Consider the following 141,846-nt stretch of genomic DNA (forward strand, 5'->3'; position numbering starts at 1 on the left):
GGAACTGAGGTTGCATTCAGAATTAAGACTGCTAATCAGCTGACCTGAGGATACAGGATACTGGATTAGCCAAGGTGAATAGGCCAATGTAATCATGAGGATTCTTAAAAGTGGAGGGGGTGACAGAAGAGGGGGGCAGGGTGTGTAAGGTGGGGACTCCACCTGCCATTGCTGGCTTTGGAGACAGGAGAAGGAGCCACAAGCCAAGAGCTTGGGCAGGTCTCTAGAAACCACAAAAGGGAAAGAACAGATTTTCCCCTAGAGTTTCCAGAAGGAACACAGCCCTGATGTCACCGTGTTTGAGCCCAACGAGAGCCATTTTGAACCTCTGACCTCCAGAAATAGAAAATAATAATTTGTATTGTTTCAAGCCACTAAACATGTGGTCATCTTGTGACAGCGGCAACAGGAAATCAATCCGGTGACCTCTGAGGCCACTGGTGGCACATGTACACTCGCTCTCACCTACCATTCCTTACACTCTCACACATCCTCACATACTCCTGTGGTCATGCTCCCACACATATCCCCACTCGGCCACACTCTCACACACACACAGGTACACTCTCACACTCACATACACTGACACACTCTTTCACACATCCATACTCTCACACATGTACACTCACTCCCCGAATGCACCCCCTCACATACACATACACTCACTCCCCAAACACACCCTCATACACATACATATACTCCTCCCAAACACACATTCATGTAGACTCTCACACACAATCACATACACTGACACACATTCTCTCACACGTTCACATACTCACACACATGCCCACTCACTCCCCAAATGCACACACACTCACTCAGACCTATGCACATTCTCACTTGCCTTTAACCCATTCAACTGTCCTGGGTTGTATGGAATCACATCTATGGACTTTTCAATGTTCCCAAGAGAAAGCCCGAACTCTCTTCTAACCATATCAAGAAGCAATTTGCAATGAAACATGCTATGAAATGTGAGGGGGGCTCCTGGCAACCCTGACACCAGCGAGGCTCACCCGCCACCTCCCCAGATACACTGGAGACGCTCTTCCGGATACCAAGATCTGATTTTGTTTTCTTGGCTTAAAACTCCTTGAGGCAGTCAGTGCACAATTCTGTACTGCAGTTGGTGAGACTCATTGGGGTCAGCGGCAGCTGAACTGATGGGAAAAATACTGAGCAGGGAGTCAAGAGGCTTATGGACAAGTCCCGGCTTATCCTGTTATTTTGTGGTCACTTAATTACAAATATGTCACTCTCCACAAAGTAAGTTAGGCTGCCGGCCTCTGAACCCCACATGAAATGCTTCTTCATTATTAGTGTGTTTATTAGTGTGTTTTCATTCACAGGGAATGTTCTATGTACTCCAGAAATTAGAAGTTCCTTCAATGCATGAGGTGAGCCTCTATTTATTTTTAATTCACCCCCATACCTAGTAAAATGTGCCATACCCTGTGAGCATCCAGTAAATGTGGATTAGCTGATGGCTGGCCTCAAATGAACAAAGCCTGATTCGGTTCAAACCCTGCAGGTCGTGAACTCTGGCACAAATGTAGGCGTGTCTTTGGGTCTCCTTCCTAGCACCAGTGACATAGCAGGAATCTATCAAAATTTATAAAATAAATTTTGGCACGCTATAAAATAATTATTAGCATCATCTTACCTTCATGCTACAAATATGTTTTTAAGGCAGAAGTTGCTTCGTGTGGAAATGACTTAGAAACATCCTTATTCTATTGAGACTTGGATAGTCTTATGGACTAAAGTGTGCTCCCATCCCCCACAACTCTTCCCCCACCCTGCAAAATTCGTATGTTGAACTCCTAACCCTCAGTTAGTGAGGAGTCAGTATCTCGGAATGTCCCTGTACTTTTGAGACAAGGTCTTCATAGGGGTGATTAAGTTAAAAGGAGGTCATTAGGGTTGGCCTAATCCAATCTGACTGGTGTCTTTGTAGAAAGAGGAGATTAGGACACACACACACACACACACACACACACACACAGACATACAAGGAAAACCATTTGAGGACACAGGGAAAAGATCCTCATCTACAAGCCAAGGAAAAAAGACTCAGAAGAAACCAATCTTGCTGATGCCTTGGCCTTGACCTTCTAGTCTAGATCTGGGACTGTGAGAAAATAAATGTCTATGACTCAAGCTGCCTGGTCTGTGGTACATTTTTATGGCAGCTCTAGCAAACTCATACAGCAAGTGTATAGACTAGTTTTGTTTATTTTAGATGTTTGCGGAAAGCAAATTTTTTTTAAGATTTTATGTATTTATTCATGAGAGAGAGAGAGAGAGAGGCAGAGACACAGGCAGAGGGAGAAGCAGGCTCCATGCAGGGAGCCCGATGTGGGATTCAATCCTGGAACTCCAGGATCATGCCCTGGGCCAAAGGCAGGCGCCAAACTGCTGAGCCACCCAGGGATCCCCCGGAAAGCAAATTTAATTTGAAATTACATACTTAATTGTTGCGAAAAATTTTTTTAAGATTTTATTATTTTGAGAGAGAGAGAGTGCAAGCATGTGAGTGCAAGCAGGGGGAGGGGCAGAGGGAGAGGGAGAGGGAGGAGAGGGAGAGGGAGAGAGAATCTCATGTGTGCTCCACACTTAGTACAGAGCCCAGCTCAGATCTCCATCTCATGACCCTGAGATCACAACCTGAGCTGAAACCAAGAGTCAGACACTTAAGCAACGGAGCCACCCAGGCATCCCCCAAAATTTCTGAAACAGAAAATAGAAACTTGATGAAATTTAAATTGTCCCTTCCCTCATTGCTGATGCATATCTTTTCCAAAACTTTTTCCAAACAAAAATATATGCACGTAAATAGATTATTTTTTTAATTTATTTATTTAAAAGAGAGAGAGAGAGGGCAGCCCGGGTGTCTCAGTGGTTAAGCACCGTCTTCAGCCCAGGGCCTAATCCTGGAGACCTGGGATCGAGTCCCACATCGGGCTCCCTGCGTGGAGCCTGCTTCTCCCTCTGCTGTGTCTCTGTCTCTCTCGCTCGCGCTCTGTCTCTCATGAATGAATAAATAAAATTTAAAAAAATAAAAAAATAAAAGAGAGAGAGAGAGTACAAGTGTGGTGGGGAAGGGTAGAGGGAGAAAGAGAGAGAGAGAGAGGATCCTCAAGCAGACTCTGTGCTGAGTCAGAGCCCCACATGGGGCTCAATCTCACAACCCAGAGATCACCACCTCAGCTGAAACCAAGAGTCAGATGTTTAACCAACTGTGCCACCCAGGTGCCTCTGTATATAAATAGATTAAAGTTTTAAATGAATAATACACAGTCTATAATCAGCTTTTTTACTAAATATATATGTCAGTTTTATTCCCCCATTTTAATAAATACAAGTTTAATTTTAAATGGTTGTCTAGTTCTCCATTATGTAAATGTATAAAATTCACTGAATCAGTCCTCTATTGTTTAACAGCTAGATATTTTTTTTCTGGTTTTTACTCTTATCTGATAAAAAATGCACCCTTGTTTATCCGTCTTTGCCTTTTTATCCTGTGTTTTCCTTAGGGTAAGTACCTAGGAGATTGCTGTATCAAAAAGGAATGCAATTTAAATACCTCAAAAAAATTTTTTCCAGGACTCCTGGGTGGCTCAGCGGTTGAGCATCTGCCTTCGGCTCAGGGCATGATCCTGGGATCCGGGACTGAGTCCCACATTGGGCTCCCTGCGGGAAGCCTACTTCTCCCTGTACTTATGTCTCTGCCTCTCTTTCTCTCTCTCTCTCTCTCTCTCTCTGTGTGTGTGTCTCTCATGAATAAGTAAATAAATCTTTAAAAAAAAAATTTCCTTTTCTAAATTTCATTTATTTTTTTTAAGATTTTATTCATTTATTCATAAGAGACACAGAGAGAGAGAGAGAGAAAGAGAGGCAGAGACACAGGCAGAGGGAGAAGCAGGCTCCATGCAGGGAGCCTGATGTCGGACTCAATCCCGGGTCTTCATGATCATGCCCTGGGCCCAAGGCAGTGCTAAATCACTGAGCCACCTGGGCTGCCCTAACTTTTATTTTTTTAAAAACTTTGTTTATTGGAGAGAGAGAGAGGGTGCGTGTGTGAACAGGGTGAGGGGCAGAGGAAGAAGCAGATTCCCTGCTGAGCAAGGAGCCTGATTCAGGGCTCTATCTTGGGAATCCAGGATCATGATCTGAGCTGAAGAAAGATGCTTAACCAATTGAGCACCCAAGCACCTCTTTTTTTCTTTTAGAGAGAGATAGAGCACCTGTGCACACTTGCAAGTGGTTAGAGGAGGGACAGAGGGAGAGACAGTCTCTAGCAGGCTCCACATTGAGCACAGAACCGGACGCAGGGCCCCTCTCATGACCCGGAGACCACGACCCAAACCAAAACCAAGAGTTGGACACCAACAAATAGAGCCACTCAGAGTCCCCTAAATACCTTTAAAGGGACTCATTAGTTTTCCACCACATTCCTCCTCCCTCAAACAAGGCCTGACACAAAATAGAGGCCAACCAATATTTGCTGAATTAATCAGTATTGCCAAATGAAATAGATGTATTCGTGACATGTTATTTCTAAATCTATCTGTAAAAAAAAAATAAAAATAAAAAAAAATAAATCTATCTGTAGATGCCATAAAATTAAAAGTGAATTGAAGACCTATTATTCTTGGTTAGCCAGCTAATGGTAAAAATGAGGCCTTCAACCACATATGCATCAGTGACTCCTACCCAGTACCTGAACCAGAGCGATGCCTCTCCCAAGTAACATTGTTCTCAAAAATCTGTGCTTTTAGCAATGTTTGAACTTAAAAAGAGTGGAAGTGGGTTAGACTAAATCAGTTGCCACAATCAGAAAAAATATTAAACACTAAACACACACACTTACACCTACACACCCCACCCCAGCTCAACTTTTTACATCAAGATGCCAGAGTATGCCTCCGTCTCAGCCCATTCAGGCTGCTATAACAAAATACCATAAACTAGGTGGCTTATAAACAACAGAAAATTATTTTCCACAGTTCTGGAGGCTGGAAGTCTGAGATAAAAGTGCCAGCCAAGTCAGTGTTTGCTCCCTAGACAGCTGTCTTTATGTTATTACTTCATATGGCTGAAAGAGGGACAGAGCTTTCTGTTGTCTCTTTCATAAGGGCACTAATCCCACTCATGAGAGCTTCACCCTTGTGACCTAATCACCTAATCCCGAAGGCCCAAATCCTAATGTTATTACACTAGGGTCAGGTTTCAGCATATGAATTTTGGAAGGATACAAACAGGGGCACCTGGGTGACTCAGTGGTTGAGCATCTGCCTTTGGCTCAGGTCAAGATCTGTGGTCCTGGAATTGATCCCCTCTGCCTGTGTCTCTGCCTCTCTCTCTGTGTCTCTCATGAATAAATAAATAAAATCTTAAAAAAAAAAGAAAGAAAGAAAGAAAGAAAGAAAGAAAGAAAGAAAGAAGAAAGAAAGAAAGAAAGAAAGAAAGAAAGAAAGAAAGAAAGAAAGAAAAGAAAGAAAGATTCAAACATTCAGTCCACTGCAGCCTCCAACTTCCTCTTCAACAGAGACAAGAAAAACAACCCTTTGTCTATAGCAGTGGACCATCTTTACACCAAATATTTGAATCATCTACTTTACTATTCTGACATGAAATCCATACATAGCATGGCCAACCCAAGAGAAGACATCGGTAGGAATTCAGGTACTTATCTTCCATGTAAAACTCCGATAACAGGACAATTACAACCGCAGACTAAAATGGGTGCGTTGCATTGGCACCTCAAGTCCCATGAGCAATGTTGCCATTAGCAACGTTTCCCACAAAACAGAATACAATGTTGTTTCAATTTGCATGGTTGTTCCCCCAACTGGGTTCATTACATATTAAATGTATATAAAAATAATAAAATAAAGAGTGGAGTTCAGATCTAGGAATAGATCACCCTCAACAAATTTTTCACTTACATAAATGACCAGTAATGCAGGCTGGGGGACACTTCCTCATTGTGAGAGAGAACTTCACACACTGTGGGATGACTAGCAATCCAGGCTCCCACCTGAAATTATTGTAACTGCAAAAACTGTCCCACAAAGATTTGGAGCAATTAGAACCCTTGTGTTTTGCTGGTGGGAATGTAGAATGGCATAGCTGCTATGGAAACAGTAGGGTGGTTCCTTAAAAAGCTAAACATAGTGGGGCACCTGGGTAGCTCCCTCAGTTAAGCATCCAACTCTTAATTTTGGCTCAGGTCATGATCTCTGGGTCATGAGATTGAGCCCTGTGTTAGGCTCCGTGCTGAACATAGAACCTGCTTAAGATTCTCCCTCTCTCTCCCTCTGCCCCTGCCCCCTACCACCTTGCACCTGCGGATGCACACACACGCATCCTCTCTCTAAAAAAATTTTTTTGAATATTGAACATAGAATTACCGTATGTCTAGCAATTCTACTTCTGAGTAAATCCAAAAGAAGTGAAACTAGAGTCAGATGCTTATACAGCCATGTTTATTAGCAGCCTCATTAATGATAACCAGAAAGAGACACTTGGGTGGCTCAGTGGTTGAGCATCTGCCTTTGGCTCAGGGCATGATCCCGGGGTCCTGGGATGGAGTCCCGCATCGGGCTCCCCAAAGGGAGCCTGCTTCTCCCTCTGCCTATGTCTCTGCTTCTCCCTGTGTGTCTCTCAAGAATAAGTAAGTAAAATCTTAAAAAATAATAATAACCATAAAGTGGAAACAACCCATGTGTCCACCAACAGATGAATGGATAAATAGAATATGGTACATACATATACATACCATGGAATATTATCCAGGCTTAAAAAGGAAGGAAATTCTCACACGTACTACAACATGGGTAAGCCTTAAAGAGATTAAACTAAGGAAAATAAGCCATTCATGAAATGGCAAATACAGTATGATTCCACTCATGTGAGCTATCTAAAGTAGTCAGATTCATAGAAATGTAAAGTAGCGTGGTGATTACCAAAGGCTGCGGAAGTAGAACAGGGAGTTAATGTTTAATGGATATAGAGCTTCAGTTTGAGATGATGAAAAGATTTGGGAAAAGCTCAACAGTGTGAATGCCACTGAACTGTCACTTAAAAATGGTGAAAAAGTAAATTGCATGTTGCATATGTTTTATCACACACACATACACACAAAAATAAAACTGGAGGAGCTGATAACAGAAAAAAATAAAATAACACCAAAAAACATACCTCATGGATTTCTAAAACACTCCAGTGGAACCACCCGACTAAGCATCACTGAATAAATATGTTCCTTAAAATAGGAAGTGCCAACCCTGTACTTGGAATGGGGAGTGATGGGAGAAGTGTGAAGTAGAACATCTCAGGGATGCCAGATTGGTTTTATCTCAAGTGCCATTGGCTGCTGGAAGGTGGCTGAAAGGCTGTATTGAGAAAACACCTAATAATGCCTTTGAACTCAGCAAGGAAGAACAATACAATCCATTAGCAGAGTCTTCCATGGGCAAGAGAAAGAGGGAAGGATGGCCCATGTGCCACATGTATGCAGGCCTTGAAACGTAAACCTCTTATTCCAAACATCTTTTGCCTATGACTGGAGCCTAAAATCAAAATAGCCTTCTAGCAGTGTAAAAAAAAAAAAAAATGCAATGGACACACCAAACTCTGTTTTCCCACATTTCACAAAACGTTTCAGAGTTTAGAGCAAAGAGGAAAACATTGGGTTCAAATTTTCAAAGCCATCTGTACTTCACTGAACGAGAAAAACTTTGCTGTGACGAAAAAAGAGGGGAAAAAAAAGGACTGCTTAGGAGATACATAGAGCATGGTCTAAGGAGCAGTCTGGAGGAATTTACACACAGGCAGCTCCCAAATTCAAGAATTGAATAAAATTCTTATATTTTTTTAACTTTGAGCACATTTTCCTTCTAGGCATAGTCTGCCCTCTGGTGACATTAGCAAGCAGCAAACTCATGTGAAATTGAAATTACTGAGGAAAAGGAGCAAAGAGATTACTGCCCTGAGATCTTCTGATAATGGAGGAAAAACAACAATGCTGTGGCTGCTACTGCTGATGACAGTTATGACAGTGGTAGTGGGGGCAGTGATGGTAGAGGTGATGGCAGTGGCAATGGTGGTAGTGGTGCTAGTGATGATGATGATGATGGTGATGGAGGTGGTGGTGGTGGTGGTAATAGAGATGATGATGGTGGCTGTGCTGATGGTGATGGAGGTGGTGGTGGTGTTGGGGGCAGTCATACCTAATACATATGTAGCATTTCTCTATGCCAGGCTTTAGTACAAATGCTTTACATGCATTCATTAATTTAATCCTCATAATAACTTGGGGGGTGGGTGCTTTTATGATCCCCATTTAAATGCAAGGAAACTGAAATAGAGAGAGGTTATGTCACTTGCCCAAAGTAACACAGCCAAGAAAGAAACAGAGAGGTCACTGACACCCTGCTCTAAAGTACTGATTAAACAAATTTTCCTAAATAGGAACAAGAGTTCTATTTAGAGTTTCATTAAGATATTCTTTCAAGGGAAAGTACAACATGGTAAGTGAAGGCTATCTGTCATTCACACATGTGAATCAAACATTACTTCAAATACCTGGGAGCTTTCACTGAAGGTGAGAACAGAGGGGAGCCATGGGAGAAGACGTTTGGGGGTTTGGGGAGGAGGGAGTCGCTGTAGTTGGGAAGGCTTCTCTCTAGCAGCCAGAAGGCAGACACATTTGAGTCAGGAATAGGATGTCCGAGGGTGCGAGGGTTGCAGGCATGAGGCCTGCCTCATGAATTTCCAAGAGACTGCCAGTGGCATGTATGGCCTTGGTTAATTGTTCTCCACCTTGGATTCCCTCCTTAAATGGCTGGTTATAGCACTTCCTAAAGACCTTGTATTGGTTCAATTGGAGATCATGACCATGATCATTTCACCTTCCTAGTATTCGCAGCAGCCTCTCCAAAAGCCAAAACATGCCTTTAGGAATAGGCTTATAGGAGTTTTCACATCCTGAGTCTTAACAAAAGGAAGAGGGGGCAGGGTTGGGAGAAGGGAGAAGCCAATGCAGGGAGGCTGGCCCTAATATTACTTATTATGACTTCCCCAGCATTTGGCACAGCATAGATGCTCAGTAAATGTTTGCTGATAAATAACTAAAGGGATGAATACATGAACGATGCAAGGGATTTTGTTGTTCAACATTTATGACATCGCTGTTATGGTATCCCTGAATTTCCCTGAGTAACTCATTTGTAGCCATATTTTGCACGGATTTTTCCCCAGACTTTGAAGTCATTGCGCCTCTAAGTGGAGTGACAAGGCTAAGGGGTTGTGGATGACATCTCTGTTACAAAACAGCATATGCTTTTGCCTTGATATGATTAATAGAATTACATCAGTAGTTGCGATTTGAATATACGTGTTTTATTAAGGACGTGCTATGCTTTGTAGATGATCATTTCACTGAGCTGAAGTGGGGTGGGTGAAAAAGAGTGATTGGCTCACTATTTTAGATTGGGGAATCAGGGATGGCTTCCTGGAGGAGATGGCATTTGAGCTGAGAATCAGATGCATGGAAGGAGTCAGCCACGAGAAGAAGGAGAGCTCCTGTGTGCAGTGTCTACAACATGGAAAGAAGGTGAAGGTATGGAGTATAGGAAGGAGTATGGTGAAAGATGAGTCTGCAGATGCAAGAAGGGCATGATCAGGTGGGTCTCACAAAGCCAGGGAAGGGTCTTCGTGGCTTTTAAGTGCAGTGAAGGGGGATCCCTGGGTGGCTCGAGTCCCGCATTAGGCCCCCTGCATGGAGCCTGCTTCTCCCTCTGCCTGTGTCTCTCTCTGTCTCTCTGTCTTTCTCTCTGAGTGTGTGTGTCTCTCATGAATAAATAAATAAAATCTTAAAAAAAAAAAGTGCAGTGAAGAAGCCTGTAGGGGATTAAGCAAGGGAGTGGCACGATGTGCTTTATTTTAAAAGAACACTGGCTATTTTGAGGAATGGGCTGAAAAGGCCGAGACAGGGGGTGGGGAGACCATGAAGGAGGCTCCTGGCACAGGTCCAGGCCAGCAATCATGGTGACTCCTGGTAGACTGGAAGCAGAGAGGGCAGGGAGAGAAGGGCAGAGTCTGGAAAGGAGAGTAAGCAGAACCTTCTTTGGATTAAAGGAATAGGAAAAAGCCGAATCAAGGATTTGATTTTTGGCCTGAGCATCTGGGTGAATATGGGTGCCCCTCAGGGAGATGAGGAAGACCAGGGCTGGAGTGAGAGGGTTTGTTTCTTTTAATTTTGTTGGAAATGGGATATGGAGCAGATCAAGCACTCTGTTTCAGTTTTGTTACTTATAAAACGTCTATTCCACAGTGGGGAGGAATTCCAAGCAGAAGATTAGGGATGCAGACGTGCTGAAATTCTGTAAAGGGGCCAGGCCTGGAGAAAGGGCCTCGCACCCCATGCAAGAGGGCAATAACACGCATGCATGCAAGCATCTTATGGCTTACAGCGCACCTGCTGTGTGCCGGAACTCATCAAGCTCATAGCAATCTCATGAGGTCGTTATTACTTATAGTTTGACCGATTAATAACCATATTTTGTAAAGATTTTGTTTATTTTATTCATTTATTCATGAAAGATACACACACAGAGAGGCAGAGACATAGGCAGAGAGAAGCAGGCTCCTAATGCGGGACTCGATCCCAAGACTGTGGGATCATGACCTGAGCTGAAAGCAGATGCTCAACCACTGAGCTACCCAGGTGTCCCATACCCACATTTTCATGTGTATCTCACCTTAGAGTTGCTAGAACACTTCCTCACAGGCTGTCTCTGTCCCCTTCTGCTCCTTTCAATGACACTAGGGAACAGAGAGGCATGGGTGATGGTGGTCACGAGCACAGGAATTATACCTGTTGCCACATATACCAGCAGAGACACACAGATGAGGACATACGGTTTGTGCACCTGTGCTTATTATGCTTTTCAAAAGCAGTTCAAATTTTTGTTACGTACATGAGAGCCCTCTGCTGTTCAGACTGAGTTTATCCATCAACCGAGATTTTTCAGCAGAGCAGAATAAAAGTATTCAGAGTTCTCTAATTTTTTGTGAAATGCTCTTGGGATAGAAATCCCACATGCTGACCATCGACACTTTTTAGAATGGCTTAATTTATCATAACTGATAATAGCTCCATATTAGAGAACTCAATCTTTTCTTGTTCGAGAAAGCAACGGTGAATGAGAAAAAAGGCACTTTTATGTCTGAGACCCACCTTCAGTGACTGGATATTTCAAAAAATTGTTGCGAAGTCTTGGCATATTCACCATTATGCCACAGCCATTCGTGCAGAGAATAGCATCTGAACGGATCCCAAAAGGCTGTAGAGGTGTAAAAGGGAAGGGAATGAATTGGTCTAGTCCTTGATGATGTGGAGGTGGCAAAAACAAGGTGAGGAGTATTCCAGACAGCAAGAATTCCCCAAAACCAAGAGAACCCTAGACTCGAGCTGGGATGTAAAGCTAGAGGAATATTCCAGTAGGGCTGGAGGTGGGTCTTCAGCACCCACTGTGTTTGGCCTTTGGTGAGGACCCCAGAAGGCTCATTAACTGGCCAGTGACCTACATCCTAGCAGGTCTAAGCTTTATTTTTTAATTAATTAATTTACTCATGAGAGACACAGAGAGAGAGAGAGAGAGGCAGAGACACAGGCAGAGGGATAAGCAGGCTCCATGCAGGGAGCCTGACGTGTGACTCGATCCCGGGTCTCCAGGATCATGCCCTGGGCTGAAGGCAGCGCTAAACTGCTGAGCCACCCGGGCTGCCTAAGGTCTAAGCTTTAAAGGAAGCTTTGGAAGGTGGGTGTAGGGTGGTCAGAGTAGGGAAGGGAGGACAACAAATGGCCATCTAGGCGGCTCTAAAAGCTTCGTGAAGGAAAATCACCAGGTCCTCAGCTAGTGTGGTGAGAGAAAGAAGAGAGAAAACAGAACAGAATTGAGAGGAAGGAATGAAAAAAGACGTCTAGGAAAACAGAGGAATGGCTATATAAACTATTATAGAAGTTCCATTGTTGGGATCCCTGGGTGGTGCAGTGGTTTGGCGCCTGCCTTTGGCTCAGGGCATGATCCTGGAGACCCGGGATCGAATCCCACACCGGGCTCCCGGTGCATGGAGCCTGCTTCTCCCTCTGCCTGTGTCTCTGCCCCTCTCTGTCTCTCTCTGTGACTATCATAAATAAATTTTAAAAATTAAAAAAAAAGAAGTTCCATTGCTATTGATAGCAAAACAAAAACAAATATCTTGTACTCCTTAGGCCTACCTGTATACACCCCATCTCCTTCTTCCTAATGCCGCCTGGCTTAGTGACCTGGGCTCATAGCTGCCCCTCAGCCTAGAACCCATGCTAACCTTAAACAGGTGATCCCTGAGTAGTAATTGAGAGCATTACCACCCCACACAGGGATATTTGAAAATGCATGAGAGCATTTTCAATGGGTACAATGACTGAGGCAGGGTACTGACATTTAGGGGCGGGAACCAGGAAGGCTAAGCATCCTGCAATATCCAAGAAAGTCCCACACGATGCAGAATCAAACCACCCATAATCCGGTAGACCCGTCACTGAGGAACATGGATGCCATCTGTCCCCGGGTCCCAGTCTGATAATTGGGCATCTGCTGTGTTCTCTATACTATACCCAACAAGACTGGATATAACAAGACCCCCTGAACACAAGTCTCCCAACTCCCAATTCCTGCAGTGAAGCCTGTGGTATTCTCAAGATACTCGGGATCACGGCCTCCTGTCTCCGTGTTTTGAGAATTTATCAAGTGCCCAGCACCGTAGTCACAGCTAGTAGCCAAGAGAGGCAGAGAAAGAGCCCAAGATTTTATCCCTCCCCACAAAGGATTTAGCACTCCACTGAGGAATAAAAGGCTAGCCCATGAGAGAAATCCTTAAACCAGACTGGATGTACACATATCAGCATATAACTCAGAGCTAAATTGTTCCATACAAACTGGAAGGACTTTGGAGTTTCAGAAAAGGGAATGAATGAAGACAGGAAAAGAGGAAAAAAGAGAAGATAAATGCTCTTCAGTATTTCCCAAAGTGGGTTCCTTGGAGCACTGGTTCAGTGAAGTAGCAAATACTGTGACTGGTGAGGGGGAAAGGTTCTGTGGTCAAATAAGCTTGAGAATTGCTGGTTTGAACAAAATTAATCAGCTTTCTTTATTCCAGGACATCTTAGATGGTCCAATAGCTGAGAACCATCACAATTCTCTGAGAGTGGATTTTACTCTTCAAAATTCACTTGGTTTATTTGACCATAGCTTGCTCTCTCTCTCTCTCTCTCTCTTTTTAACAGATTTCATGGTCCTGAGGTTGTATAGCATATACCTGGGAAAGACCGTTGTAATCAGAGTACCAGGCATAGGAAGGCAAGTGCAGGAAAGTCGGGAATGTGCATGAGATAGTGAGATGAACGGCACAGCCAGAGGAGAGGGGAAAGCTAGGCGAGAAATGAGTATATAGGTTCAAGTACTACCTCGGCCATCTACTAACCACATGAACTTGAGCAGGGCCTATTTGCTCACACATAATACACAGACAAGCTGTTGTTAGGATCAGATATAGTAATATAATGTAAAGCACTTAGGGCAGTTCTTGGCACAAAGTGACGTTATTGTCTCAGAATATTACAGACCTGGAGGCCAGACAGTGAAGGGTCTTTAAATTGGACAGAGCAATGTAAGTGCTATGGGCAAGACAGAGTCCCATAGAAGCTTTTTTTTTAAAGATTTTTTTTATATATTTATTCAGAAAGAGAGAGAGAGAGACAGAGGCAGAGACACAGGCAGAGGAAGAAGCAGGCTCCATGCAGGAAGCCTGACGTGGGACTCGATCTGGGTCTCCAGGATCACACCCCGGGGCTGCAGGCGGCGCTAAACTGCTGCGCCACTGGGGCGGCCCTAGAAGTTTTTTTATTTGTTCAGCTAACCAACCCTTGAACAGCACAAGATTGAATTGCATGGGTCCACTCATACAGATTTTTTTAATATAAATACAAAATAGTACCATAAATGTGTTTTCTCTTCCTTAGGATTTTCTTTTTTTTTTATGTTTTTTTTTTTTAATTTTTGTTTATTTATGATAGAGAGAGAGAGAGGCAGAGACACAGGCAGAGGGAGAAGCAGGCTCCATGCACCGGGATCCCGACGTGGGATTCGATCCCGGGTCTCCAGGATCGCGCCCTGGGCCAAAGGCAGGCGCCAAACCGCTGCGCCACCCAGGGATCCCCCCTTAGGATTTTCTTAATGACATTTTCTTTCCTCTAGCTTACTTTATTGGAGGAAAACAGTATATAATACATAAGATACACACAATATGCATTAATCAACAGTTTATGTTATGACTAATCTTTTGGTCAACAGTAGGCTATGAGTTGTTACATCTGGGGGAGTCCAAAGTTATACTGGATTAGAGCGCCTGGGTGGTCTCACTTGGTTGGACATTCTGACTCTTAGTTTTGGCTCAGGTCATGATCTCAGGGTTGGGAAATCCAGCCCCATGTCAAGCCCTGCTTCAGGCTCTGTGCTCAGCAGGAAGTTTGCTTGAGATCCTCTCCCTCTGCCCCTCCCCCCACACTTGCTCACTCTCTCTAATAAATAAATAAATCTTTACCAAAAAAAAAAAAAAAAAAAACTATGCTGGATTTTTGATTGTGCAGGGTTGGTGTCCCTAACCCCAGCCTTGTAGCCTTGTTCAAAGGTTGATTATAGGGGCCCCTGGTGGCTCAGTTGATTAAGCAACTGACTCTTGATTTCAGCTCAGGCCCTGATCTCAGGGTCATGAGATTGAACACTGCATGGGGCCCTCCTTCTGTGCCTCCTGTTCATGCTCTCTCTCTCTCTCTCAGATAAATAAATAAATCTTTAAAAAAAAAAAACCCACAAAAAAAAAAAAAAAACCCACAAAGGTAGACTGTATATTTTTCTATTACTAAATGTTTCATACAAAATGAAGGATATATGTATACATGTGGGTATGTGTATATATGTGCACCTTATGGACCCATTACCCAGCTAAGAAAATGACCATCACCAATGCCTTCTAATCCCCTCCTCTGTCTCCGTCCTTCCCCATCAGAGGGAACTACCAGTCTGATTTGGGTACTTGTGTTTCCCACATTCACCTTTATAGTTCAACTACATTCGTATGTTCCTCTACATATACAACTTAGTTTTCTGTTTTCTGAACATTGTCTAGATGCAATCATATAGTGCTTATTTTTATGTGACTTTCTTTTCTTGTTCAATTTCATATTCCAGAGACTTACCCATGATGATGCATCGACTCTAGTTCATTAGTCTTCAGTGATCTTTAGTGAAGTATTCCCTTGAACACATTCCATACTTTTCTATCCCTTCTCTGGTTAGTGGACATTTGGAGTGATTCCCATTTTTTGCTCTAACAAAAATGCTGGCAAGGGCATGTCTCCTGTTGTACCCGTGCAAGAGATTCTAGATGTCAGTATACCTCCAGCTTTTCTAGGACCTCCCAAATTGTTTTCTGAAATGATCGATCTCACTGGCCCCCTTATTACATATTCCTTTCTTCACATCAGTTACCCTAGAAACTTCTAAGTGAAAAGGACTGACCAGGCAAAGGCTACGTTAAGGAAGATCTGTTTGCCAATGACAGAGGAAACCCCTGGCCAGCTAAGATGGATAAGAGAGCAGATGATATTGGGGTGCCTGGGTGTCTTGGTTGCATCTAACTTTTGATCTCAGCTCAGGTCTTGATCTCAGAGTCATGAATTCAAGCCCCACGTTGGATGCTACACTGGGCATGGAGCCTACTTAACAAACAAACAAACAAACAAACAAACCAGAGGACATCAACAGGCACATCTCTACAAAGACCCATGGACCCAGCAAGGAACAGGCTTCTTTGGGGGCAGAACCCCTATTGTCTCTCCTTTGTGTATGAGTTGGTATCCACCAATAAGTTCATGACCCTTAGAATGGACCTAGAAGTCTATATGACTTAAAGGAAGTCAAATACATAGCTGAAAACTGGGAATTCTAACATATGTTCCTGGCTCTCCTATAAGAATCTGGCCCCAGGCAAGGTACTTTGCATCTTCAAACCTCATCCTTGTCAAGTATAAATCAGGCATCATTACATGCACAATAGAATTATTATGTGGCATAATTAATTGATGGCAAAGGGTCCTTGGCACCTATAAAACCAGATGTAAATATGTAGTAGTGCTCTTAAGTAAGAACAGGTAATGCACACATTAGGATGGAAGTAGGTTTGACACAATTGGCTCATATGGTGCTTCCCAGTTACACCTTGAATCTCAACTAAATATTAAACTGCTTGGTTTTGTATCAGTAGGACTTTTCCCAAACCATTGGTTTCCTTTGTCTCCTGCATAACTATACAGCACAGCGCTGGAGAGGGAAGCAGGTTTCCTGAGAGGTCCCATGTCTCCATTCAAGCCTGCCCAGCTCCCCCCGACCAACCCTCTACTCCTGTACAAAGGCCTTGGCCTCATCATCATCACTGGGAGTCCAAATAGATGGCTGATGCAAGTAGGTGTTCTCATGCAGCCTAATTGGGATGCTGTTGGAGCAGCAGTGAGCCTCTAATTTGTGAACAACCACAGAGCAAAAATGAATGCCAAGAGATGTGATTGCAGGACCCTCTCACCCACAAGCATAAGGATGGCTGGACCAAGAGGTTCGCTGCAGCAGTGTTTGTCCATCCAAAAACCTCCAGGCCCAATCTAAACACCAAAACTTCAGTAGAGGAATAGATAAATAAAATGTGATACAGTCGTCAGATAGAATTCCCTACAGCAATGGAAAGACGTTATTAATTAGACCGGGGAGGGAGTAGTGATTAGTTCTCAGAAATATAGTGTAGAATGAAAAAAAATTAACTTTCTAAATGAATATTTAGTAGAGCATGATCTCTTTTATAAACACATAAACTAATGTTCTATTTTGTTCATAGAAAATATATTTAAAGGCAGAAACACTTAAAGTTGTGTAATACAGATTTGTTATGGGCCAGAGCATATTCATCAAATTTATAGCAGAGATCATCTTTGAAGGAGAGATGCGGGGACTGGGGTAGGACCAACGGGACTTCCTTTCTATCTGCAATGTTTTACTTCTTATGTCAAAAAAGAGGGATGGGAAAGCAAATATGGATGGTTAGCCAGTGTCCATCCTGGTGGTGAGAGAAAAAGGCAGAAGAAGGAGAGTAAAGATCAAGAGCCAACTGCCTTAATTTGGTCAACAGGGCTCTGGACCAATCTGAGAGAAGCCCTTCTCCCCTGCCTATGAGGGCAGATGAACCTGTTCCCTCATCTGGGCCCAGGTGGAATGCGTCATGTAGCCTCCGCCCCATTTCTGCAGAGGCTCACAAGGATTCCCCCATCAGGCTGAAGGCCTGGCTGCTCCCACCTCCCTCCTCAAGGCCACACATGGCAACTTTGAATCAAGAACACCTATGATGTCAGCCCGGGGGTGACGTCTCAGGAAAGTCACAGAAGCGTCTTGTGGGCCCATGCATGCCCCTTCATGCATGTTTTCAATGATAAAGCTGAAGTCTGCCAACAGAAAAGAAAAATAACAAGCTCTGATCCTCAGGCCAAGAGTAGATCACAGCCCTTGCATCATGCATGAGGGTCACTGTGACCATGTCTAGTTACCCCAGCTCAGAGATCAGTCCCCCAGTTCGGCCTGACCTTGCTCAAGGGCAAGGTTTTCTTTCTGCCCCACCCACCTCTTCACACACAAGGAGCATACATGGTTGTCTGCCATTGTTTGACTTTGGGTTGATCCCAGCATGTCCCCTCTGCCCTCTCTGCTCCCTCCGCACCTGCCCCTTGCATCCCATATGTTCTCTGCTGCCGCCGCCTCCTGCTCCCTGCTCCTTCCCAGCCCTCAGCTGTCTTCCTCAGTGGAGAGTTAGCTTCCAGATCTTTTTTCATTGAGGTTAGTGGTAACCACGCATCTGTTTGTGCTCCTGGGTGGCCTGGGGACAACCGCAGCAGAGAGGAAGGAAAGTGCACAGAAAACCAACTGTTCTTCTGCTCTGATAGAAAACCCCCTTCCCTTGTCCATTAACTCGGTTGGACCTTCTACACTTTGGGAGGTGGATTTTGCCATTACTCCTACTTGGCAGGTGAAGGAACCAAGGCTTTGACTCTACCCCATGCCTGTAATCACTAAGGAAAATTTCCATCTCTTTCCTTCTTCCTCCCTGCAAGGAGAATCTGCTGGGATGGAGACTTGGGAGGATATTGAGAGAGGAGAAGATAAATGAGAGGTGTGCAGGGGACGGGGCAGGGATGGGGCAAGTCTTTTGGGTGAGGTCTTTTGAGAACAGCTCCTGTGGTGTACCTTTTCAGTGAATGGGAGACAGAAAAGCAGGATTTCAGAAGCTCCTGGTGGGTGATTATGGCAGGTTTCCAGGTGTTCAAGAAATAGATAGAAACAAATCTGAGTCATTTTGAATTTATTTTGGGGTATTTAGACTGTCTTGTCTGAAGGGAACAGCTGAGCCATGAGGGTCCCACCTTTACAAGCTTTGTCGTATGAGGTGAGGGCCAGGAGCCAGCCTGAGGCCTCTCAGCTCTGGTACTGTATCCTTTCAGTGGTCCTAGGTGCCTGTTCACCATGTGCGAGGCCTCAATCCAGTCCCAGGGCAGTTGGCTTGCTAAAGAGTCCAATAGCTAATGTTCTGCCTCGGATGTGCAGAACCAGCCAGCAAGGCCCCCGCAGCATCTGCTGGTGACTGGGTGCTCCTGCAGGGTGGGGCTGGCCTTTAGCTATAGCATCTTCTCCTCTGGAAGAAATTCCACTCCTGGGTCCTGAGCCTCTTGTCTCCTCTGGTTCAGCTCTACGTCCCCTTTAAGGTCCTTCCTAACCAGCCAGAGGCCAGGGAACCAGGACAGGGCAGGGACATTCCTCACTGAGACTGTGTATAAGCAAAAAACAAAACAAAACAAAAACAAAACACCAGAAAAGAGTAGAACTTAGAACTTAGAAATGTGTGGAAATAGGAAGCCAAGGACCAAGATGCAGAAAGGGAATCTGAAGAGCCAGAAGCAGGTCCCAGAGCTTACAATTCCAATAAGCCTTCATCCATCCGTCTTCTCCATTCATTCACTCATTCTTTCATGCACTCACTCCTTCTACAAATATGTCAGGCCCTGAACTATGTGCTGGGGACACTATAGAGAACTTCATGATGCCCCCAGTCCTTGAAGTGCTCATATGCCAGTGGAGGGGACTGACGTCACACAGCCCCTTTTGTGAAATAAGGTCAAGCAATGGTAAAGGCTACAGAGAAAAATACATCTGAACAAGAGGATGAAGAAAGCCTGGAGGGAGACTGGGTCCTTCAGGTTGGGTGATCAGAGAGGGCCTCTGAGAAGGTGACATGGCTGCTTGGATAAAGGTAGAGGATGTTCCAGGCAGAGGGAACAACAGCAAGTGCAAAGGCCCTGAGGCAGTACCCGGCTAAGGGATGCCAAGAAACTAGTGGTGTGGTTCACAGGGAGCAAGGAAAAGAGTGGTGGAAGATGAGAAGAAGAAACAGTAAAGTTTAGGCCATGGAGCCCTTGTCAGCCAAAGGAAGGACTTCTCAGATTTTTTTGTTTTTAAGTGAGATGGGAACCCATTGAACAGTTTTTTTTTTTTAAGATTTTATTTATTTATTCATGAAAGACAGAGAGAGGGAGAGAGAGAGAGGCAGAGACACAGGCAGAGGGAGAAGCAGGCTCCATGCAGGGAGCCTGACATGGGACTCGATCCTGGGACTCCAGGATCACGCCCTGCCATTGAACAGTTTTAAGCAGTGTAATAACACAATCTGATTTTTTTTTTAATGTACCGTGAGCCCAGCCATACTCAGGTCAGCTCTCCTCACTCTGGAGTCCCAGAGCCAGAGGTCTCTGAGAGTAACCCACTTCACAGCCCTGCTAGATTCAAATTTTCTAACCCTGCTTTCCAGCTGTTTGCCCTGGTCTTCTTGTGTGTTGACTCACACTTCCTGCCCCTAAGCCCTGCCAGCTCCAGCTTTGGCAACTGTTCTGTCTCCTTTCTGTCAATCTGGGGCCCAGGAAACACAGCAAAGTCACAAAAGGCACATTTGCATCTCACCCGCATGAGTAGTGCAAAAAGGGGGGGTTAGCTCTAATAAACAAATATTTGGAGTAGGAAGCTCTCAAGCAAAAAGAGAAGGGAAAAATGATCCAAATACAATGAAATAAAGATTCCCCTGCTGGCCACGTTGCTGAGGTGCTGACATGGATAGCAGGTGTTCACTTCTGTTTAAGACTCTTTGTGATCATTCTGAAGCCATACAGCAAATGGGCCCTTCAGGAAAAAAGCCCTGCCCATAGCTTTGTATATGGGAGCTTGAGAAGCAGGGAGGTGAAAAACTCACCCACAGTTACATGGTTGCATGCCAACTGTCAGGGCTCAGCTCCATCCTAGGCTCCGGACAACCAACTATGGCTTCTTTCAGCAACCCCATGTTGTCTCTCGGCAAAGATTTATGAAAAGCTGGACAGTAATAAAATTATCTTATGCCACACTTCCCCCTAATGCAAATGAAGAAACTGATTTGAGGAACAGAAACTCGGTTACGATTTGCCCACCAACAAACAATGTTGAGGAGAAAGTTGAATGCCTAAAATAGAAGGACATACAAGAAGAAAATAGCCTCTCATGTGACGGAGAGCATTATTTCTACTCTGAATAATGGAAATGCTGCCTGTGAGAAGTCGTACCCTCAAACAGAGAAAGTTCAAGGTCTGATGCAAGCCTCTTCGATTTACCATAAAATCACTGCTATTTGTAGAGTGTATTTTGCAAAACATGAGCATCACACTCATCCTCTCATTTGCTCTTTGCAATAACCCTGAGAGGAGCTGAAAGTCAGTATCATCATATCCCCATCCTAAAAATGAGGGGACTGAGGCTCAGCAAAATAAAATGACTTCCCAAAAGAGCCTTGAACCTGGGGCACTGGGGTGGCTCAGTGGTTGAGCATCTACCTTCAGCTCAGGTCATGATCCTGGGGTCCTAGGATCCCCCGCAGGGAGCCTGCTTCTCCCTCTACCTATGTCTCTAACTCTCTCTGTGTCTCTCATGAATAAGCAAATAACCTTCAACTCAGGTCATGATCCTGGGGTCCTAGGATCGGTCTGCATCAGGCCCCCCAGAGGGAGCCTGCTTCTCCCTCTGCCTATGTCTCTGACTCTCTCTGTGTGTCTCTCATGAATAGGTAAATAAACAATCTTTTTTTTTTTTATGATAGTCACAGAGAGAGAGAGAGAGAGAGAGGCAGAGACACAGGCGGAGGGAGAAGCAGGCTCCATGCACCGGGAGCCTGATGTGGGATTCGATCCCGGGTCTCCAGGATCGCGCCCTGGGCCAAAGGCAGGCGCCAAACCGCTGCGCCACCCAGGGATCCCGTAAATAAACAATCTAAACAAAAAGATCCTTGAAACTTAGGCTGCTGAATTCTTTCAATGAGGTATAGTAGAAGGAAGGAAGCATAGAAATAAGGAAGTTAGGAAGTCATGGGTTGGAATTCCGACTTCGCTACATACTTACCATACCAAGCCTCAGTTGGCTCATCTGTAAAATAGGGAGAATAAATAACACCTACCTGGCAGCCATTGTGAGGATCAAATGGGGAGATATGTGAGAAGCACTCAGCTCAGTGCCTGACACAATGCAGGTCCTCATGGTTATTAACATATACAACGTCTTCTTTTTCTTCTTCTTTTTATTAATTTCATTTTAAACACATGACTGGCAGACACAGAGGGGAAGCTCTTTTCCTACCTATGAAGTCACTCCTGCACTGATTGGCCTGGTTTCTTATTGAGAAAGATGTTGGCTTAGTTTAAGCAGAGATTCATTTAACAAAAGAATCCATTGAGGGGGGTCACCAGAAAGGAAATGTACAGGAGAAGATGGCCAGAACTTCATTAAGCACATATTAATGAAGCATTTACCCAAGTTGAGCTTTATGGAGACCACGTAGACAAGGTGGGGATAACCCTGAGCCTCAGGGAACATCAGTTATTACTCAAGTCACATATGACAAATTTAAGTTATATATGATAAACATCAAGCAGGTCATTTGCATCACCAAGATGGCTGTCTTAGTCTGTTTAAGTTGCTATAACAAAATACAATATACTGAGTGTCTCATAAACAATGGAAATTTATTTCCTATACTTGTCAAGGCTGGGAGTCTCAGTGTCTGGCGAGAACCCCCTTCCTGATTCATAGACAGCCATCTTCTTGCTATATCCTCACATGGCAGAAGGGACTAGGCAGTCCTCTGGGGCCTCTTTTATAAGGGCAATAATTCCTAATCACCTCCCCAAGCCCCATCTCCTAAGACCACCACCTTGAGGATTAGACTCCAATATATGAATTTTAGGGGACACAATCATTCAGACTAGAGCAATGACTTAGATACATCTGGTCAACCCTGGCTCTCTGAGAGCTCAGAATTAATAAACAAACAGAAGCACTTTCTTCCCCTCTGTTTCCTCCACTTATCTATAAAATCCACTCCCGTTAAGTGAGCATCCGATCAAGGCAGAGAAAGTAATAGTCCTTGATGATTCCCATCACTGCTGCTCATGTTCCATTACTGAGAACTAGTCACATGACTATACCTGGATGTAGTCCTTGACGGGGCAGTCACTTTCCACGCCAGGCAGTGGGGAGCAGGAAGCTTTGGTGGTCGATTGGCCACCTCTGCTGCAGCCAGAAAGGAGGCTGACCATACCAGTAATCATAACACCTAATGAAAATAACACAGGAAAGTCGAATAGAAAGATATGGAAAGAGATAGAAAAAAGTATGCCAGATTCATACTAACACTATTCATTTCACACAAAGTGAAATTCAAAATGAAAAGCACTAAAAGGAGTATCTCATAATTACAAAAGTACAACCTACTTAATATGTCACAAACCTTTTTGTACCTAAAATCTTAGCCTCAAAATGTATAAAGCAAGCCCTGATAGAAATGCAAGTAGATGCTAATGAGTTCTCATAATGGTGACTATTTTTTAATTAAGTTTTTATTTTAATTCCAGTATAGTTAACATACAGTGTTATATTTGTTTCAGGTTTATATAACATAGTGACTCAATAATTTCATACATCACCTAGTGCTCATCATGACAAGTGCACTCCTTAATTCTCATCACCTATTTCACCCATTCCCCACCCACCTCCCCTCTGGTGACCATCAGTTTGTTCTCTAGAGTTAAGAGTCTGTTTCTTGGTTTGTGTCTCTCATTTTTCTTTTTTCCTTTGCTGATTTGTTTTCTTTTTTTTTTTTTCATTTGTTTTGTTTCTTAAATTCCACATATGAGTGAAATCATGTGGTATTTGTCTTTCTCTTACTGACTTATTTTGTAGCCACTATGGAAAACAGTATGGAGAGAAACCAGTATTACACTATACTTCGACTTACCTGGAATTTAAATAAAAACTTGAAACTATGAAAAAAATTAAAAATAAATAAAATTTTTAAAATAAAAAAAAACAATATGGAGATACCTCAAAAAGTTAAAAATAGGGATGCCTAGGTGGCTCAGCAGTTGAGCCTCTGCCTTTGGCTCAGGGCGTGATCCTGGGGTCTGGGATTGAGTCCCATGTCGGGCTTCCTGCATGGAGCCTGCTTCTCCCTCTGCCTATGTCTCTGCCTCTCTCTTTGTCTCTCATGAATAAATAAATTAAAAATCTTTAAAAAACTTGTTAAAAATAGAACTATCCTGTGATCCAGTAATCACACTACTGGGTATTTACCAAAGAATATAAAAACACTAATTCAAAAGAATACACGCACCCCTATGTTTACAGGAATATTATTTACAATAGCCAAACTATGGAAGCAGCCCAAGTGTTCATCCATAGATGAATGGATAAAGAGGTTTTATATATATATATATATATATATATATATATATATATATAAAATGTTGAGATATATATATATATATAAAATGTTGAGATATATATAAAATGTTGAGATATATATATATATATAAAATGTTGATATATATAAATGTTGATTATATAAGAGATGATATATACATATAGGTAAAACGGAATATTATTCAGCCATAAAAAGAATGAAATCCTGCCATTTGCAACAACAGGGATGGAGCTAAAGAGTATAATGCTAAGTGAAATAAATCATGATAAGTGGTGACTTTAAGCAAAGTCAGAAATTAGCTGATCAACTATTACAGGAAGGAATAAGGCTCAAGAAGTCCGGGCTAATAAAATGAACAATTATGACATAATAGATACATGGAGAGAAATAACTCTATATCCAACAGAGATACCTTCTTTTCAAACTCTCACCAGACATTCTGGTGTATTAGGTCACAAAAGCACTCACAACAAATCACCAGAAGGAAAACTCTGGTAGTATAAATTCATGAACTATAATGGAACATTAGAAAATAATAGCAAAAGGGTAACTAACAAAAATCTATTGTCTTGTGTATTTTACATGACTCATGAGTCATAGGCTTGAAAGAAAGTAAAGCCAGAAATGACAAGCTATTTAGAATCACATTAAGAACAGTGTATATGGGGGATCCCTGGGTGGCGCAGCGGTTTGGCGCCTGCCTTTGGCCTAGGGCGCGATCCTGGAGACCCGGGATCGAATCCCACATCGGGCTCCCGGTGCATGGAGCCTGCTTCTCCCTCTGCCTGTGTCTCTGCCTCTCTCTCTCTGTGACTATCATAAATAAATAAAAATTTAAAAAAAATTAAAAAAAAATATTTAAGAACAGTGTATATGTATAAAAACCCATGGGCTATGCTGAGGCAGCATTCAGAAGAAAAATAGATAGCCTTAAATGCTTAGGGTGGAAAACCAGAAGGGTTAAAAATAAATAAATCAACCAAACTTTCAACTCAAAAAGCTGAGGGCAGAGATGAAAAAGGGAGAGAGAAAATAAATATAGAGAAATTTGAAGGGGGAGGGGGAAATCAAGGAGGATAAAGGTAGAAATTAAAAACAGAACATAAAGACTCCTAACTCTGGGAAATGAACTAGGGGTGGTGGAAGGGGAGGAGGGCGGGTGTTGGAGGGGAATGGGTGACGGGCACTGAGACGGACACTTGACGGGATGAGCACTGGGTGTTTTTCTGTATGTTGGTAAATTGAACACCAATAAAATTTAATTAAAAAAATAAAAAATAAAAACAGAACAGAAAAAGGAAATAGAATTGATGAGTTAAACTGGTTATTTGAAAGAACTGATAGAAAGACAAATCTTTGCCATACCTGTCAAAAGAAAGAAACAGGACAAAATCATAAGTCAAAAATTATAAGAACGTAAATTACAAAGTTAAAAAATTGTAAGAACCTTTATGGCAAGCACTTTGAAAATCACTAGTTGAAGTGACTAATTTCCTAGGAAAATATTTATAATAAAGATTCATTCAGGGAAAAGTAGGAAACTTGACTAGCTGCTTAACCATAGAGGGGTGCCTGGGTGGCTCAGTTTTTTAAGTGTCCAACTCTTGATTTCAGGGTTGTGAATTCAAGCCCTACGTTGGGCTCCAGGCTGGGATTGGAGACTACTTAATACAAAAAAAAAAAAAAAAACAAAAAAAAAAACAAAAAAAAAACTTAACCATAAGAGAAATTGAACAGATACTCAGAGATCTACCTCTGAAACAGGCATCAAACCTAGAGGGCTTTTCAGAAGGTAGATTTTACTAAACCTTTAACAAAGAGCTCATTCTATTTGAACTATCTCAAGAACCTAGGAAAAAACAGGAATCTCATCTAAGTCACTTTACAGTTTCAATACAGTATAGATCCCTGATATATATCTTTATTTTTATCTCTCTATCCAAACACATATATATACATATCACTTTAAAAACAAAGATGCAAAATTCCATATCCAGCAGTGTATTAAAGGGATAACACAAAATGGTCATTCTAGGAATGTAAAGATGTTTAAATATTAACTATCTATTAAAGAGGGGCACCTGGGTGGCTCAGTTGGTTAAGCATCTGCCTTCAGCTCAGGTCATGATCCCAGGGTCCTGGGATTGAGCCCCACGTCAGGCTCCCTGCTCAGTGGGGAGCCTGCTTCTCCCTCTTCCTCTGCCACTTGGCCTGCTCATCTTTCTCTCTCTCTCTCTCATGCTCTCTCACTCTCAAATAAGTATTTTTAATTTTTTAAAAAGATTTTATTTATTTATTTGAGAGAGAGAGCAAGCACAAGTGGGGGGGCAGAGGGAGAGGGAGAAGGAGAGGGAGAAGCAGACCCCCCTGATCAGGGAGCAGGACACAGGGTTCAATCCCAGGACCCTGAGATCACACCTGAGCTCAAGGGAGACACTTAAACGACTGAGCCACCCAGGCACCCCTCTCTCAAATAATAAATAAAATCTTTTAAAAAAAGAATCTATTAAAGAGATGAAAGTAGAAAAACAGTATGATCGTATTAACAGATGTTTTAAGAGCACTTGCTGAAATTTAACACCTAGTCATGATAGCAACCCAGGAAAAGAAAGGCCTTAAACCTGAAAAAGTGTGTTAGTAACCTAAATAAGAACCATTTTAATGTGTCAAATATCATAAATCCCTCCCATAAAAGTCAGAGATAAGATGGGATTCCTATTCAACATTCTACTGCAGTTATGAGATATTACATTAAGAGGAGGAATAGCTCACACTATTCATCTTTTTTCTTCTCTTTGGATTAATGGAAACAATCCTGTTTGCACTTTACAATTTACAAAAGACTTCCATAAGCCTTATCTCCTGTGACATCCACCCCTCATAACCAAATGAGATCAGGTCCAAGTATTGTCATCCCAACTTTGGAATGAGAAATCCAAGGATCATAGAATTTTTATATTTCCCTAAAGACACATAGCTAGTAAGCAGTGTTGGGGAATAGACCCCAGGTTTTCTTATTCTTAATCACATTCAATTAGGGATAAGAAACCAGGGATGCCTGGGTGGCTCAGTGGTTGAGCATCTGCCTTCTGCTCAGGTCATGGACCTGGAGTCCTAGGTCGAGTCCTTCATTGGATTCCCCAGGGAGCCTGCTTCTCCCTCTGCCTATGTCTCTGCCTTTCTCTCTGTGTCTCTCTTGAATAAATGAATAAAATCTTTAAAAAAAAAGTAATAAGAAATCAGACTTTAAAAACAATACAGTTAACCTTTGAACAACATGGGTTCAAACAGCACAGGTCCACTTATTTTTTTTTTAATCTTTTTTTTAAATTTTTATTTATTTATGATAGTGACAGAGAGAGAAAGAGAGAGAGGCAGAGACATAGGCAGAGGGAGAAGCAGGCTCCATGCACCGGGATCCCGACGTGGGATTGGATCCCCGGTCTTGAGGATCGCGCCCTGGGCCAAAGGCAGGCGCCAAACCGCTGCGCCACCCAGGGATCCCCACAGGTCCACTTATATGCAGTTTTTTTTTTTCAATAAATGCAGTGCAGTACTTTATTTCTTTAAAGATTTTATTCACTTATTTGAGAGAGACAGAGCATGAGCAAGGGGGGGAGGAGTTTGGGAAGGGAGGATGGAGAAGGGCAAGGGAGGGGCGCTGGAGGGGAAGGAAAGGGGGAAGGGGGAGCGGTAGAAGCAGACTCCCCACTGAGCACGAGCCCAACATGGGGCTCGATCCTGGGACTCCAGGATCATGACCTGAGCTGAAGGCAGACAGGCGCTTAACTGACTGAGCCACCCAGGCACCCCAAGAGTACAGTAGTTTAGATGCATTTTCTCTTTCTTAGGATTTTTGCCAGCCTACTTTACTGTAGGGATGCAGTATATAATACGTATAACTACAAACTATGTGTTACTCCACTGTTTATGTTATCAGTAAGGCTTCTGGTCAACAGTAGGCTATTAGTTGTTAACTTTGTGGGGAGTCAAAGTTATACATGGATTTTCGATTGTGTGGGGCTCAGTACCCCTAACTCGAGTGTTGTTCAAGGGTCAACTGTATATCTAGTTACTACCGGTGATCGACCCTGACCAGGTCACTGTGCCTCTGAGCAAGCTACATCAGTACCCCAGGAGCTGACTGGGGTGAGGATAGAGGGACACTGCACAGTGAATAAGACAGAACGAAGAGAGGGGGAGCACTAAAGACAAACTTCTTGGTACCAGGGCATATGTGCCTGTATGCCATTTGATGGGGCTGGCCAACACTCATGTTTGTGCCAATGATGCTACTACCAATGATGATACTCTTCTGAGTACCCATCTATGTCAGCTCATAGACCCTCACAAAAACTCTCATGAGGTCAGCCCTATTACCATTTACCCTCATTTTACAGATGAAAAAAGTGAGTAATATATCCCAACTTACAGATTTAATAAGTGATAGTGCCAGGCAGCCTGGCCCCAGAGTCTTCGCTTATAATCACTACATTACAATGTCTTTAAGCCAGTACCCTGGTTCTAGGAGTGAGAGTAGAAACCAACCTTTCACAGGCATGTTATAGATATAAAAACATTTCTAAAAGAAAAAAGCCTTAATTTGCTCACTAAGTTTTTTTTGATATTGAATGAAACCAGAGGGGGGAAAAACGGTTCTAACACACACACACACACACACACACACACACACAATCTGCTTAGAAACATCCGTTTTTATTAAGTATCTGGTTTGCTGCTTCCTAAAATTAGACTTAACTCAAAAAAGAAAGGAAGAAATGTTCTCCTTGGCTCATTTCCTTCAGTCTGTAGACCTGTACGCTAAGAGTCTTATTCAACAGAACTGTAAAAGAAAATCAGAAAAAAAAATATGATTGCCCAATTAAGAATCTAGAGAGAGGGATCCCTGAGTGGCTCAGCGGTTTGGTGCCTGCCTTTGGTTCGGGGCGTGATCCTGGAGACCCAGGATCGAATCCCACGCCGGGCTCCTGGTGCATGGAGCCTGCTTCTCCCTCTGCCTGTGTCTCTGCCTCTTTCTCTCTCTGTCTCTCATGAATAAATAAATTAAATATTTAAAAAAAAAGAATCTAGATAGGGACCAGAAAGAAGTGTTATTCTAAAGAATTACTTACATAATTATAATTCATTGCTCTAAATTTCTTTTATCGACTGCTACCCTTTTTTTTTTTTTTTTAATGTCAGAGGTCCTTGGTCTCTTTTTTGGCCCTGCAAACTGTTCTAGACCTTGCTTCATCTCCCAGAGGAAGCATATTAACACTTGCTTTTCCCAAAGCACATATATTTATGACTGCGGAGTTAGCTGGTCTGTGTTCATGTGGACCTGCTGGAGATTACCCAAACAGAACTACTTTACTTGACACAACCCGTTCTTGAAACCTATCCCAACCTAGCAACAGCCTGCTTCCTTTAGGACCTATTTCACCTCTTCTAGGACGCCCTCCCTGATGATGCCATTGAATGCACTCCAGTAAAACCTATAGAACTCACTCAGAAGAGTGGTTTCTTTAGCACTTCCCATTTTGCTTTTTCTTTTTTCTTTTTTTTTCTTTTTTGTTTTTAATGAACTCCATGAGGGTAGGGACTCTGCTCTATTTAGATCTGGGTCTCTACTGACTTTGGATTAAGAAATAAATTAGTATTTCAAGCCTAACAATTTTGTTGTGAAAATTGAAGATCAGTGCTTTCAAGATATGAAAAATACATTATAGTTTTTTTTTTTACAAATGGGCCTTAAAGTTTTAAATTTCCATAAATATTAAATGTTAGTAAGAGGCATCTTGGAAACAATTTATAATGCTTCTAATAGTGACATTATAAATAATGTTTATAAGGAAAAAATAAAACAATGGCCCTTCATCATTAGCAATATATTTGGACGCTTCCTTAAAAGTTTGGTATAAAAGTCCATGAACTATCTCAATAAATCAGCATGCAGACAGGGATTGAGACAGCTACTGTCTTGTAGGTAATAATATTTCATTACCAAAATCGTGATTAGAGAAAAATATCCTTCAAGGAAATAGGTTAAAAAGAAAAACCTTTGAATTTATACTTTGCACAGGGGGAGAGGGAGAAAGAGGGAGTTATGAATGATTCTGATAGATGGATGGAGGGAAGATCAGGTATTAAATCTTACCCAGGCTGGGATGGCAATAATGTCACTTTGCAAAAGAAGTCAATGAAAATGTCACAGATAATAAGTACAAAATCTGTCAATCTGAATAGTAACATACATTAAAGATTTACGAAGCGATGTCATTGCATTATAGAATGATAGGAATTATGTCTAGGGGAGAAAGATTCTCAGAATGGCAGGTACTGCAGAAACCAAGATAATTTTAAGAAGCTTTAAAGACAAATTGCTGAAAATGATCTGTGAAAGGCAATTCGACTAAAAGAACTAGTGTGGGACGATTTGACCGCAGCCACTACCTAATAGATCATTTTAAATCATGAAACATCAGAACGTTAAAAATACACAATGTTACAGCCACATGCCAGGCACTTATAGTGGGTCTGTTTATGCAGGAGACACGTGTCATGTGCCCCAAACTATTTTCCCAGGGGAAAAATCAGAAGGGATTTGACATGATCCATCCCAATTCTTCTCAAATCTCTTATAAGCACAGATTTAGAAGACCAATACCCAAGATGAAGGGGGTGGCTGCAATCATGAGAGAGTAGAAAGCTGAGTGGTATAACCCAGGATCAAACTTGAGAGCTGCTCTGCTGCAGGAAGTATCAGCGAAGTGAGGGGTGGGGAGGGCACGAGACCTAGGCCCCCAACTCTGGCTTTGATCTGATCTCAGGGGAAGATGAATCACTCCTTTGATCTCAAGGGAGAGCTTCTGATCATAAGACATGATTAAGAAGAGAAATGAGCCTCCTCACATACAGAAGAGCTGAATCCACAAGCTTCTTGGCAAGCATGAGCAAGGCAATGACAATCTGTACTTGACATAATAATAATAGATTGATGATAACAATAATAATAATTGCCCCTTATCTTTGATATAGGAAAGGTGGGTGAAGTTTTGTGGGAATCATTTATAATTGTGACATAATAGGAACAAAACATTTACTTTTTTTGAATTTAAAATGTGTGAGATTTCCTCTCTTGAAGGCTTTAACACTGTAAATGTGTCCCTAAAAAATATGTATCTAAAACAGGAGTCAGCAAATGTTTTATGTAAAGGGTCAGATAATAAATATTTTAGGCTTTCTGAGCCATACTGTCTCTACTGGAACTATGTTTGAAAGCTGCAATATGCAAAGGAATTGCCCTGGTTGTGTTCTAATAAAACTTTATTTATAAAAACCTGTAGTGGGTCTGTTCCAGATAAGGAAACTAAGGCATGAAGAGGCTAAGTCCTTTGCCCAAGGTCACAAAGCTAATCACCATAGAAATATTATCAGAAAACAGGATTAAAATTCTCCTTTCACCAATAACTGGCCAAACTGGTCTGCACACTTCTCCAAGTACCAGTTTTATCCTCAGAAAGTTTTGATCATAACGCAGCCCTCCCTCCTGACTGCACAGAGTTCCTGCACCTCTCAAACATGATTATGCATTTGAAGGTGCTTTATTCCTTCCTTCTGACCCTCACAAAATGTTAGTTATTATCAGTCTTCAGTTATCTAACAAAAATATTGAGAGAATATCAATAATAATGCACTGAGAATATAAAGTCACGCACCAACAGATTTGCTAGCTTTTTCAAATATAGAAGCCAGCAACCAAAATAGGAAATGAAGTATATATACTAGAACTAATATTCATGGATTGGTGTGACCCATCAGTCCCTGCAGGATCCATACAACCATAAAACGTGTCTTTTCACTGCCCTGAGCTCTAGAACAATTTTTCACCTATATAAATTAATTTGATACTAACAATTGCTCTGCAGACTACAAATCTAAAATTCAAAGAACCAAATTTACATGCCTCAAGTCATATTAGAAACCAGTTCCCCGGACTCTTTCCAAGACTCATAATAATAAAGTAGTTCAGTGAGAGAGAGGAGGGGTGTGAGGTAAGGCATCCCCGGTTTCTTATTTTATTTTCATAAGCGTTTTCTAAATGCTTAAGAGTGCCTCATTTATTTTATTACTTGGAACTGAATTGTCAATACGCTTCAAATTTTTGGTAACTAAATTGTATCTCTTTCATTATAAAAACTACACAACTCAATCTTCAATCAATATTTACTTCCTTTCATATCAATTTCACATTTGTTTCATTGCCTGCTTAGTCTGGGTTTCAGCCACTCCCATCTTACAAGACAGTAGTGATTATTATAAAAGAACACCAATTCTGGAGCATGCCATTAGGACTTAGAAGATTCTATATTGAAACAATTTGGATATGTTCAATCATCAAGAACAGAAAACCCAACTCAATCAAACTAGCTTTAAAAATAAGGAAATGGATTGGATTTCATAACAAGATCAGGAGTAGTACGGGCTGGTTTCTTTTTTTTTTTTTTTAATTTTTTTTTTTTAATTTTATTTATTTATGATAGGCACACAGTGAGAGAGAGAGAAGCAGAGACATAGGCAGAGGGAGAAGCAGGCTCCATGCACCGGGAGCCCGACGTGGGATTCGATCCCAGGTCTCCAGGATCGCGCCCCGGGCCAAAGGCAGGCGCCAAACCGCTGCGCCACCCAGGGATCCCTGGTTTCTTTTATTTATTTATTTTTATTATTTTTTTGTCATTTGTCACTTCCCTTTTTTTAATTTAAATCCAATTTTATAAATAAATAAATAAATAAATAAATATCCAATTAACATATAGTATATTATTGGTATAGGCGACTGATTCTTCAATCTTATATAATACCCAGTGCTCATCACATCATGTGCCCTCCGTAATGCCCATGACCCAGTTACCCCATTCCCCCCACCCCACCGCCTCCAGCAACCATCAGTTTGTTTCCTATGACTAAGAGTCTCTTATGGTTTGTCTCCCTCTCTGATTTCATCTTGTTTTATTTTTCCCTCTCTTCCCCTATGATCTTGTTTTGTTTCTTAAATTCCACATATGAGTGAAATCATAGGATAATTGTCTTTCTCTGACTGACTTATTTCCCGTAGCCTAATACCCTCCAGTTCCATCTATGTCGTTGCAAATGGCAAGGTTTTTTTTTTCTTTTTAATTCAGGGTTGGTTTAATTCAGCAGATCCAGTTCAATTTCTCTTGGACAATCTTGGTTCTGCTTACTTCCCTATGGTAGCTTCATACTCAAGCAGGTATCAAGATGGTTGTAGGCATCCTATAAAGAAGATACTACTATCTTTTCTAGTTCTCTGGAACACAAGAAACTTTTCCCTCAGAATCCCCCAGAACACATCATTTTGCATCTAATTAGAACAAAATGTGTCAGATGCCTATACATAAACCAACTTTTGAGGTCAGAGGAATGCCCTGTGCTATTTGGCTTAGGTCTGAGTTTCTGAACAAATCACTAGCAAGGAAGATTACATTATTAAACTTGGCTTGGATAAAGCATGGGCTACATTTGGAGCTGGGATTAATCTTCTAAACCACATTGTTGTTAAAAGAGGGGTGAAATAGATTAGGGAAAGCATGTGTCATTGTTTTTGGCTGAGCAAGTTCTGAACCTCTGTCTTATGTTTGGGATAAAAATCTGGATTTATTTCCCCAGATTATAAATCCTGGTGGAAAGCAGACTCTACTTCCCACAACTAAAACTGAAAAACAGATCTGCGACTCCACAATTGCTTTTGCAGCTGGGATGTGAGCAAGTGACCCAGGCTTGACCAACGTAATAACTCTCTTCACCCAAAGCCACCCTTAGCGAATAGGAGCAAGTGACCCAAAGAAGCAGGGCCAAAATAGAATCATAATGGTCTGCCTTGCAGGGATCTTTCACCATGGCTAATTGACCATAGAATCTCTAGGACCAAAATCATGAGGAGCTCACTCAGGTCTGATAAAGAGAGGCATAATCTATGCACTGCAGTAGATTCTCCTACTTGGCTCGAATGAGTTCACAGACGCAGAACCTCTTGGATGAAGTAAAGACCAGAAACTCTTGCTGAAAAATACTACAATAAGATCGCAAAGATATATTGTAAATCTTCATCCTGACCTTCCTCCAAAACAGATACCATCATTTCAGGACAAATGTGTGCTATGGAAAAGGAAATACCTAGATATTTGGAGGATTAATGGAAACTGGGTTTATGGCTAATGCTAATTCCCAAGGGCCCGGAATGCCACCGTTGTCCACCAGTCGGTAGAGCAATTCTGTAGGGAATAAGGCAGTAAACTGAATTTTGACTTAAGTTTGTCTTCAATAGGATTAAGGAGCCCCCAAATCTGTGTTTATGTCCTCAGTTCATGAAAGTGTAAGTAGAAGAGATACACAGAACAAACAGCAAAACCCCACATTGGCTGTCTACTGGGTGGTGGAAGGCCTATTATGATAGGAATGGCCGCATGTAAACTCATGGAGCTCTCCTTATATTAAACAGTACATCACAATTGATACCACATCCCTCGTAGAATTTCAAACATTAAAAGACCTGAAAGATCCAGAGGTGATGACTGCTATCATATTCCCATTTGACTCTCTAGTTTGGCCAGTGAAGAAAACCAGATGGATCTTGGAAAATGACAATGGATTATCATAAACTTAATCAGTTACATCTGCTGTTCCAGCTGGCTTCAGTTGATAAACACAAACGTACAAAGAACCTGGCACATGGTATGCATCTATGGATTTGCCGAAGGCATGTTTGCTTTCTCTGTCCCATCACAAAGAACACCAAAAGCAAGTTTTTGTTTATTTGTTTGTTTCACCCAGCAAAGACAACAGTGTACCTTTATTGTCTTACCTGAGTACTGATACCTCTCTGGTGCGGTGCCATGGTTTGGTCTGTGGGCACTCGGCCATTTCATAGGACGTCAAGCTGATGGAATCCAAGGAGCTGAAGTAGCAGAAACACATGATGCCTGGGGAAGATAATTCACATCAAAGAGTGGAAAATAAGTCTTACAAAGCAACAGTAGGTTGGAGGCAGTAGATTTAGGGCAGAAATGGGGGAAGGTTTCCAATAACCCAGGGCATGTGGGGCTCTCTGTCTCCAAATAAATGGTAAGATGACATGCCTTGCATGTCCTATCACCAGGAATCAGGTCCAATGTGTGTGGGTTTATACAGGATTTTAGACCTGCACGAACCATTTGGGTGCACCATCTGATCCCATGAGGAACTCAACTGACTCTCGGCTTTCAGAACAAGAAGGTCCAGAGCTGGTCCAGGCTGCAGTGCAAGAAACTCTGCTGCTTAACACCTGTCATTCAGCTGATCAAATAAGTCTGAGTGTCGGGGCAGCCGGGGTGGCTCAGCGGTTTAGCGCCACCTTAGGCCCAGGGCCTGATCCTGGAGACCCGGGATCGAGTCCCACGTCAGGCTCCCTGCATGGATCCTGCTTCTCCCTTCTGCCTGTGTCTCTGTCTCTGTCTCTGTCTGTGTCTCTCGCTTTCTGTGTGTCTCTCATGAATAAATAAATAAATAATCTTTATATAAAAAAAAAAGTCCTGAGCGTCTCTGCTCCACTGGGATGCAGCAGAGCCTGCAGCAGATTCTGCTGATAGAAGAACCCAAAGAGAAGACCCTGTGGTTCCAGGGAAAGTCAAGACCCCTCAGCAAATAACAAACCTCTAGAGAACCAGCTGGGCAACCTGACATAGTCTGGGAGCTTGACTGACTCTAAGTTGCCCGAGTTTGAGTCTCTTCTCTGCTACTCACTAGCTCTGAGGCTGTGGACCACAGCTTATCTTTCCTGTATTTCAACTCCCCATCTGTAAAACTGGCTTAATACTAGAGATTTGATGGGAGGATTAAACATGGTAACACATGAAAAGTGCTTGGCATGATGCCTGACATATATGAGTGCTCAATAAATATTAGTTATTGTACCCAGTATGTTGAACAAGCATGAATCATGCCACCGACAAAACCTTAGTTCTGTGTTTTTCCCCTCACTCTTCAAGCCTTCTTCAGCAGAGGTAGTCTTTTCATGAGCCTGGATGAAACTCTAGCAGGTCCCATAGCTTATCTACTCATTTCTGGGCAATAAATGAGCCACACCAAGTAATAAACAATTTTAATTTAGTCATTAGAATTTCAGAACACTGAACTTGACAGTGTTAAAAGTTCCTTCCCTGACTTTTTGGCTGGGAGCTTGCAGTGGGGAAGAGTGGGTGGCCCTCCGCCCCATCTCACCCCCTGCTCACGTTCTCTTCAAACAGGGTGAAACATGCATGGAGAAGAGGGAGAGAGAAGGGTCTAGACCAGCTCTACCTTGGCTGGTGGCTTCTTGCTGAGTCTGTCGACTGGCAAAATGGTTAGTACTGGCATTTTCTCAAGGATGCTTTGGTGGGCTCTTCAGAGGTTCTTTTCTGGATCCTTTTCTCCCCCAGTTCTTTTGGCCAAAAAGACAAACCAATTGTGTATAGTCTCTTGCAATTCTTTTCTTCAATCCCTATACACTCAATCCCTGGTCAATGCAGGCTCTTCCTATGCAGGTCTCCAGGTGGACTATCCAATGAAACCCAAAGGGAACCATATCACTGCTCTCTGTCTCCCACTCAATTCTGAATGGACTTCAGGAAACAGTCACTCCCCCTACTTATCCTAAATCCCAATGTCCCAGTACCTGCCACCAAAGTAGCTATTCAGCCCATTGCTCACCCTCTGGATCTCCTAGGAGTCAGACCCCAGTCCACAGACTGCCTTAGCTGGCTCAGATATGGTTTAGGCACCGTCCTCAATCTCTCACCACAGTGAACACATTTCAAAACCCTCCTAATGTAAATAAATAAAAATTAAAAAAAAATAAAACAAGAACACCAATTTAAAAAAAAAAAAAAAAAGGGATCCCTGGGTGGCACAGCGGTTTAGCGCCTGCCTTTGGCCCAGGGCGCGATCCTGGAGACCCAGGATCAAATCCCACGTCGGGCTCCTGGTGCGTGGAGCCTGCTTCTCCCTCTGCCTGTGTCTCTGCCTCTCTCTCTCACTGTGTGACTATCATAAATAAATAAAAATTAAAAATAAAACAAGAACACCAATTTAAAAAAAAAAAAAAAACCCTCCTAATGACACCTGAAGTCTTCCTCATGAGTCCTGAGGTCAGAATAGAGGTCAGAAAACTTCTTTCTCAAGATAGCCAGAGTACATACTTCAGGCTTTATGGACTATCTTTCTTTGTCATAACTACTTGGCTTTGCTTTGCAGCTTAAAGCAGCCATAGATGACACACAAACTAATGAGCATGGTTGTGTCTCAATAAAACTTTATTTATGAAAACAGGCAGTGACCAAATTTGGCCTGTAGGCCGAACGTTGGCTGACCCCTGGATTAGAGGTAGCATTCTGCTACCCCTTCATTTCACTTCCCAGAGAGGGGAGGGATGGGAGCCTGAGACAGGCAACCACTTTCTCATGACCAGTCTCCTTGCACCAATTTCTCTCTCTCTCTCTCTCTCTCTCTCTCTGTTCCAGCCAATTTATTTTCCAAAAATGGGGGAGGGTATTTTAAGAGTTGTGAAATACTTCCTCAAAACTTTCCCTTGAAAATCTTCATAGATGGATTTTACTCACATTTTTGTAACTGATAACAAATTGGCACCTGAATTGAAAAATGAGATGAGAAGAGTTTCAAATGTGTTGAACCTGAGGTAGCCATGGACCTGCACTGGGGCATCCAGTAGAGAGCTGGAATCTACGCCTGCAAAGTTACAAGAATGACCTGAGCATAGTTCCTTTCTGGAAAAAGGCATAGCCATCCTCCTCCATTTCTATCATATGCTGCCATGCTCTCTTAAACAGAGAATGCAGTGCATACCCTCAATTTCTTTGTTAACCAGGATCTAACATTACAGCAGCCTTGCTGCGACTTGCTGTAAAACACGTGCCACCAAGGATTATGGAGGTTCCAAGAACTAGTTTCCTTTAAACTCAATGGCCCCGGCAGCTGTGCCTTTGTACATTCTCGTGGCTGCTGTCTACAGATTTTTCTGTCTCCTCTGTCACTGTCAGCCTGTCAGCAGCCACTTCTTGTTGCTGCCAGTCTGCCTATCTCCAGCAGGCTCTTTCCCTATTCTGCTACTTTTAATGTACTTATACTTAAAAATCAAAGACTCAAGGGGTTAGAATTGTTAGATAATTATTCTAGGAGTGAGTGCTGAGTGTCCAGTGGGTGGCATGTGTGATCTTAATTTATGGACAATGAGATATCTATTTTTGCTGTTTACATATTTGTTTTCATGTATTTGTTTAGATGGAACACATGTTATGGCTGCTTACAAAATTGTTGGTTTATTCATTCTCTCATCATTCATTTATTTATTTTTTGCTTTAATTCAGTTACTCAGCCATGTTGCTGATATGTTGCCCCAAAAAGGACCTTTGTTTTGGAGGGGGCTAGGATCCCTTTTTTAATCTTCTAATTGGTATATGTATTCATATATGTATAGAATTTTATATAAATGCATACATGTGATCTATTTTTAAAGCACTTTTTCCCCCCAGTTTTGCTGTTTTCACCTGCATTAAAACATCTTTTCCCCATTTTGATGTATTATTTGCCAACAACTGGGTATCTATCCTTTCATATTTTCTGCATGCTTATACAATCATAAACACACCCTAACACACATAGGATGTCTTTGTTTGTATGGCAGTCAATCTTGCCCACTCAACAGCCAAACTTCTGCTCCCTTCCTCCCCCTCTGTCCTTGCTAACAGAATTTTTTTGTTCACATGTAGACAAATATCTCTTGGTCTAAAGGAAAAGCACCCATATTTTAGCTGACAAATCCTGGTCTGGTTTTAAATAGACAAGTCCATCCTTCTTTTCATTTGTTTAGGGATGAGCATGTGGCTCAGTTCTGGTCAGTAAGAAGTAAGGAGAACTCTGGAATAGCTTCCTTTCTTTACATAATGAAGTGTAGTGTGATTGCTGGATTTCACAAGGGGCCCACTTGAGATTCATGGTCATGAATATTAATTGAGAACCAAATATCTCAGGATCCCTGGGTGGCTCAGTGGTTGAGCGTCTGCCTTCAGCTCAGGGCATGATCCTGGAGTCCTAGGATCAAGTCTCACATTGGGCTCCCTGCATAGAGCCTGCTTCTCCCTCTGCCTGTGTCTCTGCTTCTCTCTCTCTCTCTCTCTCTCTCTCTCTATCTCTCTCTATCTCTCTCTATCATGAATAAATAAATAAAATCTTTAAAAAAAAAGAGAGAGAGAGAACCAGATATCTTCATTAAAATATCAATAGAGGGATCCCTGGGTGGCGCAGCGGTTTGGCGCCTGCCTTTGGCCCAGGGCGCGATCCTGGAGAGCCGGGATCGAATCCCACGTCAGGCTCCTGGTGCATGGAGCCTGCTTCTCCCTCTGCCTGTGTCTCTGCCTCTCTCTCACTGTGTTCCTATCATAAATAAATAAAAAAAATAAAAAATAAATAAATAAAATAAAATATCAATAGATTGTTCTGTCTCCCTTCCTGATATTTCCCACACATTTCTTTTCCCTTCCTTTATATTCCCTTTTACTATTATTTATATTCCCCAAATGAATGAGAACATACACTGTTTGTCCTTCTCCGATTGACTTACTTCACTCAGCATAATACCCTCCAGTTCCATCCACATTGAAGCAAATGGTGGGTATTTGTCGTTTCTAATGGCTGAGGCTGATGAGCACTGGGTGTTTTTCTGTATGTTGGTAAATTGAACACCAATAAAAATTAATTTATAAATAAAAAAAATCAATAGATTTTGTTTTTTCTCCAAAATTGACAATTGTAAGCTATAAAGTATATAGGGAAAGGCAAAGGAACTAGAACAGCCAACGTAATCTTAAACAACAAAATTGGAGGACCTAAACTTAGGGATTTCAAAACTTTAACTATAAAGTACTAGGAATCAAATAATCAAGTGTGGTATTAGTGATCAAAGGAACAGAATAATGATTTCAGAAATACAATCCTACATATGCAGCCATTTAATTTTGACAAAGGTGCCAATGCAACCCAATGGGGGAAAGAAAGCTTTACGGTATACTGGAACAGAACTTCTTTTAAAAAATGAAACTTGAACTCTATCTCATATATATACAAAAATTAATTTAAAAGGGACCATAGGAAAAAAAATGGACCATAGACCCAATATGAGCACTAAAACTCCCAATAGAGCTTCCAAAAGAAACAATAAACAAATAAATAAATAAATAATTAAAATATAAAAATAAAAATAAAAACAAAGTTTCCAAAAGGAAACATGAAGAATATCTTCATTATTCCAAGGCAGGCAAATATTTCTTAGACAGAATACAAAGAACTATAAAAGAAAAAATTAACAAATTTTACTCCATAATAATTAAAAACTTATGAAAACTTCTAATCATGAGGTAGTAACAAGATCCAGAATTGCCCTTCCACCATAAAACAAACAACCAAAAAAAACCAGAAAACTGGAAAATATGCAAGAAACTAAACAACACTAATACTAATGTATTGTGGGTTTATAAAACATGCATAGAAGTAAAACAACAATAAGCACAGGATTGGAGAAGACACAGACAGGTTAAAAGTAAAGGAATGGAAAACATATGTCATGCAAATACAAATCATAAGACCAGAGTGGTTATATCAATATCAGATGAAACAGATTTCAAGGTAAGAACTATTACCAGACAGAAAAGGAAATCTTCTTAATAAAAACAAGGTCAATTCATCAAGGAAAAATAATAATCCTAAATTTGTACACACCTAATAACAAAGATCCATCATACATAAAGCACGTACTGACAGAATTAGAAAGAGAAATACAAGGGGCACCTGGGTGACTCAACTGGTTGAACGACCAACTCTTGATTTTGGCTCAGGTCATGATCTCAGGGTTGTGAGATCAAGCTCTATGTCCGGCTCTGCCCTGGGAATGGTGCCTGTTTAAGATTCTCTCTTTAAAAAAAAAAAAAAAAAAAAAAGATTCTCTCTTTTACTCTACCCTTTCCCCTAACCCACTCACTCATGCATGCACCTGCTCTCTCTCACTCTCTGTCTCTCAAAAATAAATAAATAAATAAACAAACAAACAAATAAATAAAATACATTTTAAAAAGAGAAATAGACAAATCCATAATTACAGCAAAAGAGATCAAATTTCATCTCTAGGTAACTGAAAATGAGTAGACAGAAAATGAAGAGATAAATACTTAAACAATACTATCAACCATGCTGACCTAACTGACATTAATAGAACATTCTCTCCAACAATGGCAGAATAAACATTAATTTCAAGTGCATGTGGAACAATCATCCACATAGATGATAGGCTGAGGCATAAAACAAGTCTCAACAAAGTCAAAAGGACTGAAATCATACAAAGTCTGATCTCTGACCACAATGGAATTAAATTATAAATCAATAACAGAAAGGTATTTCTTAAATTCCCAAATATTTGCAATTTAAGCAATACATTTCTGAATAAATGTGGGATAAAAGAAGAAATCATAAGGAAAGTTACAAGATATCTTGAAGTAAATGGAAATGAAAGTACAACATATCAAAATTTTGAGAGGGAAATTTAAAGTTTTAAATGCTTATATTACAAAAGAAAAAAAATGCCTCAAATCAATGATCCAGGCCTCCACTTTAAGAATCTAGAAAAGGAAGAGCAAATTAAATACAAAACAAGAGAAGGAAGAAAATAATAAAGATAATAGTGAAAATTAATAAACCAGAAAGCACATAAATAATGGGATTAGTCAATAAAATCAAAAGCTGCTTCTTTGAAAAGATCAACAAAATAAACAAACTTCCAACTACACTGAATTAGAAAATTTTAAAAAGAACATACAAGGGGATCCCTGGGTGGCGCAGCGGTTTGGCGCCTGCCTTTGGCCCAGGGCACGATCCTGGAGACCCGGGATCGAATCCCACATCAGGCTCCTGGTGCATGGAGCCTGCTTCTCCCTCCGCCTGTGTCTCTGCCTCTCTCTCTCTCTCTCTCTGTGACTATCATAAATAAATAAAAAATTAAAAAAAAAAAAAAAAAAGAACATACAAATTACCAACATCAGGAACGAAATAGGAGACATCACTACAGACATTAAAAGGGCAATAAGAGACTATTATAAAATACAGTATGGCAGTAAGTTGTCAAACTTTTTTTTTTTTTTTAAATTTATTTATGATAGTCACACAGAGAGAGAGAGGCAGAGACACAGGCGGAGGGAGAAGCAGGCTCCATGCACCGGGAGCCTGATGTGGGATTCGATCCCGGGTCTCCAGGATCGCGCCCTGGGCCAAAGGCAGGCGCCAAACCGCTGCGCCACCCAGGGATCCCAAACTTTATTTTTTTTTATTTTCTTTTAGTTGTCAAACTTTAAATAGACAAATTTCTCAAGATACCATTGTCAAAATTGACCCAAGAAATAGAACATCTAAAGAGCCTTGTATCAGTGTTAAAAGTTGAAATATGAATATGAAGCCTTCTCATAAAGAAAGCATTAGACCCAGGTGGCTTCTCAATTCTAACAAAATCTTAATGAAAAAATAATACCAATTCAACACAAATTGTTTCAGAAAATAGAGAAGGAAGGAAACTGCTCTCAACTCACTTGGTGAAGACAGGCTGCTCAGACACCAGAACCAGTACAAGATAGGAAACTACAGTCCAATATCACTCATCAACAGAGAAGGAAATATTCTTGACAGAATCTCTACAAATTGAATTCAGCAAAACAGGGCAACCCTCGTGGCTCAGTGGTTTAGCACTGCCTTCAGCCCAGGGTGTGATCCTGGGGACCCAAGATTGAGTCCCACGTCGGGCTCCCTGCATGCAGCCTGCTTCTCCCTCTGCCTGCTCTCTGCCTCTCTCTCTGTGTGTCTCTCATGAATAAATACATAAAATCTTAAAAAAAAAAAAAAGAATTCAGCAAAACATATAAAGGGTAATACTCCACATCAGTGGGGTTTATTCAAGGAAATATTTAGGAAAAAATAAATAAACTGTCTATATTTTCACAAGACATGATCATGAATAAATGAGCAATATGCATATGAAAAAAATGCTTAATGTCAGGGCCAGGTGTCAGACTCTGGGGAGTAGTTCTAGGAGAAAAGAACTTCTGTTTTTGTTTCCTATAGTATCTAAACACCTAGCACAAGTGCCCATCCTTGGAAGTTGTCATATTTATTTTGTGAATGAATGAATGATTGAATGAATGGGCAAATATTAGATTGAGGTGATTCAGTCCTGGAAGGTGACATTTCACTTCAGCCGAGACTTGATTTTAATAACTTTCAATTTTGGAAAAAGTATATTAGATCCCAATCTTAAGTCAAAAAGGAAATTGCCAAAAGAAACTGTCTTCCTTTATCACTTACTTGTGATGGTTAATTTTATGCGTCAACTTGACTGGGCCATAGAATGCCCATGTTAACTGTGACTTCTGGGTGTGCCTGTGAAGGTGTTTCTTGATGAGGTTAGCATTTGAATTGATGGAATCAGTAAAGTAGAGCGCCCTCTCCAGTACTGGTAGGCATCAGGTGATCTGTTGATGGTCTGAATAGAAGAGAAGGTGCAAGAAGGAGGAATTCACTCCTTTTTTTTTTTTCCTCCCTTAGTGCTGGAGCTGGGACATCTCATCTCATTTTCTCCTACCCTTGGACTAGAATTACACCACTGGCTTCCCTGGTTTTCAGGCCTTTGGTCTGGGGCTGACTGTTTGCTTTCTTGATTCTCCAGCTAGCAGATGGCAGATTCTATATACACATGCACACACGTTATGGGTATATATATATATATATATATATATAGAGAGAGAGAGAGAGAGAGAGAGAGAGAAGAGAGAAAATATATATTAGAATATGAGAATTATGTTATAAATTATATAATTACACAATTATATGCAATATATATTATTATAGCTGTATGTTATTAAATGTTATATATTATATTTAACCTTTAAAAATTATATTAAGATATATTAGAATGTATTTATATTCTGTATGTGTGTGTGTTTAGTCCAACATTTCTTTTTCTCTGGAGAACCCTAAGACATTACTCATGCACTCCTATGCTTACTATCATAGCCGAGATCTTCAATCTAAAACATTCTAGGTTAGCTGCACACTTATCTGTATTTCCTTTTTTAAGGAGCTTACTCCTTCTGATAACAAAAGTAATACATGCTTTCTGCAGGGAGTCTAAAAAATGCTGAAGAATTAAGAAGGAAAGGAAAATTCCCTAAAATACCATTGTCCCAACCACCACTGAGTTCTTCCTCCTTCCGCTTCCTGTTTTCCTCACAATGTTCCACTAATTTGGCACCAACAGTCTACAAGGCATGGAGATAGAGGTTGACATAAAGAGGAATCAGGTGGGTACCCTGGGGACACAGGGGGACAACCATGTGGAATTTTACAGTGAGCAGTTGGAAACGCAGTCGTAAACCAGGAGAGAGCTCCAGTTACTATGTGGGGGGTAAGAGGGATCGCATAGGTGTCAGGTGAAATCTCAGGAAGGGGAGGAGGCTAGGCAGAGGAGACAAGCAGACCAAGGAGAAAGAAGAGTCTCTTCCAAGATAATTAGTTTATACTTGTTCCAGAAAGTGTATGCAATAAAGCATTAGAGAGAACTTGATTTCTCTTGGATTCTTATCTGTTAAGTGTTTTCCTGGGCTCTTTAGAAGTGAGATGCTTTCTGTAGTCTCTACAGCTGTGGACTGTAGCCAGCATTCCTTTCAACAGAACAAGTTGACATGTGAAGGACATAGAATTAACCAGAAGATTACTTCCTGAATGTCATCTTTTCTTTCCTCTGAATATTGATTTCACCTACTCTTTAAAAACACAAGTAAGGGGATCCCTGGGTGGCGCAGCGGTTTGGTGCCTGCCTTTGGCCCAGGGCGCGATCCTGGAGACCCGGGATCGAATCCCACGTCGGGCTCCTGGTGCATGGAGCCTGCTTCTCCCTCTGCCTGTGTCTCTGCCTCTCTCTCTCTCTCTCTCTGTGACTATCATAAAAAAAAAAAAAAAAAAAAAAAACCACAAGTAAGTTTGGAAAGGCTTTTCAGAACTATTTTCACACCCACATTAAGAACACATGAATCTGGGCAGCCCCGGTGGTGCAGCGGTTTAGCACTGCCTGCAGCCCAGGGTGTGATCCTGGAGACCCGGGATCGAGTCCCGCATCAGGCTCCTTGAATGGAGCCTGCTTCTCCCTCTGCCTGTGTCTCTACCTCTCTCTCTGTGTGTTTCTCGTGAATAAATAAATAAATTAATTTAAAAAAAAAAAGAACACATGAATCTGCTTAAATCTGTGTTCGCTGAGAGAAGGCAAGTTTGCAAGTAGATAAAATGTCTTGCTGAGTTTTATCAGTTGCATGTATTTATCATCCTCTGGCCATCTTCTTAATAGGCTGCATCCCTACTGCTTCAAGGTCTGCTCACAAAGGACAGCCCTCCTGAGTTTTTGTCATTTGCCAAAAACTTCCTCTTGGAAGATCTGACTTGTCTGCCTGGACAGATAAAGACCGAAGTCTAGCCATAGCTGTATGAATGGCTGCTGCATGTCCCCAAGCAGACAGAGGAGCTGCCATCTTCCCAACAAAAAAAAGTGGGAGAATACCACCAAGGCACCCATGATCTAGCTGATAACACATGTTCCCCAAACAACGTGTTTAAAAGACTTCCCGAACTTGAGCGACATCAAAACCCAACAACCCATCTAGAAAAACTTCCCAGGGACGCCTGGGTGGCTCAGTAGTTGAGCATCTGCTTTTGGCTTAGGACGTGATCCCGGGTGCTGGGATCGAGTCCCGCATCAAACTCTCCACAGGGAGCCTGCTTCTCCCTCTGCCTATATCTCTGCTTCTCTCTATGTTTCTCATGAATAAATAAATAAAATCTTAAAGAAAAAAAATAGAAAAGAACTTCCTAAATCTAAATTATCCACCTTGAACACAAGAATCATAGAAGCCAAATCTTCTTCCTTATGCATTCCAATCTCAGTAGGACAATACATAGAAAACGTTCTCCTTCAGGCCCTCAATCCAAAACCATTATAGGCCCCAATCACCACCATGCATTGGATCCCAAAACAACACACTTAAAATGGTGCCTCTCTTTCTCACGGCCACAGCTCAAGATTTCAGCCTTTGATAGCCAAATCTACTTCATTGACAAGACCAAAAAAAAGACTGCTAGCATGATTTGGGGGAAAGGGATCCCTTTAGGCTTTGTGGGTCCATTTTTTAAGTTCTGCCACTGTTCCCAGAAAGAGGAAGAGGCAGAGTGGGGGGTGCATAGCATGTCCAAGTAATGCAGATTTTTTCCCCCCCAGATAACCACAAAGCAAGGTAAAAAGTGCTATCGCCAGGTCATGGAAGCATATGGAGGGAACAGTTGAGCCCGGCTGGGAGGAGTGGGAAAGCTTTTCAGTGCAGTGCCTGGTATACAGTAAGTGCTCAATAGCAGATTAATGGTTGAAAGGAGGTGATGTCTGAACATCACCTGGGTGCTCAGTGGGCCTGCATATGTGCAGGAACAAGGAGGGATTTTACATGACAGCAAAGGCCAAGCTGTTGACACAGAGGTGTCCAGAGAATGACAACACGTGGTTGTACCCTGGCAGTAGGCTAGAAATATGGTGTGGGGACCTTGGATCTATTAAGCACATCATTTGCAACGTGTGACAACTCTTATGGAAGCAACATGTGACAACTCTTCCATAAGAGTGACAACTCTTATGGAAGCAAAATGGGTTTTAAAAAATGGTAATAGGAGGGATCCCTGGGTGGCGCAGCGGTTTGGTGCCTGCCTTTAGCCCAGGGCGCGATCCTGGAGACCTGGGATCGAATCCCACATCGGGCTCCCGGTGCATGGAGCCTGCTTCTCCTTCTGCCTGTGTCTCTGCCTCTCTCTCTCTGTGACTATCATAAATAAATAAATTTAAGTAAATTAAAAATATTTTTAAAAAATGGTAATAGGAGCTGAACTGAGAGATTAAAAAAAAAAAGACAGTAATATGAAGTAGATGATGGGTGGGCCTGAAACGAATATTTGGGATCTATTTTGCTACTGTAGCAAATAATCAAGAATATGTGTCTCTCACCTTAAAAGACACAGGCATACCCTCCCTTCTTCCTGTCAATTTCTCTTGGTGTCCTCACCACCTGCCTTCACAGCCAAGTGTCCGTGAACTATATCTCCTGCTGCCTTCCTCTCTTGGGTGCACATCAGTTTGGCTTCTGTCCTCCCCCCATTCCTGCCAAGGTTCCCTGTGGGATCCTAGATGCTAACGGGTACTCTCCAGTCCGTATCTTGCTGCTTTCTGCCTTCAGTGCCAGACAGGTCTCCTGGACTCTCTCAGCCTCTTCTTCCACCTTCTTACCTTCTCCACACCCATGCTCCCTGCCTGCTTTCCCTACTTCCGCTCCTCCCACACTAGCTGTGCATTAATGACTCCCAGGTCTCTACTTCCTCTCAGCCAGCTCTCCTGGCTGCACAGGTGTTTACCCAACTGCCTCCTAGACGTCTTCACTTATTTGCCCCAGGGGCACCTCCAACTCCACAGGCCCCAGAAGGAAATCATCTGGCTCTGGGCGTGTTAGTTAACGGAACTGGGCTACACTTCCTCAACTATAAAACGGGGCATCCCTGATAGCCACCTCATACAGAAGCCTATTCCGGAGATTAAATGAAACAACACAGAATTGTATATTGCACAGACTCTGGCACACGATAAAAGGTCTACAAGTGTTTACCATTATTCTCTCTCCATCTCATCCCTTCCTCCCCATAGAGTCCCAAATTGACTTACGAATCCAGCACCCACAACTCTCATCAAACCAGAACCTTGAGCGTTCTCTTTGACACCTCAACCCCACCCTACCCCAAGGTGTTCATTCCACTTCTTGAACATTGACCTTGTCTTTCCTTCTCCACTTCATTGCCTCAAATTCACAGCATCCCCTGGGGCTTAGAGCCATTTTTCTCCCAGCCCTCTCTATTGCTGCTCTACACCTTTGTTTTGAAAGAGCACATTGCAGGACACCACCCTCCTCTTAAAACCCTTCAAAGCTCCCCACCGCCTCAGGGACAAAATCCAAACTCCTTGGAAGGGCACAGAGGCTCTTCGGGACCGGGGCTGAGTCACTTCCTCTCAGTTGACCCCACTCCCTAAGCTCCAGCTGGTCCTCCTCGAGGGAAGGAGATGCCAAACTACTCATCAGGCTCTGCCAGCCTAACGGTGTCTCCTCCAGCCGCTGCTGCTTCTTCCAGATGTAGCTTGAGTGCCACGTCTCCTGAGAAGCCTTTTGGACTTCCAGTCGGATGATTATCCTTCTTCTTCGTCCCCTTGGGTCTCTGCCCTAACTGACCATGCTTTAGTTCCTAACTGCTCATTTGTCTGTCCTCCCCGCTAAACTGAGTTGTCTGCTGCCAGAAACATTGCCCTTCATTTCCGCATCCCCAGAACCCAGCACAGCGCCCAGCAGCCAGTTGGTAGTCGAGGTAAGTGAATCAGGGCAAAAGTGTCTCCACCAAAAAGGGAAAGTTTGTTTGGGGAAATCCACTCCTTTCCGCGGCACAAGGCGGCACGGTGGAGGGGGGGGGGTTCCTGCGGGCCTGCGTGGGTATCCACTGCCTGCACGTCGTTTCGGTGCCTCACTCTCGCACAGAGCAGACACAGGCTGCACGGGCGGAGAGGCTGCGCGCACAGACACAGGGCTGCACAGGCGGTGAGGCTGCGCCCACAGAGCAGACACAGGGCTGCACGGGCGCTGAGGCTGCACGCACAGACACAGGGCTGCACAGGCGGTGAGGCTGCACGCACAGACACAGGGCTGCACAGGCGGTGAGGCTGCGCACACAGAGCAGACACAGGGCTGCACAGGCGGTGAGGCTGCACGCACAGACACAGGGCTGCACGGGCGGTGAGGCTGCACACACAGAGCAGGCACAGGGCTGCACAGGCGGTGAGGCTGCACGCACAGACACAGGGCTGCACGGGCGCTGAGGCTGCACGCACAGAGCAGACACAGGGCTGCACAGGCGGAGAGGCTGCGCGCACAGAGCAGACACAGGGCTGCGTGGGCAGTGAGGCTGCACACACAGACACAGGGCTGCACGGGCGGTGAGGCTGCACGCACAGAGCAGACACAGGGCTGCACAGGCGGTGAGGCTGCACGCACAGACACAGGGCTGCACGGGCAGTGAGGCTGCACACACAGACACAGGGCTGCAAGGGCGGTGACGCTGCACGCACAGAGCAGACACAGGGCTGCACGGGCGGTGAGGCTGCACGCACAGAGCAGACACAGGGCTGCACAGGCGGTGAGGCTGCACACACAGACACAGGGCTGCACGGGCAGTGAGGCTGCACACACAGACACAGGGCTGCACGGGCGGTGAGGCTGCACGCACAGAGCAGACACAGGGCTGCACAGGCGGTGAAGCTGCACACACAGACACAGGGCTGCACGGGCGGTGAAGCTGCACACACAGACACAGGGCTGCACAGGCGGTGAGGCTGCACACACAGACACAGGGCTGCACGGCGGTGAGGCTGCACGCACAGAGCAGACACAGGGCTGCACAGGCGGAGAGGCTGTGCGCACAGAGCAGACACAGGGCTGCACGGGTAGTGAGGCTGCACACACAGACACAGGGCTGCATGGGCGGTGAGGCTGCACACACAGGCACAGGGATGCACCGGCGGTGAGGCTGCGCGCACAGAGCAGGCACAGGGCTGCACGGGCGGTGAGGCTGCACACACAGACACAGGGCTGCAGGGGCAGTGAGGCTGCACACACAGGCACAGGGCTGCATGGGCGGTGAGGCTGCACACACAGGCACAGGGCTGCACGGGCGGAGAGGCTGCACACACAGACACAGGGCTGCACGGGTGGTGAGGCTGCACACACAGAGTAGGCACAGGGCTGCACAGGCGGTGAGGCTGCACGCAGACACAGGGCTGCACAGGCGGTGAGGCTGCACGCACAGAGCACACACAGGGCTGCAGGGGCGGTGAGGCTGCACACACAGAGCAGGCACAGGGCTGCACAGGCGGTGAGGCTGCACACACAGACACAGGGCTGCACGGGCAGTGAGGCTGCCGCACAGAGCAGGCACAGGGCTGCACAGGCGGAGAGGCTGCACACACAGACACAGGGCTGCACAGGCGGTGAGGCTGCACACACAGACACAGGGCTGCACGGGCGGTGAGGCTGCACACACAGAGCAGGCACAGGGCTGCACAGGCGGTGAGGCTGCACACACAGACACAGGGCTGCACGGGCGGTGAGGCTGCGCACACAGAGCAGACACAGGGCTGCACAGGCGGTGAGGCTGCACGCACAGACACAGGGCTGCACAGGCGGTGAGGCTGCACGCACAGAGCAGACACAGGGCTGCACGGGCGGTGAGGCTGCCGCACACAGAGCAGACACAGGGCTGCACAGGCGGTGAGGCTGCACGCACAGACACAGGGCTGCACAGGCGGTGAGGCTGCACGCACAGAGCAGACACAGGGCTGCACGGGCGGTGAGGCTGCACACACAGAGCAGACACAGGGCTGCACAGGCGGTGAGGCTGCACGCACAGACACAGGGCTGCACAGGCGGTGAGGCTGCACGCACAGACACAGGGCTGCACGGGCGGAGGCTGCACGCACAGAGCAGACACAGGGCTGCACAGGCGGTGAGGCTGCACACACAGACACAGGGCTGCACGGGCGGTGAGGCTGCACACACAGACACAGGGCTGCACGGGCGGTGAGGCTGCGCGCACAGAGCAGACACAGGGCTGCACGGGCGGAGGCTGCACGCTCAGCGGGCTGAGGTTAAGTCCTGCGCCCTTTGTTCCCGACAGCGGAGAGCCAGCGGGTCCGTGCCCGCACGCCAGCCGCGGCCGGGGTGCACGGCCTGCTCGGGCAGAAATGGCTCGAAAGCGCACCGGGGAACGCCGCGTCGGGCAGCGGCGCGGGTGTGCGCGGGCCCTCTCCGTGCCCGCCTCCCGACTCCGGGGTCCCGCGCTCTCCGGCGCCCTCGGCGGGGCCCAGCCTCCGCGCCAGGCGACCTCCCGGGGCCTCGGCCGCCGCCGCCGCGGCCGCCGCCGGCGGGAAAGCGCCCAGCGTCCCGGCGTCACGCGCCAGCAGCCGGGCGCGCGTTGCGCGGGGCGGGGGGCGGGGCTGGGGGCGGGGCCAGCGCGCCCGGGGCGGGGCGGGGCGGGGCGGGAGCCGGGCACAGGAAGCGCTGGGAGGCCCGAGCCGTCCCAGGGTGCCCCGCGCGGCGTGGACTCGGGCCGCTGCCGCCATCCCGCTGGCGAGAGGGAGAGAGAGAGAGGCCCGCCCGCTCGCTCGCCGGTCGGGCCAGTGTGGGCCAGTGCGTGAGGGCGCGGGGGGCCGTGTCAGCGAGACGCAGAGCGCAGCCGCCACCGCCGAACGGACATGTTGGAGCCCAGCGCCGCCGCCGCCGCCTCCTTTTCCTCATCCTCCGAACGGGACTGAGAGGGGGCCCGCCACCCTCCGCCTCGGCCGCCCGCCCCGCCGCCTCGGCCGCAGCCGCTTCCTGCCCGGCCTCTGGCTCCGCCGCTCGCCGCCTCCCCCCCGCCCCTCAGGCCCGGCCGGCTCCCCGGCCCCGCTCCGCCGCGGCGCGAGGTCTATGTGACCGGCGGGCCCGGAGCAGCCGCCGCCGCAGCGCGAACATGGACGCCGTCAACGCCTTCAACCAGGAGGTGAGGAGTGCTCGGGGCCGGGGCCGCGGGGCCGCCGGGTCTCCCGTGTCTCCCGCCGCCGGAGGTTTAAAGCTTCGGGCGGGGTGGGGACGCTTCCTGCCCGGGGTTCCGGGGCGGCGGGGCCTGCGCGGAGCGGCCTGCGGTCGGGGAGAGGTCGCGGCGGCCCCGGGCGCCGACCCCGCACCCCTCCCCCATCGCCCACCCCCGGGCGGCGACCTCGGGCTGCCCCCGTCGCCCCCTTCCGGCCTCCCCCGGCCTCCCCCGGCCCGCGCCGCCGCGGGCGCCTCTAACTTCGCCCTCTCTTCAAGGTCCGGGCGCTCTCGCCGGCCGCCCCCCCGGCCCCGCTACTGGCTCCGCGGTGCCGGGAGCCCGCGAGGGGCTAAGAAAGAAGCGCGGGCGGGCGTGTGGGGTTGGTTGGGGGCGGGGGGAGCGGGAGCATCTGCCGGTCGCCGGGCTGGCGGAGCGGCGGCCTGGGCTCTCCTGTTGCTCAGGCCGCGGCGCGGCGGCGGCTGGACTCTGATCCCGGGCCCCCGGGGCCAGCTTGGAGAGAGGGTGTCCGTCCCCCGGCTCGCGACACTCACACGCACGCTCGGGGAACGGGGTTCCCAGGTGAAGACGGGGTGGCCCCTGACGGTTCCCAGCCGGCGAACACGGCCCTCCTAATGGGCTCCGCGGCCCCAACGTGACACCTAAAAAGTTGAATGGGAGAGGAGTGCTTGCTCCGCCTCAGTCCGGCGGAAAGCCGGCTTCGGCCTCCGGTCCCCGGCCCCCCCCCTCCCGCCCCATCCTCGCGCTCCTCCCGCGGTAGTTAATCCGCGGCTCCCTTCTAGGGGGAAACATTTACATGTGAAAACCTCCCCAAACCGGGAACAAAGCTGCCTGCCGCCTTAGAGCTCGATAGTTTTATCTCCAAAGTCATTCCAGGTGCTGGGTTTGGGGCGTAGAGTCCACACATTCTCTCCCGTCAGAATTTATTTGGGGGGGGTGGGGTGGGAGAGGGGGGGGACTTGACCATTGATTTTAAAATACAGTTACGGGATGGAAACTGTCGGCGTGTGTTGGGTTGGATTAGCTCACTTCGCCAAACACTCCAGATAAACCCAGCATTGAAAAAAGTCAGATGTATGTAGTGCTGTAGCTCCAGAGAGGTCTTGATAGGGCGTTAACAACTTGCTGCGTCTCACCCTAAGATTTTGTGATTTTACTCGTGGCAGAATTAAGGTGCGGTAACTTTTCTTTTAGATCTGCAGTGCCGAAATAATAGGGGACCCTCCAGTAACACTGCAGTTAGGACCTTTTATTGCCTTGCAGAGTATTCTGGAAATAAGTTGTCTTCAACCGTTGGGTACATAAAATGTCTTAAACGCAGTAGAAACGGGTGTTGGGACAGTGTGATGGTTTTCAAGATAACGAAATATTTCCTGATATTTGCTTGATGGCTAGGGAATTTGTGATAATGCGCCCAAGGTAGGTTTGGAAGCTGGCTTGGTGTCCTGAAGGCAAAATTCACTGGAATGTTGACTCCATGAGGGCAGGGAGTTTCTGTTCTTTGCTCCTCCCCTCACCGTAGGAGGCAAGTAACTTGTTGAATGCATGAGAATTTTACAAATGGTACAACAGTTTTTTAAAGATTATGAGTACATTTCTTTCTCGAGGTAAAACATTATTGACTTTTTTAATGTCAACTCTTAATGCACAAAGAGCGGGAATTTCTAGAGTATTCTTAAGATCCGAAGTATTTAATTCTGAGTTAAGCATTGTGGAAGTTGACATTAAACAAAATACGTTCTGGAAAACTGATCAGTAGTTTTTACTTTGGAAAACCAAAATAAGGTATGATATTGACTTCTCAAAAAAGGGAAATGGTATTTTAACCTTTTTAAAATACACAAAGTGAGAATTTTCATGTCATTGTTCACCTTTCTGCTCAAATACTTTTTATTTTCATTTCCAGTCTTACTTTATGAACTACAAATTACATTATGTTAGGTGTGTTGCCAGTTTTGACTTTCTTCTGAAAAAACTTTCTTCCAGAGAAACTAGCCTAACTTTAAAACTCACCTTGTACTGTTTGATTTGTAGTGCTTCTCTGTTACTTCTCATTCGTGAAATGTTATTGGTTAGTTCCCTGTAACCTCAAATCTCCAAAATCTTACCTTAATTTTACAAACTTTTGAGCGCGTGCTCAATTAGAGAGCTGTTCTGGTACTACTAAGGGTCTCTGTCTCCTAGGAGCCTGATCTAATAGAGGACACAGGAGTTAGGCAGATAACTCTAACGTGTGGTAGAACAGCCTCCTTTGGGGCTCTTAAAAAGTACTGTGGGATGGCTATGGGGGTTCAGTGAAGACTTGGGGAAGATAAAGTGGAGTCAGTTTTAGGATGTAGAAGGTGTAAAAAGTAGAGATTGAAGGGTAGTAGTGCTGAAGAATGAACAGTAGTTTGATTCCAAACGCTACTGGTTAAGTAATTGGGGGGCATGACAAGCTTCATGTCTGTCTAATGTGTTTAAATTTTTAGGTTCTGGATAAACTGAAGATTTTAAGTAGTAGGGTGATAATCACAAAAATTGCTTGATTTGTATATATTGTAGAAAGCAGAGATTTGAGGAAGATTGGCATTTTGAGGACTGAGGTAGAATTAAGTAAAATCTGAACCTGGCATGCGTATAAGTGGCAGGGAGAGGAGGAGAAGCATATGGGCCAGAGGAATCCATGGACTTTGCCATCTGATAGGCTTCTAAGCACCTTTTGCCCCACTGGGTGCTTGGAAAGCGGTGATGCTATTAACACAAGTCAAGCAGTCATCAAAAGCGTATTTAGTGGAAGGGGGAAAATGTTTGGTTTTTGAACAGGTTGAGTTTGAGACTGAGTGGAAAAGTCGTGTACATTTTTGGCAAGCAGTTGGGCATGTAGGACTCAAACTTGGAAGCAACCAGGAAATAGAGGGAGACATCTGGAAGTCACTCCCAGATGTGCCCTGGAGAAAATTCAGAGGGGGTGAGAAAAGGAATTAATATTTTTAATAAGCATCTATGGCATATCCGGCATTTTATAAATATGTACCTAATATTCCTACAGCCTTCCACAGACGTCCATTTATAGACGAGGAAACTGATTTTCAGAGCAGTTAAATAATAATTGGCCCAGGGGCATGCTATTAGCTAATGGTGGAGTTGGGATTTGAATGCACATCTCCCCATCTTAATTGCTGCCTAAAGATAATATTTTATGTAATACCATGTGAGTGGTTACAGGTTAAGACTTAAGAAAAAAGCTGCTACCAATAAAAATTAATTTAAAAAAAAAAAGAAAAAAGAAAAAAGCTGCTAAAATTTGAGAGTAATGGCATCCGAAGTTTAAGGTTGGAAGATGATGAGGGAGATGAGGAAATAAAGGTCACAGATGTAGTCTTTTGTAGAAGTTTGGTTTTAAGGGATTTAAGGACAAAGTCGCTTCAAGAATGAAGGGAAAGAACAGCAGTTACCAGGGTAGTAGACACTGGTGGTAGGCTATTTGTATATTTACATAGGATGTATATGGTCTTAGCCTTAATAAGTGATATTGAAGCCTGGTCTCCCATGGGAGTAGAAGTTTGAGCACGTTGTGAGAGGGGAAGTATAGAGAAGCACAGTTTAAAGTAATGAGAGGGCATGCTTAGAATAAAATTGTGGATAAAAGGAAGGGTACAGATCAGCACAGGTAAAAGAGGTCAGTATCTGATGAAGGAAGATAAAAGAATGAAGTTAGAGATACTCATTAAACAGGGGGCTTTTTTGGTGAAATACTTTAAGTGTTGTAAAAAGAGTGGGAAAAAATGATCATTTATAGCCAATATTTGCTTTACACTGCGTTTATGTACTCCTTAATGTGAAGAGTTTGGTATTTTGTAAGTTTGTTGAAAGAATGCAAGTTATAGATTGGATTTTTTTAAAATCCATATATTGCATTTTTAGCTTTTAACCAATCTTCTCTAATCTCAAAAGAACGTATCTCCCCACACTGTTTTGGGAAGGGGCAGCATCTATGAGTTTTTAAGACTTTTAATTAGGGGCACCTGGGTGGCCCAGTCAGTTAAGCATCAGACTCATGGTTTTGGCTCAGGGTCCTGAGGTCCCAGCTTCACCTTGGGCTCCAGAGTTCAGCATCAGGTCTGCTTGAGACTCTCCCTTACCCTCTGCCCCTCCCCTCACTCACGCAGTCCACACGTGCTCTCTCTCTTTCCCTCTCTAAGATAAAATATTTTTTTAAAGAAGACTTTTAAAGTATGAATACTCTAAATATGAATTTATGTTGGTACACTTATCCACTTGGGATAAGTGTTGAACCAACTTATCTTGAACCAACTCTTACCGTGAAGAAAGAGTTGAGTTCCACATCTCAGTGGGGAACCTACCACCCCTTTCTTTTCCCACCGGAAATTTTTGTGTATGGACTATTGTATGTTTCACCTATTGATTGCTAGGTATGATTATCGTCCAGAATTTAAATCATATGATGAAGATGCTTTGTTAAATTTTTTTTTTTCCTTAACCTGCTAATGTTAGTCTTTAGTTGTTTTTGATCATTCTCTTCTTGGAGAGGTCTATATAAAGCAGTGGACAGAGTTGACACAAAATTTTTACTGTGTGGAAGAGATGTAGAGGCCCAGGGCAACAGTTGAGGCAAAATTGGAGGTTTTCCTTGCCTCATTTGACCATATTATGCTGTTACCACAGGAGTTTTAGATATTAAAAAGTTACCACGTTATTCCTCTGTTCTTTCTGGACTCTCAGAAAATTGCTTATCTCCAGCAACAGTAGAGGTCTGGTTTTGTGGTGAATGTAATAACGCTGGCTCTTCAGAGCTTTCTGTTGCAGCATTTATCACTGATGTTCTTGTTGAAAATATCCTCTTCTCTAGAAGTATAGCATTTCACTTAGTATTTTGGTTCAGAAAAAATTACATGGACACATGATAAGGAACTGATTCAGAGAAAAATTGGAATAATGGAAAAGTTGGCTTATAAATCTTGTGAGAGGGGCAGCCCTGGTGGCGCAGCGGTTTAGTGCCGCCTGCAGCCTGGGGTGTGATCCTGGAGACTCGATTGAGTCCCACATCGGGCTTCCTGCATGGAGCCTGCTTCTCCCTCTGCCTGTGTCTCTGCCTCTCTCTCTCTCTCTCTGAATGAATAAATAAAGAAATCTTTAAAAAAATAAAAATAAAAATAAAATAAATCTTGTGAGACAGAATTCAGGACATAAAACTACTTGGCAGAAAGTTGACAAAATGGTAGTTGGTGTTGGGGCAGGGTATTTTTTGCCAGATACAAATTACAGGTTCTCTGCCTTGGAACCCAAGTGAATATAATACACTTCAGCATTCCAAGTAACTTCTTTTTTTTTTTTTTTCCAAGTAACTTCTGTAGATATATGCACACATTGAAATCTTGTTTTGAATATATTTTGGTAACATGGTAGGAAAAAAGTTGTTACATAAATGATGAACCTTTAGTATTATTCATAACATTTGTTGAGATAATATGCCAGATCCTTTTTTTTTTTTTTTAAGTATGCTTCAGAGCAACAGCATACATCTTTAATTATGAGCTAAAAACAAGCTACACTATGTTATCAGGTATACAGAATAAGTAATTTACCTATTTTGGTAACATTGGTTAATATTCTGTTCCTATGGAACAGGAAAAAGTAGAATTTGGTGGTAGTTTTGCTTGCTTTAGAACTAGGCCTTTAGGGCAGCCCAGGTGGTTCAGTGGTTTGGCGCTGCCATCGGTGCAGGGCGTGATCCTGGAGACCGGGGATTGAGTCCCACGTCGGGCTCCCTGCATGGAGCCTGCTTTTCCCTCTGCCTGTGTCTCTGCTTCTCTCTCTCTCTCTCTCTCTCTGTGTGTGTCTCTCATGAATAAATAAAGTATTTAAAAAAAAAAAAAAAAAAAAAGAACTAGGTTTTTAAAAGATTTGTTGAGGGGATCCCTGGGTGGGTCAGTAGTTTAGTGCCTGCCATTGGCCCAGGACGTGATCCTGGAGACCCGGGATCGAGTCCCGCATCAGGCTCCCTGCATGGAGCCTGCTTCTTGCTCTGCCTGTGTCTCTGTCTCCCTCTCTCTCTCTGTCTCATAAATAATCTTTAAAAAAATAAAAAATAAAAAAAATAAAAGATTTGTTGAAAGCTTAGACTTGAAGAGACCTATGTACATTTCTGTGTTAATATTACATGTGATTATCACAATTTTTAAATTTTTTGAACTATTAATATTTCACAAACAGTATTATAATTTATTATACCCTGATCACCTTCATCCTGGTAAATATTTGCATGGTTTATTGATGGCATTTTTTTTAAAGATTTTATTTGTTTATGAGAGACACAGAGAGAGGTGCAGAGACATAGGGAAAACAGGCTCCCTGGAGGGAGCCCGATATGAGACTCAATCCTAGGACCTTAGGATCATGCCCCGAGTTGAAGGTAGACACTCAGTCAAGGTAGACACTCAGCCACCGGGTCTATTGATTACGTTTCATTGGTTTACATCTAGAGCTCCTTACTGGTACTTGTGAAGGCATAGATAAATACAGAAGCTTTGATATTCCAATGAAGCACATTGTATTGATTAGTAGCGAATTCTGCAGGAAATCCAATGTAACTCTGGAGTGAAGTTAAGAACTAGAAGCTAAGATTTTGATGGATTCATAGGGTGTTGGGGGTGGGGGAGATAGCAGGGCTCAATTAAAAGTAGAGGGCCATCCAAGTTCCTCTGAAAGTTATCATTTGTGTTTGGATAATTGGTGATTTTGGTATAAATCCATGTGGGTCAGTAATCCTAGTTGGAAGAGACTATAGAGCAGTGGCATACCTTGCATATTTGACATCCAGAGCACAATTTTTCTTTTTCTTTTTAATACATCCCTCTTCTACAATAAAATTAATTCCAGAAACAATCATAAGATTGGCCATGAAAGAAACTTGAACTTTATGCTATTTGCAAATACATATTACAGTGGGAAAAAAAGGAGTTAATATTTTTAATTGCATTAATATTTTTAATTGCATTCATACTTTTTTGGGGGAAAAGCAAGAAAACTTATCTACATACTGCTGTCATAATGACTTACTATGATATCCTAGTTTCTTTTTAAACCTTACTTTCTATGTATTTGTCAGTGACTGTCAAGATGATCTTTACATATTTGTGTTTAGTAGACAGTTATAGCCCAGTTGATCAATCTTCACCTATAATTGATTAAAGAACACTTTTTATTAGTTTTAATTGTGAAAAGTTGTACATAAAGCAAAAGACCTATACTAATTAGGGAATCTTAAATATAAGTTACCTTTGGTTAGAAATTTAGGAAAAAACCACTTCACAAAAATTCTAGAAATCTAGAATGTCTTTTTTTCAGTTTTATTGTAGCAACTTTCAAATGTCTCCTCAGTCAAAAAAATTCACTGAAAATTTTCCACCAAAAAATTAAAAACAGATTTCTATTAGTTAAATATTCTTTACATGTAAATGGCCACTTATATTTTGTTGAGTGGTAATGGCATTCTTCATGATTTTTGTTTATGGTTCTTCAGGCTCTGTGTTCAACTATACCTTAGTTCAAGGTTGATTCTGGCTGTTTGTTATTATTGATAGCAGAAAAAAAGATTTCAGAAAGAGGAGTTGCACTCAAGTATCATATTCTGAATGTACCGTTTAAACGCGCACACACACACGGGAACTATAGGATTGGAGAAACAAACTGAGCCTGGGTGCAGACTATACTAAATCTCTTTGTAGTGACTCTCCAAATGAATAGGTACGGCGAAATCTGTGTGTTTTAGTCACTGCCCGCATCAATGGAGGATTTCCTAATGAATTTCCCCTTCAAATAGTTTAGTAAAGGATATGTAGTAAAAATGTACAGATTTGATGCTTATATATTGTTAAAACTTAACAGTAACCACAGCAATAGATTAAACACTTAAGCATCTGGGATCCCTGGGTGGCGCAGCGGTTTGGCGTCTGCCTTTGGCCCGGGGCGCGATCCTGGAGACCTGGGATCGAATCCCACATCGGGCTCCCGGTGCATGGAGCCTGCTTCTCCCTCTGCCTGTGTCTCTGCCTCTCTCTCTCTCTCTCTATGTGACTATTATAAATAAATAAAAATAAATAAATAAATTTAAAAAAAAAATAAAAACTTAAGCATCTTAGTCAACAACCTGTTTTAGGGGAAGGAATATTTTATACCTCATATTACTTAGAATTGGCAGTGCTTAGTGATGATAAAATGATTTCAGTCAGTTTTATTATTTTATTTAGAGTCTTTAGAGACAGGTCACCCACTGATTGCCTGACCTGTATTGGCTTCTCCCGTTGTCCCACTGTCCGTACCCTGTTAACTTAGAGAGCAATAGTTGGCCAACTCTATAGTCTGTAAATCTTTCTCTGGCATTTTTAATGTCTTTATGCATTTTATCATGAGTATTCCACTTTTTTCCTTCCTTTTGACTTTGTCAGAGCTGAGTTTTAGCTGAAGTAGAATTATACCCTGCTGAAAGGAAGCCTATAATATGGAAATTTACTGTAATATGCCTTTTAAGCCTTTAGGAAACAATATTCTTTAGACTTTAATGGCCAAATATCACCCTGTTCACCTTAATTAAGAGATGCTGAGTGAGAAGTCACTTTGGAAAGGACAGCCAAGTTTGGGGTTCATTGGAGATATGTTCAAATCTTTATAAAGGCTCTAATTATTGTTTAATGCCAAAAATAGGCAAATCCATAGAGACATGGATTATTGGTTGGTGGCGGGGAGGAATGGGTATGGAATTTTTTGGAGGGGATCAAAGTATTCTAAAACAAAATAGTGCTGATGGCTGCTCAACTCTGAATATAGTAAAAAAGAAAAAAAAACCCCACTGAATTGTATACTTTAAGGGGGTCATATGGTATATAAATTATATCTCAAACTTGTTTTAAAAAATAGGAAAACATTCATTTTTAGCACACCATTTTCATTGTTTTGTTGTTTGGTCTGATTTTCTTTCCACTGAAAACAGTATGTGGTAGCGACCAAGAGGTTCTGTAAATTTTTGTTGATACTGAATCCTAAATTTGTTTTATAGGGTATCTTTAGTTTTTACATACTATTTTAAGAAGTAATCCAATGGGGCCCGTCCAGGAGAACGACAGGAAAAGTATCCAGGAAAAGTATCGGGCATTTGCTCATTAACTACCAGATGGCAGCTAATGGGCTAAGAGTTTTATATAGGTGTGCCTTTGTACTCTTTCAATTTTAAAGGTAAGGAAACCTAAGAGATGGTGTGAATTAACCAAGGTCACACTGTGTAAAAAAGTCAGTTCTGAGATTTGACTGAGTACTCTAAGTACCCATCTGAGCCCAATCCATAACCCCATATGGTTGTGCTGAAGTTTTTTGAGCAGATCTTTGTCTACTGGAGTGTTTATGAGGGGAGAGGGCTCACTGACAACTTTCGTACATCTGAAGCATGGCAGCAAGTGCACTATAATGCATACTTTTGGAAGGATTTGTAGAAGTTTAAGAATAATGAAGCTTGGTAAATTTTTAAGTCATGCATATATGATCCATGTTTAAAACTTAAAGGCATTTGTATTTCTTTTACTGATTTATATTCAGAACTAAAATCTTAAATTGAGAATTTTATTTATTTTTTAAAAGATTTTGTTTGTTTATTCATGAGAGGCAGAGAGAGGCAGAGACATAGAGGAAGAAGCAGGCTCCTCGAAGAGAGCCTGATGTAGGACTCAACCCCAGGACTCTGGGACTACCCCCTGAGCCGAAGGCAGACACTCAGCTGCTGAGCCACCCAGATGTCTCAAACTGAGGATTTTATAAATGCTAACATTTTCAGTTTTGTCCCATGCTTGTGCGTAAATCCATTCATAAGAACTTTGTGGAAATAACTGGTTATAAATGAAATACATGAGGTATGGGATAATTTTTATTTTTTCTTCTAATCAAATGATTCCATATCCAAGAACTAATTTTATTTCTTCTATTAAAGTCTAGGAGGAGGGATCCCTGGGTGGCTCAGCGGTTGAGCACCTGCCTTTGGCCCAGGGCATGATTCTGGAGTCCCAGGATCAAGTCCCACATCGGGCTCCCTGCATGGAGCCTGCTTCTCCCTCTGCCCGCGCCCCCCTCTGTCTTTCATGAATAAATAAATAAAATCTTAAAAAAATAAAATAAAAATAAAGTCTAGGAGGAAATACCTAATTCACAAAAATTTTTTTTTAAGATTTATTTATTTTAGAGAGAGAGAGTGAGCTAGCGAGAAAGCAGAGGGAGAGGGAGGAGCAGATTCCCCACTAAGCAGGGAGCTGGATGGACGCTGGATGCTGGACGCAGGGCTTGTAGGGCTTGATCCCAGAACCCTGGGATCATGACCAGAGTTGAAGACTGACATTTAACCGACTGACCCACCCAGGTGCCCCTCACAATAATGTTCTGTAGCCAATTTTGGGGGGACACAAAGTTCACTAATGAAGCACAGTAGAAGTAATTTTGCAATTTGGCATCTGTACTAGTAGAGCAGTGGCATGGATAAAATATTTGCCATTTCTTAAAGTCACCTTCTGGCCTATTTCTTGATCAAGTGAAAAGAAAGAAGTGGAGGATTGATTGCAGTTCAGTGAACCAAAATGCAGGTTAGAAATAGAAAAATGACCTGTTGTCCGAAGGTGGAACTGAATAGGTTAAAAGCTCTGCTAAAGAGAGGCAGCCTTGGTTTTAAAGTGAAAAGTTTGAGTGAGGGGCACCTGGTTGGCTGGGTCATTAGAGTATGGGACTTTCCTCTCCATCTTGGGGTTGCGAGTTTGAGTCCTACGTTGGGTGTAGAGATTACTTCAAAAGATTTTTTTGAGTTAAGGGTAGACCCTTGGAAATTGTAGGAGAGTTAGTCTTAAATGAGTAATAAATTAAGGACATACTTGATAGAGTAAGTTGTCAGAAATTAACTGCTTAGAAAATTAGTTATGCCAGCAGCAAATGGTAACAAGTGGGGCTTGGTGATAGAATTAAAAAGTGGGGAATAATGCAGATGACATTTAAACTATTCTTTGCCATATTCTCTTTCCCCTTTTTAAAGATTTATTTATTTATTTTAGAGCTTGCAAGCTCTGGCAGAAAAGGCAAAAGGAGAGAGAAACAATATCTCAGGTGGACTCACCGTTGAGCACAGAGCAGACTCCGGGCTTTATCTCAAGACTCTGAGATCATGACCTGAGCTGAAACCAAAAGTTGGGTGCTCAACCAACTGTGCCACCCAGGCACCCCTGCTGTATTCTGTTTTCTTTTTTTTTTTTTAATTTTTTTTATTTATTTATGATAGTCACAGAGAGAGGCAGAGTCACAGGCAGAGGGAGAAGCAGGCTCCATGCACCGGGAGCCCGACGTGGGATTCGATCCCGGGTCTCCAGGATCGCGCCCTGGGCCAAAGGCAGGCACCAAACCGCTGCGCCACCCAGGGATCCCTGTATTCTGTTTTCTTAATGCACATAGAAATATAAATAGTTAACTCAAAAGTAGTTTTATGTTGAATATTAAATATTTTTATTTGTATTTATAGATGTGTATTTTGTAAAACATTACTCCAAATTCTGGAACTAGGAGAAAAGTTGGAGAGTTTGTAGGAAGATACAGAAGGTAAAGCAATGTAGGAAAAGCTTGAATTTTTTTTTTTAAATTTTTGAACTTGAGAATATTCTGTGCAGCTGCGTGGCTTGTAAAAATATCTGGTTAGAGTTCTTTAGAAATCTGAAAAGTGAATTTTGTGGAGAAATAAATGGAACTATTTTCTAGTGTTTAAGTCAAATGAAAAGACTGCTCAGTAGGAGCAGGGAGACAATGGTTTCTTTTTCCTGACTCTTTGTTTTAAAAAGCCTTATAAATTTGCTTCATCTTAGGAGTATTTCATATTAATACCAGACTGTCTTGTTTCTGTACCTTCCTCTAAGCAAGTTGGAAATTGGTTAAACATTTGGGTTTCAAAAGACTTTTGACTCTATGGAAAGTAAATAGAATTTGCTTGGCAGTAAAGTATGTCAGTATTAAAGGGGTACTTTTTTCCAACGCGCGGGGTCAGCAAAACACAAAGACAGTGATTTCTCAAATTTGGGTTTTATATCCACAAGAGCACCAGTTACTGCAAAGTTTAAAGGGGCAAAATTTTAAGTCTATTTTTTAAAAATTGTTTTAATAATTTTGAAAAACTTGCTAAAGATTTACAAGCCATTGGGACACCTGGATGGCTCAGAGGTTGATCGTCTGCTTTCAGCTCAGGGCGTGATCCTGGAGTCCCAGGATCAAGTCCCACATCATGTTCCCTCTGCCTGTCTCTGTGTACGTTTCATGAATAAATAAAATCTTTAAAAAAAAAATTATAAGCCATTGACTTGAAAATAACTGAACTGCAAAGACAAGGTTTAATCTGTGAATAAGCTGTATCTGATAATGGTGGTTTTATATGTTTATTATATTTATATTTATAATCAAAAGTTGAGAAACGGATTTTAGTCTCAGACACAAAATATTTCTTTTTTAAAATCAATGGATTTTAATATTTTTCCTTGTGAAATTAATGCAAGTTATGTAAATTTAAATTAGGAAATAAAAGAAAATACCATCCCATTGAATACCATTAATGTTTTAGAGTGTTTTAGTCTTTTTCTCCTTCCACTTGTGCTTGGAAATTTTTATATGATTCCCAGATCTTTTTAATAACAAATTATTTTCTAATTTTTAAATGGTCATCATGGAAGATTTGAGGACCTGATTATTGTTTAAGATAAACTTCTAGACGTGGAATTGTTGGCTTAAAAGATATGGTTGTTACTGTTACATAGCTTTATTTTTTTTTTTTTTTTAAGATTTTATTTATTTATTCCTGAGAGACACACAGAGAGAGAAAGAGGCAGAGACACAGGCAGAGGGAGAAGCAGGCTCCATGGAGGGAGCCCGATGTGGGATTGGATCCCAGATTTCCAGGATCAGGCCCTGGGCAGAAGGCTGTGCTAAACCACTGAGCCTCCAGGGCTGCCCTGTTACATAGCTTTAAATTTTTTTTCTGAAACTAAAACTCCCCAATTAGGTCTCATCTGTAGAGGACCCTCTTTGCTTGATGTTAATCTACATTTATGCCAGTTAGACAATTGAAGAATTGTATCTTACTGTTTGTACTTCATTGATTTTTGGAAAGGTTGAACTTTTTTTCCTGTGTTTATTAATTGGCTATTGGGGTTTCCTTTGTTAATTGAACTACCTCTTTATTATTTTTAGTTTCACCATCTCTTACTGTTCGTACATGTTTTACTTTCAGGTAAAACAGCATAGGTGGTAGAATGGCATTGTGCATGTGATTGGTTTGCAGCTCTCTTTACCTCTCAACCTATCTCCTATCATGTTGAATTGCTCAGAACTAAGAAAGTATTGGTTTAGGGACACCTGGGTGGCTCAGCGGTTGAGCATCTGCCACTCAGGACATGATCCTGAGTAAATGTATTGGTTTGAACAAACCTTTGATAAAATGTACTTTAAGGCATAAAGTACAATGCCATATAAAAGGAGCTATTAGTTATCCCTTTCCTAATTGTTGTGTTAGTATTTTATAAAGCTGTCTTTAGGCTGTAATTAGACAAAGCATCTTTAGAGAGAAAATGATTTTAAAAAGTTTTTTTTCCTAATTGTTTCCCTTTGTTAAGAAATGTAATGTGTACTTTGAAGTGTTTATATGTTAATAAACATTAACGTTATGTTGGATTTAACTCTTTATTCAGTTACAGTTCATGTGTCTGATAAATTAAGTCAAATGAATGAAAGAGGAAGAAAGACTAGAATTAAACATTTTGATATCTGCATCTATCAGGAGGGAGATTGAGTAGCAACCTGTCGCTGTCAGTGTACATATTTCCTTTTGGAAGCATTCATATTTTTTGTTTAAAGTTTGTAATTAAGTATTAATAATAGGACCTTAAAGCAGAATTTGTCATCTTGGAGGTGATAATAGGAAGGAATATTGCATATATAATTAGTGTAATTTTTTTTATAAAAAATTTCAGGAAAGCAAAAATTTTCAAGCTTAGGGAAAAAAATGTAGAGGTAAGTGCTCCATTGAAAGATTTCTAAAGGAAACATTGGGATTAGAGGTTAGAAGGGTTATTTAGACTAATACAATATTCTAATTCTTTTCCCTGCTTTGACAGCTCTCTTTCAAGAATAGGAAAAGACTCCATGCCAGAACTCGAAGACTCAATGCCAATAACTTTTATCTTTGCTGGTTCTGTTGATTTGTTTTATGAACTTCTGGAAATTTCTAATCTAGGAGCCAGAACAGATCCACTAACAATTCATAACTGACCGAATTAAACTTTTTTTCTTCTGTGAAGTGTTTTGTCTAGTGAGGACTATAAACCAGATATTTCAGAAAGATATTTGTCATGACTTCATCATGAATAAATTAGAAAAATATAGGCAGGATGAGAGTATTATTACGTGAATTTTACCTGACAGGCAGTGTCCAAGGACTATCAGATAGGGTCATCCCACAAGTAGGTCCTGTTCTTATTAATTAAAAAACAAAAAACAAAAAAACCCCTTGATTTGGAGGAAGGCATATATAAAGTGTATTTATGAAAGTTCATGAAATTTATAAGCTGATTGGAGTAGCTGGTGCATCAAGTAGCAGAAAATTATTTCCAGATGACCTAAGCAGGTTGAAAGGACTGTTAGAAAACAACGCAAAGCCAACATGAAGATCGAGTTTTGATAGAGATTCCATTGAAAACGGTTTGAGAGTTTTCTCTCTGTGTCAGTTTTTTTTTTTTTTGAAAGATCGATTGATCGTTCATTCATTTATTCCCCCCCCATCCACTTCTGGAATCCTGGAATCTCTTATATGTTGGCCTTATTGTGCAGATCTGATTGGGTTACGGATCTTGGGATGGGTTAATTTAGATGGGCCCAATGTAATCCCAAAGGTCCTTATATAAGAGAGACAGGAGAGTCAGAAAGTGATGTGACAGCAGAAGCACAGAGGTCGAGGAGGACAAGATGCTACCCTGTTGGCTTTAAAGATGGAAGAAGAGACCATGAGCCAAAGGAATGTAGATACCTTGCAGAAGTTGGAAAAGCCAAGGAATAGATTCTGCTGCCCTAGAGCCTCCAGAAAGAATGTAGTAGCCCAGCTAACACCTTAAATTCAGATTACTGAGATTCTGACCTCCAAAACTATAAGATAAATTTGTGGTGTTCTTAGGCTTCTAAGTTTGTGGTAATGTGTTATTGCAGAAATGGGAAACTAATAATAATACAGTCCACTAGTTTCCATTAACAGTAATGCATCTGGATGATGTCAATTTGGGAATACCATACAAAGGAATTAGCCAGGATACATCTAGAAATAATCATTTTACTAATAGTTGAAGAAGATAGTTGAGTGGGAAACATATTTAGTTCTCTTTAAATATTTTGTCATGCAAGAGAGATCACTATTCAGAATGGAAACGGGGAGGGAAAGTATCAGAAGGGAGATTGGGGGTTAGCACACAGGAGGCCTCTGTAACCATCAGAGCTGATTAGTTAGGAGATATTAAGCCTTATGTCACTAGGCAGGAGCTGCAGGTGTAAAAGTATTTCTGAATTCAGTGTAAGTACCAGATTAGTCCTAAAATGCTATTACAGCTTTAAGAGTCTTTGATACTACAGTATTGTCACTGTAGAGAATATTTCTCTAAATGCAATACTTGAATAGTAGGTGAAATACAAAAAAGATATTACAAAAAATGAACTCTGTGTGTGTAGATTCTCAGGACATTGTATAGCTTTATTTAGTGAGTTACTTAATATGTTAGGTACGAGGCTGAGATTTATGTATATTATCATTTAATCCTAATAGCCTTATGAGATGAAATATACTGTTAATCCCTTTTTTCATATTTGAAAGATCCTTGAAGTTTACAGGTTAACTAGTCAGTTTATACTGTTAGCAAATAGCAGTGTATCATGTTACTTTGACGACCTCAAACCGAATTCTACAGGCATCATAAGCCAAATATTTTCATTCTTTACTTTTTTTTTTTTAAGATTTTATTTATTTATTCATAGAGACACAGCTAGAGAGAGAAAGAGGCAGAGACACAGGCAGAGGGAGAAGCAGGCACCATGCTGGGAGCCTGATGTGGGACTCGATCCCGGGTCTCCAGGATCACGCCCTGGGCTGCAGGCGGCGCTAAACCGCTGCGCCACCGGGGCTGGCCCCATTCTTTACCTTTTCTTGAAACTATTCCTTACTGATATAAGAGATCATGATGAATTTTTGGACTATTTTGTATCTCAATCTTCTCTATATTGTCGTGTAGCAAGACTGTGTTTACATTTATTTATACTTTTTGTAGTTACTCAGCTAGTGACAGCAAAAAGCCAAACTCACATCTGTTTCCAGCAAGTACATTTTTTTCTACTAATGCCTTCCAAGGGGGTCTTGTACCCTTTTTTGCCTACTGCTTCTGCTGTTTTATATGAGAATTGCATGGGTTTCTCTGGCTGCTTTGATATACTTGTTTTCATTGACAGATTACATTTATTGGGAATAGGGGCTGTAATAGGGAGAGTGCTGCTCCTAGTGATATTTATGGAGCACTTGCAGTTGATACACTAGTCATTCCATCTGCCAAAACGAATTCAGTTCTCATTGAAACCTCCGAAGTAGATTAACTACCGTGTCCTTTTTACATATGAGGACACTGCACCCTACAGAAGTTATGTAATTTGCCCAGAATTGTGTACATGGCTGGACCCATAATCAAAACCAGGTCTTTCTGACTCTTTCCAGAATACCTACAGTATCTGATTTTTTTTTTCTCTCTAGTAGAGTTTGTCGGAATTAAATTTTATGGTTCTCACACATTTATATAAATCCAATAGGTTTTTTTTCTTGAGGTTTGTTGGCTGAGATTGGATGTTGGTCAGAAATAACTAGAGCCCAAATTATCTTTACCTTCTTTCTACTCTATGTATACTCTGTATTCTAAACTTGATTGAAAAGTAGGAAAATTTTTTTCTAACTTGATAGTGCTGCTTTTTTCCCCACAGTTTGTTTATCAGAAATGTGTTAATGGCTTAAAGAATCTATTCATTACTGAAAGTTGACAGCAGTTGGTTTGGGCTTTATTTTCCTCACTTCTAAAACAAAAGAATTTTTCTCTGAGTCCTTGCCTTTCACATTATTTGACTGTCACCCCTATACTAAGATACATAATTTTACATAGAGAGGTGCTTTTGCATACATACCCACACAAAAAACTGAGAAATTTCACCAAATAGTACTTACCCTTGCTGTGTACAATGCTGTTTGTTTTATTTTTTACTCTATTCCACTAAAAAACTTGTGTCACACCCATTAAGCTCATTTTTATATTCTAATATATCTCAACCCACAGTTTGAAAAACACTCCTGGGTTATTTTCAGGATTCTCTCTCCTTTCAATAAAATTATGTGTAGTGTTAATAGTAGGTAACATCTGTTGTGTACTTACTCTGTGCTAGGTGCTGCATTAAGTGCTTTTTATATGTGTTGTTTGTATAAAACTTCCCTAAAAAGTAGGGGTTATTATTTTCATTTTACGGATGAAGAAACAATTTCTCATAGCTAGCAAGTGGGAGAGTCAAGATTTCCCAGACAGTTGATTATTGATCTTGTGTTCTGATCATTTCTTTAACAGGAATTTAATTGTTTTTTAAAATTCAGGAACTATAGTATGAACCTTAGATCACCACAAGGTCATATACTTCTGAGAGATTCCTCAGCCAACATATCAATTAACTCTTTCTTATCTAAGATTATTATCATCTTCAATGTCTGTGCTATTCATTCCTCCAAGGTAATATAGCATTAATTAAATAATTTCTTTATTGTTAGGTAGTTGTTGGAAAGAACTTGAGCTTTGTGTAGTAGTGAACCACAGATTAAATTTACCACTTTATTAGCTTTATAGTTTTGAGCAGATTCTTGAACTTTTGTGCCTCAGTGTTTTCATCTGTAAAATGGAATTGAAATATCTAACTACCACATAGGCCATTAGTGTTTCTATTTAAATAGGTGGTGTCAGTGCACATGGTTATAGGTAGGTGTATCAGTTTCAGCATAACTTTTGGGTCTCTATATCCAATGAAAGCATTGATCTAAATGTCTCGGAACCTTTTTGCCTTGTGAAAGGTAGACACCGATAAATTTGTGCTTTGAAGGAGTCAGTAAAATGTTAGTAACATTCATTGAGCTTTTAAAAGTTACTTTTTAAATCTCTGGTTTTGACACTTATCTGCCTGTAGTATTTTTCTTCATAAATTATATCAAATACAGATTTTCAACTTTAAGATTTAAGAAAGGCATTTGTAAAGGAAAGTAAAGAACATCTAAAAAATTTAAATTTGATAGAAGCATCATGGTGCTTACAAGTAAGAGGTATTTTAAGAATGGTCATTTGTAAGGCATTGAGACATGGCTCAATGTACCAGACACTGAACTTGATACTTCCTAATAAGCCCTCAGAGATTTGTTAAATTAATGAAAAATAATCCAAAACTGCATTTCCACCCCCTCAACTGCCACTTCTTTACTAGTTGACTTTGAAATCACTTTCAAAAACAGTTCTCTGTTTAAGCCACCAAACAAGGTTTGATTTGCACACCTTTCCATATTCGACCGTGCCAAATGCCTTTGATTTCTGGTATTTGTCCTGATGTTCATTTGTGCAGTCCCTTTCTCTATACCACAGTGGAATTTTTGGTATATGTTTTTGGCTTTCTTACTATAGATTTTTCCTCACCTGTACTCCTGGCTTTTATTCTGTGACTTTTCATTTTCTAGCCTGGACCTTTTCCGTGTCCAAGATCCCTAATTTTATATCTGCCTGCATTTCAGTAGGCATCCCAAATTATATTCAGTATGTTTTGTCATTATCCCTGAGTCAGTACTATATATATATATATATATATATATATATATATATATATATATATATATATATATATAGACAGGCACAGGTGCCTGCTTGATAGTTTGTCTGTATTCCCTATCATAGTTAAGGTCCTGTATGTATTTAATCCCTTAGCAGCATTGTGTTAAAGGTATGAATGTGCTATTAGGACTTTTGAGCTATAAAATCTACAAAGTATAGTTCAAAACCATTTCCTGGGCATCATTCAGAACAGGTGGGAGATAATCTGTGTTAGCTGTTAATATGATTTTTTTTCTCCCAAGTTTTTATATAAATTCTAGTTAGTTAACACACGGTAAAATTGGTTTCAGGTGTAGACTTTAATGATTCATCACTTACAACACCCAGTGCCCATCACAAGTACCTGCTTTATTTATTTATTTTTTTTTTAAGTACCTGCTTTAATACCCATCACCCACCTCCTCCAATTGTTAATAAAATTAAATTATATATCACTGAATTTAATTCTTCCTTATACATTGTAGGCACTCAGATGTTGGTTCCCTCCTCTCTTCCAAAAGTCATCTTTTTCTTCATGAAGTGTTTAACACCTTTTTCACTGTCTCTTAGATAATGGATATAGCGCTTGAGGGTTCTCTTGCTGGTCTTTTGCATGAATGGTTATACTGCTATATGATGTAGTCTGTAATTTAATTTTTTTTAACAAGTTACGGAGTATTTTATTGGATGGCACACTAGTCTTGTGTGCTCAGTTGGCGGGGGTTTTTATATGGCAGGTTGCTTACTGCTGACATAATCAAGTGCTTTTTGGTACATTAAATGAATATTAGCTTTTGCTTAGACTTCATGAAAATATGATTCTGTAAGCTTTTAGTGACAGAGAAATAGTTCTCATTGTTGTTCATTCTCAACATCCACGTATAAACATTTTTGCATTCCCCTTCTCTACATTAAGGTACAGAGAAGGAAATAGAACAGCAGTAATAAACAATTGACTTAAATTTTATAGCTTGTAAATGGTAAGAATATATCCTTTATAAATGCATGCAATAGGGCGGCCCTGGTGGCTTAGCGGTTTGGCGCCGCCTTGGGCCCTGGGCATGATCCTGGGCTCCCTGCATGGAGCCTGCTTCTCCCTCTGCCTGTGTCTCTGCCTCTCTCTCTCTCTCTCAACCTCTCTCTCTCTGTGTTTCTAATAAATAAATAAAATCTTTTTTAAAAATGCATGCAATATACTTTTTTACATTGTTTACATTTTTATAATTTGGAAATAAGTTGTAATAGTTTGTTTTTTCATTTCCCATCAGTTTGTATAGTCTCAAAGTTTACGGTTTCCTTTTTAATTGTTATCTGTTAGTGGGCATTTATTCTCAAGGATAATTTTTATTACATTGATAAATAATAATCTTGACCTTATTTAGAGAATCACATTTTTTTTAAACAAATCCCTTTGTAAATATCTTGTGTTTCTCCCTTTTTTTTTTTTTAAGATTTTATTTATTTAATCATGAGAGACACACACACACGGGTTTCCTTTTTAATTGTTATCTGTTAGTGGGCATTTATTCTCAAGGATAATTTTTATTACATTGATAAATAATCATGACCTTATTTAGAGAATCACATTTTTTAAACAAATCCCTTTGTAAATATCTTTGTTTCTCCCTTTTTTTTTTTTTTTTTTTTAAAGATTTTATTTATTTAATCATGAGACACACACACACAAACACAGAAAGGCACAGGCAGAGGGAGAAGCGGATTCCATGCAGGGAGCCTGACGTGGGATTCCATCCTGGGGCTGAAGGCGGCGCTAAACCGCTGAGCCACCAGGGCTGCCCTCTCCCATTTTTTTTTTTTTAAATCTTAGTATTACCAAAGGAAAATTTCTACCTTTCTCTGTTTAAACCAGAGTATCTGGTTCTTGTATTGTTTATTTCTGGTATTCCATACCTTTTCTAATATTATGCTTACTGTTTTCTATATTACCATTGTGTTTGTAGTTGTGAAAAGCTGTGAAAATCCTCTGAATTTTTAGGATATGTTGCCAATTGTGGGGCTATTTATACTTTGGTACTTTAGGTTAGCTTCCTAGTGATCTAGTAAAGATCTGTGTCTTAGAGATTCCATATTTGGAATGTCAGCATAATTTGGAAAGAAATGGAAATATGATCATATAAAGCCCTAAAACTTAATTATTTCATAATGTCTTTTTAGGGGTGCCTCAGTTGGTTAAACATCCAGCCCTTGATCTTAGCTAGAGATGAGTTCAGGCCATGCTGCATTGGGCTCCACACTGCAGCTGGAGCCCACTTAAAAAAAAAAAAGAACCCACAGATTACCTTTTTAGAAGTCCTAGGGTACATACCCATGGTTAAACAAAAGTAAACAGTGGCGCCTGAGTGGCTCAGTGGATTGAGTGTCTGACTATTGGTTTAGGCTCAGGTCATGATCTCAGGGGTCCTGGGATGGAGTCCCATGAGTGGGTGCAGGCGCACACACTCTCTCATATCTTAAAAAAAGAAAAAAAAATTTTTTAAAAATGTAAGCTTCTTGATGTCAGAATTTTATCGTTGTAACTCTGTGGGCTCCATTAAGTCTTGGTTGGATTTAAACTTTGGGGGAAGAAATATGCATATGTGGTTAAATCTCATGGAGAGCACGTGATTGTTGGACTTTCTGTTGTGAGATTTGTTGAATATGGCACTATTTTTATGCTGATTAAATCAAGAAATCGTTAATTCCAGCATTTTAAATTTCTTGCCTGATTGAATACATCTTTCTCCAAATGAACCTTAGAATTACTTGAAGTTCTCCAAAATCTCAGTGAGGTTTGCATTAAATATTGAGTCATATTATTGCCACATTTAATCCAGAAACTCCCAGTATGTTTCCATTCAAATTATTTTTGTGTTCTTCAGTAAAATTTTATGATTTTTTTCAGTTATAGGTTTTGTAATTTCTTAATATTTTTTCTTTTTTTGTTATTTTTGGTGTATTTTCCCATTGTATTTTCTTAGCAGTGATGCAGGTATGTAGGAAAGCACTTGGGTTTTCTTTACTAGCTAAATTATTCAACTTAGTTCCAAAAGTTTGTTATTCTTTTAGTTAATAAATTACATTATCTTTGTAGGACTGGAGGGAATTGACCTCTGACTTTACCTTTATTTTTAAATTATTTTTGTTTTTTAAGCTCTTTTCACTTATGGATATGAAACCTCCCATCTCTCGAGCCAAGATGATTCTTATCACTAAAGCTGCTATTAAAGCTATTAAGGTAAGAATAAAATAAATATATTTAATTCAAAAAATGTTTTAGAAATTTTGAAAATAACTGAGAAATGTGAGAATTCATTCTGTTAGTTTAGGCCTGAATCAAAGAGTTCTAACTAGCTTTTGCTGAAGGCACATGAGAATAGAGTGTGTTCGAACTGTAACGTATTATTTCAAAACCTGCTTTTTTCCTTTTTTGTTGTTTAGTATTTCCCCTTTATATTTCTTCAGCTTTGCTGAGGTATAATTGACAAATAAAATTGAATATATTTAATAATATAATAGAACATGTTGGTTTGATACACATAACACATTATGAAATGATTAACACAGTCCAGCCAGTTAGCACATCTTTTGCCTCATATAGTTGCGTGTGTGTGTGTCAGAAAATTGAATTAACAGAAGTAGACAGGAGAATGAAAAGGGTTTTTTTCCTTTGTTTTACTTAATTCTTGTCATAAATCAGCCGAGTATTTGCCTCATATATTTAAAAAAAAAAAAAAGCTTAGGCTCCATGAAGTTAAATGTTTTCCTCAAGATCACACCTTAAATAAGTGACTCCTATTAGAAACTGCATTATTTAGTTCCAGTTCCACTGTTTTTATCCCTTTTGTAAAGTTGTCTGATACACTGCTTTATTAAGGATTACTGATTAAGAATCTAAGAAAAAGACCTCCTTTTTGGAGGGATTTTTGTAATTTCTGTTTTAGTTAATTCTCTTTAATTTATGATTGTTCACTTATTGACTAGGGATTATCATGGGTCATTCAGTATTATCTTGAGAATTACTCAGATTGTGCAAATTATGTTTTAAGTATTTTCTAATACCATTACTGAAAATATAGAAGTATATAAATTGTACAGTAATTTTCTTCTAATTTTTTTCAGCTTTATAAGCATGTAGTTCAAATAGTAGAAAAGTTCATCAAAAAGGTAACTATCCATTTTATTAGTATCTCATTTTAGTTATGATCAATATTTGTAATTTACTTTGTAAATTGTAAATTTGCATGCTTGCTTCTAAAGCCACTCTACAAAGAAAGTTGTCACTAGATGTTCTTTTTAATCACTCAGGTTTGTATTTTTAACAAAATAAACGTTTATAGCAGTTCTTTTGATTGAGCACTTAGTCTGAGGTAGGCACTCAACAAGTTTCCTGTGTACTTGACATGACTCTTCCCTGAGCTTGATGTGCCTCCTCTACTATTTGCCCTGTCTAATTTGCTGACCTTTAACTCATCTTGAAGTATTTCAAATGAAATCACTTTGTAAAGCTTTTCCAGCTTTTCCCTGCTTCTATCATAAATCATTTTTCAGTTTTGCAGTTGTATCTGGTTTTATAACCATGTGATTAGCACACATCTGTCTTGTCAGGTTTATACATCTGTCCTCTCCCCCCATGCTGGAGCTGTGCCATGTAGTATATACCAATACATGTGTGTAACATTGTCTTTGATCCATGGCCTTTGACTACTAGCTGAGAGGTAGGAGTTAGGAGTCCCAACAGACCAAAAACATGATCAGTAGAAGCTTTCATAGTAGCAAATCAAAGTCCAAATAAGTAAAGTGGAAAAAATTTTAAATTACCTACATGCGACCACCCCAAATTACTCTTATATTTATGTTTGGATCTATTCTTTTTTTTATTATTATATACACGTACATTCATAAAAAAAACCAATGACTTTCAGATGCTTGGGTGGTTCAGTGATTGACTCTGTCTGCCTTTGGTTCAGGGCATGATCCCAGGATCCTGGGATGGAGTCCCACATCGGGCTCCCTGCAGGGAGTCTGCTTCTCCATCTGCCTGTCTCTCTGCCTCTCTGTGTCTCATGAATAAATAAAATCTTAAAAAAAAAAAAAAAGAACCTCACTGACATTGATAACCTACTTTTCCCACTGAATTTATCATAAAATGTCGACAAAAAATTTCATTGCATGATTGTTTCCACAATTTATTCAGTTCCTTTTGGACATTTCACTTCAGTGGCTGGCCTGGAAGAAAAAATTAGATGCATCTTAATTGTTTTCCTTACAATAAATTTCTTAATGTAGAATTGTTGGATCAAATAAGACTTTGCTTTTATTGCTAAATCATCATCCATAAAGGTTGTACCACCAGAAATGTATACAGGTGTGTGTTTCTCTTTTCTTTTTATCTTGTTAATTTGATAGACCAAAAATGATCTCTCCTTTTAGTTTTTCTTTTCTCTGGTACTGTACTTTAGTAGAATTAAAATTGATGTTGTTGATGGTCTTCTTGATAATTTTAAAAATTATTTTTTTAAGCAGGATGAATTAGAGTAGAGAGTATCAAACAATTGGATTTGTGTGGACGTGACTTAGGGATTGGTAAAGTAATGTTGATTCTGGGAAATTGTGGGGAGTTAGAGGGGCCAGAGAAAAGTAAAATACTGGGGGTCTGAAGTATCAAAAGAATTGGTAGTTTGGTACAAACCTGTGGGAAATTTGATAAGCTAGCCAAGAAGAGCTAAATATTCGAGCAGTTTCTAAATAAAAACAATCACTAGATACACAGAGTTTTATTTTAAAAAGGGAGATTAATGGATGTCAAATTGTGATTTTGCTTTTAGTAACTTGCATCTTTATCTTGTAGTGTAAACCAGAGTACAAGGTTCCTGGATTATATGTAATTGACTCAATTGTACGACAGTCTCGTCATCAGTTTGGAACTGATAAAGATGTTTTTGGGCCAAGATTCTCTAAAAACATAACCGCCACATTCCAATATTTATATCTTTGTCCATCTGAAGATAAGGTATAGTTAATAGTTTTTAAGTTAAAACTTGTATTCTTATTTCTATATTTAAGCCTATTTAAATGTATATTTGAAAGAATTATATGATGATCTTTGTGGACTTGAAACAAGGCCCAGCGTTTTCTGTTGTGAACATCTCTGTGTATTTTCTTGTGAAGTCCTTCAGGAATGATGTACTGTTGAAAAAGGGACTTTAAAAAAGACATTCTTGGAAAGACTTACTTGTAATTGAGTGATAAATTCTGCCATAGAGAAAGGCAATACTCGTATTGTTGCTTATTTCAGAAGGAGGGGACCAATAATTGATGGCTTTCCCCACCATTTTGAGAGGCTGGAGCATAAATGTTATTCATTAACAATCAGACTACAGTATTTGTTTCCTCATATTTATAGCTGATTTTATTATGTACTATATAAAGGTAGAAAAACATTAAAGACATAATAATTGAACTCCCAATAGGTGGGAGAAACACACTGCTAAATCTACTCTGAAGAATGAAGAATAAAGACATTTACAGGAAACAGTGTATAAATTTGAATGTTGTGGATTCTGTATTTATATTCTTGGAGGAGTGTTCTTGTGGGAAAAAGTATACAAAAGATAATTTCTTGATTAGGACATAAGGATTATTCCCATGAATAACACGTCTTCTCTGTATCTTCTTCATATATACTGGTCTGTAAAGCAACTTACCTATCCGTTATAGACCAGTTTCTTAAATACTTTAACTGTTAAAATCATCCTGAAGAAATTCTTCTTCACTTCATTTACTTTTGTTAAGATACTGTTTTTGTCAGTGATGGTATTTCTTTGTAATCATAAATAAAATATAATGAAAACTTGAAATAACAATTTTTTATTCTGTTTGTTTTGATTAGATTGTATTTCTTTTCTGTTTCCTCCCCTTTGTTTCCCCCTTCTTTGTTTTTTACTCCAGTTTATACTACTGAAGAAAGGCTGATTTAGAGCAGTTTAACAGGTTGTAATTCTAAAAATAAATTTATTTTTTCTGTTTATGAAGTGGACTTAGCATGGAAATACTAGCTTAGTGATTTATTTCTTTTTTAGTTAAAGGTATAATACATTATTTATGCAAATATTAATTGTATATTCATGTTTTGTTGCACATAACAGAGCAAAATAGTTCGTGTACTGAACCTTTGGCAAAAAAATGGAGTATTCAAAATTGAAATTATCCAGCCTCTTTTGGACATGGCTGCAGGAACCAGTAATGCTGCCCCAGTAGCAGAAAATGTTACGAATAATGAAGGTATGGCCAAGTATATCTGTGTACTTAGAGAATGGTATAACTTTGTACATGAGAAATTTTGGAGTCTTTTTATATTGGTGGAATTTTTCCATAAGAAGGAAATTTGAATTTATATCTTGGAAGGTATGGGTTCCTTTCCACAGTTCTTATTTCTAATAAAAATATGCTCTTTCATGTATTTGCTATAGTATCTTTATTTCTCCTATATGTTAAACTGAATGGAATATTACTTTAATAAAAAAGCTTAATGGAGTTTAAAAAGGAAAATTGGAAGATTAAAGTTTTCATAGATCTTAATGACCTTTTCTTATTTAGGTTCACCTCCACCTCCAGTTAAAGTTTCTTCTGAACCTCCCCAAGCCACTACAAACTCTGTACCAACTGTACCACAGTTGCCTAGCTCTGATGCTTTTGCTGCTGTGGCCCAGCTCTTTCAGACGACTCAAGGTCAACAGGTAAACTACCTATCTAAAAGATTAATAAATTCCTTGCAGTTATGTGTACAATTGTCAGTTTTTATTTTCCATTTCTAACACATTTAAGGGAGGAAATATTTCTACTTTTCACCTAGAAAAACCTTCACTAGGAAGGTAATGGCATTGGGATAACAGAGGAAATATGGGGGAGGTGAGAAATAAGGGAACCACACACTGAGCAGTAGCAATACCCCCGTGAAGAGAAGTTCAGAACTGCTGACTGGTTGGTATCACTGCTCATGGTTCTAGCCTTTCAGATTAACTTCAAAATTATTTGGATTGGAGATGATTTTTACATTATTCTAGAAAACATTTCTTTACCTTTGGAAAAGCTAAAGACCATTTCTCTTTTTGACTGTCATTTTCTGGGGTGTCAGCTTACATTTTTAACCTTAAATGACACACATTGTATCCCTGATATTTACAAGACACTTAACCTTTACTAAAAGATGTATTCTTGGGCAGCCCAGGGGGCTCAGCAGTTTAGCACTGCACTCAGCCCAGGGCGTGATTCTGGAGTCCCACGTCGGGCCCTCTGCATGGAGCCTGCTTCTCCCTCTGCCTGTGCCTCTGCGTGTGTGTGTGTGTGTGTGTGTGTGTGTGTGTGTGTGTGTGTGTGTGTGTCTCAGGAATAAATAAGTAAAATCTTAAAAAAAAAAAAATTCTTTTTCCAGTTTACTTTGTACCTGTGCTATTTTGAGTCACCTTTAAGATTTTTTTTTTCCTAGTAAATCAACCTTTGATACAATGATTATACTTTGTAATGTTGCTTTTGCTTATCAGTTTTCCCATTCTTTAAGCTTCAGCAGATCCTTCAGACTTTTCAACAGCCTCCAAAACCACAGTCTCCGGCCATTGACAATGCTGTGATGGCCCAGGTCCAGGCTATCACAGCTCAGTTAAAGACAGCTCCTGCACAGCCACCTGAACAAAAAGCTGCTTTCCCCCCACCTGAGCAAAAAACTGCATTTGACAAGGTAGGCTTCTTATATAACCCACCTTAACTGTTTATACCTCTTAAGCTGGAATGTGGAAGTACTTCTCTATGTTCTGGGTTTTCATTTTGTTGTTTTGTGGTTTAAAAGATTTTCTCCCTTGACAACAAAACATTGGATTATTTTTCCTAGTTATAAATGTAATATATACTCATTGCAAAAAATGTTCAATGAATAGGAAGTAGAAAAGTAAACAGGAGAGCTTTCACCATTAACCCCCAGACTTGGAGATGACTAAGTTTTTGCTGTATATCTCTTCTGGATTCACTTCCTGTTGATGTATTTTTATTTGGTCATAATATATGTGTAATATATAAATACATATACACAGTGTTTAACTTGCTTGTTTTGATCTTAATCTTCTTGTCTCTTTGTTGTCATTAAGGTTAATAGATCTATATTTTCACTGAGTGCTTATTATGAGGAGTATTCCATTACATGTACACAGCACACAGTTTAGCCATTCCCCTACTGACAGACATTTAAGTTGCCTTTTGCTTTTTGCTCTTAGAGCTTACTTACCATATGTATAAATTGAGTGTTTTGTTGGTTCAGTGTCTTCCAACTGGGTTATTGGGTCCTAGGCATGTTTAAGGAGCTGCAACTAAGGATACAGATGTGCTGGATTTGCAGAGCTTCTTGTAGAAATGTTAACCCAGACCACTGTGTCTTAGCTGTTTTATGTCTTGTCTATTTATTGGGCTTATGACTATATAAAATCTCATTTCATTTTATCAGTCTCACTGCCAAAACCACAAAAGTTCAAAAACCCTAGAACTGTTAATCTTTTAGCTTTATCATCTCTAAAATGTTTTATTCTTTCCAGATTTTAAGATAAAATTTTATTACTGATAGTCCAAATTAAGAACCCATTTGGTAAATACTGGTTGTCATTATATCTTGGTGATTGCTGAACAACTACTGATTAAAAGAAGTTTGGATAAAATTTCAAGTAGATAAGGAATAATACTTACAAGAAAAAAACATAATACAGGAAGTTCTAAAGTAAAAAGAGAAGCAATTATCTGCTTGGAACAGATTTGTGTATGTTCTTTCAGAATTTAGGAAAACTCTCCCCACCAGTATTTTTTTTTTATTTTGGTAGTTTTTTATTTTTGTTTTCTTGTGTTTATCTCTTCATTCCATCTGGAACCTATTTTAGAACTACGGGTTCAATATAGTTGAGTCTTTTTTTTTTTTTTTTCTTTTTAAGATTTTACTTACTTATTCATGAGAGACACATAGAGAGGCAGAGACATAGACAGAGGGAGAAGCAGGCCCCATGCAGAGGGAGCCTGATGTGGGACTCGATCCCGGGACTCCAGGATCATGCCCTGAGCCAAAGGCATACACTCAACCGCTTGAGGCACCCAGGCGTCCCAAGATAGTTGAATCTTGAACTTTTTGGAAATAGCCACTTCTCCCTCACTTTTTGTCATTAAATTTTAAATTCTCATTTGTTTCTGTCTGTTTGTGACATTTGGACTGTTGAGTCCCACTAATATATATTTTCTGCATCTTAACAACTTAAATACTTGAGGCTTATATATGTGTTTTTTATTTCATTTTCAAGTTTATTACACACACTGCTTCCATTTCAGACTCTATGGCATATGTATTAGTCTGTGTTCTCCAGGGAAAAAAACTCATTACACACACACTAGAGGGAAAGGGGAGAGAGAGAGATTGATTTCTAAGGAATTATTTGATGTAGTTGTGGAGGCTGGCAGATTGAAATTTGTAGGGCAGAAGGCAGGCTGGAAATTTAGGTAAGAGTTAACGTTGCAGTTTTGAGTCTGAATTCTACAGGGCAAGGTTTCTTTGTTGCTGTCTTGAGAGAATTCCTTCTTTAGGAAACCTAAGTCCTCAGTAAGGCCTTTGGCTGAGTAGTTGAGGTCCACCCAAATTATGGAGGGTGTTTCTTTATTCAAATTCTGTTAATTTAAAAATAATAAATGTTAATCACATTTTTAAAAGACCTTCACAGGAACATCTACATGGATATTTGACCAAACAGCTAGGCACTGTAAGGTAACCAAATTGATAAAATTAACCATTACAACATATTTTTCAAGATGAACTTTAGCATAAATTTTAATATTTATAGATTAATTTAAGAAGTACCAAGAGCTTACACAGAATCTCTATTAAAATCTTTTTTCAAAAAAAAAAAAATCTTTTTTCATACAAGTGTTATGCATTGATTGCATCATTTATTCCCAGAGTATTTAGTCATTTTTCATGTTCATTTTTTTTATCTTTTAAATGGTCATGATATTAAACACTTAGTTTTCTAGTTGATGTTCTCAGATTTCTGGAAAGCTACTAAATATGACTTTTCCTCTTCAATATCTATGCCTGTTTCTTTTTCTTAATGTACTGGGGGCTAGGACTTCCAAAAATGTTGAATAACAACCAAAAATGTTGAATAACAATAATGCTGATGGAATCCTTTCGTTGTTGTTTTTAATTTGAATTGTAATTCCTCTATTTTACTTCAAGTGGGTTGGTTGGTCAGTGTTTGTCAGTTAGGTGAAATTTAGAAAAGTAAATTCTTTGCTTTTCCTGTGAGTAAAAGGTCTGTTTTAAGCTAGTAGAACAGCTTGATTGGGAACAATTCATTTAGGCTGCTTCCTAGATGTTCACTTTCCTAAAAAGCAAAAAAATGTCTTTTTAGATCTCAGTTTAATTTTGTAATTGCTTCAAATCATTTTCCAAAGCAATAGGTAGAAATCCAAAAACTTTAAAGAACATATCCATAGATGATAAATGTCAAAGACCAGAGGTTTTGCTTTTTTTAGACAATCTAAATCTGAGCTTTAATTTTGACTCCTGTCACTGACTCTGTCTTGACGCTGAGTTACTTATATATTCAGTGTGCAGCAGTGTAAAGTAGTGATGGTAATGCCTACACTTAACTGTTGCTGTGAGGGCTAGATATGCCAGTGTATGTAAAACAACAAGGTGTCTGCCTGGGTCATAATTAGATTGCTCAGTTATAATAACTTAATGACATGACCTAGAATTACAAAGAAAGAAAGTGTTGTCCAAGAAGGAGACTTCCCTTTCTTTTTTCTTTCTTTCTTTCTTTTTTTTTTTTGAGACTTTCCTTTCTAATTTAGGAATCTGTTGTCTAGTAAAGTAGAACCATAATTTCTAGATAGAACAACGTAAGTTTAGGAATTTGAAGTTGAAAATCTATGGCCAGAATGGACACAGCTTGAGGGAAAAGACTGCTTGTTGAATGCCAGGGACTGAGAGTTTTTTTTTTTTTTTTTTTTTTTTATATTTTTTTAAATTTTATTTATTTATGATAGTCATACAGAGAGAAAGAGAGAGAGGCAGAGACACAGGCAGAGGGAGAAGCAGGCTCCATGCGCCGGGAGCCTGATGTGGGATTCGATCCCGAGTCTCCAGGATCGCGCCCTGGGCCAAAGGCAGGCGCCAAACCGCTGCGCCACCCAGGGATCCCTGAGAGTTTTGAAGTAGTGTCCACATCCTAGTTTCTACCATTTGCTGACTTTGCAGCTCTAGTAATGTTTCTTAAGCACCTGGTCCTTAGATTCCTTGTCTGTAAAAAGAAGAAACTATATCTAAACTTTGTCTATGTTGCAGGCTTGTGTGATGAAATATCATATGTAGGTATTTAAACACAGTAGGTAGTAATAGAAATAGTAGTAGGTGTTTATGGTGTTCCCTTCCTCCCTTTCTGAACAGAGGTCATCTTATTTTTAAATGACTCTTCTTCCAGACGCGTGATCTTGTGAAGTGCTGGGGTTTCCTCCCTCCCTCCCTCCCTCCCTCCCTCTCCTCCTTGTTTCTGGTAATCTGACATGAGCTGTGAAGTCCTAAGGAAGAAACTAGTACCCAGGTAGTAAGATTTTCATGTCCCTGTCTATGCCATTCTTTTTTTTTTTTTGTCCTCTCAGTATGTTTTTGAGCAACCAGCATACAGACATTTTTCTTTAGGCATTTATAGTGATTAATTAGATAAGATGGTCTTGGTACATTTTACAGTTAACTGAAAACGTATACCCATTTTCATGCATGCAAAGTTCCAAAAGTTTTTAGTGTGTAAAAGAGAGTATTTTCATATTTATATTGCTAAATTAACAAAATAACCATACACAAAATAATCAGAAAGAAAATACTGCTGTTCTAATTGGTGAAGAAAAGCAGAATAAAAAAATCTTTTTCAGATGGCATTTATGTGGCAGTGGTTTGTCTGTGAACCAAGATCCTAAGGGGCGAGTGGGAACGTGAGATGGTATATGACAGTGTGCTGGATCACAGATGTTAGGAAACATCCGTTGTTTTTATCAGTCTTGTGTAGTGTATCCGAATCCCAATTTTTAAATCTTTTTTTTTTAAGATTTGAAATTATGGGGGTTGGGCAGAGAAAGATGCAGACTTTTCACAGAGCAGGGAGCCCAACACAGGGCTCAATCCTAGGACCCCAGGATCATGACCTTAGCTGAAAAGGCAGACACCTAACTGACTGAGCCACCCAGGCATGTCCCCCCGCATACCAGTTTTAAAATGGAATATTGATATACCTATTCCAGAAGCTACTTGATAGATTTGATTATGATGATGAGCCAGAAGCTGTGGAAGAATCAAAGAAGGAAGATGCCGCTGCCACTGCCACCGCCACCGCCACACCTACTGTGGCGGTTGCTCCTCCAGCGCCCACCGCCACCGCGCCCACCACCACCCCTGCCGCTTCCCCTCCACAAGCACCCTTGTAAGTTTCTTTCCTGTGCTCCTCAGTGGGTACAGAGTTTGGGAATCATTATAAAGTATAACACAAGTGCATTTGACCCTTGCACAGCATGGTGGTTAGTTAGGTGTGCCAGCCTGCCCAGAGTTGAAAACCCACATCATAACTTTTGGCTCCCCAAAACATAGCCTACTGTTTACCAGAAGCCGAACCTGTATGCAACTTGTATATGTATTAACATACTGTGTTCCAATAAAGTAAGCTAGAAAAAAAAACCAATGTTAAGACAATAATGGAGGAGAAAATATATTTATAGTACTGTACTATATTCAAAAAAATGTGTTTAAGTGGACTCACATAGTCATTGTTTTTTAAAATTATGATACGGGTCTTCACTTGAATGGGGAGGAGATCCTACCAGATTTATAGTTAAAAATGGCTTTTATTTTGGGAACAATGGTGAATGTATAAATCAGTGTAGGCAAGTACATGATTCAGTAAGATACTGATTATTAATGACTCCTGAACAGCACATTCTTAATGTCTCTAGTATAAAAATGTGGCTTACAATCTTATGTGTTTTTGAATGGATAAAAAGATTGCTCATCTTTTTTTAGTGGGTTTCCTGGAGATGGCATGCAGCAGCCAGCATATACACAACATCAAAATATGGATCAGTTTCAGCCTCGAATTATGGCAATACAGCAGGATCCAGTGCATCATCAGGTATACACATTTTTCTTGCCGCTGAGTTTTAAAGTGAAAATCTATTCATTAGAGCATATGGATTGCACTTCACAGACCATTATATTTAGCTGTGCATTTGGCTAAGTAGTACTGCAGCTGCAATCAAAGCTGTTGAGTATTTAATTGATTTGAGTTTTTTTTTAAAGCTTTAATTAAAACAAGCATACTAAATATTACATGCTTGTAATTTAATAATAGGTGTTTTTGTTAAAGTCATTTAGAAAGAGATTATAGTTCTGTTTCAGGGACCTGGCTTGCTTAATGGTGTAGCTCTTTCCCTTGTGTTGAGCCTTTTTTGGTGTAAATGTTGAGATGCTGTAGAGGGTTTTTAGTTCTCAGCATTCAGGAATATGGTTTGTGAAATCTGCTGTGAAAGGAACAAAGTACTCTGGAAAACCTCAAGTTAGTAAGGGTTTGTTTTTTTGGGTTTATTTCAGCAAATCCTCTATTAAGAATTTCCTAAACTTAACCACACAACTAAATTATAGAGGTATAGGGATCCACTACTATAGTCAAATCTAAAGAATCTGTATTAAAATTCTGTAGATTCTGTTTTATAACCAGCCTTGGGAAATAACTACTTCATAGTCTTGGTTTAGAAAGAGTTCTTAGAAATCTCTTCAGAGCATATTCATTTTCTTATGTGTATTATGTTTGGTCCATGCTGTAATTTGCTAACAGGAAGTTAATACTGTGATTTTAATGACTTACTGATGAATGAAGTTTGGGAAGTCTTTTATAAGCTTGTTTAAAATATGTTTAACAGTTACTGAAAGCTTATAAATAAATTAGAAGGAATACTTTGTGGCAATAATTACACTTTTTTAAAGATTTTATTTATTTGCAAGAACGAGAGAGCATGAGCGGAGGGGAGGCACGTGGGGGTGGGGGGGAGAGAAGCAGGCTCTCATTGAGCAGGGAGCTCAACATAGGGCTGACACAGGGCTTGATTCCAGGACCCTGAAATCATGACCTGAGCCGAAGGCAGATGCTTAACTGACTGAGTCACCCAGGGGCCCCTGTAATTATACTTTTAATATTGTTGGTATTGGAATGGCACATGCAGAAATGTGTTATGTTGTGGTTTTTTTTTTTTTTTTAATTTTTATTTATTTATGATAGTCACAGAGAGAGAGAGAGAGAGGCAGAGACACAGGCAGAGGAAGAAGCAGGCTCCATGCACCGGGAGCCTGATGTGGGATTCGATCCCGGGTCTCCAGGATCGCGCCCTGGGCCAAAGGCAGGCGCCAAACCGCTGCACCACCCAGGGATCCCTGTTGTGGTTTATTATTAGGGTATTCTAAACCCTAAAAGTAGGCATGTTAATTGAAACTCCCCTTGGAATTTTTAAAAAGTATGAACCTGTACATCAGTGCCACTCTACCTCCCAAAAGGCCTTTGAAGTTGAAGGGAGACAGTTTGCAATGCAGTCCCTCTCTGACTTTTAAAGTTTAGTCTGTCACATTGTTCCTCATGTAAATGAAATTGTCTTTAAATATATAAAGTCAAGCCTGTGTATTCATAATTTAAAAAATAAGTTATAGGAGTTTTAGCCTGTGTACTTAGATATGTAACAGTTCTTCAAATATATATTATACCTATGGAAATGGTTAATCATTGGGTGTCACTACATAGCTTTTCCTTGATCAAATTTATTGAAGATATTTTAGTTTTATATCAAGTAACTAAGGATTTTTCGTAATTATTTTTGGTAGCCATTATTTAAAATCTACTCACACACTTTCTTAAAAAACAAAAGGTTCCACTTCCTCCTAATGGACAGATGCCAGGATTTGGCCTTCTTCCTACACCTCCATTTCCTCCCATGGCTCAGTCTGTGATTCCTCCAACTCCACCCGTGCAGCAGCCTTTCCAAGCTTCTTTCCAGGCACAAAATGAACCACTTACACAGAAGGCACATCAGGTAAAACTTTATTCTCAAATTGATTTTCCTTGATTTAATGTACAGATTCCTGCCTGTTTGCTTGTGATCCTCATTTTTAAATGTGAAGAAAGTTTGTTCATTGGGCCACATATTCACCCTCTCTGTGCCTGAAGCATCTGAAAAGTGGTCGTATTAATAACACCCATTTCCATAGGATTCTGTGAGGACTGAGATAGAGTATAGAATGTTTAACCAATGCCTGGTTCACCACTGTAATCAATGGTTTAGTAACATTGTATGTAACCTCTATGAGTTTCTAGAAGTCAAGAAGTGTTTCTTCTAATTTTGTGAACCATATAAAAATTTTTTTCCTCACTGATGGGGGGCAGTCATTATTAAAGTACTAATGTGGTGTCAAGCAAGTAGAAAAAAACTGTCAAGGCAAGAGATTTGTAATTTAGCTTTTTTAAGATTTTGTTGTCATCTTGCCTCTCTAATTTCCAGTTTTCTCATTTAATGATGTGTGGTTGTTTTTGTTTTTTGTTTTTTATTTTTAAAGGAAATGGAAGTAGAACAGCCTTGTATTCAAGAGGTTAAGCGGCACATGTCTGATAACAGAAAGTCAAGATCTAGGTCAGCATCCAGGTAATTGATAAAAAATGTTTTTCCAATCCTGTATGTTTTAGGAGACATTAAAATGAAAATGGATTATTTTTAGATACACAGTGTTAATAACATTTGGTATATTTGTATGTCTGCATGTGTAGAGTGGGAGTAGTAGTTCTGTAAAAAACTAAGGTCAGTCATCTTACCCATGCTTTTCCCCTTGAGTTGCTCCAATGCCTGCATGCATGTACACTTAAAATGGTAGAAACTATTCAAAGTTGCTTTACAAGCTTATCAGCCAACAAAAGTGAAAAGGTAATTAGTAATACTATAATCATAACATTTTTAATTGTTGCAGAAAAGAAGTTAACTGAAAAGATAGATACCAATAAGCAATTTTTCTCAAAGATGACAGCTTCTTAAACTCCCAAGTACATAATTAACCATAGTGCGGAGTTATCAAAGATGAGAGACACTTAAAAGTTAGCAACCTCATTTAAATACATGCATGCTTTTTAGCTTACAACATATAAAATTTTTTTAATTCTCCGCTATTGAATTATTACACGTCCAAACATTAAACTACCTCGTTAACATTTTTTCTTTCTCAGATTAATACCTGCTTACATTTTCAGTTTTTTCTCTATGTTCTATCCATTCTCCACCTCATGAAAATGTTAGGTCACCAAAAAGAAGGCGATCTCGGTCTGGCTCTAGATCTCGAAGGTCCCGTCATCGACGTTCTCGATCTCGGTCCAGAGATAGACGCCGGCATTCTCCTAGATCTCGGTCCCAAGAAAGGCGAGATAGAGAAAAAGAAAGAGAACGCCGACAGAAAGGGCTTCCTCAAATCAAACCAGAAACTGCGAGTGGTAAATTAACCTTTACATTCAAACTTGAATTATTTTTTTCATGTCCTGGGTTTAAAATGTTTTATAACTGTTAGTAAAATAAAGCTTTATTAAAAAAATAATAATAAAGCTTTATTGTCTCTTGTTTGTGCTTTGGTGTACACCCTTGAATTTGCTTTGATGGTTAAGCTAGATGTAAGGCAGTAATAAGGAGTGAACCAAACAGTGGTAAGGAATAAAGTAATGTCTTGAATTTAATGTATGAAATGGAAAGCAATTAACTAGTTCTCCTATACATAATGGAGAAATTTTATTTTTTTCCAGATGAGACTTTTATAAAGATTTAGCTTACAGAATATATTACCTTGCATTATCTCCTGAATCTCATGTATTTAAAATTTAATAAGTTATGTTATATTATTGAGATTTACTAGTTATTATTTGAAGTAGTTATAGTTATTAATGAAATTTTAATCTGTAATGCAAGTAGAGCATATGTAAAGCCTCTGATTCCAGGAGGCTTATTACCTAGGACACAGCATAAGAGAAAAACCATTCAGGTATGCTTGGTAGTCTGTAATGGACAGTGGTATTAGTGGAGAAAAGTGTGGGCTGGTTGTTGATTGAGAGAGTTGGGATTAGGTCTTCTGCTGCTCACTTGCCAAGGGTGACCTTGGGCAGATTATTGCATCTCTGGCCCGAGTTTTCATAGATGAAGTCTTTAGATCTGTCCACAAATGAGCCAGATTTTTTCAACTCTTATGTTGTTCACTATCCTATTCCATTTATGGAAGTACTACCACAGTTTTGTTTTGTTTTTCATTCATGAGAGACAGAGAGAGGCAGAGACACAGGCAGAGGGAGAAGCAGGCTCCATGCAGGGAGCCGGATGTGGGACTTGATGCCGGGACTCCAGGATCATGCCCTGGGCTGAATGAAGGCAGGTGCTAAACCACTGAGCCACCCAGGCGTTCCCCACAGTTTTTTAGAATGTTTTTAGTTGTATATAGGATTTACAGCTTAACCTTATAGTATCATGTGACTTGTGCATTTTTTTTTCTACAGTGGTTTTCTTTTTATTGTACAAAAGTTACAGTGCTTATTACCAAATATGTATATATTTGTGATTATAATTTTATTTTAAGTTTGTAGCACTACACTCTGGGTGGGACAGCTGGACAAAAGGACTACTCAACAGGATGTTGCCAGTCTCTTAGAAGAGTTTGGTCCAATTGAATCAATTAATGTGAGTGTTTATTAAATTATGTAATGACAGTGGACAGGTGTGATTAATGTCATTTTATGAAATTAAGGAGTTGAGACCCAAGCTACATTTGCACAGCTTTGTAGAAGATGTGGCTAGTGTAGGTGTTGAGTCTATATTTAGAATTCTCTGTTTAACCACATTTCTTAGGTAACCAAGTTTAATTTGAAACCCTTTTCTAGAAAACTATATTAACAAAGCTTGGAGAACTGTAAGGTTATTAAAAACTGGCAGTTGAGACCAAACTTGAATTGCCAGTTTAGGATACGTTAACTTCGGATTATAGAACCTGTCTGGGGGGGGAGGGGGGGCAGGAGAGTGGGGGTTGTTGGAACTGGTTATTATTTATTCTGTTGCTCTTTGGTTTTGTTATATTTTATAATATTAAAATGTTTTGGAGCAGATGATTCCTCCCAGAGGTTGTGCCTATATTGTTATGGTTCATAGGCAAGATGCTTATCGTGCCCTGCAGAAACTGAGCCGAGGAAACTATAAAGTGAACCAGAAGTCCATAAAGGTACAGTTTTATACCTTATAATTCATTTTTTAAAAATTTTAACACATAATATTGCTTGGCTTTCTAAAAACTAATTTTGGACACTGAGGTATTTCCTAGGTATCTTTTTTAAAGAGGTTATCTCCTAAATGTTAACATTTTAAATGTTAGGTTCTTGTGGAATTTCATTTTTTAACAAAAAATGCAGATAGGTTCATCAACGTATTTTTAATTGTGCTTTAATATAATGTCTTTTTTTTTTTTTAAAGATTTTATTTATTTATTCATGAGTGACAGAGAGAGAGAGGCAGAGACACAGGCAGAGGGAGAAGCAGGCTCCATGCAGGGAGCCTGATGTGGGACTCGATCCCGGGTCTCCAGGATCACACCCTGGGCTGCAGGCAGCATTAAACTGCTGCACCACTGGGGCTGCCCAATATAATGTCTTCTAGTAAAGTATTTTGTCATTCAAGATTTCTTGGATTTTATATGTCTTTTGAAAATTTTTTAAAGTTTTATTTAAGTAATCGCTATGCCTAACATGGGGCTTTTAAGTCATGACCCCAAGATTGAGAGTCACATGCTCTTCCAGTTGAGTAAAGTTTGCTATCTCATTCTTAGAATAAACTATTTAAAATACTCACTGGGATAGAGAAAAAGATATAGGTACATGGATATTCTTCCATTAGGGGCCAGAGTCTGCATTTCCTTAGTGTCATAACACTCTGCTCTACCCTTTGATTGCACTGCAAAAGGATTTTTTTCTGATCTTATATAAATTCTAAGCTACCCAAGACTTTGGGAAGTGGTCCCCAGTATGCTGGGCTGTGCAGGGAACTTCGTTTGGCCTCTTCCTGATAACATTATTTTCCTTTTCTCTAAGTTTTATTTTGGCTAATTGAGAAGTGAGTGATTGGAGGAGTGGATAAGGGGGTAATGCTGGTTAAATTCGCACAAAGTAGGAGAAAAGGTCAACCAGTTTCCTCACGTCAAAGTGAAATCCGGGGATAGTGAGGCCAGATTACTTTGCTCTTTTGGTCAGGTCTGAGTGATTAGAAATGTGAGGAACTGTTAACTCTCAAAACTGATGTTCTCCTTTCCTTTCTTTTTATATTTAACTATTGGTGCTATAGATTGCCTGGGCTTTGAACAAAGGAATAAAGGCAGATTATAAGCAGTATTGGGATGTAGAACTGGGTGTTACTTATATTCCATGGGACAAAGTCAAGCCTGAAGAACTGGAGAGTTTTTGTGAAGGAGGGATGTTGGACAGTGATACACTTAATCCAGGTAAAGCAGTATTTAATTTCTCTTAAGATTCATCTATTTTGATTGTACATATGAAAAATGTACTTCACAATAGGAAGTGATTTTTGAGATTTCTCAAGTAACCACTATGTGCCAGTCTCTCCATTAAAAACTCAGGAAACAATGGTAAATAAGACAGATACAGTCTTTGCCCTTAATACAACTTCTATTTAGTGTGCTAAATTCAGAGATAAATAATACTAATTGGGTTAATCATTATAGTGTAAATAGATCTTAAGTAGGATTTTTCACTGTGAAAACCTCTAATGGATCAAATGAGTCAAACTGAACATTACTGGTATTGTGTTTTAATTCAGTGCTTCACAGTAATTTCTTTGAAAGCCTTTATTTATTTATTTTTTTTAATTTTTTTTTTTTTATTTATTTATGATAGTCACAGAGAGAGAGAGAGAGAGAGAGAGAGGCAGAGACACAGGCGGAGGGAGAAGCAGGCTCCATGCACCGGGAGCCTGATGTGGGATTCGATCCCGGGTCTCCAGGATCGCGCCCTGGGCCAAAGGCAGGCGCCAAACCGCTGCGCCACCCAGGGATCCCTGAAAGCCTTTAAATGTTCAGAGAAGCAGTCGAGAGTAAATATGTATATAGTTACTTGTGGCCTGAATATTAAAAATGCCAAATTGACAGACAGTAGGATTATAGTGGGGATAACAGCAGGTGTGGGCATGACTTGGAGATCGATAGAGAGGTGGACAAGGAGGAGTGCAGGGTGATATGGCAAAAGAGAGTAAGTGATTAAAGGAGTTTCAAGCAAGCGGAGTTGGTTCGAGAGCCAGAAAGTAGTGGAACAGTGCTGGGCCATTCCCATACCTTGACCTCTTTCCGCATGGTGCATGATGCTTTCACTTAAGGGTAGGGTAAGGTTTCTGTTCAGGCATAGATATCAAGACTCTCCTGTGTGTCAAGCTTTCTGATCAGAGTAAAAAGAACCTTACTCCTCCCTCCTGGAATTTTTAATCCAGACAGTACACTATTGTGGTTAAGACCATAGATTCAAGCCAGATAAGTATATGTTGAGTCCTGCTTCTGCCACTTATTGGTATGTGACCTTGTTTTCCTTGATTTCCAAATTGTTTTCCTCATATATAAAATGATGGAACCTACTTACAGATGGTTAGGAGAATTCACTGAATTAATACATATATATATATATATATATAATACTTAGGCAAAAGAATACCTACCAATTGTGTGACAGGCATAATTGGCATTCTTTTGCTTGTTATTGTTCATTCGTTTAAATAATTAATATTTGTAAGCATAGGAATTTCTTTTTTTTTTTTTTTAAGATTTTATTTATTTATTCATGAAAGACAGAGAGAGGCAGGCAGAGGGAGAAGCAGGCTTCATGCAGGAAGCCTGATGTAGGAGTCAATCCCGGGTCTCTAGGATCACGCCCTGGGCTGGAGGTGGTGCTAAACCGCTAAGCCACCTGGGCTGCCCCATAGGTATTTCTTTAATAATAATCATGCTGCTGATTTTTATATAATCAGGATTTAAAAAATAATTTCTAGATTTAAAATATAAACTGAAAATGGTAAATTTGTATTGTTAAATTTCTTTAACTCTCATAGATTGGAAAGGAATTCCCAAGAAGCATGAAAATGAAGTTGCTCAAAATGGAGGGGCAGAAACCTCACATACAGAACCAGTATCACCCATACCTAAACCTTTACCAGTGCCTGTCCCTCCTATTCCTGTTCCTGCACCTATAACAGTGCCACCTCCACAGGTAAGAATATTTCGAGCACTATTTATTTGAACTTGTGTCTGAAAGATAAACCTTTCTGAAACTTAGATGTATGTTTAGATTAATGTTCAAAGATATGAGTACATAAATGTGCATATTAGTTCATATTTTAGTGTGTTGAACTTAACTGTTTATATACTCAACATATTTTTTTTCATAAACAATAAAATCAAAATACATACTGCCATACATCTATCTAGATTATTCATTGTGTTTCAGACTTGAGGTGCAAACCTAATAGCATTTTTTATATTCGTCTTCCTCTTGTTTTCTTTTATTGGATCTCTATATTCTTTGGGGACTTTTATATTCTGAGGAAACTTGAAAAGTATTTATCCCAGTAAGCCCCTGTTTTGAGGGGAACAGAGGTGTTTTTTGAGAATTTCTTAATTTTCAATTTGTGGTGCTATCATGAAATTTTTTAATAATAAATGGCCATTTAACATGAAGGTATATTTTTAAACCTCTGCTATCTGGTCAGTATGTTACTTCAGAGGAGAGAATCTGGATTCTGACAGAACATAGTTTGAATCCCAGCTCCACTGTTCATTTTCTACATTTGCTCCAAAGGTGACTTTGGGCAAGTCACCTAATCTAAGTTTTAATTTCCTATCTATAAATGCACAGAATCCCTTTTCTTTCTTGGCTTTGGCTCTGGTGTTCCTAGGTCAGAGCTGTTATGGGGATTAAATGAGATAACGTATGTTAAATACTCAGCATGTTTCCTGTACCTTTTTTCACTTTTTTCAGATTAAATCTGAATCAGATAAATCTGAGCTATCACAAAAGTGGGTTGCCGCGCCCCTTGATTTTCCCTGTGTAAGGAGAAAATTCTGTGCTTTGATACATTAGTTGTCATATTTTATAAACTGATTTCCTACATTGGCAATTTTTTTTTTTTTTTTTTTTTTTTTTTTTTTGCCAACTCTTTAATTGATCTTTTGGACATGCCCATCCAGCACAGGCTCTAAATAAGATTCAATGTATAGCATCACTCATTTAAAGAAATCTGACTAATGCATTAAATTTGATCCTCTCTCTCTCTCTCTCTTTCTCTCTCTCTCTCTTTTTTTTTTTTTAAAATAATAGCAACATTTTTTGGGTGTTTAAGTGACAGGCACTAGCACTTAACATGTATTCTCTCTTTAATCCAAATAACATACCTCAGGGTCACAAAGCTAGTTAAAAGGGGAGAAGGTAGAGAATCTGTGATCTTAATCACTGTAAATTGCCAGGTAGTTTTTTGAGTTGCATTTCTCACACTTACCTTGACCATGGAACTTTTTTTTTTCATGGATTTTTTAACATACCATATTCTCAGAACACCAGTAGATGCTCATGAGATAAAACGTGAATTTGCTGTCATAGAGTAGTGAACAAAAATGTGAATTCTGTCATTTATAGTGGGCACTAATTACCATCTGTTATTATATAAATGTATTCACACAATAAGCACAATTTTAGAAATAACTTTTTTAACAAGATCTTTTCTTCATCTCCATTTACCATATGGATGGGAACATGTCTTCATTATTTTTTCTTTGTCTTCAGGTCCCACCACATCAGCCTGGTCCTCCTGTAGTTGGTGCTCTTCAGCCGCCCACTTTCACACCTCCTTTGGGCATTCCCCCTCCTGGTTTTGGCCCTGGTGTTCCTCCTCCACCACCTCCTCCACCATTTTTGCGCCCAGGATTTAATCCGATGCATTTGCCACCAGGTACACTGAGTTGTTTAAGACGACATTTTTTTAGGTCCCAAAATAAGGTACACATCATAAATTGACTTTTCTCTCGTTCTAGGTTTTCTTCCTCCTGGACCCCCACCTCCTATAACTCCACCAGTATCCATTCCTCCTCCTCACACTCCACCAATAAGCATCCCAAACTGTAAGCATGTTTTTCCTTTGTGTTCACTCGTCCTCTTGGAGTTGGGAATAGGAGGGAGAATGGACCTATGTAGGGTGTATAGTATGGCAAAAGAATGTTGACTGGGGAGATAATTATTCAGCTTCACATGTTGATGTAATTATATTCCTTAGCTACTATCGCTGGTATAAATGAAGACACTACAAAAGACTTATCTATTGGAAATCCCATTCCAACAGTGGTGTCTGGGGCTAGAGGAAACGCCGAGTCTGGTGACAGTGTGAAAATGTATGGCTCTGCTGTGCCACCTGCTGCACCCACGAATCTGCCCACCCCTCCTGTAACCCAGCCTGTTTCACTTCTTGGTAAGTTAATTTTTTTTATCATTAGTTTTTTTTCCCCCACCCAAGTTAGGTTTTTTTTTTTTTTTTTTTTTTTTTTTTTTTTTTAAATAATGCTAACATTGGTAAAATGTTCTGTGAGACTGATATTTTTCTTTGAGGAAGATCTTCCTCTTAAATATGTACACTTGGTCTTTACCAAGAGTAGCCCAAGAGACAACCTCAAAGATGAAATCATGTTTGTTTGTCCTGAAGAAAAGTGTGGATTTGTACATCTTAATTTGGTATAGGAAAGTGATGAATCTCTGAGAAGGAATTGGTTACGAAGTCCATGATTGATACAACCCCAGACATCCAGCTTTTTAAGAGATAGCACTTATTTGACAACTTAGAATTTTTTCCTGTCTGGACCAATTTTTTATAAAACCCTGAGCTGTGGCAGCATTCTCTGTTGGCTAGCAAAGAAATTCTTTGATACATTGTAATAAAATGGCTTTATTGTCTGAGTGACAGTTGTACAGTCTGAGGCAATGCTTTCTCACCCCTCAATTTTCTCTTGCTAGCTTATCTGTTGTACTCTTTACCCACAATTTTACTATGATCAAGGGAAGTATGATTTAGATTGTTTACATCTTTAAGAGGCTTTACCCTTGCTTGCTTGAATTATAAATGGTTATTTCATATACTTGTTATGGCGACCATCTTTTAAATAAATTACTGTATTTTGAAGTGGTTTTGCCAAGTATAATTAACGCCTGATTCCCCTAATGGATAGTTAATTCATCCCCCGTATTATAACATTCTAGTCCTGTGAGCCCATTTCAGAGGTATATGTATGTGCACATGTGTGCTTTCATAATCTTAGATTTTTTTTTTAAGGTGAGAAAGAGCACATTAGTTGCCTCTGAGATGTAGGACTATGGAACATTAGTTTGTGATGCAGGACTTTCACTTTCGCCTACACCTTTCAGTGCTGTTGGAAATTTTTACTTTATGCATATACTACGTTTATAATAAAAGTCAATTTGTTTTCAAATAGCATGCTGTCTTCTGCCCTCTCTAAGACTGAGCTTAGTCTGATAATAAACTTGCTTTTTATTTCCCTTAGTACACAGACTGGGTAATGGTAAAAGAGGATTTGGGATTAAAATTTGTCACCAGTAATGTGGCAGTAGTCCTCATAATGATAAGAAGTAGTTTGTTTAATGAGGAAGTTGCTTAAGAGGTCTACACCATAATGAAAATGTAGTAGACAGAACATTGTTCTAGGAGCCAGGAAACCTTAAAGTCTTTGGATCTGTTTTGTTAGCATTTTGTTTTTCATATTTGTAATAAGATGATTGCATAGGAATCACAGAATCTGAGTTGGATAGTATTTTCTGATAGCCGCTTTCCTCCACCTCACTCTGACACTGATTGTGAATTCTCTTTGTAATGAAATTTCCTAGTCTAGCATCCATGGATATTAGGTCACCTGAAACTCCTTACAAAATGGCATGCATTTGTGGTTTTTTTCTGGTGTTAGTAAATTTACTGAATGAAAGCTTTCTTCATCCTCAAGAGTTTAATAACCACTACTTTCAAATAACCTTGAAGAATAAGTAGCCTGCCTCTAATTTTTAACATTTAGGTCTTGAAGACTCTGCCCTTTACTTCTTATCACTACTGAGATGCATAATTTAATCTCTGCATCCAACATGTGAAACAAAATAAAGCACAGATCAAAAGTTGGTGACCTCGAAAAACAAACTTAGGAAGTTAAGCGTTGCTAGAAAAATAATTATATTTCTTAGCATCTGTCATTACCTGACATCCCTCTTTGTATGTCTTTACTGCCTTCTCTCCCAAATACGTACTAGAATAGAATCTTCATGAGAGAGGGACATTTCTTACTTAAGTAAACGGATAGATGGATGGTTTTGAGTGCAGGGCTGTTATACTTTACTTCTGATGATGATCTATGTCTATAACTTTCAAAATAAAATTTAGAAATTAAAGGCTGTCCTAAGTCTGGAAAGATCAAAATGTGACATAAAAATGAAAACTGTTTTGTTAAAAGTACTTTTAACTAAAATAACAGTTTAGTTCCAGTCATGAGAAAGAAAACCTTTCATTTTCCTTCAATTAGAAATCTTGAATATCCCATAAATTTTTAGCTTTAGAGAAAGGAGACTTTTTAATGTGTGTGCAAATAAAGGAAGATTTATCCAAAAGAGGAATCACAGTTCCAGCATTTTGATTAAAAAATGCAGTAATCACATGTAATACTGCAGCACTGAGGATTACTAATTAGGTTGGGATATTGTTGATATGTTAGCCAAGTAATAGAATATTAGAATTCTAAGATGCTTTCAACTTTTCTTGGTGCTCTAATGTTTTCTCTTATGATAATAAAAAGAAATGCTATGCTGTACCAGAAAACTTTAAGCCTAGAAGATGATATGAAACTCCAGTTTCTTCATCTGTTTAAAAAAAAAAAGAATAAAAATGACACACCAGGGTGTTGTGATTCTGTGGGCTTATGTATATAAAACGACTGATGTGGGACCTGCCACAGGGTAGGCCATTGGTGATGGTGGGTGCTTATTACAGGTAAGGAGTGTCTTGGGCCATATTTGAAATATCTAAACAAGAAGATCTATACTTTGTAATTCTCATTATAGTACTTTAGCTATGATTCATTTTAAACTGTCCTATTTGTTGGCAAAGGAAGCAAACTTTTTAGGGGAAAAAATGTATCTTGACATAGTTGCCTCCTATATTTTCATGGTAGATTAGACCAAGTCAGAAATTCACACATATTCAAGTTCTATCACTTGGCTTACTGAGGAAGTACATGTTAGTCATAATGGTATTTCTTTGAAATAGCATAATATCTGTATTCTCACTCATGATACTCAGATAGTTTTCTTTCAAGGGAAGATGAACGTATCCTTGGGACTTAACTGAGTTCTTGGATCTTAATTTCTGAAACATGGCAAGAATGTTTTTAAAGTAGCAGGGGCCAAACAACTGTTCATCAGATCTCCCAAAATTCAGTAGTAAGGGATGAGCACTGGGTGTTATGCTATATGTTGGCAAATTGAACTCCCAATAAAAAATTTTTTTTTTTTAATTCAGTAGTAAGGCCTGATGATATGGAGAAAAGGCAATGCAGTTCTGCAAGGATTGGCTTAAAGAATTTTCTGAATGATCAGATGTTAAGTGTGGTTAGTTTGGAAGTGATGATTACCTGTTTATGGAATTGGGCTGAGCTACCACCACACTACCAAATTTGTAGAGAACTAAACCTCTGTCTTATAGAGATCCTGATTATTTTAGTAACTGGTAGTCTGAAAATATGAAGTTACATGATGCACAGTAATACTTCATTATCACTTAATTTTGAAGAAATCCATTCTTAAATCCATTCTTAGTGCCACACGCTCCAAAACAGGACAGTGGTGGTTTCATAAAAGCTATTGGTAACAGTTGTTAATCATTTAGGAGAGAAGGAATATTATTGATAATAGCAATTCAGTTTATTCTCTTTACTGTATAAGTGTATGTGTTTACTTTTTTTCAAAAACTTGTATAACATGTATCTCTAATATGTATAGTATATTTTTATTAAAAAGCTCATTGTAAATGTGAAATTTGGGTTACTTTGGTGTTGCAGACAATAAAAAAATACACAAAAAAATGTTTGTTTGTGTTACATATCTCTGTGTTACCAGTATATCCAAAATAATCTTTTCAAGGAAAAATTTTGCTAACTTGGACTCCTTCCTTTTGTGGAAAATTAAAGCCTTTTCTCTTGTCAGATACATCTATTCATTAATTGTTAACATGCAGAGTCTCCCTAGTTTTGTCACATTGCTATAGATGATGGTGAAATTTAAAAATAAGAATTGGGTATTTTTAAGATTGCTTCCTACTTACTGATAATTTTGGTTACCAAAGATCAAATGCAGAAGTCACATGTTGGTGGCCTCCAGATTGAATTGCTAGACAGTGGTATGATGCCCTTCAGACTTGGTTTCGACACATCCCTGCATGAACTCAATAAGCATTTGAGTTGATGTTCCCAGATTTGGACACTTCAAGAAATTATGTATACAGAATTGGTTTGGAGTTATTGTATACTTAAATGGGTGTGTTTGCTTTCATGCAATAGTTATCCTTAAAACTTCTTACAGGATAAATAGTTTTACCATCACATTCAGTAATTAGTTTAAAATTGGTATTTGATTTGTGGTGATTTCACTTAGCTTGGATTTCTCTGCCCAGAATTTTTATTTTTTTATAGTTAGTGTTTTCTAACATTTAAATTAGAACATTAGAGCACCAATCTAGTATAAATAACATTCAAAGAAAACTGGAAGAAAATTCTAGAAAGTAGTTTTTTTAATGATAATACCTAATTTTTAATAGAACTTCTTACATTTTAATATTTTTTCTTATTGTGAATTTTGCTGTAATGTTTGGTTTTAAGTTACAAGCTGGAGGGAGCTAGTAGGTATTTGATTTATTTGGTACCCCAAAAATCCTGTTGTCTTTATCCTATAAAGTGTTCTTTGTAGGCTTTAAAATATTTGAGTTGGTACTCTTAAGTATTAAATTGGTAATTATTCCACTAATGTTACATAGTAGAATGTTTCCCACATACCACAGTACCTTCAATTTAGTATAGAACATTGTTCGGTAGATAATTAACAGCTATTAATCCACAACAATTCTTGGATATGAATTGATGGATGAATACACTGTATTTTCTCAGAAGGTGAAGTATTTCAAATGAAACACATAGGGAAGATCTTGTACAGAAACTTGAAAGCTGCTTATCACATTGTCTCCATGTCCCTCCATGCTTCCTAGGCTGTAGAATTCCAGCCTAAAGAGTCTCTTAAATTTAAATCTCTGACATACATCACTCTGGGCTCGAGGAAGGTGGGAGGGGCAGACACTCCGGGCTGTAGATCAATTTTGGTAGACAAAGATGTTGCTGTGAAGAATTTCAGGTAAGATTTTTTTTTTTCCAGCTAACATTGAAAGTAGAATATCCTAGGGAAAAATCTCATTCAGTGATAGGTTAGCCATTTATTTCAGACTTCTTCACTCTAATAGTGCTACTTTTAATTAAGTCAGAGCTGTTACGCTTTGCCAGTTAAAGTAAAATAGCAATTTGTATACAAATTCTAAAAAGCAACTATACATGAACTATAGGAAATAGACCAGACAGCCTATTGTACATTACTTTGCAAAAAGCCAAGGAGTCATTTTAAAATAATCTGTGTTTGATTTCTCTTTATTTAAAATTCTGGTTTTCACATATTGGATTTTATGAAAACCTGATGTACTCCTGTGCTAAAAACAGATCCAACTCTCGGTATACCTGCACTATTAAAAATTCAAATTTCTCTTAAAATCTCTTGTTAACATTCTAGTCACGATTTTTTGTTTTTGTTTTTGGTATAATCTTAATGTATAATACTAAAATGTGCTTTCTCATTCTTTGAAAACTAGCTCCTTACTCTTTTGTTCTCCCCAGCTCCCAACATACTACCTGTTAAAAGAATTGCCTGGGAGTCTTTTCAAAATAGTTATACTTTAAATGTTACTAAATAGTAAATCTAGGCAAAGGAAAGACATGTATGGATTGTACTATTATTTCCATTTTCTGGAGGTCTGGGATGAAAAGACAGTGATTTTTAAAAATTACGTGTATGCATACCAAGGGATTTCAGGATATCAGTAGGAGAGAGAAGAGTGGTTGATAATTTTTTTTCCTTGTGTGGGAAAATTTCATTTTAGGTTCATGCAAATACCACAGTGACATTCATTTTATTGGGATCAGATCAAAAAAGGTGGAACTGCAACTAAGAACAGAAAAGGAGGTTGTGAAAGAAAATTCCAGCCTTTCTCAAAATAAATTTCAGACCTTTGTAAGTTAACAGCAGAAAGACGCTCCGCATCCTGGGGGAGAGACCTGGACCTTATAGCCTCTGCTCTTGGCCTCCTGAGAGAGATTTTCTCCTTGATGAGTTTGGTCGTCATCTGCCACCACCATTCATTTGAACATTTCAACATTTGTGTATTCAGTACCTTACTGTGTGCCAGGCACCCTTCAGGGTGCTAGAGATAACCCGAATGAACAAAAAAAGCCTGTCTTTTTAGAGCTTATATTCTAGTAGGGACTTAGATCATAAACTAGTAATTTCACATGGAGATAATCCTATAAAGAATGAAGCAGGGAACACTTAGGGATTGGAAGAATGTCACAAGGGATGTGCTGTTTTAACAAGGATGGCTCAGGAGGGCATCTAAGAAGGTAATATGGAGAGAAATGATGGGGAACAACCATTGAAGTAGAGGAAAGACATTTCAGGTAAAAGACCAAAAGGAGGCCAGGATTGAGAATGAACTTGGCTTGTTTGAGGGGGGACCCCAGTGACCTAGTGTGGCTGAAGCAGGGTGAAAAAAGAGTGTCAGGCAATCAGTTCAGAGAATGTCAAGGGTCTGGTTATGAGAGCAATGGGGAATATTGTAATTATAACTGATGTATATTTTTTAAAGGATGACAGTTACTATATAGAAAACAGACTATAGGAGTTGGTAAGAGTGGAAAGGAGACTCTAGATGCTGTTGCAGTCCATGAGATGCAGGCTAGCCACTTGCATTGGGGGTGATAAGTGAGGAAATGATGTAATTGGGCACTGAATTATTTTGCAGATTGGGCCTCCTTACTAAATTATTATTTAAATACGGGATGAGAGAAGGGAGTCAAGAATGAGTTTTTGACATGAGCAGTTGATGGGATGTAATTTTCCATCCCTGAAAATTGTGGGCAATTGTCAAGGAGGAGTGGCTTTGCAAAGAGGATATCAGGTTAGGATGTTAAGTATTTTAACTTTGAAATTTAGGTGCAGATGGTAAGTAAACAACTTGATGAATAAAGTCTAGAGATGTAATTTCGGGTGTCATCCACAAACACATCAGCAAAGCCACAGGAACCTGTGAGAGTACCTAAGGAGGGAATGTAGAGACATGGTAAGAGGGACAAGCCCAGGAATCCTTCAACACTTAGTAATTGAGAATACATTACTGAGAACTAAGATAGACATGGTTCCTTCCATATGCCAGGAACTCTTCTGAAGAGTTTGTGTCTGTCATTTGAGTCTTACATCTCTAAGAGGTAGGTACAATTACCCCATTTTATGGATAGGGATGCTGAAGCAGAGAGAGGAAGTAGCCTGGCCCAATCAACAGCTAGAAGTGGGGAATCCATAATTTAAGCTAGCATTGCTCCAACACACCTGTGGTTTTAACCACTGTTCTATACTGTTATATTCAGTGGAGGATACTGGAAGTTGCAGCCAGTGGGCTAAGGAGGTAAAGTAGAGGGTATTCTGGATGCCAAGTAGAGTTCCTTGGAAGTTCCTCGGGAGGGAGCAACCTTCTGTTGTATTGATGAGTCAAGGAAGGACACAAGCTTGCTGCCTGGATTTAGTAAAGTGAAGGCTCCCGGGTAACCTTAGAAATATGATTTCCTCTGAATGATGGATCCAAAAGCCCAATTATTTGGGGTCAGGAGAGAATGAGAGCTGAAGAAGTGGATACAGTGATTTTTTCACATCTCTGAGATTTGTTATATAGAGAAACAGTAAGATGGGGTGGTAGTTGAAAGAGATGCAAGGTAACGGAGAGTTTATTTCTAAAAAATGGATGAAACTAAAGCATCTTTATTGGCAAATCAGTAGAGGGGAAGGTTTTGGCACAAGAAAGGAGGTGTTTGCTAAGTTGATATCCTTACGTAGGTAAGAGGGCATGGGTTCAGGTTTTGATTAAAGGGCTTAGCCCTAGGAACATAATGTTCTTAGTAGGAGTGATGTGGATACAGGTAAATTGATAGATGTGGTGGTAGGTAAGTGAATGAAAAATTCTTCGAACAACTTTTATTTTCTTTCTATGGTAAACCAGTGTAATGGTTTTCATTATAAACCATATAATGGAATAGTACTTGGTAATTTAGAAGAAAGCACTTTTACATGCTACAAGATGGGTGAACCTTGAAAAGATAGACTAATAAGTGAAAGAAGGTCTAGTCATCAGAGGATCACATATTGTATGATTCCGTTTATATAAAATGTTCAGAATAGGCAAATCTATACACGGAATATATGGTTGCCTGGAAGGGGCAGGAGGAGGCAATTGCCTGAAAATGGTGGGTGATGGCATTTGGGTTTTTTTGAGGTGATGAAAATATATTAAAGTTGATTGTGATGGTTGCCCAGCTCTGAATATACTAAAAACCATTGAATTATATACTTTTATGTGGGTGAATTATAAACTTGAGTTTATCTCACTGATTTTGTTATAAAACCCTTTAAGACTTGACAGGATTAAGAAACCGGAACATGTGAATTAGGTATCTAGGGAAATGAGAATGTGAACTGACTAGGAAAATTTAGGGCTACTAACCAGAATTAAGGAAGCACCTGTGGTTGTAGTTGTAAACTTTAAAAGAGACCACCAGTTCACGTGTTGCGGGTGGGGTGACCCTCAGCTCTGTTGGTGTCCAGATGAGTAGAAGAGTTGCATCCAGTAACCATTGAAGGTTTTCCAGGCAGCTGTGGTGAGGGGGAATCATGGACTCTTGAGACAGGTAAGGAGGGGAAAGTAAAGACAATGAAGGGCATCGCTGAGCCTCATGGGATGGATCAAACCTTCTGAGAAGGGCGTCAGAGAGTGGGGTGCCCGCAGGTGAGAATTCGGCAGTGATACAGGTGTTTGTAATGAAAGTTCCAGGACTTCCAAGAGGCAATGGCTTCGGTAGGATCTTGGCGAAGAGGGTAGAACTGCCTTGCTGCCTTAGATGTTCCCTCCACCCTTCTTCCCCTTTCGCCTAGTAGTCCCTGCTTTCCTTGAAGGATCCCACTTAAATTTACATCCTTTTTAAGAAGCATCCAACTAAGCTGCAGCAGTTGGGTCACTGCCAAAGGAAGTATTACGAATTCAAACCTTGAGTAACTTTCTCTGTGTCTCCCTGTCCTCCCGCCCCCCGCTATGGTCCTTCACAGAAAGCTACCTTTTGGGCAGACGTTGTGTCCCTTTATTTATGTCCTGGGATTTCCAGATGCACATTGGATTCCAGCCATGATACCACCTTCCCCTCTCTCACTGCCCCTGTAGCCTTTAACATACCTGTTCTTAATGTCACATAATTCCAGCTGGACAGCTTTGCTCTAGACAGCACTGGCACCTCCCCTTTAATCTTGACTTTTAGTTTTTAATTGTGAAATGACTGGGTTTTGGCTCGTTTTAGGAATATTCACAGTTCAGTTTTGGTTATTTCGAGTTAAATTCCATGTTTCTTGTATTCTCAAATTTGAAGGCGGACATTTGGGGCTGCCCTTTTTTCCTGCCTTAACATCTTGCTGTATTAAAATTTCAGACACTTTTGAGGTGGTGTTTGCCCAGGTCTGAACTCTTCCCTTTTCTCACCTGTACCGTGGGTATCACTGTGACTTCTATTGTGAACTGTAGATACACGTACCAGGTTCTTCCACACATATTTCCACCAGATCTGACCCAGTCTCTTCCAGCTCTCAGTAGAAATTTGTCATATGTCTCCCCCAAAGTAACTCCTCTTCTAAATTCCTGCACTGCATTGATACTTAAATCTGCTCATTCAGAACAGAGAGCTATGTTTCCTGCACCTCAAATTTCAGGCCTGCCCATAACATGGTTTATGTCTCTTCCTCATCTCTGTCCCCTGGATTCTGGGTCTTCCTGCTTCCCAGTGTCTTTCCTCACCTGGCTCTCCTGTACACTGCTTGCAGGAAAGGTCTTTCAAATATGAACACGGGATGATCCCTGCCAAAAATGGCTTGGTCGTCGCCCCATCCCTTAAGTCAAAGTCCAAGCTTTCTTCTTGTGGCTTATCAGCTCTGAATTGTGCTAGCCCGCTCGCTCAGCCTCATGAACCTCTTTCCTTAACTGGTAGTAATTTGTATTCACACAAATTCTTTTCTTGCTGCTTCAGTAGTAAACCTCATCTTCTGTTTTGTTTTCTCTCTCTAGCCCAAAGACACTGTTGCAGTTCTCTTGACTAGTTATGTCCTTTGTTTTGAGACCCCGTTCATACACCCTAGGCTTCGCACTCAGGTTCATGCACACATTTGGGTTCATGAAGCAGTTCCACCTTTGCCACCATAGTAGCTCGTGCCATCTCTTCCATCACGTGTCAGCTGTCTTTGTTTCTGGTTAGGCTATATATCCTGTTTGAAGGAATGGACTATGTTTTATTTATTTTTATTTTTATTTTTATTTTTTTTTTTTTTAAATTTTTATTTATTTATGATAGTCACAGAGAGATAGAGAGAGGCAGAGACACAGGCAGAGGGAGAAGCAGGCTCCATGCACCGGGAGCCCGACGTGGGATTCGATCCCGGGTCTCCAGGATCGCGCCCTGGGCCAAAGGCAGGCGCCAAACCGCTGTGCCACCCAGGGATCCCCTATGTTTTATTTATATCTCCACATGAAATCTCTTAATGTAAAGCTCAGGTGTTCAACGTGTGTGAATTTTTTTTTTTTAATTTTTAACTCAAGAAAAGTTGTCAGTGGCATTGTACGTCCTACTTCCAGAGCAAATGAATAATTGTTTTGAATGCCCTTTAGACCTCAGTAACTCATAACTATATAGCCCATTGATGTATATATGTCGTCTGCTATCCTAAAAAAATGAAATTCAGCTAGCATACCCATCAAGGGCTTATGCCATCTGGTATATTTTTAGTTAAATACAACTTCTATTATAAAAGCAACACAGGTTCACTGCAAATAATAATAATAATTCACAATTTTATCACTTCTGTGGCCTGAAGGCCCGCATTTAGGACTATGGAAATACTCTTGTCAGGAGAAGCTGTAAATGCCAATCCAGGAAGGATTAAATGGAAATCTACTTACTTACAAATGAGAAAAGGGATTTGAGTGTGTAGTGTTTTAGGCAAATAAAAATATCCACACATAATCAATGAACTAGGCGGTATTTTTGCTTTATAAAAAAGTGTGCTTTGTAGGTAGTTTATATGATTACCATAAATGTTAATCCCATTGAGTCAATCTCTATACTCAAATGCATGTTACAGGACTTAAGAGATGTGTTCCTAGAGACAGGTTTATATTTTAAAGAGAAACATTGCCAGTTTATCTGTTGTGTATAATGGTAAGGTGGCCTTACATCCTTTGGCCACTGTCAAGATTGGTAGTTAAGGGAAGCCAGTCTTCATGGGTAAATCAGGAAATAGGACTTTTCTATTGTCCAGCAAGAGTCACTGTTTTCTTTTAAAGATTCATTTGAACCTAATTCTTTTGTTATGCTTTGAACCTCTTACCCATTTTTCTCGTGTTAATTAAAAATTTGGCATTGGCCTCTTGAACCTATAGAGAAGTACTCAAATGTGCCATAGTAATTTCTATAAGAGAGTAAATTGGTCATGTTTTAAAGGTTGGTGGGGAAAGTAAAGCTCAGTTTAAGTGTGTCTATGTGTGGTGTCTCTATTAAAAGGAAAGTACTAGATACAATACATTTTATATTTGAGTTAGAGTCTACAGATATTGGGACATTTCTTTAAAAAGTGAAAGGACATATCTTAGGTGCTTTTGTTACCCTGCTGTATGGTATACACTCAGTGTTTACTAAGTGATAGGAATAATGTTTGCCATCATGAATTCATTTTGATCTGAAATACGGATATGTGGCGGTTCTGTATATGTTCATTGGGATTTTCAAGGAGTCTGAAGAGTATGTGAAGAGACAAGGTCTTTTGCCTCAATCGTCTACTTCGTAATTTCTGCTGTAACTTTACTGTGGTACTTATATTGAGCGTATTTTTACCTTTACACCTGACATGTAGAAACTCAGTGTGTTCACATTTTCCCAGCTACCAAAGTGCTGGACTTTAAGTTCTGGTGGGTATTGGGGGATACCAAGAGGTTTTAGTATGATCTGAATCAGCAATGAAAAAAAAATGCATCTATTTTTGTGAAGCCAGATATTTAATGTTAGAATATTTATCACCCATGAAAATAGATGTGATAATTTCAGCATTTTAACTCTGGAGAAGGCTCTGAGCTCACTCTCTCATTTCTGAGGCACATGTCCAAAGTCATTCCTAAATGAGATTAGATTTCACCAAACATACTTTTTAAGCATTTGAAAGAAGGTATTGTAAGTAAATACCAAAGCTGGTGAGTCTTCAGGTTAAAAGTTATAAACTGGTTTACATATATTTTTCAGGTACACTGTTTAGTCAAATCTGACAGTAGTATCAAACAACATGTGAGGAGCACATACTGAAGTAGAAATTCTTGTTTATGTTTAGTATTGCCTGTACAAAAAATTTAGGAGCCAGCAGGACTTGTTAAATGTTTGCTGAAGCACATGAGAGGAAGTGGTTCAAGTTGAAACCAGAAAATAACCTAATGTTGGGGGAGAGGGAAAGAAAAATACTTAAAAGTATTGGGTTTGCTCTTGGGGGGTTTTTTTGTTTTTGTTTTTTAATCAGTGTCACCCAGGCATTTCTCTACCATTGCTGGTCTAGTCATAACACATAACTTGCACAAAGGGGTCAACAGTATATATTCTGACAACATATGGAACATCCCCAATGTTACAGTAACTCCTGTTGGCCATAGTATGTGCCTTGTGATGTTGATGCTTACAAAGAAAGAGAGAGATGATGCCTTTCTGTTACTTAAGTCCTGATCCGAAACAGAAATCCATCCTGTTTGCCATAGCATTTTAAGTGATGGGTTGTTGAATTTGTATGACTTTCACCAAAACCTGAGGAAACCCTCATGTAAATGGGAAATAAAGCTAGTAAGTCCTTGCTACTGTCAACAGCACCAGCGTCTTGTCACCTTAGGAAGAATGAAGAAGATGAATACCTCCGTCATTGTGGCCTAGCAAGTGACACCTTATGCTGTGCTTTGAAAAAGGACCTGTAAAAATAAACTTTGCACTGGTGTATCGATCTTTATTTATAAGCATTCCTGTTTCAGATGATGGTTACTGTATAGTAAGGCATTTGGATGACGTAGAATCAAAGAGCCCTCCCTCTTCAGTGGGTTTTCTGGGTCAGTGACCCCATTTGTTTCTAGTCTTAAGACTTAAGGTGTAAAATTTCCTAAGAGTACACCTGAGCTGGCCTTCAGTTGGTTCAGATATTTTGCCCTTTCTCATTAGGCCTAGTACATTATATTTTTCAAATGTTTTTTAAGTATTTTTACCAAACAGCTACTAATGAAGGCTGTAGGAGACTTTAACATACTTTTTCCAAAAATCAGTATATTGCATTTTCCTTTTCCAGCTAATTTTGACCTCTCCCAATATTAGATACTAATTATCTATATATTAGTAATACATATGTGTATATGTATTCATAACAAACTTTAGTATGTGCTATTCTTCCATATATATATATGGTATGTAATAGATCTTTAAGAATTCTTCTATATATATATATATATACACACACACATATATATATATATGGTATATAATAGATCTTTAAGAATGCAGGTCAGTTGTTACTAGGCCCTCATGTTGAGTTTCTCACAGGTAAGCTGGCAAACACCACGAAATCTGAAGATTCTGGATTGAACTTCATTCACTTTGATTCAGGCTCCACAGGAAACAAGTGAAAATAGAATGCCATCTTCTACATTACTTTATATATATTTTATTTTTGCTTTCTTTTAGGTACTCAAGGAGTTGCCCCCGGCCCTGTAATTGGGCTCCAGGCACCATCCACTGGTCTTCTTGGAGCCCGACCTGGCCTGATCCCACTTCAGCGCCCTCCAGGAATGCCTCCGCCTCACTTACAGCGATTTCCCTTGATGCCACCTCGTCCCATGCCACCACATATGATGCATAGAGGTCCACCTCCAGGACCTGGGGGCTTTGGAATGCCTCCACCTCATGGGATGAAAGGCCCCTTTCCACCTCATGGCCCCTTTGTTAGGCCTGGCGGAATGCCAGGGCTTGGGGGCCCAGGGCCAGGCCCAGGGGGTCCTGAAGACAGAGACGGAAGGCAGCAACAAGCACAGCCACAGCAGCCGCCACCGCCACAGCCACAGCCGCAGCAGCCGCCACCAGCGCAGCAGCCACCACCAGCTCAGCAGCAACCACAGCCGTTTAGAAATGATAACAGGCAGCAGTTCAATTCAGGTAGAGACCAAGAGAGGTTTGGAAGAAGATCTTTTGGAAATAGGGTGGAAAATGACCGGGAACGGTATGGGAACCGTAATGATGATAGAGATAATAGTAATCGTGAAAGGAGAGAGTGGGGAAGAAGGAGCCCTGACCGGGACAGGCACAGAGACTTGGAAGAGAGAAATAGACGCTCTAGTGGGCATCGAGACAGAGAGAGAGATTCTAGAGATAGAGAGTCTCGTAGAGAAAAGGAAGAAAACCGAGGAAAGGAGAAGCCTGAGGTGACAGACAGGGCAGGTGGTAACAAAACCGTTGAACCTCCCATTAGCCAAGTGGGAAATGTAGACACTGTTTCAGAACTTGATAAGGGGGAGTCTGAGTCTGCAGTTGTAAAACCTTCTGAAGAGTTACCTGCTGAGGCTACCTCATCCGTTGAACCCGAAAAGGATTCTGGCTCAGCAGCAGAGGCTCCTCGTTAGAGACTGGAATTTGTCAAAATGTGACAGTGACACTTCTGGAGTGTAGAGCTTGAGGTGTACAGATGCTGTATTATATTTGCTCCTGCTATATCACAGCCCCTCAGTAGTTGGTGGGGAATTGTAAGCAATTTGATTGCTTCCCTTCTATTTAAAAATAGCCACAAAATAACAAAAAATACTGAAAATATGAATAAATATTACCCTTTTTGCTGTAACTTTTTAAAAGTTTTGACTTTAAAAAGTTTACAAATCGTAATTAGAAGTGCTCTCTATTTTTTTTTTTTTAATTTAAGACAAGGTAACGGTGAAAGCTCCTCAAAACAATAGGGATGTTTTTAATAAACTCTATTTTCATAACAAACTTTAATGTGTGCTATTCTTCCTACACTGCACTAAGGTGGAAAAGGATTGTTCACCATCAAAGTTTGAGCTGTTAATACTGTATTGGGAGTCTAAATTAGACTTGTTTATTTGATGGAAATAGACATCTTTATGTAGTTCTTCTCAAACACTTTCATTTGTAATATTTTTGAATTTTAGCCTTTCAATCATAAGGTGTAAAGGTTAGTTTTAATGTTAATTGAAAAGCTTGTTAGTTTTGCAGTTCAATCAAGGTTATCTTTTTTTGCCATTGGCTTTGTGGTAAATGTTGCCCTAATTAATTTGTAAAGAGAAATTTTGCTGGGGGAAAACTGGATCCCAAACTACCCGATTGTACTATAGAATTATCTGATTGCCTGGGTATTACTTATTTAGAAGGTTGAGTGTTTTCTTACCATCCCATTAAATTTTTCAGAAGGGTGAAAGAAATCAAGGTTAACATTTGCAACCTAAAAGCTTTTTGTCTTATTTTATATGTTTAAGGACTTAAATGCAACCTGTTGTTTCCTTATAAGCCTTGACTGTTGCCTTTCTTTACCATTTTTTAAACTCCCCTGCTGGGCAGAGGTAGACTGAACTTTTTGTCACATACAAGAACATATATTTTCTTTTGCTTAAAATTGTTGGGTTAACTAGGAAAAATAGACGTAGGTTTCCAAGAACTATTACGTGAAGACATCCAAAGCCAAATCAAACCTGTATCTAAAAAGTACAGAAAAGCAGTTCCACAAAACTGCTTTCCCCAGTGCCAAGGAAAAGACCTGTTGTTACACAATCCAAGTATTTATGGCCTTGTTTTTTTTTTTTACATTTTTAAACTGTCCTAGTTTTGGTACATTGAGCAGGTAACTTCTTTGCCCTCATCCCCAGGTGAAGCTGCTTTATTACTTTGGTTTTTAAATAGTAGTCTAGAGCAAGATCTTTGTTTTGATGGGGAGAATGTATCTAGGACAATGTTCTTGTGTTCCTGACTTGAGAAAATCCAGGTTGATATCTACACTTGAATTATAAAACTTGTCCTTCGTTTGTTGGCCCACCTGAGAGGTTTAAGAGTCCTAACTGAAACTGCTTCTGTAAAGAAATCTACATCTGATTATTTAGTGTTCAGATTTCAAGGACTTAAAACCCAAAACCCGTATTTTCAATTTTAAGTATTGGAACCACCCTATTTGCACATGACAAGACCTCCCCCCAAAGTACTAAGTGGTAGTGATTACACTTGAGGCTTTGAAGGTCAGAAGCGAGGCCCAGTAGGAGTCTTCTCCCACATACGTGCACCAAAATTGTACACTAGTGAAATCCATTACAGTTTTTAAATTCTGGCTGTGATTTTAACCACTTCTGAGGATGTTTTATCATCAATTTTAATACTTTGAAAAACACTACAAATTGTCTTTTAATAGGTTAAAATTTACAAATTTGGCTTTTCCTCTCCTCACCAATATCCTACATTTGGTAAGTGTACCATATATTTATGATCAATCAGAATTGTAACATTTCTTCTGGTTTATCAGAAATAATATTCTACAGTTTTCAGTTAATGAACTGTAATCCCCAGTCAAACCTGAATTATTTCATTTAAAATCAGTTTCTCATAGGTACATAGTATTTACAATAAGAGAACTAGACTTAAATTTAATTGGATGTGTAAAATCTTAAGGAGCCATAACATTTCCTTGGTCCCATCTTAAAATGCTACGGTATCTTTCTTTAAACGGCTAATCTGAAAGCAGACTGTGCCAACCTCTACTCTTATTATAAACTAAATAAATGTTCATAGGTGTAAGATATGTGGAATACGTGCCATTTTGGCAGGTAGGTGAATTTTTTCTTAGCTGAGGCTATAACTTGCTGTTCACAATTTTGCTACCAGTTATCAAAGGGTTCTCTCAAACCATAACATCTACTTTTTAAAATAAACTTACCTACTTTTTGAATAAAAAAGCTAAAGTAGCTAATCAGGGAGACCACCTTAATTTCCCCCAAAGCTGACAAAAAGGAGATGAGATCTGTCCAACCAAGATTCCAGTTGAGGTTAGTGTTAGCTAAAAGACCAAGCTGCTAAAAATTTAAACATCTTACCTCATTTAAAACACTTTAAAAAGCGACCTCTATGAGACGGAGTATCTGCTAACATATTAATTACTAAATCTGTTCCGTTCAAGCTCTAATGTAGGAGTATGAAGAGCTAATTAAGAGTTTCAATTTGGATATTTTAATAGGTTAAGAATTCAGTGCCATATGTTGTATTTGTTTATTGCGGGCTTGAATGAGAATTGAAGAAATTCAGACAATTAAGTTTAATACCCATATATGATTAAGCCTGGCAAAATACAGAGATCGTTGAAACATACATTTTAACTGAATAGGAGTTTTATAAAATTATACAAATCTTCCAAGTGATCATAAATCAGTTCTCATTACAGGTACTTAGAGCAATTAAAAAGTCACACAAATTACACTTTTAAGGTTACAATGTTTAATGTTTATCAAGTTAAATTTCTACAACTAGCAAGATAACATAGGAGTTAACTAGAACTCAGATCGCATCCTAGGGAATATTTACTTGGCGATCCCAATGACACCACAAGCCAAACGACTCCCGGCGTTTCCTGTCTGTGTACTTTCTTCATTGTCACCTTTGCCCAAGTCATCTCGTTTCTCGTGGACCTTTAAAAAGTTTTAAGAACATTAACATAACTTAGCGCTATCAAGTGATCACCACCTTTTCCCAATACCCAAAAGACAAATTTTAAGAAGCACTTAATATTAGGAAAAAAACCATGTTCAAATAATCCTAGCAAGGAAATATACTAATATTTAAACTAGTGGTAAACAACAGAAACTACTACTCAAAGCTTTTTCTTGATGATACCGACTAAGTTCATTATAAACACTAGGTATGTGTTGCTATCTCTAAATGAAATACTAAAAATCCTCCAGGTGAAATTTTAGTAGCCTGAGTTATACTATTAATAATCACTGTTTTGAAAGAAAAAAAACAATGAGTGAATTTTTAAAACCTCAAAAATGTGCCTAATGAAACTATAAGTCTTAAGTAATGCTAAAAATATCTTCAACTATTTAAACAATAGTATTTTAAGATTTGGCTCCTCAAACATTGATCAATGATTTTTCTGCTTCACAACTATAGCGGAAGAAAACTCTAGGGTCACCTGGAAGGAAAGGACTACAGAGCCTTTAACTGTCCTCTTGGGCAGGCAACACAGAGCCTACGCTACTTGGTATCTGCGAGAACCAGATGCAGCTCCTGTGGGTAACTCTGGGCAATGGCTTCCCACACATTAAACAAGTGATGGTGACTTGCAGACATGAATAAATACTAATACTGAGGTTCATCTCAGATTTTAGACTTAAATGTTCTATTTACAAGGGGGACACTAAATTGTGGCAGGAAAATCTGGCCATCTTAAAACCAGAAAAGACTACTTCTGTTTCCACGATACAGATCTAATATGACCAAATGTAACCTACTTAACCATCTTATCTTTGCAGAACAGTGTCATAACCAACCTACATCATTAATTCACCTTCATTGTAATCATCCAATAAAATAATTGCCCTTCCTAATCTGAACTAAAGGTACAATGTATGTGGATCCTTAGAAAACCAGGATTAACAATCATGAAATCGTGAAAAGATAGGTCTGTGTATTAGAAGAATTGGTATGCATATCCTATCATATGAAAACTCACCACCATGGTGCGGCCAATGATGGAATAGTCTCCTGAGAGTGCAATCAGAGAATCTTCTATGGACACAGTGGCCACGCCATCCTTGCCAGCAGTCACATTGCCCAGGTCTCCAACATGCCTAACAGTGAAAAAGCATCAGTGATTAGGACTGATTCAGGCTAGTTTGTGAGCTAAATTAAAAACTGAGTCAGATACAGAAGGGTAGACTAAGAGGTGGACATAGTATGTATCAAATAGGACCCACTCCTGCAGATTGAGTGTTTTGGAACATACACAAAAACTAGAAACAACCTGACATTCTAGACACATTGTTCTTCAAACACAGCTTCAAATGTACAAAGTAATGCTCTGGGAAGAACTGTGGGATGGGGGCACATCTCTAACTTCAGAGGTAAAGTACCAAAGGGTAAACTCTGAGTTACTGAGTTATGCCTGTTAATTCTCGGCATGGCTAAGAATGCTATGCCCCAACGCCTGTTATAAAGATAAATTAATCCCTGCCCTTAAATTTAATATTTTCCTGAAAGGCTCTCAGGAAACACACATACAAATGGACTCACTGAATTTTCAGTATCCAATTTTCAACTACAAGGCTTCCTATGTTTCACAATGATGGTTTATGTTGCTAGTGGTTGACAGTACTGTTATTCATGACATTTCCTGTATTAGTTCCCTTTGGCACTTGTATTAGTTCTATATTCAATAAATGCTACAAAACCAATTCATCTTAAGTGTCCCCATTTGTCAATTCCTCAGCCCAGGGAGTAAGCTACTTCAACACATGGGAGGCGGGGGGGGGGGGGGGGGGGGGGGGGGTGGGGGACACGGACACTTGAGGGACAACAAAAAGAGCAGAGGTGGGGAGGCCTATTCAGTTCTGCCAGCGTGCAGTCTGCAAGTACACCCGTACTGACCCCAAGCCACTGCCATAATTTTAGTAAGAGTTAAGCACTTTGTCACTTACCTCTCTTGATCTTTTGGCCCACCATGTTTTTTGGACAGAGGATTAAAGTGAGGACCTGCACTAGTACAGCCTATTTGCCCGAAAAAAAAAAAGAAAAAAGCTGAATTATGAATTCAGAATACCAAAAAAGAAACTGGCCATTGCTAAAACCTCAAATACAGAAAATACATACATCATGACTTCTAGGTTCATGAAAACAGGAAGCAACACTTCAGTATCAACAAAATGGGCAGGCAGTAGAGACAAATTTGAATTAGTGTGTTAACACCGATAGAGATAATACCCTTCTCTGGGCTTTGGTTTCTTCGTTGCTCTGTAAAATAAAAGGGCTGGGACTTGATCTTCATGGTTCTGCTTTTATTAAAATTTCATGATTATGGTCTAACTTATAAGGTAGCCTACCTTAACTATAAGAGACTAACCTCCCTAGCAACATACTTCCAGCAACTACTGCTGGCGGCCTCTACTTGGTGCATGCAGAATATAATGGCACCTTGTATCTAAGGGCCAAGGCCACTGCCCCACAGAATTCCAAGGGGTGGCATTCAGAATATATTCTGTAAAAATGGCACTTCTGTAATTCAAGGAAGGCCATTCTCACAGAACACAACCACAACAATGCAGGGCGTTCTTTTGTGACAGGCTTTCTTCACTCAACAGGTGATGGGAAGTTTCCATTGTTTACAGCTTCTAACCCAACTCCCCCAGGGAGAAGACAACACAGGTAATGAGAAGTAGCAGAGTAAGTCAAAGACATAGGCAGATGTCTCCCAAAGCACAGGGGCAGTAAAAAAGAGCAACTTGAGGAATTTTAATCGTCAAAATGAACCAAAGCTGGTCATTAATCATAATTTCTAGAAGAACCAAATTATAGAACATAAAAACAAATCCAGCAAAATGAATCCATCAAGTTATCAGAAAAAGTCTAAACACCAGGTTACCTGAATATGGAAAATGATGACTAAATGCATTTTACCCCGTAAGTTTTCATTAAGTCGCTTTCTAATCCCAAACTGAGAAAATGAAACTCAAACAAAAGCACCAATAGTTTACATTCTTTTTTTCAGATTTTACCTTACTTCTGTCCCCCTAAGGCTCCTGTGTTAAAGGTAGGGAGCTATTCTTAAGCGGTAACAAAAATAAATGCAGACCCTGGGCGTGAAGCACTCACCCTTGACCCCCAGCTCACAAACACCTGAGATCACTATGGAGGATAAAAAGGTAGCTTAACTTCTTATTTTCTATTCTCTTAAATACTGGAGACTCTTATAATCAAAATATAATCATGATTTTTAAAAAATCAACTTCTGGGATCCCTGGGTGGCGCAGCGGTTTGGCGCCTGCCTTTGGCCCAGGGCGCGATCCTGGAGACCCAGGATCGAATCCCACATCAGGCTCCCGGTGCATGGAGCCTGCTTCTCCCTCTGCCTGTGTCTCTGCCTCTCTCTCTCTCTCTCTCTGTATGACTATCATAAATAAATAAAAATTTAAAAAAAAAAAAAAAAAAAAAAAAAAAAAAAATCAACTTCTGGGACACCTAGGTGGCTCAGTGGTTGGGCATTTGCCTTTGATTCAGGTCTTAATCCTGGAGTCCTGGGATCGAGTCCCACATCGGGCTCCCAGTTTCTTCCTCTACCTTTGCCTCTGGCTCTCTGTGTGTCTCTCATGAATAAGTAAAATCTTAAAAAAAAAAAAAAAAAAAAAAAATCAACTTCTTCCCTTTCCTTTCCACACTTCAATAGAGTCAAAAACCGGCTTTGTGGATCATTTCCCTAAGGCTGACCTTAGTAATCCTATTGACCTTTTTTTTTTTTTGGCATGTTGAGGATTTTCAATGTTTAGGAGTAGCTCTACTCAGTCCTATCTATCATACTAAATGAAACAAATAGGAGTCACTAGACCAACATAACACCCACCTTGTGTATTATCTCCAAACTGATGGACGTGGAATCCATGCTCGCCTTCAGTCAGCCCTGTAATGGTTCCTGATACCACAACAGGCCCACTTCCCTTCAGTCAAAGAAAAGCACAAAAAATGAGAGAGCCAAGTACTTCTGAACAAAGAAAACAGCTGTATTATCTTTACCAATCACAAGAAAGTGGAAGGAACATGGACTTGAGAGTTTAAAGATCTCACCCAAATCCTAGGCCCACCACTTTCTAGCAAGCTATTTAACCATTCTAGGCTGGGGACCCAACACAAGGGAGATGTGACCTTGTTCTAACACTCACAGCCCAGGAGCCCTGCAGCCCGTATCAAGATTAATAAAATAGCACAGGGAAAGCATCTAGCAGTAGGGCAAGGAGAGTGAGCACTAAGGTGGTAGGTTTACAGACTTCATAGGATTTGACCTCCTTACAATGAATATGTAATGTGAAAAAGTTACTTCGTAAATGCTTTCAAATACGTTATATTTGCACTCACTGAATAAATGTATATACATCAAACTTTTTAATCCAAATGTCAGCACACCATATACCTTGTTTTCTTCGTGCACTCTTCCATAGAGCAAACATATAGATTTGCCACCAAAAAAAGAAAAAAGACACCCTGAAAATGTCCAACTGGTTACTTACTCTAGGATCCCTCTTCTCCACTCTGCCATTAGAGGGTGATTTATCAGTTCCCGGCATTAATATTTTTTATTAATAGAAAATATCCTATCCCACTTTCCCTGGGGGACTGATTCTGGTCTAAGCAATTGTTTTCTAAAGTCATTTTAGGCCCTCAAACGTAAATAACCTTTCTGCTCAAGACCAAAAAGGGGCGATAAAAACACTAAAGCAGAAGGAGGGCGCCTGGGTGGCTCAGTGGTTAACCACCTGCTTTGGCTCAGGTTGTGATCCTCAAGTCCCACATCTGGCTCCCCTCAAGGATCCTGCTTCCCCCTCTGCCAGTATCTCTGCCTCTCTCCCCCTGCGTCTCATAAATAATAAATAAAACCTTAAAAAAAAAACCGCTAAAGCAGAAAAACACACAGGTATCATGATGCAGGTAATGGTGATAGATAATAGAGCTGCAGGGCTGCGTACAGAAATAAAGAAAGTTAACTATTACAGCTAAGAGATGTTAGGAACTAAAATAAAACATACACAGCATCCATACCACACGGTAATATGATGACGGTGTCTTTGCTTTTAGCTTGGTTTGCTTTTTAATGGCCAGGGCCAACAGTTACAAGACGTGCTAGCCTTGAATTTTTTACTTTCCACTGGATAAACACTGTTAATCAAAGAAGTAGTGTGGTAACTGCTGCCCTTCTTCGCTTTTCTTTTTGAAAATACATAGACTAGGATTCTTCTAAGTACAAGCTTTAATTTTGGAAAAACTAAAACATGGAAACACACTGTGTTACCAACAGCACAGGGACAAAAGGGCAGGTTTTTCCAAGCCTCCATTAATGGGTAATGCACAGAGCGCATAGGAGCACTTCAACAGTAACCTGTCTGGGTACAACTCTATAGGGACCAGGCTGGCTGTTACCTTAAATGACTAAAACAGGTCAGGGAAGCAAAAAAGAAATATAAACTTGTCCTGCAGGGTGCTGCCCTGAGCTAATGAGGGCTCAGCACGGGCAGATCTCCAAATTTTTTCAAGGAAGCTAGGAATTTGGACTTACAGCTGAAAATTTCTTATTTTTAAAGACAGAAAATTAATCAACAATTTTAAACCCTCTATAAAACAAACAAATATGGCTCATTTCCAATTTAACATTCTTGCATATTTGTAGAGCTGTAATGCTTCACTACACAAGGATCTTTTATCAGGTACAAACAGCACCACCCAAATGAAGTTTGGAACTTAAAATGAGGGAGCCACACATGCTACTCAGAGAAGGTGGGAAAACTCAGTTATGCATGGATTCACAGCTTGGCTTCTGAATGTAATGCCCAAGCTAGTTCTCCATGGCCAGAGGGATTCCCTCACCCCCCACCCCCACCCTTGAGATTTCTCTGGTACTGGCCAAGGAGGGAAGAGCAAAACAAAGTCTGGCAAATGAAAACAGCAAAATTTAGTCAAATAACAAAATGCCATTTGCAGAAAATCTGGAAACCACTTAAAGGAAAGAATTAAGCTCCCTCCCATAAATTTCAAAGATTAGTTTTCCTGTTCCTGTCCTCTTACATTTCTGTAAGACACTTTGAAGGTTAAATCTCATTCATATGTTAAATATTATGATCATCAAGCCAAATACAACAAACAATTTTCCATCAATTCCTAACTTCACTAAGATTTGGGGGACAAGTCTTACCACAAGCACCTTCCTTGTAAAATGTGTTCTGCAGTATTATTATTTCTGTACACTTTATTTTTTTACCATCTCAGTAATGGGCCTGTTGGTAGAGCAATTTCAAGACCACTGTACAGAGAATTTGGTTAAATGAATGCCCCAACAGAGTCAAACGGAACTGTCCACACCACCTGACTTCCAACTCCCAAACCCCATCCAGTACCCTCTACCAACATTCGTTCTCAATCTTTTGTGCAAACTAGTACTTCTGTGAAAACTTTAAAAACAGCAAAGCTCAGACCACACTCTGGCAGATTTTGATACACCTGGAGTTGGGCCCTGATATCGACATTTTTATTAAAAAGCTCCCCAGGGACGCCTGGGTGGCTCAGCGGTTTAGCGCCTGCCTTCAGCCCAGGGCGGGATCCTGGAGACCCGGGATCGAGTCCCACGTCGGGCTCCCTGCATGGAGCCTGCTTCTCCCTCTGCCTGTGTCTCTGCCCTTCTCTCTCTCTCTCTGTGTGTGTGCGTCTCTCAGGAATAAATAAATAAAAAGAAAAAAGAAGAAAAAAAAAAGCTCCCCAAATGAGCCCACTGTGCACCCAGGGTTCAAAAAACAAAAAAAACAAAACCACACACAGGTCTGGAAAATAACCAACAAGGGAGCCGTTTATCTCTCTGGCTTCTGGAGCTTTGGAGGCGGAAAAGCTTTATCCAATGCCATCTCCTTTGCCTTTACAGCCTGACCCTGACCTAGAGCAACGGTTACCAAACTTCTCTGTAAGGTGCTACCTAAGGTCTCTGTCCTGCTAAAATCAAAACCAAACCGGAGACCAACCTTGAAAATTCCCTGATCAGACAAAACCAATTTTAGTCACACAAGCACAGCTTAATTGGCTTCTTTTGCAAGCCTAACTCGACCTGGGTCATTTCTTACGCCGCTGGAAATCCTAAGCCAATGGTCACACTGTTTCCCAAGGTCGGTACGTGGTGACCGCTAACCAATTTCTCATCACTTAAGAAAACTACCGTGACCCCCGTCCCTGCCTTCTCCCCCCATTTAAGCCGCTTTAGGACGATATACAACCCCCACCCACCCACCCACCCACTTCCCCCGCCCCATCCTCACTCCCTGTTTTTGGTCTGAGTGCTCCCGGGTTCACGACTGCCTTCCGGTGTGCGCACAACAAACTTTTACTCATTGCTACTACTTCAGGGATTCGATGGTTTCATTTCTGACTTTTGAGGCAGTCACAGGAGTCTGGTTTCCCAGGACCGTCGGAACTCACCAGGCACAAGCCACCCCCTTGGCTCCGGGGGCTGCGCTGCACCCGCCGCGGGACCGGCCGTGCCCACGGGCTGCGGGCTGCAGGCTGCAGGCTCCCGGGCGGAAAGGCAGCCCCGACGCGGGGTAACGGCTGCGCCCAGCCCCAGGTGGCCCTGCCGCACTCCCCACCCCCACCCCCGACCTCAAGGGCGGGCCAGGCCCGGGGCTGCGCCACTCCGAGTCCGCAGGAGCCTCGGGACCCACAGCACGACCCCGCAAGGAGGGGCCGCCAGCTGCTGCGGAAACGTCCCGTCTCGGCCCCGGGGCAGCCGGCCTCGCCCTCCGCCGCGGGCCCCCGCACGCCCCGCACCCGTGGGGGGCGGCCGGCGCCCCTCCCTGCGCCCCCGCCCAGGCCTCGCCACGCACCGCCGCCCCCGCCGGGCCCGCCCGGTGACTCAGCACTCGGCCGCCGCCCCGCCGCGGGGCACAGGCCTCGGGCGGCGCGAACCCGCAAACCCGGCGCGGCGGGGGTGTGACGAGGACCGCGCGAGGCCCGACCGGACGCCGCGCCGGGGCACAGGTGCGCGGGCGCCGCCCCGCCGCCGGCCTCCGCCCCCGCCCTTGCCTTCTGCACGAAGTGGATGGTGCCCTCCACCGGGCCCTGGCCCTTCAACACGCACACGGCCTTCATCTCCATGACTCGCGAGGGCGGGCGCGCTCCGGGCCGGGCTCCGACGGCGGCAGGAGTCCGAGGGCAGCGGAGGACGCCGCAGCAGACGCCGACGCAAACCGAGGCGGGCGCGCCGCGCGCTCTTATAGGCCGGAGCGCCGCGCCCCGCCCACCGCAGCCCGGAGCCAATCGCCGCCCGCGCAGCCAGCCCGCGCCCCTGGGGGCGTCGGCACGTGAGTGGCCGGGAGGGGCCGGGGGGCGGGACCACGGGGGCCGCGCGGGGAGCCTTGCGCCCCGCGGCGCCGGCTCCCTCCGCCCAGCGGCTCTAAAACGCCCAGAAACATGGAACTGTGGAAAAATTCGGCCTTTCCCTTCCGATCCGTACATCCGCGAGATTGCGAGAGCGAGGTATCCGTGGCGCGCCTTCGGTATCCTAAGTCGCTTTGTTTGCAAGTGTCCTTGGTGATACGAACGTGGCGAAGACGGCCGCATCCGTTCCTGGGAGATGGGGGGCGCGTCGAGCCGGGGGCTTTCGGCCGTTTTCATTGCTTGTCATGGTTTTTTTTTTTTTTTTTTTTGTAGGGGGGGGGGGGTCCGGGTCTGTGTGAGGTCGGCGCGTCACAAGCCCCGGCCTCCCCCTTTCTTCGGTGGGTCTCCCCGCGCCCCGGGTCCGGCCGGCGGAGTCCGCGTTCTCTTCGCCCTTCCCTGTGTGACGAGGCCGCGGCGCGCGCCGGCCTGGGAGCGCCCCTCGTGTGTGGTCGGGGCCCGCTCCTGGGCGGGCAGACTGATCCCCCCAGGCGGGAGGACTACTCAGCCTTCAAGGGAGACGTTTCAAAAACATGTGAAATGAGCCGACAGGGCGCCTGAGGGGCCCAGTGGGCGAGCGTCTGCCTTCGCCTCAGGGCGTGACCCCGGGGTCACTGCATCCTGTCGTCGTCGTCCCCCTCCCCCCGCCCAGGGTGTGACCCTGGAGACCGGGGATCGAGTCCCGCGTCGGGCTCCCTCATGGAGCCTGCTTCTCCCTCTGCCTGTGTCTCTGCCTCTCTCTCTCTATCTCTCTCTCTGTGGGTCTCTCATAAATAAATAAATAAAACTTAAAAAAAAAATCCTTAAAAAAAAAAAAAAAAGGTGGGATTACAGCCTCCGGTCCATCTTTCCAGACGTTTCTGAGCACCCAGTGAACATGTTTATCCTCAGAATACACAAAAAATAGTTTGTACTGTTTGCTTATTTCATTTCTGTAAAAGATTTTATTTAATCATGAGAGACCCACAGAATGAGAGAGAGAGAGAGAGGCAGAGACACAGGCAAAAGGAGAAGCAGGCTCCATGCAGGGAGCCCGACGTGGGACTCGATCCCGAGACTCCAGGAGCACACCCCGAGCTGCAGGCGGCGCCAAACCGCTGGGCCACCCGGGCTGCCCTTTTTTAAGATTTTTATTTATTTATTCATGAGAGACAGAGACACAGGCAGAAGGAGAAGCAGGCCCCATGCAGGGAGCCCGACTGGATCCCAGGTGCCCGGGTCACGCCCTGGGCCGATGCCGGCACTAAACCGCGGAGCCACCCGTGCTGCCCTTATATATATATATATTTTAAAGATTTTATTTATTTATGAGAGGCACAGAGAGAGAGAGAAAGAGGCACAGACACAGGCAGAGGGAGAAGAAGCAGGCTCCATGCAGGGAGTCCAACACGGACTCGGTCCCAGGACTCTAGGATCAGGCCTAAGCCACCCAGGCTGCCCTGTAGCACTTTTTACTAAGAATTTTTTTTTTTTTCACTAGAAGGGTGAATTTGTTGGCTGTAGTATGGCTTTGAGAATCCAACCCCGCCCTCCCCCCCCCCCACACACACACACTCTTTTTGTCCTGGAGAGTAATTTGATAAGGCCCAGGGGAGGGCGGGGCAGGGAGCACCAGGGGAGCAGAGAGAGGGGAGCAGAGTCGGCATCTTCCATCCCCACAGGGCATGCCTGGCCAGCAAAGGTGGCTGAACTGTTTTTGGAGGAAGTGATGGGCTTGCCTTCACGTGGAAGTGTGGGTTAGACTCACCCCAAGGGCTGGGGCAGCTGGGCCTGGGATGGGAACCCAGTACTTAACACTCCTAACTCGTTCCCAGAGGCAGCCCTGGCGCTGCTGGTCTCAGACCTCACTTTGAGAACCCGTGACTTTGCAGGTGTTCGTCAGGCCGATTGGGGCCATGAGCTGGACCTGCTTGACTCCAAAGCACAGATTGGGGAAAGTGTCCTGAAAAGAAAAGTGGAAACAAGGAGACCCGGACAGGCGCCAAGTGAAAAGAGCTCTGCCTGCTGGGGATTTCTGTTGTTTGCTTTGTGGGATTTTTAAATCCTCCCCATTTCCCGAGAACTCTTCACCACGAGCCATATTTCCCTCTTGGACTCAGGAGGATTCAGTTGTGAGGATGACAAAATACTGAGGCTGCCTTCAGAGCCAGAGTGAAACTAGGACAGAGGCTGCTTCAGCCACATCTGGGCTGCACTTGATTTTGTTTACTTATGTAGACCCTTGGACTCTAAGCCGTCCTCAATCAAAGATGCACAATCCACGTTGTTTTTTTTTTATCATCCATCTAGAAAGTGCACATATTTGTAATTTTGCTGTTTGTACTTACTAGTATTCTCCAGATAATTGGCACATACTAGTAAGTTGCATAAATGTGCACATGCTAGCCAAAGGGCCTTTGCCCAAGGTCTAAGTTTCTTTGGGTTCCAGGAAGTTAGGGAGTCAGGTTTCAGTTCATTGTATGAAACCTGTCAAAGCACCAGCCCAGGGGCCAACCCATGGATACAAAGAGTGACCCTGAGACAGAGAGTTGATCCTCTTTTGAAATACTAAGATGAAGCCTGGACAGGCCCCCCCCCTCGTTTTGGTCAGTGGAAGAGCTTTGTCTCCCGAAGGTTTAGAGAACCCCGGAGGTATTCTAAATTCCTTCCCAGGACTGCCGTCCCACCTGGGCAAGGGAGTCCCTGGCCTTGGGTCCGCATACTTTAGAAGGCCCTGTTCTGTCCCTCCCCAAGCCAGATCTCCTGTGGGGGAGAGTCTGAAGAGCCAAGAGAATGAGTATTCCTGCCCAGAACTTTACTCCTCTTTCTGGAACAGGGTTAAGGAATCTATTTATTTATTTTTAAAGATTTTATTTATTTATTCATGAGAGACACACACACGCAGAGAGAGAGAGAGACAGGCAGAGTGAGAAGCAGGCTCCATGCAGGGAGCTGGACATGGGACTCAGTCCTGGGTCTTCAGGATCAGGCCCTGGGCTGAAGGCAGCGCTAAACTGCTGAGCCACCTGGGCTGCCCCGGTTAAGGAATTTAAATACAGGCATACCCCGTTTTATTATGCTTCACTTTATTGCACTTTATCTGCACATGTTGCATTTTTTACAGATTGAAGGATTGTGGCAACTTGATGGAGCAAGTCTGTTGGCACCATTTTCCTTTTCTTTCTTTTTTTTTCCCCAAAGATGTTATTTTTAAGTCGTCTCTACACCCAACATGGGGCTTAAACTTACAACCCTGAGATCAAGAATCACACACTCCACTGACTGATCCAGCTCACTGCCCCTTGGCACATTTTTACAGCAGCGTTAGCTCACCTCATGTCTCTGAGTTACATTTTTGGTAGTTCTCGCAAAATGTCAAACTCTTTTATTATCCATTATATTTTTGTTATGACGGTCTGTGTTCAGTGATTATGACTGGCTGAAAGCTCAGATGATGGTTGGCATTTTTTTTTAGCAATAAGATATTTTTAAATTAAGGTTTATACTTTTTTTAGACATAATGCTATTGCACACTTATTGGACTATTGTATAGTATAAAAGTAACTTATACATTCAGTAGGAAATTTTATGCAACTTGCTTTATTCCAATATTCGCTTTATTGCAGTGGTCAGGAACCAAACCCACAATATCTCCAAGGTATCTTGTGATCTTGAATAGTATTTATGTCCACCTAAAGTAGGATATCTCTGTCTTGACATTGTTAACATTTTGGTTCAGATAACTACTTGTGATGGTGGCTGTCCTGTACCTTGTAGGACAGCATCCCTGGCCTCTACCCACTAGATGCTCATAACACTTCCCTCCTCAAGCTATGACAAACAAAATATCTCCAGAAATTGCAAAATGTTCCCTGAGGGGCAAAATTGCCCCCAGTTGAGAACCGCTGTTCTATAACACTCATTGAATACTTTAGAATTTCTTGGCACCCTAAGCCTGTTTCCAGGTCCTGGACAGACTAAAGATGGACTGTGTCACGATGGGTATTACACCTAAGTTTGACCATAGTGCAACATGAAACCTGCCGTGGGGAAAGAAGGAAAGACCGGGTGGGGGGGCTTTCATTCTATTGCCTTCCTTCCTACATAGGACTCAAAGAAGTCCAAGAATTCCATATTTGAACCTGCCTTCTAGGTTTTTTTATTAAGATATATTTGTTAAAGCAGAAGATAGGATATATTTTAATTAGTCGTTGCCTTGATTTATATCATTTAAATATTTAGTGTATGGTGTGGGGGGCTCCATTTGTGCTCTTGTCCCAGTCTTATAAATGTTAGGACAGGCCCTATTCATTTTAACCTTGAGATTCCATAATGGCTTTGAAATGCTCCTCCCCTAGAATTTAGCCCCAGAGTTCATGTATTTCAAACTGGAGTATGACCAGAGAACTCAGGTAATTTTCAAAGGTTCACTCTTATACCAGGCCAATCCTATTGAGAGTCATTATCTCCAAGAAGTCAAACAAATCCTAAAGTACCTTGGGTTGTCTTGAATGTGGTTGGAATCGGACAGTCAGAATGGGACACGGGTAATCAGAGAGATTTGGATTTTATAGGGAATAAGGAAGAGGGATAGATGACTCCCATCATACTGCAACTTGTGCAGATGACCAAGCAGCTTACCCTGTGTCACTCTGGCATTCCTGAAAGTGAGAGTCCATGTTTGGGGACTTCTGTAGTTAGGAGGTGAGCCAAAAGGTAGACCAGAAGTTCAGTCTTGCATTTCCATTCTTTTCTTCTTCCTCTGTTTCCTTTCCTTGAGCTCATTTTTCTATTTCTCTCCTTTATCTCATCTTTTTCTCTAAGTCATTTTTATTTCTGTGACTTAAGGCAATTTCCCCTTTATACCTTCATCGTTCTCAGTAAATATGTAGTTTTTTGTTAATCTCTTTCACATCACACATCACACATCACAAAGGGATTATCACCACGGCCTTTGATTATAAAAGACATATTTTTTTTAAGATTTATTTTTTATTTTAGAGAGAGAGAGAGAGAGAGAAGGGGGAGGGGCAGAAGGACAGAGAGCATCTCAAGCAGAACCCTCACTGAACTGAGAGCCAGATGCAGGGCTTGATCTCAGGACCCTGAGAGCATGACCTGAGCCTAAATCAAGAGTTGGTCAGTCAATTGGCTGAGCCACCCAGGTGCCCTCTGAAAGACATAATTTTTATGTGGATTGCAAGAAAATACCAGAGCTAGGGAAAATGCAAAGAACAAAGAGAGAGGTTTTTTAATGCTGAGAAACAAATGCACCAACAATAGGAAGCAAACAAGAAACAGTTAAAAGTGGCATTAGCTAGTTCCGCCTGCAGATGTTAGTAAAGCCCCCAAACTGAAACCTGTTACCAATAAACCCTGTAAGAAGATTGTATCACAGAAGCATGAAGTATCTGAGCCATTCTTAGAAGTTGGAAAGTGAAAAGTGTAAATATTAATGTAGATTGTTAGTAAGTAGGAGTGAACCATCTACAATTAGAAGTTTGCAAACTGTATTTGCAAGGTAGCTGTATAATTAATAACCTTGTCAATAACCTATGTGATATATTTTCAGCAGTTCCAGCCTGGACTCTGGCTCAGTCTAGCCCACAGTATCTCCTTGGATAATTTTCTCTAGACCTCAACTGTAAATCAGAGGTACCTTGGATACACATTAGGGTGACCTGGGAGTGGGGCGCCTGGGTGGCTCAGTCAGTTAAGTACTGACTCTTGATTGTGGCTCAGATCATGATCTCATGGTCCTGGGATCAAGCCCTGCATCAGGCTTTGTGCTCAGTGGGGAGTCTGCTTGAGTCTCTCTCTCTCTCTCTCTCTCACTCTGCCCCTCTCCTGCTCATGTGCTCTCTCTCTCTAAAATACATCCATACATATATACATTAAAAATAAAATAAATAAAAATTTAAAAAGGAACTACCTGGGAGGTTTTTTGAAAATGCTGGGCTTGGGCCCCAATTACATTCAAATCTTCAGTATACACATATAGTGTATATGTATATACACATATAGTGTATATAGTGTATATGAAAACTATAAGTGCACCTTCCTGCGCTGCAATCCTATGTCTTAGGACATAGGATACTACTCTTACATAGGATATGTAAGACATAGGATACTAACAGTGGTTTGGGGTGCCTGGATGGTTCAGTTGGTTAAGCGTCTGCCTTCAGCTCAGATCGTGATCCTGGGAACCTTGCATCAGGCAGGCTCCCTGCTCATTGGGGAGTCTGCTTCTGCCTCTGACCTTTCCCCCATCCCCACTCGGGTTTGTGCTCTCTCTCTCAAGTAAATAAATTAAAAAAAAAAAAAAGTAAAAAAGAAACTAACAATGTTTGCATTGGGAATGGACCACTTATTTTGGCCCTTCATCCCATAAGAAAAATACACCTTTATTTGGTTAAATAAGCATAACCAGGTTTCTGTTACGTGAGTCAAAAGCAGTTTCTAACTGAAAAGATAAGAAGCTACCCAAGAAGTTTTAGCAGGAATATGAGTATGTCCATGCATATGTCCATGTATATGAATGATCACAAGGGGGGTGCCTGGGTGGCCCAGTCAGTTGAGTGTCAGATTCTTGATTTCAGCTCAGGTCATGATCTCAGGGACGTGGGACTGAGCCCCACGTGGAACTCCATGCTAGTGTGGAGTCTGCTTCTCCCTCTCCCTCCACCCACCCCACCCCACCCTCTGCCACCACTAGTATGCCCTTTTTCTCTCTCTAAAATAAATATATAAATAAAATCTTTAAAAAAAATAATCCGGGGATCCCTGGGTGGCTCAGCGGTTTAGCACTTGCCTTTGGCCCAGGGCGTGATCCTGGAGTCCCAGGGATTGAGTCCCTGCATGGCTCCCTGCATGGAGTCTCCTTCTCCCTCTGCCTGTGTCTCTGCCTCTCTCTCTCTCACTCTCATTCTCTCTCTCTTTCTCTGTGTCTCTCATGAATAAATAAATAAAATCTTTTAAAACAAATAAAAAATTAAAATTAAAAAATGGTCCCTAGGATATCTGAGTGTGTGGACTGACCGGGTAGGGTGAGACTAAAGGCAATGAGTCCATTTGGGAGCCATGATAAGGTTCTGGCCTAAGGCCATTACTGGAAAAAAAGGGGAGAGATAATGGAAATGGAAAACAAGCCTCAGTGACTATCTAAAGTACAAGATGAGGGAGGGGGATGGAAAATGTAGTTCCCCCATTTCAGGCCTGGGGCACTGGGTAGATGGTGGTGCCATTTACCAAGGAAAGCAAGTGGTGGCGATAGCAAGAGCCTCATTCAGGACAAGGTGTATCAGGGGTGCCTGAGGAACCCAGAAGTGCCAAGCTGAAATTGTCCACTTCGATATGGGTTTAATCTCAGGGTCACTTCTAAGTCTGGGCTCTATATCAAACTTAACACACATGCTTTTCAGATTTATAAAGAAAATGTGGTTATTTATTCCCTGTAGGGGATGCAATTGTCTTCATGATCTTCTACTACTTTGGGTGGATAAGAATCAGGTAAGAATCACTTTGAAACATCCCTCTTGGACAGCCCCGGTGGCGCAGCGGTTTAGCGCTGCCTGTGGCTCGGGGTGTGATCCTGGAGACCCAGGAGCGAGTCCCACGTCGTGCTCCCTCCGTGCATGGAGCCTGCTTCTCCCTCTGCCTGTGTCTCTGCCTCTCTCTATCTCTGTGTGTCTCTCATGAATAAATAAATAAAAATTAAAAAAAAAGAAACATCCCTTTTTGTCTCTAGTGGTGTTCCATGTCTTAACATCTATTTTAGCTGATACCCGTATAAGCCACTTCAACTTTCTTATGGTTATTATCTTCATGGTGTATCTTTTTACTTTCAGCCTATTTGTGTCCCTGAATCTTGCAGATAGCATATATTTGGATCATGCTTTTTGTATCCAATCTGATTATCTCTACTCTTTGATTGGGATTTGTAGGCCATTCACTTTAATGTAATCAATAATATGTTTGGATTTACATTTGCCATTTTGCTCTTTGTCTCCTATATGTCTCATCTCTTCTTTGTTTCTCTGTTCCTCTTTTATTGCTTTCTTTTGTGTTAAATAGGTGTTTTTTTGTATATCATTTAAATTCTTCTGTTTTAAAATGTACTATTTTAAAATGTATTTTCTTAGTGGTTGCTCCATAGATTACAGCATCTAAACTTACCAAAATCTAGTTGAGACTAATACTCATTTAATTCTGGTAAAATGTAGAAACTTTACGATAATATAGCTCAATTGTCTTCCCTCTCTTTTATATTATTGTTGTTATACTTACTACATTTATATGTGGTATAAACCCCAAAATACAGTGTTACAAGTATTGCTCTACACAATCTTATGTCTTGTAAAGAAATTAAGAGGAGGGGCACCTGGGTGGCTCAGTGGTTGAGCATCTGCCTTCAGCTCAGGTCGTGATCCCAGGATCCTGGGATGAATCCCACAGGGAGCCTGCTTCTTCCTCTCCCTATGTCTCTGCCTCTCTCTCTCTCTCTCTCTCTCTCATTAATAAATAAAAAAATAAATAATAAATAAATAAATAAATAAAATCTTTTTTTAAAAAAGAAAAGAAATTAAGAGGAGAATTTAGGCAAATATATTTATAGAGTCTTTTATATTAACCACATATTTACCATTTCCAGTGCTTTTCATTCTCTGCTATGCATCCAGTTGCCATCTGATATCACTTCCTTTCAGTCTGAAAGACTTCCTGTAGTATTTTCTGAAAGGCAAGGCTGTCATCACTTTCAGTGACAGTGCCACTGAACATGGGTATCACCTACAACACCAAATCCTGTGAGCCCCCCTCAACCACAGTGGCGTGGCTGCTAGCCCTCATGGCCCTGTCTCCGCATAGCCTCCACACCAACTGAGCTGAAGGAGATAGAAGCAGTCTTAGGCCAGAATGCCTCAGACCTGCACTATTCTTACTCAAAGTTAAGCAGCTTTCAAGCATAAACACTTCTCAAATTGTCGTAAGCCTTTGGTTGGTTTCCAGAGCACTGAAATAGTCACTCTTGTCAATTTTGTCTCGCTTTATAGTTGCATTCTGGGGAGAAAATTTGCTGACTTTTTCACTTAACCATAGCCAGAAGTCAGCTTTCTCCCCTATGTTTCTGATTCATTAGCTGGAGAATTTACATTTTGGTGTGTTCTCAAGTAATACTGCTGGCCCAGAGACCACACTTTGAAAGCCACTGCTTCAGATTAACTCAGAATCTTTTAGATACTCAAACAGCTTTCTCATCAATTATGAGCACACGTAATATTTTATTTCAAATTGCTGCAGGGTGGGGTGCCTGTGGGGCTTAGTAGAGTATGCAACAGGATCTCGGGGTTGTGAGTTCAAGACCCACGCTGGGCATGGAGCCTACCTTAAGAAAAAAATGCTGCAGAGGAACAAGCATGGAATAAAGCCAGGTCAGAAATTTCTTTTTGGTAGAAACTTTTTTTTTTTTTTTAAGATTTTATTTATTTATTCATGACAGAGAGAGAGAGAGGCAGAGGGAGAAGCAGGCTTCATGCAGGGAGCCCAACGTGGGACTCGATCCCGGGTCTCCAGGATCACACCCTGGGCTGAAGGCAGCGCCAAACCGCTGGGCCACCGGGGCTGCCCAAAGCTTTTGTTAGAAGCAAAGGCGACTAGATAATATTGTTAACGTTAGGTTCAAGAAGACCTGTCAGGTGAATGATTGTCTATTCAGTGCCAGCCTGATGGTTCAGGTGATTCATAACAAGACAGTGCAGGTGAATGTAACTGCCCACAGAGGCTCTTAATCTCATCAGAGTCTATGAGAAAATTGCCTAATTATTTTCTAGTAAATGCTAGTCACTTTCCAGAGGAGGTGGTTAATTATCCCAAACACTGCAGTTCTCAAGACTGCCTTCCTTAGACTGTGGACAGTTTCCTGTCTCACTGGTAGATGTTGAATTTCCTCCCATTCCTGTGATTGCACTCTAGGATGGACTCTGGGCATCTTGTTGGCAGCAGTGGAAGAGGGCTCTCCCATCTGTGTGATGTCATCAGGGTCTTTGTTGGTTTCTGCTGCAGAGCTGCTGGTCCAGTCTGGTTCTGGACTGATGACAGCTATAGTGTGACTGGTCCGACCACTGTCGTCTGTGGTTCAGACCATTTGTCTTGTCACCAAGTCCTCACTTCTATGCACTCCCCACAGCCTTCTTCTGGTTCACCAATTGACTCAGTCTTTTTGTATTCCAACACCGGGGCCCATGGAAACCTCTGCGTGCTGTAGATGCTAATCATAGGCATTGCGAAGCTCTTCAAACTTCCCTCTCCTGACACTGCCCTCTACACCTAGCTTTGCTGGCCTGGTGCCATGTTGTTATGTCTCCCATGGACCCTCGCCAAAACCTTTGATCTCTTTCCATTCATTGTTGTATGCATGCCACTAAAACTTAAAGTTCTCAAGATCTTCCATTTCTATCTAGATGTTTCTACCTCAGCCCTTAGAACTCATAGGGAGTGAGGAAGTAAGGACCTATGTGGCTCACCCATGTGGCTTGCTTTCTCTACAGCTCTCCTTTTTCCTTTCTTCCCACAATATTGAAGAAAAAGTGTTTCACTTGCTCCACTTCATAAGATCTCAAACTTTTTTTCAATCAGAACCCCTGGAGAAAAAAAAAAAAAGAACCCCTGGAGAGCTTGTTAAAGCACATGACTCAGCTCCATCCCCCAGAGTTTCTGAAGCAGGTCTGAGATGGAGCCACCCCCCAGAGTTTCTGATTGAGCAGGTCTGAGACAGGGCCTGAGAATATGCATTTCTAACAAGTTCCCAGGAGATGCTGCTGCTAAACCACACTTTAAGAACCACTGTTCTCTACCTTCTACCCTGATTTCTTGCTACTCCTGATTTATAGTAAAATTCTATAGGCTTTTTAAAAGGGTTAACTTTTGATTTGTTAATAGATGCTAAGGTACTTAGAAAATCCTTTTTTCTCAAGAAAAGGTTTTCAAACTATTACCTTCTAAGGTGGGGTGATTCTGTAGTTTACTGTCCAAACTGGAACACCTTTGAGAGTAAAATGGATGGATACTTAAAATAATGCTAAGACCACAAGTGTAGATGGGACTGTGCTAGACATGCCAGGATGGCTGGTCACCCCATTCTATGGCCCCAAGATAATTAACTTTGGAACTCAAAGCAATTACTTATTTCCTTATTCTGGGGGGTGAACAGCCTCTCCTTTTCTGTGACAAAAAAGGCAAAAAAAAAAAAAAAAAAAAGGCCCGTGACTCAGACTTGCAGGTGGGAGGCTACCAGGGACTGTGATTTCAGAGACAAACAAAAACACAGTAGTTTTATATTTTCAAAACACCACATCCATCATAAATATTTGTTAGTTATCCACCTGTGGTCCCAAAAAGCCTTACTAGTCTAGCCACAAATAAAGGTATTTTGCATTTTCTTCTTGGCATGAGCCCCCACCAGCTTGATTGGTTCTTTGCACTTCTCTTCATCCCCAGGTGTCTTTAGTTATTTCTGGGCATATCTCTGCTACTGCCCATCATGAGGTTGTTACTAACTAAGATGGTTGGGAAGACTGTAAGTGGAGCAGGTTTGAGGGAAGATATCAGTGGTTTCATTTTGGATATAGTTCAGTTCATGATATCCCTCAGTTATGTAAGACAAAAGTAATAATGGGCCTTCCTTTTCAACATCTATCCAATTACCATAGACAGAATGGAACTGAACTGTAAAGATCACTTTCCAAGGGCATTTGCATGGCTCAGTTAAGCATCTGACTCTTGATTTCAGCTGAGGTTATGATGTCAAGGTCATGAGATCAAGCCCCGTGTGGGTCTCCATGCTGGGCGTGGAGTCTACTTAAGATTCTCTTTCTCTCTCCTGCTTCTCCCCACCCCTCTGTCTCTCAAAAAAAAAAAAAAGTTTTTTCCAGTCCTAGCAAGCACTTTTGATCATCAGCCCCATAGCCTAGATTTCTTTTCAGAGTCTGCACCCCATCCCATGACTGGAGGAAATCCTGATTATCTAAACCATCGAGGGTCACCCCATTCTGTATGACAGTGATGAGTTTAGGGAGAAGCCTGACACCTACCCAGTGCTGGTCAGTGAGACATGAGGGGCATGCATTTGGAGGCTCCTGGGAAATGTTCCCTTTCTTTAAAAAAGATATGCAAAATGGGGTGCCTGGGTGGCTCAGTCGGTGAAGCATCTGCTTTCAGCTCAGGTTATGATCCCAGGGTCCTAGGATTGGACAGGCCCCACATGTGGATCCCTGCTCAGAGGGGAATCTGCTTCTCCTTTTGCCCCTTACCCCAATTATCTTCTTTCTTGAGCACGTACTATTTCTCTTTCAAATAAGTAAATAAAATCTTTTTTTTTTTAATGATATGTAAAATGAATTGGTCACCATCTTCTGGATGTCCTGGGGCAACCACCTTGCAAATGTGACAAGAGCTAAACTAAGCAAAACAAGCTGAAGATGGTACAGCTGAAAGATGGCAACTTCTAGCCTGTTGCTTAACTGGCTGGAACTGCCCATCTCCAGAACTCCTCTTTAAGATCATGCACCGCTTCATCAGTGAAGCCACTTCTAGATGAGTTTTCCTCACTTGTGAAGGCATCACAACTGTACAACATACAAAAGGAAGGTCATCCTAAGGAAGAAAATACAGCAAGTTCCAGGCAGTAGATAAAGAGTCCCAATATGTTACTGGAAAGGTCCAGCAGGACGATTTCCAATGCAAGGACCTGACTTGCTCATGAACTTCCATAGAAACTGCCTGGGTGGTCATAGATCTATACTTTTCTTTTGCCAGTGAGGGCAGGAGTTCCCACATGAGGGTATCTACACCCGTGGCCCTAGTGAATGAGGCCTGCTATTGACTCCAGGTTCTCCCCTCATGTCCAGAACTTTTCCTCAGCACCCAGAGTAGAGTCTGTGAATTGTTCTCATGTTCCTTATTCCATGCGGTACTCACAAGCACTTGTTAGAAGGCCAGGATGCTATCATAATTCCTCCCACTTTATAAGTTGAAGATTAAGACTCAGGAAGGTGGTCATAGCCTAGAAAGGCTAAAACCCAAACTTGAACCCAGATACTCTGAATTCTAGGCCAGCACTCTTCAGAGTACCATGGGATTTGTTTTAAAGCCTAAAATAACATCACTGTCCTTGCTTGATTATTCTAATTTTGCATATTAAGTATGAGTAAAGGAACTAAATATAACATGCCCATGAGTCTTGATTCAAACAAAACACATATTGAGTACCTAAGGTCTATAGGATATGTTATTGGTTTTACTAAACTTACCAAAAATAACAGTAATCTTTTTTTTTTAGATAACATTTTTAATTAATCTCCATACCCAACGTGGGGCTTGAACCCACAACCCTGAGATCAAGAGTTGCATGCTCCACTGACTGACCCAGCCAGGCATCCCTCCTCCAAATAGCAATAATTAATCTTCCTTCATTCATATGCCACTTTATCAGGACTCTTTTCCCCTCTTACAGTTTTCATACAACATGTGCTTTCTGTTAAGCTTTCACATTAATTCTAGAAGCAACCTTTTTATTACTCTTGACAGTGAACACAGATTTAAATTTATAGCAGTTCTGTTGCTCATGCATTAACTGTACATCCAGTGTCCTTCCAACCTGTTCATGTGTGTTCTCTCTTTCTCTCAAATAAATAAACCTTTTTTAAAAAATCCCTTCTTAAAAAAAAGCTTGCGTTTATTTTTATTCCCACCCTCAGTGTTTGTTTCCCTGCAGCCTCACCAGACTTTTGTAGGACCAGTCTCTCTATCCTCCAGTCTGAGAGCTTAAAATAAAATCTCATTTTTCATTTCCATTTCTTTAATTATCTTTGCTAATGAGCACACCTTCATGTGTTGTCTCCGAAAGTCCGTAAATTGCTAGGGGTCTATTATTCCCCTTTTAACTGCTGGTCCATTTCTTATTTACTCTATTTCAGACACTTTACATGCTTTTTTTTTTTTTTTAGATCACTATCCTTTTTTTTGTTGTTGTTCTGTCATTTGAATGAAACTTGATCTTTTACGTAAACCTAAGGCAAGAGATTGTGGGAAACTATGTTTCTACAGTGAAGGAGAATTAGCTTCTTGGTGTTGAAATTATTTGATGCAGCTGTGAGGTGGGTATGGAAAACACCTAATAAAATTATGAATCTGTGCTGGGTGCAGTTTCTGCACACACACACACACACACAGTGTAAACAGACCAGAAATGAGGTGCATTTGAAAGTATGTCAGTGAGTGGGACTTTCTATGAATCTGTAAGAAGGCAAAAATCCCTCTTTCTTTAGATGAGAAGGCTTCAGCTGGGTTATCAAACTGGTGGTAAACATCCAACAGACTACCTGTCCATCCTGATTTTCTCTTGTAACCGAGTCATTTAGTTCATAATTAAGAAAAGTGAGGAGAGCAACTCCACTCTGGGCGTATACCCAAAAGAATTGAAAGCACGGTATGAACAGCTGTCTGTATACCCATGTTTATAGCAGTCTGATTTACAATAGCCGAAAGATGGAATCAAACCAAGTCTCCGTGGACAGTTGAATGGGTAAACACAACGTGGTGTAGAAATACAGTGGAATATTATTCAGCCTTAAAAAGGAAGAAAGGAAATCCTTACACTTGCTATTACATGAATGAACCATAAATTACCTTTCATTATGCAGAGGATATAAGACAGACACAAAAGGACAAATACTGTATGATTCCACTTATATGAGGGAGCTAGAGCAGTCAGGACCATAGACAAAGAAAGTAGAATAGTGGGTGCCAGGAGCCGGGGATGGGGAATGGGGAGGTGTTGTTAAATGGGTACAGAGTTTCAGTTTTGCAAGATGAAAAAAAAGATCTGGAGGTGGATGGTGGTGATGGTTACACTAGTATGAATGTACCTGGTACCACTGACCTATGTACTTAAAAATGGTTCAGGTAGGGCAGCCCCGGTGGCGCAACAGTTTAGCACCGCCTGCAGCCCAGGGCGTGATCCTGGAGACCCTAGATCGAGTCCCACGTCAGGCTCCCGGCACGGAGCCTGCTTCTCCCTCTGCCTGTGTCTCTGCCTCTCTGTGTGTGTCTCTATGAATAAATAAATAAAATCTTTAAAAAAAAAAAAAAGGTTCAGGTAGAGGGGCACCTGGGCGGCTCAGTCGGTTAAGCATCTGCCTTCAGCTCAGGTCATGATCCCAGGGTGCTGGGATGGAGCCCTGCATCTGGCTCCCTGCTCATCAGGGAGCCTGCTTCTCCCTCTCCCTCTGCTCCTCCCTGCTGCTTGTGCTCTCTCTCTGTCTCTCTCAAATAAGTAAAACATTTTAAAAAAATTTTTTTTTTAAAAACCAGTAATCGTTATGTATATTTTACCACAGTTAAAAATTAGGTAAGTGAGTAAAGGACCAGTGAAGAGGGGTGATTTTTGCCCTGTTTCATACCAGATAATTTCACACACAAGGGCATACCCAGGACCGTGGCCCTGTGACCAGTGTACACTCGCTCCTTTCACACTGGGCCACATCTCCAACCTACTGGCTATAAGAAGTCTTACTGGAAATCAGAGATGGCTCCTTGTCCAGAAGTGACAGTGCAGAATACTGCTTGGAGTGTTCCAGAAAAATGGGTGACTCACTGGACCCATGTGTTGTGAGGTCTGTTTCATTTTTGTTGTTGAAGGAAAGCACAAGAGAACATTGTTAGGGTTTGCTTGTTCGTATTAGAGGCATTGGTGGTGGCCTTGCATTGTAGATGATTAAGGAAGGAGGGACTCATACTTCCCAGCTTAAAGCTCTTTAGTTTCCAATTAGAGTAGTGAGAAGGGGGATTTTTTAAAAAGATTTTATTTATTTATTCATGAGACATACAGAGAGAGGCAGAGACACAGGCATAGGGAAAACCAGGCTCTTCTAGGGAGCCCGATGTGGGACTTGATCCTGGGACTCCAGAACCATGTCCTGAGCCAAAGGCAGATGCTCACCCGCTGAGCCAGCCAGGCATCCCAAGGGAGATGTTTTTGCCCTGGTTCTAACCTCAGGCCCTCATCAGCCCACCCCTTCCTAGCTCTTCACCTCCAAGGAGGAAGGGTGGCTAATTCCCGTAATTTACTTATCATGTTTATTTTTCACTCTGCCCTCCCATGTTAGAATGTAAGCTCTCATGAATGCAGAGTTTTGTCTGTTTTATTGGCTGGTGTATTCCAAATGTCTGGATCAAGTCTGGCAATCAATAAGCATTTGACAATGAATGACTTCTATGTCTCTACTCCAAACAGCAAGTTGGATATGAGAACTCAGGGCCTCCCCTTGGGCCTGGGGACTTGTCCTCATTCCTGCCCCTTTATCCAACAAGCCAAGACTCTCTGGTCCAAAGATGTCAGATGGGACTGAGGAGGAAGGAGAGCTGGCTAGTAGGCGTTAAGCCCAAACCTCACCTACCAATCCTGGGGGAGGGAGCTGGAGATGGGGTTGGGTGACGAGCAAGGGGCAGACTCTTACTGTGTACCTTCTAGGGCCATTTGACTTGGCCATGATCATGTACTGTGTGAGCTTTTCCAAAATTAGTATAGTTTTTAAAAATGCTGAACTATTGAAAATACTCCCAAGCAAATCTTTATAAGATACAAGATTCACCTTTGGTTGGGTCTTAAAAACAAGGCAGTCAGCCTAAAATTGGGGTGCTTATGCTAAATCCCACATCACAAAACCGAGACTTAACTGAATTACAGTCTTGGTGCTCCCAGAAATGGAATCTTAAACCAGTCAGTCAGGAATCATGCTAGTTAGGTATCCCCCTGACAGACCCCTTGCCATCCCCTACAGGAAAGTAACCTTGAAGCAACCAGCCTGTTTTTTTGCCTCATATAACTTCCTTCTTCCTGCTGCCTTCTGACTATAAGAGTCTTTCATTTTGTGAAGCATCTCAGGACTCCTGTCTGCTAGATTGGATGCTGCTGTCTGATTCCAGTCGATTTTTGCTCAAAGTCTAAAAATGTTTAATGTGCCTCAGTTTACTTTCCACAAGACTGAGAGTTAAATTTTTCAGTTCTCAGAGAGTTTTTTCCTCCAGAATTAAAAACAACTGAAAGCCATCTCATACAGGTGTCTTTCTTCAACTTCGACTTTGCCTGTCTTGTTCATCATCAAATCTCTCTAGTGCCAGTATAGCGCTGCCACAGAGGAAACCCTTAATAAATATTCGATGGGGCAGCCCAGGTGACCCAGTGGTTTAGCGCCGCCTTCGGCCCAGTGTGTGATCCTGGGGACCCGGGATCAAGTCCTGCATCAGGCTCCCTGCATGGAGCCTGCTTCTCCCTCTGCCTCTCTCTCTCTCTCTCTCTCTCTCTCTGTGTGTGTGTGTGTGTGTCTCATGAATAAATAAATAAAGTCTTTAAAATAAATGAATAAATATTTGATGAATAAATTAGTTGGTATCCAAAGAAAATCCAGGCTGTTTATATTCCTTAATTCTGCATTTTGCTAAGGAAAGGATATTTGTGTCAAGTGTGCTACTGTGATTATGTATATATTTGGTCTTCCATGTCTGGCCCAAAGCCCCCCCTTGAATTCCCTAAGTGATAAGAACATTAATGAAATGACTTCTGGAAGCACCTAAGAATGGGAACTGGTTGCCCTGAGAACCAGCCATGTGATAAGAAGGTTAGAACTGGAAGTCCCTGACCTACACTAGGGAGAAGGACTGGAGATTGGATCAATCACCAGTGGCCAGTGGTTTAATCATTCAAGCCTATCCAATAGGTCTCCGTAAAAACCTAAAAGGACTGGTCTAGAGAGCTTGTGGGTTGGTGAACACGTGAAGATTTAGGGAGATTGGCGCCCCTAGAGAGGGCATGGAAGCTCCACGCCGTTTCCCCAAGCCTGTGCATCCCCTGTGCATCTCTTCCACTTGGCTGTTCCTGAGTTATAATAAACCAGAAATCTAGTAAGTAATGTGTTCCTCTTAAGTTCTGTGAGCCCTCTAACAAATTAATCAAGGCCAAAGAAGGGGTCCTTGGAACCTCCAGTCTATATAACTGGTGGGTCAGAAGCCCAGGTGACAAACTAATAGAAAGTCCTATTTCAGTCATATCACATTCATACTGAAGGAGCTGACCATGAAACGATCATGAAATGATCACTGAGATGGATCAGGTCTCTGGGATCAATCCACAGACTGCCACATTTGGAAGACTATAACAGACCCCTATCCAGGAATATCAGCTGAAGCTCCAAACCAAGAATAGCAGTGACATGTTACAAGACCCTAACATTCTTCTTTCTTTCTTTCTTTCTTTCTTTCTTTCTTTCTTTCTTTCTTTCTTTCTTTCTTTCTTTCTTTCTTGTTTTATTTATTTATTTGAGAGAGAGAAAGAGAGAGCATGAGCAGGGGAGAGAAATAGAGGGGGAGGGAGAAGTAGGCTCCCTGCTGAGCAGGGACACCCTCTCTACTCAGGGCTCTATCATAGAACCCTGAGATCATGACCTGAGCCGAAGGCAGCTGATTAACCCACTGAGTGACCCATATCCTCCAAGACCCTAACATTCTTTTCTTTCAGACAGTGTGTCTCTCATGAATAAATTAATAAATGCTATATGTTGGCAATTGAACTCCAATACATTTTTTTTTTAAATAATAATAATTGGGGAGAAAAAAAGCAAGCTCGACATGGGACTGGATCCCGAGTCTCCAGGATCAGGCCCTGGACTGAAGGCGGCGCTAAACCGCTGAGCCACATGGGCTGCCCTGACCCTAACATTCTTTTTTTTTTTTAAAGATTTTATTTATGATAGACATAGAGAGAGAGAGAGGCAGAGACACAGGCAGAGAACAGGCTCCATGCAGGGACCCCGACATGGGACTCAATCCAGGGACTCCAGGATCACGCCCTGGGCCAAAGCAGGCACTAAACTGCTGAGCCATCCAGGGATCCCCTGACCCTAACATTCTTAAGAGAGAGGTAGGGATCTCTCCTTATAAGTTGCTAAGAGGTGACTAGACCAGGTGTTTTTTTTTTTTTTTTTAAGATTTTATTTATTTATTCATGAGAGATACAGAGAGAGAGAGAGGCAGAGACACAGGCAGAGGGAGAAGCAGGCTCCATGCAGGGAGCCTGATGTGGGACTCGATCCCAGGACTCCAGGATTTCACTGTGGGCCGAAGGCAGGCGCTAAACCACTGAGCCACCCAGGGATCCCCCGGGACCAGTTTTTGACCTGGAACCATTCCCTCCTGTGGGCTTTATAGGAGAAAGGGAGGAATCAGTCAGCCTGATCAGCGTGAGCATTTCTTTGAAGAACATATTGGTTATAGAAGGGAAGGGTGATTTTTTACTGCTACCCCCCAGACTCAAGGCAAATAATGCCTGGAGTGTGGTGGTTGCCTGCCTGCCAAGGACAAAGACCCAATACCAGGCCAAGCTGGAGGAGGTTCAGAGAATGGCTAGTGGGGGACAGGAGTTGTAGGGTGTTGTGGGGTGAGGAGGAGTTGGGAGATGGAGGAGGACTTTTTTTTTTTTTTTAAGATTTTATTTATTCATGAGGCACACACACACACAGAGGCAGAGACACAGGGAGAGGGAGAAGCAGGCTCCCTACAGGAAGCCCGACGTGGGACTCTCAATCCCGGGTCTCCAGGATCACGCCCTGGGCAGAAGGCAGCGCTAAACCACTGGGCCACCCAGGCTGCCCTGCTTTTCACTTTACTTTCTGTTCTGCTTAATTTTTTTAAAAGATTTTATTAAGTAATCTCTACACCCAACATGGGGCTCAAACTTAAAATCCCGAGATCAAGAGTCACAAGCTCCAAGATTGAGCCAGCTGCTTAATTTTTAATTGTCAAAAAGCTGGTTAAATTTACTGCTTGCTTAAAAAAAAAAAAAAAAAAAAAAAAAAATTATTGCTTGCTTTGGCAGTACATATACTAAAATTGGAACTATACAGAAAAGGTTAGTTATGACTCCTCCACAAGGATGACACGCAAATTCATGGTGTTCCATATTTTTAACAGGATGAACACTGTGTAATGTATAGAATTATTGAATCGTTATACTTGAATAAAAAGTAAAAAGACTGAATAAATGGGAAAGACAGCCCATGTTCCTGGATAGGAAGAATAAATATTATAAAGATACCAATTCTCAAATTATTTTATATTTTAATGTGATTCTAATGAGAATTCCACTGGAGTGTTTTTTTTGTTTTGTTTTGTTTTTTTGTTTTTGGTGGAATGCTGACAAAGGATTCGAAA

At 41.0% G+C, this 141,846-nt stretch overlaps 2 protein-coding genes, 1 long non-coding RNA gene and 1 other non-coding gene across 5 annotated transcripts; 2 read left to right on the forward strand and 2 right to left on the reverse strand.

The window, feature by feature from the left end:
* Positions 1-22,704: 22,704 nt before the first annotated feature.
* Positions 22,705-36,587, reverse strand: LOC121479541. Its single transcript, XR_005984748.1, has 3 exons — positions 36,334-36,587; positions 34,862-34,979; positions 22,705-22,833 (listed from the first exon to the last, which is right to left on the reverse strand). It is a non-coding gene; the product is annotated as an uncharacterized LOC121479541 (long non-coding RNA).
* A 14,691-nt stretch (positions 36,588-51,278) lies between these two features.
* SCAF4 (SR-related CTD associated factor 4) lies at positions 51,279-112,543 on the forward strand. Of its 2 annotated transcripts, none has more exons than XM_041735210.1 (20): positions 51,279-51,777; positions 73,942-74,025; positions 74,910-74,954; positions 76,639-76,800; positions 77,936-78,071; positions 78,387-78,526; positions 79,348-79,524; positions 84,108-84,286; positions 84,880-84,988; positions 86,769-86,933; positions 87,454-87,539; positions 88,182-88,372; positions 89,497-89,597; positions 90,019-90,132; positions 91,245-91,401; positions 93,012-93,169; positions 94,739-94,904; positions 94,987-95,073; positions 95,226-95,417; positions 109,141-112,543. In XM_041735210.1, the coding sequence occupies exons 1-20, from the start codon at positions 51,748-51,750 to the stop codon at positions 110,070-110,072; spliced, it is 3,411 nt and encodes a 1,136-aa protein (XP_041591144.1). In that variant the 5' UTR covers positions 51,279-51,747; the 3' UTR covers positions 110,073-112,543. The 2 variants fall into 2 exon arrangements, with proteins under 2 accessions (XP_041591144.1, XP_041591145.1); XM_041735211.1 differs by having other exon boundaries at positions 95,292-95,417.
* Positions 112,544-112,915: 372 nt separating this feature from the next.
* On the reverse strand, positions 112,916-121,427 carry SOD1 (superoxide dismutase 1). The gene is made up of 5 exons (XM_041735212.1): positions 121,258-121,427; positions 117,050-117,143; positions 115,134-115,203; positions 114,170-114,287; positions 112,916-113,123 (listed from the first exon to the last, which is right to left on the reverse strand). Exons 1-5 carry the CDS (start codon positions 121,327-121,329, stop codon positions 113,016-113,018), a joined length of 462 nt encoding a protein of 153 aa, XP_041591146.1. The 5' UTR covers positions 121,330-121,427; the 3' UTR covers positions 112,916-113,015.
* Positions 121,428-141,499: 20,072 nt separating this feature from the next.
* Positions 141,500-141,601, forward strand: LOC121479614. The gene has a single exon (XR_005984773.1). It is a non-coding gene; the product is annotated as a U6 spliceosomal RNA (small nuclear RNA).
* The last annotated feature ends 245 nt before the right edge of the window (positions 141,602-141,846 follow it).

This window comes from Vulpes lagopus, chromosome 20 (genome assembly GCF_018345385.1).
Source record: "Vulpes lagopus strain Blue_001 chromosome 20, ASM1834538v1, whole genome shotgun sequence".
NCBI classification, from domain to species: Eukaryota; Metazoa; Chordata; class Mammalia; order Carnivora; family Canidae; genus Vulpes; species Vulpes lagopus.

Excerpts from the sequence above, each read along its gene's own strand:
- SCAF4 (XM_041735210.1), top strand. The coding sequence starts at position 51,748 with ATGGACGCCGTCAACGCCTTCAACCAGGAG. Across the intron at positions 89,598-90,018 it reads GTCCAATTGAATCAATTAAT|ATGATTCCTCCCAGAGGTTG; the intron begins GTGAGTGTTTAT and ends GTTTTGGAGCAG. Across the intron at positions 90,133-91,244 it reads TGAACCAGAAGTCCATAAAG|ATTGCCTGGGCTTTGAACAA; the intron begins GTACAGTTTTAT and ends TTGGTGCTATAG.
- SOD1 (XM_041735212.1), bottom strand. The coding sequence starts at position 121,329 with ATGGAGATGAAGGCCGTGTGCGTGTTGAAGGGCCAGGGCCCGGTGGAG. Across the intron at positions 115,204-117,049 it reads GTTTGGAGATAATACACAAG|GCTGTACTAGTGCAGGTCCT; the intron begins GTGGGTGTTATG and ends TCGGGCAAATAG. Across the intron at positions 113,124-114,169 it reads TCATTGGCCGCACCATGGTG|GTCCACGAGAAACGAGATGA; the intron begins GTGAGTTTTCAT and ends AACTTTTTAAAG.